The sequence below is a fragment of the Mauremys mutica genome, chromosome 7 (assembly GCF_020497125.1).
Source record: "Mauremys mutica isolate MM-2020 ecotype Southern chromosome 7, ASM2049712v1, whole genome shotgun sequence".
Taxonomy (NCBI): domain Eukaryota; kingdom Metazoa; phylum Chordata; order Testudines; family Geoemydidae; genus Mauremys; species Mauremys mutica.
Window position 1 is genome coordinate 1,858,529 of NC_059078.1, and position 128,697 is coordinate 1,987,225.

Genomic DNA, 128,697 nt, shown 5'->3' on the forward strand with positions numbered 1-128,697 from the left:
GAATGACCGCAGCAAAGTCATGGGACAAGCCAGCAGTAGAGGCTCCCCAGGAAGTTTGTAATGTAGTAGATTAGAGGGCAGATAGAAGCCATGGTGCAGCTTCTAGGCAGTACCAGTAGCTTTTGCCTTTTTTTTTTATTTTTAAAAACCACCCCAGTGATGGGAAACTTTCCAAAAAAAAAAAAAAAAAGCAGCAGCTCCAAAAAATGCCGTCTAGATCCTGTATCGTGTTAATGAACATGGCAAGTCTGTGCATGGAATTTTAATTACTAATAGTGTCCATACCCATGCAATGCACAGGTCTTTCCCTGTGGAACTTGGGCAGAGAGGGAAGCTCATTACAGCATATAAAACGAAGTGTTGTTAGATACAGCATTTGCTGAGTAGAGCGCATTGTAGTTAAAGTTGTTGTAACTTTCACCAGGATAAAAACTCCGATTCTTAAGAGTTCACAGCATTCCAGGAACTTCTCCTTTGCGTCTGGCATTTCCCACACTCTATCTCAGCCCAAAGGGTGAAGATTTTAGAATATCTTTTCACTTGTTTTTATTTTAAGGTGAAAAAATACACAGCATTTTCACAGAGTGCAACTAAAGATACTTTCTTTGTGCACCTGACTCATGGATGCACTTTAAATTGGAGATGTTATGGGTACCTAGTCCTCACTGAGGCTGGTCTGAGTATCTGTTTTAAAAATCACTAACCAATAAGCATTTAAGCAACTCAGTTCTGCTTACACCCGTTTTGGTGTCGCTGTACCAGCCAGAGCGCTGAATCTGGCGGCAGAACTAAGGGTCTGAGCCGCTCTCTACCCAGAAAGTGCTTTAGGACTTCAGGGCACCATTGACCCTGGTGCAGGGCCCTAGTGCAGGGCCTGTGGGCATCATCCTGGTGCTGGGGCTCGGCACAGCGTGAATCCCACCCGCTCCCGCTCCTGCTCAGCGGCCAGCCCCGGGGCTACCAGGGGGCGAGCGAAGGTGGCCGCTGAGGCAGGGTCGATGCGGGGAGCACGCCCAGCGTGTCAGCCCCTGGCTGGGCCTGAGCTGTGTGCTCAGCAGGGCCCTGGCAGCAGCAGACCAGAGGCGAGAAAAGTCCCGCCCCCTTCCGGTGCCCAATGCTTTCCCCGCCCCCCCCCCGACCAGGGCCCAGAGTTACGGTAACGGTGCTGCCACTGGCCACGGTACCTGGCTGAGGGAGCGGCTGGGCTGCTGAGGTACGAGCGGGGCTGATTGTCTCTCACCCCGCTCCTGTTCCTCCCGGGGTTCTGTCTGCGACCTGTCCCCGCTGCTCTGAGCCTGGCCGGCCTGGGCCCGCCCCCACCAGCCTTTTCCCGCCCTCGGGGCGCCACGTTTGGCCCTTCCCTCCCGCCTTCGCTAGTCCCTTCGCAGCCACACTGATTGACACCTGCCGCGCTAGGCCGGGCCGCGCGGCCAGATCCCCATGGCAACGCGGCGGCCTGAGGGGGAGGGAGCCCAGCAACTGTCACCAGGCCACAGCGGCGCGCGGAGAAATCGTTAAGTCAGCGCAGCATCGCGCACGCGCCGTAGCCCGGTCACTGGGGAGCATCGCGCACGCGCAGAGCAGAGTCGAGCCCGACGGGCGCTGCCGGAGCTGCGACAGCAACAAAGGTGCCGTCCCGCAGGCTCCAACCCCCTCTCCTACTTCTCATCAGCCCCACTGGGACGCCGTAGGGGGCGGGCCGTGTCGATGTCCCCCATTGGCCACGAGGAGGAGGAGCTGCTCGCTGATTGGTCGGTGGGGCGGACAGAGCCGCTTCTCCCCCCCAGGTGAGCTAGGAGAGCGGCCGAGGAGCGCGGGGCCGGTTCGGTTCAAACCCCCCCCGCTGGGCGGCCAGTGCCTGTGACCCCGCGCCGCTGTAGCGCTCCCAGGCCGGCCCGGCGCTGCGCGTGCGCAGAGCTCGGCCCGGCGCGCGCGCCCGCCGCTGGCTGCAGGGGGAGCCCCGGTAACTGAGCCCGGCTCCGGGCCCCCACCCCGCGGCCGGGGGTACAACCGGCGGGCGGCCGGTCGGGCCTGGCATTTCCGCGGCGCCCCAGCGCCTCGCACGGCTCTGCCCCCCGCCCGGCTCCCGTGTCGGCCTGGCATGGCTGAACGGGGCGGAGGGAAGGGGCCCGAGCCTGCTGCCTTCGGCAGACTGGTTCTCAGGAGCGCTTCTGAGCACCACTACATGAAGATCTGTTTGTAAGTTCAGCCTCCCCCCCGCCTATTTTTAAATACAAAATCCAGTTTCAGCTCACTAGACGTGACTAATAAGACTTGATGGAAACATTGTTCTTTTCAGAGAATTTCAAGGAGGTGGAATTAGATTGAATGCTGCTCATTTCAAGCAACTTGTTATTTCAGCACTGAAGGAATTGCATGGGGAGGTATGAGATCATTGACCCTGTGATGGACTATTGTACTCTTCTGAATTCCGTGTAAATATAATTCCATTGACTTTTTTTTTGTATGGTCCAGAAGCAACCATTATGATGATCTAGTTTCTAGTGTAAGTTCCTGCATAATAATGGCCAAAGAACTTCTTCTAATAATTTAACAATAGTACCCTATTTGTGCATAGGTTGGTGCAGCCTTGCCTGTTGATGTCTTAACATATGAGGAAAAAACCTTATCTGCAATACTAAGAGTTCCTAGCAGGTAAGACACTGATTGCATATATAGTACCTTGCAAGTACCAACATGGAGTTGTGTAAGATGTATAAATAACCTTTAATTTCAAAATAACTAGCTTACAACTTCTGATAATTTCCTATCAAAATAAGAGAGAAAATAATAGCTGTGATTTCATAGAAATGCAGGGCTGGAAAGGACCTTGGGAATTCTTCAAATCCAGCCCCTGCACTGGGGCCAGACCAAGTAAACCTAGACCATCCCTGACAGGTGTTTGTCCAGCTTGTTCTTAAAAATCTCCAGTGATGGAGATTCCACAACCTCACTTGGAAGTCTGTTCCAGTGCTTAACTCCCCTTCTAGTTAGAAAGTTATTTCTAATATCTAACCTACCGGCAAATCTTTCTTGCAGCAGATTAAGCTCATCACAACTACTTCTACCTTCAGTAGACAGGGAGAACAATTGCTCACTGTCCTCTTTATAATAGCCCTTAACATAATTGATTGTTATTAGGTCGCCCTTCAGTCTTCTTTTCCCAAGACTAAACATGCCTGGATTTTTTAACGTTTCCTCATGGGTCAGATTTTCTAAAGCTGTTTGTGTGTTGCATTCTTTGACAAGGTAACAAGTCTTGTAGATAGGGGGGAAGGGGTAGATTTGGTATATCTTGACTTCAGTAAGGCTTTTAATACTGTCTTGCATGACTTTCTCATAAACAAACAAGGGAAATACAACCTAGATGGAAGAGCATATTGAGTGGGGTCTTGTAGGGATCAGTTCTGGGTCCAGTTCTGTTCAACATCTTCATCAGTGATTTAGATGATGGCATAGAGAGTTCACTTATAAAGTTTGTAGACAACACCAAGTTGGGAGGAGTTGCAAGTGCTTTGGGGGATAGCATTAAAATTCAGAATGATCTGGAGAAACAGTCTGAAGTAAATAGGATGAAATTCAATAAGGACAAATGCAAATTACTCCACTTAGGAAGAACAATCAGTAGCGCAGATACAAAATGGGAAATGACTGCCTAGGAAGAAGTACTGCGGAACGGGATCTGGAGGTCCTAGTGGATCACAAGCTAAATAAGAGTCAGCAGTGTAATGCTGTTGCAAAAAAGCAACCATCATTCTGGGATGTATTAGCAGGAGTATGGTAAGCAAGACACAAGAAGTAATTCTTCCACTGTACTCCGTGCCGATTAGGCCTTAGCTGGTGTATTGTCCTGTTCTGGGTGCCACATTTCAGGAAAGATGTGGACAAATTGGAGGAAGTCCAGAGAAAAGCAACAAAAATAAGTGTAGAAAAACATGATCTGTGAGGGAAGATTGAAAAAATTGGGTTTGTTTAATCTGGAGAAGAGAAGACTTGGTGGAAGGGCATAACAGTTTTCAAGTACATAGAAGGTTGTTACAAGGAGGAGGGAGAAAAATGGTTCTCATTAACCTCTGAGGATAGGACAGGAAGCAATGGCCTTAAATTGCAGCAAGGGAGGCTTAGGTTGGACATTAAGAAAAATGTCCTGTCAGGGTGGTTAAGCACTGGAATAAATTGCCTAGGGAGGTTGTGGAATCTCCATCATTGGAGATTTTTAAGAGCAGCTTAGACAAACACCTGTCAGGGATGGTCTTAGATCAGGGATTCTCAAACTGTGGGTTGGGACCCCATTTTAATGAGGTCACCAAGGCTGGTGGTGTCCCTGGGCCCCAGCATGTCTGAAGCCCAAGCCCCACCACCCAGGGCTAAAGTTACATGCCCCCCGCCCAGGGCGGCAGGGCTTGGACGGGCTCAGTCTTCAGTCCCCCTTCCTGGGGTCGTGTAGTGATTTTTGTTGTCCGAAGGGGGTCATGATGCAATGAAGTTTGAGAACTGCTGTCTTAGATAATGCTTAGTCCTGCCAAGTAGGCTTAGCAATCTGGTGGCAGCTCCCAGAGGGGATTCTGTGATCCAACCCATCACAGTGGTGTAGTCGAGCAGGATCTGTGCACAGCTGATTGCTTTGAGACACTGGTAGTGATTTTAAGTGAATTTTACGTGTGGTGGTTGGAGAAGAGACAAAGTGGTTATTGGTTTGTTGTTTTCTGTTTGCTTATTTCGGGTAAGGGAAGTAGTGACCAAAAAGGAAGTGCCAAAAAAAAAAAAAGAGTGCAGGGGGCTAGACTAGGTGGCCTCTCGAGGTCCCTTCCAGTCCTGCGATTCTATGATTCTTGTGTGTTTCTGGGATGTGTGTGAATGCTGCTTAGTGATCACTCAGGAGTGTTTTGTTGTTTTTTTTTTTTTCCCTAACTGCACGTGAATTTCAAGAGATACCTGGGGGGGGGGGGGGCACCTGGCCCAGAATTGGTAGACGCTTCATCCTTCACTGATATGAGACAATCCATTGCTGAAAGAGGGAGCTTTTTCACACTCAATTATCAAGTGGCTGCTTAAAAGTCTGGAGGACACTTATAGCCTTATTGGCCTCTAGATAGTCTATACTGTATTCTTATACTGCCCTCATCACCATGGTAGCTGAGTGCCTTCCAGGAGTGCATTAAATGACATGGTTTATTCTATTCTCATCCTCTGCTCGGGGAGAATTACATGTATAGCGTAGTGTCTTTTTTGTTTTGGATTTTTGCATGTACACACTGCTACGTGTTAGAGAAGGCAGGGTGAAGAATGTGCCTGGCACCTGGAGTGGAGGAGGATCAGTTGTGGAGCAAAACTGTAAATGATTCCTCTCCATTTTAAAAAGCTCTGTGAAAAGCCTTTTTAAGGTGTGAAATCCAGTACCTGGCCTTTTAGAGCAGTCTTTACATCCTTATTATCTTTCAACGTTAATACTGTGAGGTCTGCCTGATTTAGATTCTAGAAGTTAGAGCAAGGGCGTTGAAAGTTTGTCTCTGATCCTGACTCTGCCACTGACTTGCTCTGTGACCATGAGTAAGTTACTTAGCATCTCTGTAATGGTGTCCCCATCTGTAAAATGAGGATAAGTGAGCAGCTTTATAAGGCACATTAAGACTTTTTGATGTAAAGCACTAAATAACTTGGGGGTAATCATTTACTACTAAGGGCTAGTCTACACTGGCGGCTCTAGCGGCAGCACTTTAATGTGCCTTGTGTGGTCGCGGCACAGCGTTGAGAGAGAGCTCTCCCGGCGTTCTAAAAAATCCACCTCCACGAGGGGCGTAGCTTCCAGCGCTGGTGCAATGTCTACACTGGTGCTTTACAGTGCTGAAATCTGCTGAGCTCAGGGGGAGTTTTTTCACAGCCAACTGAGAAAGTTGCAGTGCTGTAAATTGCTAGAGTAGACAAACCCTAAGAAAAATGGTAAAGCACCAGGAATCAAAAGAGCAGTAAAAAGGCAGACTAAGAAACCACCTCAAACGCAACAAATTTCCATTGGCATTTGTGGGTTTCAACTATTTTTGACTCAGAGACCACAGAAATGTGACTGGTCCAGAATAGTTAAAATGAACACTGTGGTCTAAAAAGTGGCTAAGTTGTGTAAACCTCACAACATCTTGACAGATCTGCCTCCTGTGTGTAGTCCTATCCACTGCATTCACTTACAAAAGTAAGTGTTCAGTACTAGTTACATCTGCAGAGCCAATGCAGGTTAGAGTGAATTGGATAGTGTTCCTTGTGCATCAACAGAATTGGTTCCTGCATTCCAGGCAAGGCTTTGGAGCTCCGCTCCAGCTCCAGGCAAAAACCTGCAGCTCCACTGCTCCGGAGCTGCTCCGCACTCTGGCTCCGCTCCAAAGCCTTGGTTCCATGGCCAGTCAGTTACACCTGAGGTTAATCAGTTGATGGCAGTAGGGTTGCTCAGGTGGCACTGAAAGGAAAATTGGGCCCACAGAATCTATTACTGATGATGAAGCATGACCTAGAAAGAACCCAGCTTGATTTTGCTAGGCTGAGTATGCAGGGCTGGAAGTTAAAGACTCAAACATCTTTTTACTTAAATTGAGCAAACTTGATACGTACTCAGTGAGACAATAAACATGGATCCATACAGTGTTCCTATCTTAAAACATGAAATGACCAGGAGTGGATGATGTGGTACTGAAATCTGTGTCTGTTATCCCTTGCTGTGGGAAGAGGTCAGGAGCAGTTGGGAGATTAGGGCACTAAAGATGAATAGAAGCTATTGGGGATGGGGAAGGGAAGGAGACTAAAAGCACAGAAAGAGCAGTTCAGGAAACAGGCCCAGGAAAAAAGGGTTTGACAAGGGCAAAACCCATGAGCATTGATTGTATTAAATACTTCAAACCATAGATAAGACAAACTACACTGAAAGGTAATTGTGTCACAAACTTGTCACCAGAGCCCACTGATGAAATTACCAGCTGTAAAATGCAGTTGGGAGTTCATTATTCCTTCTGTTTCGGGTATCTCTATTTAAGCTGTATACCCAGCAGCAAAACCTTTGAGGCATGTGAATCCTAATCATATAATTAATGTTGTCATTATTTAGTGGCCTTGTCAAGCTGTGGAGTGCTCTAACACTGCTGGGCTCCTACCAGAACAGGAAGTGTGCTTTCAGAGTGATACAGGTAAAGCCCTGGGGAACTCTGGGACCTGCCCCTGAATTTTAGTCCTCTTTAGGGTTACTCAGCCTACAAAACCTCTTAATAGTGACATGGCTTACTTGTGTAAAAACTGATCCGGTTTTAGAGTTAAATACCCTTAAGGATGGGTGTGAAACAGATTGGTGAGAGATTGAATCAGTCTGTCTTATAATTGCTGACATTCAGTCTTGCATTGTCATGTCCAGGTCTCTCTTTATATTGTACCCTAACAATCACCTGTTGTCATATCTGGGGTTGTCTGAGGGGAAGTAGATGCTGGGAATCATCTTTCCTTTTGGGGGCCCACATAGATGCGATGTTGTAAAACTAGACTCTTGTGTCTGAGTTTCATCACTTTACATATCTACTACAGTGAGGTCAGGTCTGACCTTGTTAACAGATTTTTGAGGAAACTAATTTCCATGACAGTTTGTCCTTGGCCCCTATCTGGGTAAAAAACTTGTATTTTTCCCCCACTGTGACTCACCCACTTCAAACCCCAGTGCACTCGAACTCCAGAGCCCAATGCTTGTTCCTTTTGAAATGCTCACTTCCTTCTGCCACGTAACGTTCAGTAACCTGAGTCTGGGAGCTGGAGTTGGTCTCCAAGGGGATAGTTGAATAACATGGTTGGCTTAAGTTGCTCTAATTTTGCGTTATAGGGGAGGAATTTGTTGTGGTGTTTTTTTTATCTTGCCTGCTGGAAAGTGTTTGGTATGTGTGATGTTTTCATAATATGTCATTTTTTCCCCCACCAGACCTCTCCATTTCTCCTTGCATTATCTGGGAACAGTAGAGAACTCATCCTGGATTGAATACACAGGAGACATGGTTGGACTGTAAGAAGCAGACGTTGCTCAAGATGTTGGCACTACTCAGACCTAGAATTTTTGGTGGGGATTTCAAAAGAACCATCCTGACAAAACCAGATATTGCCAGCTCATTGCTTAGCTCTCCCTCTCTTCAGTGTTTACATATACGGGTTGGAGACAAGGCTGAGCTTACTAAAGCCTTCACACAGAAGGATGTTGTTAGTTTTGCTGACTTAACTGGGGACACAAACCCACTGCATCTGAATGAAGACTATGCAAAGAGAACTAGGTTTGGGAGAACAATTGTACATGGAGTTTTGATCAACGGACTTATTTCTGCAGTTATTGGTACTAAAATGCCTGGCTATGGTTGTGTGTTTCTTTCTCAGGAAATTCACTTCCCAGCTCCCTTGTACATTGGAGAAGAAGTCTTAGCTGCAGCAGAAGTGACGAGACTGAAAAGATCTGTTGCATACATTTCAGTATCATGTACTGTTAGGGAAAGTGAAAAGATTGTCATGGAAGGGATAGTGAAAGTCATGGTGTCAGAAGGTCGGCGCTCCTGACTGCACGGCGCTTTATTCTTTAGTAAAATTCAGAAGTACGTGGGGGGGCTCACATGTATGGTACCTCAAACCTTGGTAGGAGGAAGCCTGCAGAAACACTTTGAAGGACACAGCTTGCTGTCCATTTTGAGAGCTACTGTGCCTTGTAGGTGAGAGATGTAAAATATCACTTTTGATGGCCTGTAAGGACACACGAAGATCAGTATGATCCATATTTACCTTACATCTATTACCATTGTGTGTCACCAAGCCTATTCTGTTTCCTAGCTCAATTGTCTTTCACCAAAATAAACACCATTCTTTACTGGAAGCTTTTACAAATAAATGTTTACTTCATGTAATGTTCTGGTGTTGGTCAAGAGATTCCTGTCCCCTGACTAGTAAACATGGAGCCAAGATAAGTATCTCAGATAGATAAATATAGTATTCTCTTGGTTCCTTGTTACTATTGCACAATATGTGCCACATTTTATGTCTGATATATCGAGTTTTGAACTCTTGTTTGGTTTGAGGTTCTAGATATGGCAAAGGGCCAAATCTCTCTCTCTCACAGCCCCCTCCCCCCTTCTATGAATTCAATGAAGTCCAAGGGCCTACGGGGGTGAATAAAGCAAGCAGCATCGGGTTCATATTAACACATGCGTGTCATCCTCTCCCCTGACTTACAAGAATAAAAAGCTTTTTATTCAAACGCTGCCTTTATTAGGGTAGCTCTGATGTTTCTTTCACAAATTAATGCATTGTCCCACTTAATTTTCAAGCAAAAGGAGTCATTTGATTTAAGGCTATCATTAGGCCAAACAAAAATGGTCTGTGTAAAGGTCTTGGATAACCTCCTACCACTGCTAAACTACAAACTAAATGTCATGTGGCAACCTGTCACAAATGAAGGAACTCTTAAAACTAAATTATAAGGGAACTTTACAGACATCTGGCTACACATGGTAGCTTTATGAGCTAAACCCTTTATACTCCAGAATTGCTTATTGGGTGATCAAAATTGGGCCTTGATCTTCTTTGGAAAGAGGGTAGATAGAAGGAAGTGTTTTTAATAGCTCTGTTATTTCAGACAACACATGGAGCCAAATGTGCATGAGAGAGACAGGCAGAGTTTGATCAGATCAGAATAAATGAGGTGGCTGCTGTAACCTTAAATTTACCTGACAAGGTAGTTATCTGCCCCCTGGTACCATAGTGTTTGAGCAGACTCTTAAACTTTAATGTATTTCTCCTCTCAACAGACCTGTGAGGTCGGGAAGTGCTATGATCCCTATTTTTCAGATGGGGAAGTAAGGCCCAAAGAGACTAGGGGACTGATTTTTGAAGGTATTTAGACATCTAAAGCTGCAGCTAAGCACCTAGTGGGGTTTCCCATAGTACCTAGTCACCTATCATCATATTTTGATGTGTAATACCTTTAAAAATACTGGCTGCAAAAGGTCATATGGGACATTTACAGGGAATTAAACCTGGGGTTTCTAAAGTCCCATGCTAACACCCCAAACCCTGGGCTGTACTAAATAGCGAAGTCTGACACCATTCTCAGAGCTGCAGGAATCAGAGAACTGGAGGGGGCCTCAAGAAGTCATCTAGTCCAGTCCCCTGCACTCAAGGCAGGACTAAGTATTATCTATACAATGTAAGCTAGAGCAACGTGCTGTGTATCTGATGGCAGTTTGGCTCATAACTTACTCTGTGGATACAATGGATAGTCAGAGTACACTAGGCTGACTTCTGCTTTAGCAGCTGTAGTTCCTTTTCTCTCTTAAAGTTAGTCTCATTCCAGGTCTGTTGATGATATCTATATATACTAAATCTCTAGGCATGCTTACATTAAGAATGATACGTTGTGAATAACAGAACTGCCAGCCAGAATTAGGAGGAGAGACAGACAAAGCAAACATCCATTCTTAGACCTTAGGCTTTGGACTCTGTGGGAGCTTGTTGGAACCATTGCCAGAATCAAGAGCTTTCTACTGACCAAGCCTGTGTCCCACTGTACAAATCTGGGGTCTGTCAGCTTGAGCGTAGCAGCTGTCTTCTGTGAGGGTGTGGTAGCCTTTAGACTTGTCCCATACAGGGCTTTATAGATCAATATTACAGTTGATTTTTTTTAAACACACAATAAGTCAATCTAGCCTTTCAAGCTGAAGCAAATCTTTGATCTACACGAGCATGGTCATGTTTAAACAGCACAATTCTCTGTTCAAATAGCAATTGACTAAAAAATTGGTGACAGCAAAATGTAGTGGTAGTTTAAGGACAGCAAGAACCCGTAATGTACATCTGGTTCTTTAAAAAGTTTTTAAAGGTATCCAAGACATTTTAAACTGCACCCTAGAGACAATATTGTGAACAAGGTAAAAGTAAGAGGTAGCTGCACAATCAGTGACTTTATAAGATGAAACAGAGTAAAATAAGAGTTTGTTTATTTGAAGGCAAGTGTAGTCCGTTTAATTTCATGACTTTCAAGCAGATCTCAGTTTCAACTGCTGTTGTTGCAACTAAAAAGAAAATGGCAGGAAGCAGGGTCCCCAGAACGAAGACTTTTTCACTGTTCAGGAGCTAGAGAAAAAGTAGATCTCTTCTTGGCTGTGAAACTTGCCGCTGAGTTAATAGCGTACATAAAAATGGCCCAAAGGTCCATCTAGCCCAGTATCCTGTCTTCCGACAGTGGCCAGTGCCAGGTGCCCCAGAGGGAATGAACAGAACAGGGAATCAAGTGATCCATCCCCTGTTGCCCATTCCCATCTTCTGGCAAACAGAGGCTAGGGACATCATTCCTGCCCATCCTGGCTAATAGCCATTGAGGGACTTATCCTCCATGAATTTATCTAGTTCTTTTTTGAATCCTATTATGGTCTTGGCCTTCACAACATCCTCTGGCAAGGAGTTCCACAGGTTAACTGTGCATTGTGTGATGAAATACTTCCTTTTATTTGTTTTAAACCTGCTGCCTATTCATTTGGTGACCCCTAGTTCTTGTGTTATGAGAAGAAATGAAGTCAACTTTCAAACCTCAAACTCTGTTGATTATTCTCCCGTGATAGCTCAGACTTTTTAAAACTTCTCTATAACACAGTTTTATTTTTGTCTTGTGACAGATTGTCATCTCTGGTGATCTGTTTGAAAACAAGAGACAATTAAGTTAAAAAGAGAAGAGGGCTCATCAACCAGCTGGTAGTTCTTCCTGTGCGCTCCATTCAAGCAATAATTAGTACTCTATATCAGCATTGTTTTGCATCAGATCTTTTTAATAGCCCTTTCAGCTTCTGTGTATAGCTCATATACATTAGCATATTCTGAGAATGCTTAAAATAAAATTGGTAGCTGATAATGTTGACGCTGAAGCTTGTAACTGACAGTGTAGCTTCTGATACCATCACATTCAGCTCCTCCAACTCCTTTTGTCATGGGGTCTTGCTTCAGAGCTTAAGGGAGACTGGGGGCACTGACAACAATTACAACTCACCCTCTCTGCTGGGGAGAAGAGCTTAAAATTAGGCTTTCAACAATAATGACCTTGAAAACCTAACTTTTAAGAGTTGCTTATTTCAGTCATATAAATAAGCTGTACTTACTAGGGTTGGTCTGTACTTAGATGTTAGTTCAACATAGCTTCAGCAGTCCGGGTGTATGAAAAATACATACCCTTGACTGAGAGCTATGCCAACCAAACCCTCAGTGTAAATGCAGCTATGTTGATGGAAGAACACTTTTGCTGATGTAGCTGACTTTGTTCAGAGAGGTGATGTTCCTAAAAAACACGGAAAAAACCCTTAGCTACATGGACATAGCTAAGCCAATGTAGTCTCTGTAGTACAGATACAGACTATGCTCTGGAAAACCAGTGCAGACTAAAAATCATTCATATTATGGGGTTGCTGGGAGGAAATACTACCAGAGCTCCCAGGCCTTTGAAAGTAAATGAAAATCCAGATGAATTACAGTACATATGGGGAGGCCTTAAAGAACTCCCAACAGGAGACTACAGAGAAAGCACTACTTTCATTGCTGGATTATCTGACACCAGAGATCCTGAAAGAATTCTGGTGGTAGCACCAGACAGAAATCTGATCTACAAAGGATTTTGATAGTCCCAGACCTCCACTAGGCAATACTGTTGCAATGGAAATAATTTACAGTCATTCAGACTTCACACACAAGGCTATGTTCTGCAAAAGTGGAAGATTTATACAATTGAGAGTCCTGTGTTATTTCAAGGATGTTCTTCTCGCAAACAAACTCCTGGGGAAAATCAAACTAAACAACTGATGGCAAAGTTGAGTTCAAATTGGCTATTTCAGTCTCTGTGGAGTAGCTATATGAAGTCTTGTGTTTAAAAAAAAAGTTTCCTGTTTTTCTCTGTCATTGAGACCATAACTTCTGTGATAGCTCAATGTGCAAATGCTCTAATTTTCTTATGGCACTGTAAGTGAATCATTATTAAACTTCCATATAATCCAATGTAGTGCCAGACAGTTTGCGTTCCCTTAATCAGTGTTTGTACTTTAGCAAAGTGATTTATATCAGACAAATACTGATTTATCATCTTATTTCTCAGGTAGGTGGGTAATGATGTATATCAGGATCATAGAAATCATAGAACTGGAAGGGACCTCGAGAGGTCATCTAGTCCAGTCCCCTGCACTCAAGGCAGGACTAAGTATTATCTAGACCATCCCTGACAAGTGTTTGTCTAACCTGTTCTTAAAAACCTACAATGATGGAGATTCCACAACCTCCCTAGGCAATTTATTCCAGTGCTTAACCACCCTGACAGGAAGTTTTTCCTAATGTCCAACCTAAGCCTCCCTTGCTGCAATTTAAGCCCATTGCTTCTTGTCCTATCCTCAAAGGTTAAGAAAAAACAATTTTTCTTCCTCCTCCTTGTAACAACCTTTTATATACTTGAAAACTGTTATCATGTCCCCCCGTCTTCTCTTTTCCAGACTAAACAAGCCCAGTTTTTTCAGTCTTTCCTCATAAGTCATGTTTTCTAGACCTTTAATAATTTTGGCTGCTTTTCTCTGGACTCTCTCCAATTTGTCCACATCCTTCCTGAAATGTGGCGCCCAGAACTGGACACAACACTCCAGTTGAGGCCTAATCAGCGCAGAGTAGAGTGGAAGAATTACTTTTCGTGTCTTACTTACAACACTCCTGCTAATACATCCCAGAAGGATGTTCATTTTTTTTGAGGTCTGCATCTACTACTGTTTTACTCTAAAGCTCATTACACTCATTCTATAACAGTGAAATTCATCTCAGTGCAGAGGGACAGAACAAGACCTGTGCACATCTAAGCCTTGTTTTTAAGGTCTTATGTGGGACTTAAGTGGTGCATAGGTCTTGGCCTGACCAGCTGCATAGGACTGAATTTACTGTATATGCATAAAGAGAACTTCCTCTGAGAATATTAGAGATGTTCAATCATTTTATTCTTTCCTGCTTCTGGCTCTTTGTCCCCCTACCGTGCTCACCCACGCAAAAAAACAAAAACAAACAAACAAACAAAACACATCCCAAAGTAGTGGAGGAGCTGTTTTGATAGTGGATTCATGAGAGCTGGACTGCTCCCCCCCTCCCCCGTCCCTGCCTTGTGTGTAAACATTACTATTATCCTCAAGCCATGATTATTTAACCTATTTCAGTGACAATAGATTGTAGTAGATACCAATGGCAAAGGACAACTGCTGTAAGTTTAACCCGCAGCCGTGCTGAGGGGAAGGATGCTGATACACATTGCGTGATTAATTAGCAGGATTTCCTCACATGATCGACTTCATCACTTCCCGTTGGTATTGCTGCAATAGGCTATTTCCCAAATGTCCTCATTACCTTTGCCCTTTGTACCTTTGTATATAGTGCTGATCACAATCAGCCTCTATGCTAAGCTGGGGAGAGTAAATTATTGGTCCAGAGATGAGGTTTGAAGGTATTAAGAAGTAAAATGCATATTGTCTTACAAAATCTAATTGTAAACAAATTACACTCAATGGTGGAATTTGTCTATTAGAACTGGAGGGAGGTGGGTTAGGGAAGGTATCAATAGAGGGCCCGTTTGTCTTCATCCTTGTTTCTTGCCTATTGTCCATAGTGTTTAGGTAGCCTCTTACACCCATGTCATGCAGGTATAAATGACTAGGCAAGGTGCAAAGCAGTAGAGAATCAGAGGCATAAGGTTTTGTCTATCCTAGATTCATTGATATTGCTAAATGTTGTTTGCTTATCCTGAGTTGATTGAAATGTGCCTTGGGTCCAGACCCACCAGGCCTTTGGTTGGTTACTAGTGGTGCTAAGCAATGTTTCAAACAGATTAGGCTTTTGGGGAGTAAAGAAGAACTGAGCCTGAATCATTCTAGCCTCAATTGCTTCTTTGCCAGCATGATTAGAGATGCTGTCACTAACCTTTAAAAATGACCTACCAGCCCTGGAGCAAGGGAGAGTGTCAGGAGCAGAACTACGGGCCCTTCTCCTCAGCTGATGAATCTTGTATCGTTTGCTGGCCAAAAGTCCTCCATCCCTGCCCATTACGCTATTGATGCCTTCCAGAGTATCTCTCACCTCCTTGGAAATACATTTATTCACAATTAATATAATTCATTTTGGGAACTATCGCCAACCTCAAGTTTTTTATTTTCCACTGTATAAATGCTTCTCCCCAGGCAGTTTAGCAAAACCCCCATGATGGTAAAATATTCTAAAGTATAAATTGTCCGGAGATGTTTGTGTATATTGTGAAGTGAATGGTGTTTTGTCCTTACAAAGCCGCATTGTAATGCAAAGGTAAACAAAAGGAGTTTAACAAAGGAGCAAGGGCTGTAATCTGGCTCCTTGAAACTGGAGGAGGTCGGATGGGACCAGGTGGGAGTGGACAAGGCCTTTTTTTGTATTCAGTGTGATCTCATCTCAGGAAAAATGTTGAAGCTGCTTCATCTCTGAGGCACTGGGTTTACCCTGGCGACTCCTGGCACAGAACCAGCACTGACTGCACATGACTTTCAGTTTCTTTTTCTCAGTTTGAGGTGCTTCACTTGGTTTCTTTTCTGTTATTACATTGGGCCTAACACAGTCAGTTGCTGAGCCTCTTGACTCCCAGTGAGGAGTCAAGTACACTCAGGACCTCTCAGGATCAGGCCTTCCCTGAATAACCTCTGGGAAGATTTTCAAAGGCACCCAACTCCTATTCTCATTTTGACTTTAATTCCTTTTTCTTCTACCTCCCTTGGTGTGCAGTTCTGTGTCCATTTGATATAATGGGTCAAGTTTGAGGGGGTTGTTGGGTAAGAGCAGTGGCACTGAAACAATTTTTATAATGGGGGTGCTGAAAGCCATTGAACAAAACTGTAAACCCTGGATATGTTGGAAACCACTTCAAGCTAGGAAGTGCCACTGCAGGCCCAGCATTCCTAGTTCCAGCACCCCTGGGTAAGAGACAGTGGATATCAGTTTGGAGCAGTTACCAAATCTAAATCCAGATGCTGATAGCCATAAACTGTAGGGAGTCAGGGAGCAAAATAGGCATCTCTGAAGCAAGGGTAATGGAGGGCCCTGCTGGGCATGGGATGAAGTGGTCTTGTTCCCTGTTGATCTGGGGTTATAAATAGCAGGAGGAGAGGGGATCATTGCTGGGGTCAAGTTGGACAATGGGAGAGAGTAGGGAAGGGAACAGTGATGCTTCAAGTAATAGCAGGTGGTGATTATTCTAAGACTATGAAGAAAGCAATAACTCTGCAGCCACACCTATTCATTTGGTTTTAAATGAGACTGTAAATGCTTGGGAAGAGGGACGGATCATGTCCCTCACTGTGTTTGTACAGTGCCTGGCAGAATGGGGTCCAAATCCTAAGTGGAACTTTTTAGTGCTACAGAAATCAAATCATAAATAATTTTGATGCAGCACCCTACTTAAGGTGGGGTAGTTCAGTTTGGAGCTTTAAACCTTTGTAAGAAATCTCACTGCGATGGCAAAAAAAACCCCTCAGAATATAAACTGAGTGCAATTTGGATTTTTTGTGGTAGTTTGATTAAAAATAATTTGTTACAGAAAGAATAAATAGAATTAAAAATAATAATAAAACAAAACAAAAAAAACCCACCACCACCCCTTCTAGCAACTTTTCCCTGGATTGTGTAACTTTTCTTTGTACCCCTTTTGCAAAAAATCTGCAACATTTTGGGACCTGTCTTTTCTTCACAGAGTTGCTCCTCATGTGCGGATTCCTACAAAAGCAGTTCTACACAGGTAAATGACCTCAATAGTGTTAAGGCAGAATAACTTACGAAATGCATGGAATGGGTGCCAGCTAGGTGTGCTGATCTGTTGCTCTCCTAGCACATGCGATCACTGCTCAGGACCCAGGGTAGAGTGCAAGTTGTATGCAATCGGGTACATACTGGGGTACCTGCTGGAGATGGAAGTGGAAGCAGTGTGGAGTGAGTTGTAACCAAGGTGAAGGTAGAAAGGAGTGAGTCTATCCCCTTAACTTAGTTCCATGTTATCACAGTTTTGGGTGGCTAGAGCATGGCCTGTCACAACCTTGCCTGCCAGCCAGCAGAGTTTTTGTATTGCTATAATGTGAGTGAGGCTGTGGAGCCCCTCAGTGCGGAGCGGGGTCCAGGCCTGAGGCTTCTGGGGACCCAGTCCAGAGGGCCCTGTGTGGAGCTGCAGCCCCTGGATGGGGGTCCAAGTGTGCAGAAACAGGGCTTCCAGCAGGGTGGGGGGGCCTGCCCAGGTCTGTGGATGTGGGTCTCCTGGCTGGGTGTGGTGGGGCCCCTGAGGGATGGCCCCTGGCTGCCTGAGGTGAGCACCCCCAAACCCCAAAGCTGTGAATCCCCTGGCTGTGTGTGTCAGGGGCCCCCAAGGTGAACCCCCCCCAGGCTGTCAGTCTCCTGTCTGGGTGTAGCAGGAGGCTGGGGTGAGCGGCCCACCCTGGGGTGTGGTGGGGCCCCTGAGGGATGGCCCCTGGCTGCCTGAGGTGAGCACCCCCAATCCCCCGAGCTGTGACTCTCCTGGTTGTGTGGGGTGGGGGTGAGCCCCCCCAGCTGTCAACCTCCTGGCTGGGTGTAGCGGGGGCCCCTGAGGTGAGCGCCCCCCCCAGACTGTCACTCTCCTGGCTGGGTGTAGCGGGGGCCCCTGAGGTGAGACGCCCCTGGGCTGTCAGTCTCCTGGCTGGGTGTAGAGGGGGGGCTGGGGTGAGCATCCCACCCAGGCTGTCAGTCTTCTCACTGGGTGTAGCAGGGGGCCCGGTGTAAGCTCCCCCCCAGGCTGTCAGTCTCCTGGCTGGGTGTAGCGGGGGCCCCTGAGGCGAGCTCCCCCCAGCTGTCAGTCTCCTGGCTGGGTGTAGCGGGAGCCCCAGGGTGAGCACCCCCCCGGCTGTCAGTCTCCTGGCTGGCTGTACCGGGGGGGGTCCCAGGGTGAGCACCCCCCCCAGGGTGTCAGTCTCCTGGCTGGCTGTACCGGGGGGCCCCAGGGTGAGCGCCCCCCCGGGGTGTCAGTCTCCTGGCTGGCTGTTCCGGGGGGGCCCAGGGTGAGCGCCACCCCGGGGTGTCAGTATCCTGGCTGGCTGTAACGGGGGGGCAGGGTGAGCGCCCCCCCCGGGTGTCAGTCTCCTGGCTGGCTGTACCGGGGGGGGGCCGGGTGAGCGCCCCCCCGGGTGTCAGTCTCCTGGCTGGCTGTACCGGGGGGGCCGGGTGTGCGCCCCCCCCGGGTGTCAGTCTCCTGGCTGGCTGTACCGGGGGGGGGCAGGGTGAGCGCCCCCCCGGGTGTCAGTCTCCTGGCTGGCTGTACCGGGGGGGGCCGGGTGAGCGCCCCCCCCGGGTGTCAGTCTCCTGGCTGGCTGTACCGGGGGGGGCAGGGTGGAGCGCCCCCCCGGGTGTCAGTCTCCTGGCTGGCTGTACGGGGGGGGGGCCGGGTGACCGCCCCCCCGGGTGTCAGTCTCCGTGCTGGCTGTACCGGGGGGGGGCAGGGTGAGCGCCCCCCCGGGTGTCAGTCTCCTGGCTGGCTGTACCGGGGGGGGGCAGGGTGAGCGCCCCCCCCGGGGTGTCAGTCTCCTGGCTGGCTGTAGCGGGGGGGGCCCAGGGTGAGCGCCCCCCCCCGGGTGTCAGTCTCCTGGCTGGCTGTACCGGGGGGGGCAGGGTGAGCGCCCCCCCCGGGTGTCAGTCTCCTGGCTGGCTGTACCGGGGGGGGCCGGGTGTGCGCCCCCCCCGGTGTCACTCTCCTGGCTGGCTGTACCGGGGGGGGGCCAGGGTGAGCGCCCCCCCCGGGTGTCAGTCTCCTGGCTGGCTGTACCGGGGGGGGGCAGGGTGAGCGCCCCCCCCGGGTGTCAGTCTCCTGGCTGGCTGTACCGGGGGGGGGGGCAGGGTGAGCGCCCCCCCGGGTGTCAGTCTCCTGGCTGGCTGTACCGGGGGGGGGGGGCAGGGTGAGCGCCCCCCCGGGTGTCAGTCTCCTGGCTGGCTGTAGCGGCTGTGCCGGGTCCCGCGGCCTGACTGAAGTTCCGGGAGGCGGGCCGGGGCCCTGTCCCGCCCCAGGCTGCGAGCGGGGCCGGCGCGGGCAGGGCGAGCTCGGGCTTTAAGACCCGGCGGTGCCTGGCGCCTCCCCGGTGTTGACAGCGGCGGCCGCGGCGCGGGGCGCTGCTGCGGGAGGCAGGTTGGCGGCGCGGGCTCCGCGCTGCGCTCCCGGCCCGGCCCGGCCCGGCATGGCCTTCATGGAGAAGCCGCCGGCTGGCAAGGTGCTGCTGGACGACACGGTGCCGCTGACAGCCGTGATCGAGGCGAGCCAGAGCCTGCACTCGCACACGGTGAGCGCCGGCCCGGCCCGGGCCGGGCGGGGCGGCAATGGCCGGGGGGGGGAAGCGAGGAGCCGGGGGGGAGCCCCAGGGGAGGGGGGGTGCAAGGGGTGTGTGTGGGGGGGTGGAAGCCCCAGGGGAGCCGGGTGTGTGTGTGTGTGTGTGTGTGTGTGGGGCCGGGGTGTGTGTGTGTGAGGGGAAGCCCCAGAGGAGAGGGGGGAGCGGGAGGATGTGGGGGGGAGGAGAAGCCAGGGGTGTGTGTGAGAGAGAGCGAGAGAGCCGGGGGGGTGGGTGGGTGGGTGAGAGCTGTGTGTGGGGGAGCCCCAGGGGAGGTGGGGCGCTGTGTGTGTGTGTGTGGGGTGTCCCAGGGGAGGTGGGGAGCCAGGGGTGTGTGTGTAGCCTCAGGAGGTGGGGTGCTGTGTGTGCGGGGAGGGGGAGCCCCAGGGGAGGTGGGGAGCCGAGTGTGTATGTGGGGGGGGAGCCTCAGGGGAGGTGGGGAGCCAGGGGTGTGTGTGGGAGCCCCAGGGGAGGTGGGGCGCTGTGTGTGTGTGGGGGGGGGTGTCCCAGGGGAGGTGGGGTGCCGTGTGTGTGTGTAGCCTCAGGAGGTGGGGTGCTGTGTGTGCGGGGAGGTGGAGCCCCAGGGGCGGTGGGGAGCCAGGGGTGTGTGTGGGGGAGATGGGGAGCCGAGTGTGTATGGCGGGGGAGCCCCAGAGGAGGTGAGGAGTGAGACCTGGGGTATTGGCGTAGGGTGGGAACAAGCCCCAGGGCAGCTCACTGTGTGGATCTGGTGGCTCTGAGGCAGGGTTTTGTCTCCTGGCTTTCTACAGTAAGCCCAGTGCTGTGCAGCCCCTTCGCTTCCTCTTTCCTCAGTGGATTTGCTCTATGCCATGTGGCATACCTGTCCTTGTTTATTTGTATTGTGCTGGTCAATAAAGTCACAGTGTAAAAACACCACCTTCTTCAGGCTTGTACACACTACCAGTTATGTCGGTACAACTGGTGTCACTCTGGTGTGAATAAGCCACCCCCCTGAGCAAGGTACGTTACATCGACTTAAGCACCGGTGTGGACAGTACTCCTGCTGACATAGCTACGCCCACCGCCGCTCACTGAGGTGGTTTTATTATGGCGATGAGAGCGAACTCTGTCCTATTGGCACGTCTTCACCAGATGCACTACAGCGGCACCAAAGCACTTCTAGCGTAGACTAGCCTTTACCCAGGCCATCTCCCACTGCATCTGCACAGTTATGGCTGCTTGCTTTAGTGCCAAAGTAAGATTTTAACATTTCTTTGCTTTTGTTCGCCTTGCTGATCCATCACAATGATGGGAGTGGAGCTGAGGTCTAATGTTAGTGACAACATACGGTTAAGTTCTGCCACCAGTTCCATCTGTGCAACTCCAGTGAAGACAAGGCTGTGCAGGTGTAACTGAGGGCAGAATGTAGTACTCCGATTTATGATGCTTAGCCAAAAAGAACCCAGTTTGACTTTCAGCTGCCAAGCTCATTTTCCTGTGATGTCTTTACACCTGACACCATTTTCTTAAAAACTGAGCACACTTGGTCTGGGGTCACTGATAACCAACAACAATGGAATTCCATAATGCTATTTTTATTGGCCTGTTCTTGGCGTATAACTGCACATTTAAAAACTATGTTTACCATGGTATTATCAAGCAGTGCCGTGGTACAGAATCAGAAAAGGAGACCTGTATGGTATCACATGTTTCAGAGCTTTACTCACTTAGCAGGGAATGGAGATGTAAGAGATGAGACCAGGTGTACTTCCACAGCAGCAGGTGCATTGGTAAGAGACTTGTTTTGAACATTAAGGGGTGTGTCCTTCAGCCTTACTCATTGTTTAGATGCATGCATATCATGGCAGCAGGCTTCTGTCTTATTCCTTGTGTCTGGTGAATGTTGTAACATGAATAACCGTAGAGGTAGATAGTGCTATATTTATAGTTAATAAGCATTCTGTATGATCAAAATTGTAAGCATACAAATAATCTGCACTTCTGCAGTGCTTTCTGTCTGAAGATCTCAAATTGGTAGTTTAATGAAGTGACTTTTGTAAAGCAATCTCCCTCTGAACACAATTTCTCTCTTCTAACTATGAGGAATCTTTTAGAAGGCATCAGTGAGTTTAGAAGGCATGACTAGTGGTTTACAAGGCCAGGGCTCTAAATTCTGAGCTGTGTTCAAACTTGAATTATAACCAAAGTTATTTTAGGTATACTTTCTGACAAACCTTTTACTTGTCTCTGTAAACTGAGATGTGTAAGCGTGTTTAGTTGCATGAGAGATTAAGTAATCTGTTTCCCTGTGGTACCAAGCCAGATCCCAGTTTCATTGTGGGTCCCCCGCCCTCCCCCCTATTTAACTGTTTTCAACACCATTTATTACAATCCCTTACAAGTACAAAGATAACAATAGCTTTTTGTGTCTTTTCTTTTGGTTGGTTTGTGGGGTGTTTTTCTTTTTTGGTTGATTCTCTAGCAGGAATTTAACTTAGGAAAAAAAAACACACCAAGAGTTCTGTTGTACAGAAAGCGCTCAAAAGCAGTTTTCTATCCCAAATACTCTGTGTGATGTGACTTCCATGTGTGGGATTTCAGTAGCAAGGATTGTGACCCTTTGATCATTTGTCTCTGTACCTCCGTGTTAATTCACATTGGGGAAGATTCTAATAGTAATTCTGCTCTTCACCAGAAATGCACAAAAGATCAGAATGCAGTAGCACTGTGCTTTTGATTTAAAAGCTGTTTGGGGTGCGTATATTTCTAATAGCTTTTACAGTAGAAGCACTATCGTTAAGAATTAAAATAAAATGGTCTTGAGGTGTGCATAGTACAGATAGCCATTACCCCACGCTGCCTCTATGTAAACTAAAACAAAATAGCGAGTGCCACAGCAGTCTGGATTTCCTATTTGACATGAAGCTACTACCCTGTCATCTTGGATATCTGACCTTATCGCCTTGTTTCTGAGCTGGGAAACTGGGTGAGAGCAAGAAGGAATTGATATCTATTGCATCTGATTTGAACTTTTATGGGGAAATTAAATTACAGTAACAGATCCCAAGTGTAGCGGCAAGATTCTCTCCAAGAGGAGGCATTTGTCAAGACATCTTGGGGGAGGAATAGTTGCATTTTACTGTATTCCTGATGTAATGGAGCCACAGGGTGGTGGTTATGTTTTATTAACAGGAAGACTAAATGAAACTGAATGAAAATACTGAATGAAATAGGAAGACTAAATGAAAACCCCTTCAGGCTTTCAAAGAAAAGGCCCCAAAAGAAAGAAATACTGGCTATAAATGTGTTTATCCTCTACGAACACATGGAGAGCAGAATTTTCATAAATTAGCATTGCCTTATAGCAGATACGAAAAGGGGGTTATAAATAAAACTGCTGTTCATATTCCAGTGATACATTCTATCCATAATTTAAGGGGATGTGGCCATGTTAAAAATAATATTAAACAACAATTAAAATCCTTATCTGTGATACTGATGGCATCTAAGATTATTAAAGCAGAAAATGTGAAAGATCCAGTTATTTTTTAAAAAATCTTGCATCTGTGTTGGTTTGAACAATGAAAATAGATAGTTTCCTCTTTTGAGTCTGAAACTACTAAGTCACCTAGTGCTATGTTGTAATAGTTAGGCTGAAAATGCTGTGCTGATTGCTTAAAAACGTTCCATTGGATTTATCAAAAATGAAACACCCTCTTCCAGAGCTCTTAGAAACCAAGACCTGGGTCCAGATTTGATTTAGTGTTGTTGGTTTCTTATGACATCCAGGCTAGGAATACTCTGTAAAGTTGTAATAGGCTCCAGAAATGGTCAGAGTTTTGAATAAACCAGTGACTTATAAGATAAAGGTGATGAATCGCAGGGAAAAAAAATCTCTAAACACGGTAAGATACAAAGTGCAAGACAAAAACTAGTGATGGAGAAACTTAAAATGGACTCTTGTAGTGGATTAGCCTGCTTCTGTTAAATTAGGTCAAGTACAACAGTTTGGCTAGTATGACATTAAAATATTGGGGAAATGTAAATTCAATGGCATTGAATAGAATTCTACATTTGGCACCAGACTGATTCCTATTTCTTGTAGATGAGGAGGAAACTTCATCATGACTATCCCACTATGTATGTTTGAATTAGTCAGAAACCGAAGAGGGAATGAAATTGGTATTTGAAATGTTCGGACAAAAGTTTGCACTTCATGGTAATCAATGTAACTCTCTCACTTGACAGAAAGCACACACAAACATCTTAAACTTGTACCAAGTGTTGTTGTCTGTCAGAAAAATGGCTATAAAATCACTATAAAAATTACTCACTCAGCAGACTGGCTCCCCATGTGTCATAGGATCTTTTGAGTAGATACAGTTCAATGTCAGTTAGCACTGTGGAGCCTGTACATCTATAGGGTTCTCTTCAGCTTCATGCTGCAGCAACAAAATTGTCATCTGACTTTTGATTTTTGACTCTTTATTGCTAGTGAAGACTGAGGAGACAGCCCCTGTCTCTCAAACAAAAACAAACCAAAAAAGAACTTGATTTTCTTTTTTTCAAGTTTCTACACTGAAATATATATATATATATATATGGAACACCATGGTCTAGCTTTTAGAGAGCTCTTTTTCTGATTAAACACAATGTAAAAATTCTAGGATTTCTTAGCATGTATAATTGGACATAGCTCATTCCATGTCTCAATATATACCATGTATGTACTTTTGCTTTTTAAGCCTTAAATGGGAAACTAGTCTTTCATGATGTTCTCTGCAGATCCCTGCTGCAGGAGTTGCATGCCTGGACCTGCGAGCTGCAGAACTATTTAAAGTAGTAAAACTATTAGGGGGTGTGCATGCATGTCCTCTCTGGAATCAATTCTTTCCCTGCTTGGTGTATTGTACAATGAAATTACAACAGTGAAATGGAATTTGCCATTCCATTAGTCTGCTGCTTTAAGGTAGCCCAGAGGTTAAAAGCTGAAATAATTCCTCAAAATATATTTTGAAAGCTTCTCTCCTTTGAGTAACAATTAATAGGGACACTATTTTTAGCCATGTAATCATCCCTTTAGTTCATTTTAATGATTCAGATTTTTTAATCTGTCTCTCTAGATTGTTATGTAGTACAAAATCAGACTACATTTTTCTAAAGCTATAACTTTAGGAAAGGAGAGAATCTCGGTTGTTAGAAACTGTTGTAGATCCTTGTGCCATTAATTTGCAATGAATTCAGCCTCTTGTCTAGCATTTTCCTTTGCTTTGAAACACACAATGGAATCAGCATTAAAGGTGACCATTAACTAAAAAAACTGAGTTGTGTGTTTTGAAGAAAACCTCCAACACAGCCCAGTGTAGTTTTGTAAAGTACAGTCATAGCTTAAAAGACAAGATACCTGACTGTTGAACACACAGCTTATTTTAGTGATATCAGCATGAAGGTTTCTAATAGCACTGCTAATTATTATTGGTATTACTATAGCACCCAGAGGTCCCAGTGAGGATGGCAGCCAAATTATGTTGGCTGCTGTACAATCAAAGGAAGAGTCCCTGACCTGAAAGCTACAGCGTACTTAGACTGTATCTGTTGTATACAGTCTCGGGGATCAATTCTGCCAAGTGCTGAGTTTGTCCCTATGCCACTGAAGTCTGTAGGAATCCAAGGTGCATGGCATCTTGCTGGATTCTGTATGATCCTGTTCTAAGCACATCCATTACAGATGACCTCTAATAAAATTCAAAACACTTTGCGTTAAGACAAGAGAACTAGCCAGCTCTTCCTTCTTTGGGAGGAGGGACAGCACCTTTTCTCTGCTCTCTCCAAAGTGGTTTCCTTGTTCTGTAAATATCAGTGAATTTCAACGTGTCTCTCATTTTCTTCTGCTGTTGTCCTATTTTTTTATAAATTATTTATGAAATGGTGTGTACATTATAATAAAGTACAGCTGACATGAGCTGCATTGTTTATACTGCATGTAGGCATCACTTTGTGCCAGCAGTATCTTAGATGAGGTGGTTTAATGATGAATTGTGTAATAGTAAACATACTTTGCCCCTTATAAAAGGGACCCACAGGTCTAAGCGGCTTTCATGATCACACTGCTACTTTCCATACTAGAAGACTTCTAAAATAATCATTTAAAAGGGGCTTTTTAGAACCCCTTCTTAAAAAAAAAAAAAAAAAAACTCAATCCAATGTTTAAACTAGTATTTTGTTGATGGTTCTTGCTTAATTAGGTTTCCAGTTTCGAGCATTAAAAAGCTGGAAGCTTGAAAAGCTTTTTTGGCCTCTGATAAGCTTTTGGTATGAACTGAAGATGACCTGGATTTATGTACTTCTGTCAGCTTTTCAAACCTCCTTGGTATAAAACAGATGAGGAGCAAGGAACCCGTGGAGCAGCCTAATTTTTTTGCGTCAGAAGTTACTTAATAGTGAATTGATTGTGGAAGTGAAAGCTATTTCTCAGTCTGACCCAGTGGAGTCAGTGGATTGTGGGAGAGCTGATTGCAGTGGAAGAGGAGGCCTGATGACAAAAAAGTAGCTGGATGGGACAAGGGGGTGGGTGAGTGAGTTGTTGTTGTTGTTGTTATCCGAATCTGTCTTCTAAGGAATTTTCCTGTGGTGATGGGGATAGTGTATTGGAAGGGAGATAAGGGAAGCAGTGGGATGAAGCTGTGTTATTGGTATTTTATTCAGGAAAGAACAGTATTGTATTGAAAGCAATTTTATATTTTCCCAAGCAGTAATCGAATGGAAGCTGTGCCTCCATTCTGCCGGCCTGAGAGCATTCCTTAGTAGCACAGTGAGGTCAGTCCCTGTGTAAACAGTGAGCAGTAGGGGAGATTGGGCAATAACTCTGTTTCCTTTAAAATACTAGTAACGATGAATGACCAAACCTCATGAATCATCTTTCCCTTACATTCTTTCAGAGAAACAGCTAATGTTCCTTAGAGACTTGCTGAATAAGTGGTTACTACTTTTCCTGTCTGTGTATATATAAAGCAGTCTCTTCCCACTTCCTAAAATACAGCTTAGAAATCAGGAAATGGAAAAACCCAACCGTTAGCTGCGAATTAGGCATTTAAAGTGTCTGCTTAATTAATCTTTGTTAGACTGGTGTAAATCAGGGTTAACTTTGTTGCCTTTCATTGTACCTGGGTTGGGGATCAGGGCTCTTCTTTGGCTTTGGGGAAAGATAACTAATATAATTGGGTATATTAATAAGATGAATGAATGGTGTGGAAACCATCCTATGCTGATTTTATGTGGAGAGAGATTGCTTGAATAGGCCAAACATTGGCCAAACCGGACAGTCTCTATGCAAAAGAATAAATGGACACAAATCTGACATCAGGAATTGTAACATTCAAAAAACCAGTAGGAGAACACTTCAACCTCTCTGGCCACTCAGTAACCGATTTAAAGGTAAAAAAAACAGGAGTACTTGTGGCACCTTAAAGACTAACAAATTTATTTTAGCATGAGCTTTCGTGAGCTAAAGCTCACTTCTTCGGATGCATAGAATGGAACACCCAGACAGGAGATATTTATACATACAGAGAACATGAAACGGTGGAAGTATGCATACCAACAGGCAGAGTCTAATCAATTGAGATGAGCTATCGTTAGCAGGAGGAAAAAAAACTTTTTGAAGTGATAATTAAGATGGCCCATAGAAGGTGTGAGGAGAACTTAACATAGGGAAATAGATTCAATTGGTGTAATGACCCAACCATTCCCAGTCTTTGTTTAGACCACAGTTAATAGTATCTAGTTTGCATATTAATTCAAGTTCAGCAGTTTCTCTTTGGAGTCTGTTTTTGAAGTTTTTTTGTTGCAAAATTGCCACCTTCAAGTCTGTCACTGAGTGGTTAGAGAGGTTGAAGTGTTCTCCCACTGGTTTTTGAATGTTATGATTCCTGATGTCAGATTTGTGTCCATTTATTCTTTTGCGTAGAGAAAGGTGGCAATTTTGCAACAGAAAAGCTTCAAAAACAGACTCCAGTGAGCAGGGCTGGCTCCAGGCACCAGCTCAGCAAGCAGGTGCTTGGGGCGGCCAAGGGGAAGGGGCAGCACGTTGGGCTCTTCGGCAGCAATTCGGCGGCGGGTCCCTCGGTCCCTCTCGGAGGGAAGGACCTGCCGCCAAAGAAGAAAGCGGCACGGTGGAGCTGCCACCGATCGCGATCATGGCTTTTTTTCTTTTCTTTTCTTTTTTTTCTTTGCCGCTTGGGGTGGCAAAAACCCTGGAGCTGGCCCTGTCAATGAGAAACTGCTGAACTTGAATTAATATGCAAACTAGATACTATCAGTTTAGGCTTAAATAGAGACTGGGAATGGCTGAGCCATTACACACATTGACTCTATTTCCCCATGTTAAGTATCCTCACACCTTCTTGTCAAACTGTCTGAAATGGGCCATCTTGATTATCACTACAAATTTTTTTTTCTCCTGCTGACAATAGCTCATCTTAATTAATTAGCCTCTTAGGGTTGGTAGGGGAACGCCCACCTTTTCAGTGTGTGTGTGTGTGTGTGTGTGTGTGTCTCCTCACTTATGTTCCATTCCATGCATCTGATGAAGTGGGCTGTAGCCCACGAAAGCTTATGCTCAAATAAATTTGTTAGTCTCTAAGGTGCCACAAGTACTCCTGTTCTTTTTGCTTGAATAGAATTCACCCATATGCTTTGCTGTGTGGGAGATTTGGGTTTCTCTAGTTCTGAGAAGGGATGAGCAAAATCAGGAGATGGGTATGCACAAAGAAATAAATACACTTCAAAAGATTCCTACCAAAAAAAATTTTTTTCGAAGGCCCTATTTAAAGAGGCACGGTGTAAAGATGAATATGGAAATGAAGGGAAAGCCTGAAAAGAATTAAGTCCGAGGAATGTAAAGATGGGTGGGTAAAAAACAGTAATTAAAATATACATGTGGTTCAACAGATTTTAGATTAACTATATTTTGTCTGTAAGCAATGAACGTGAGCTATGCATTGGAAATGAAACATTGCATCAGGAGTAATAGAAGTGTGCTAGTTATTCAAGCTTATTACCACCTTCATCCACTCACCTAGGCTTTCCATAGTAATTTTTGCATTCAGCAGCAATGAGTGGTAGTAAAGTTGGGAGTGAGGAGCTGGAGTTTGTTCAGCTATGAAGGTGGCTGTAATTCCAGGACATATCTTACAAGTTAGATCTTTGGGGAACAGATTTTTCTCCAGCTTTTACTGCCTGAGTTAACAGGAGGGTATGTACTCAATATTGTCTCTCATTACGTAAATGAAAGTGCTTAAATGCTTCAGAAACCTGTACGCTCTTAAAATTCAATTTCATCTTTCAGTGTGTGTTCTAGAGATGGATCTGAACGAGACCCCTGATCAGAACACTTCCCAGCTAGGAAGTTTTAAATCTAAATCAGAATTTTCACCATTTCTGAGCTTTTCCAAATTTCATAGTGGTCAGTTTAAATCCATTATAAAGAGAAGACTGACTATGCATTCACACTTTGAGTCACTAGTTCCTGTTTCTAATAACTTTCTCCATTGTTTTCCCTCTCATTTCTAGGAATACATAATTCGTGTGCAGAGAGGAATTTCCATGGAAAACAGTTGGCAGGTAATCTCTCTTGAAATTTTGGTTCACTTAAACAGAAGGTCTTCCTAGGCAGAGGCGGATTACAGTTTTGTGAGGACTAGGCCACAGCAAATAGGGGCCCCTCTCTACCCCTTCCTCCTGCAGTTGTCCCTCCCCACACCCAGCACTCCTGCCAAGGAGTGGGGTTGGGCACAAGGGCTTCCCCCATTCCCCGGCAGGAGTGCTGGGTGGGCTAGGGGAGTGCGGTTGGGGTGCCCATTTTTCTGGGGTCCCTGGGCACAGGCCCCAGTGGCTAATCCACCACTGTTCCTAGGAAAAGATATATGGATTCATCCTGGCTAGTCTGATTCTAGCTAGAGACCAAATACTATTTGAGAATGAGTCAGGAATGTGAAATGCTTGAATGTGTTTGGTCACAAACTGTTTCTAGTATCAGTATTAATTGGCATGAAGGCTTCATTTCAGTGTTTAGGTCTTCCAGATAACCAGTGCATATGACCTGCTTTCTTATATCTATATGACCTAAGATACAACACCAAGGCCCATTTTGTGCCAACTGTTACTCATTGTCAGTGGGACTACTTGTCCCAACAACAGTGGGCAACGTCCATGAGTAAAGTTTGGTGAATCCGTCCTTTTGTTCTGTGTCCACTGGTAGGATTGTCACAGAAACTAAAGTCCTCATGTTGATCTCATGCACACTTTGCACTAGCATGATTTCCTATTAATTTATTCAGTTATGTTGTCAGTAGGATGATGATAATCTAGGATGCTGTACACTGTTTGCTCTAGTTTTGGAAGCAAGTGTGGTTTGTTTTGTTTTTTTGTTTTTCTTCTGGAATAAACTTTCTATTTCCATGTTTAACCAAAACTTCTGAAAGTTGTGATTGTTAGAGGAACACTTTTGTCTGACCTCTTCATCTTAGAAGAACGATGTGGCTGTGGTAGTTACAGAAGGCCTCATTGTCTTCTGCCATTGTGGATATTCTAGGCCAAACAAAGAATAATCTGTGCAGTGTGTTCCTATTACATATATATGCAAGTGTTTATAGATGGTATTTGTTTTTAAATCTAAATTATGGGGTCTGAATAGTCTGCCAGAACCTGCCTTCCAGCTAGTAGTGGAACCATTGTCTTGTCCAGGCTATGCTGTAATAAAAATAAGTAATAATAATGATGATATCCTGTGAAGAGCTGGTGAGCATCCACTTGTACCAGATAGAGACTTTCTGGAGAAGGTCCAGTTAAGTACTTCAAAATCATAGATTCAAAATATAGAAAAAATGTTGCTTCTAGAATGGGAAAATCAGAAGGTGTCTGCAAACACCTATAATGAAGCTGCTCCAATATAATATTACAGCTAGGAAGCTGTATCGATGGAAGTTGAAGCAAGACAAATTCAGACTGGAAATAAGGTGTACTTTTTTAACTGTGAGAGTAGTTAATCACTAGAATAATTTACTAAGCGTCGTGACGCATTCTTTATCGTTGACAGTTTTTAAATTGAGATTGGATGACTTTCTAAAAGCTCTGGTCTAGGAGTTTTTTGGGGAAAGTTCTGTGGCCTGAGTTATACAGGACGACAGGCTAGATGATCAATGGTGGTCCCTTCTGGCCTGGGGATCTATGAATCTTGCAAGATTAGACATCACAGTGAGCAACTCTTCTTTCTCGCCACTTGCTGACATAGACTCATAGACAGCAGTGTAAACCCAGCAGTCTTGCATTTATACAGAGAAGCTTAGTGAAACCAAGATTGCAGTAGGAATCTGTTTCCGTCATGCAGTTTAGTTATCAAAAAATCCTGCAATATAAAATCTAGTGTGTTGCTTCAGTACTGCCTTTATGTTTTGCAGATTGTGAGAAGATACAGTGACTTTGATTTGCTTAATAGTAGTTTGCAGGTAAGATTTCCCCCCCCCGATATATAACTATAATTCTAATTAATATATTGTATTGTATTTTAAATATATTTGCTTTCTTTGTATACAACAATGAAGAGAACAGAGACAGCATCAAACTTACATGGCTGGAAATGAAATGACTTAAATTTTAAAATTATAAACTGACATTTTTGAACATGGAGAAATGCTGAGCTATTTTAGGTTTTACCATGGGAAATGTTGGTTGTAACTTCTGTGTGACCAATTTAAATCTAAAGACAGGAGATTGGCAGATATTGAATCTTTCCCTTCAGTAATGTGACTTGTTCTGGTTTGGTGTACTATTATTACCCCTTCTTCCTTTGACTCGCACAAAACAGAGGCACATACTGACCTTCTTAATTCAGCACAGAAGTGCTATGTATCTCATTATTTGTCTTCCTCTAAAAGCACTTCCAGATGCTGCTTATCATGTGATGGATTTCTGTATCATTGCAAAGGGTTCCTCAGTTAAACACTGAATTGACTGTGTTTTTTCTTTTTTAGGACAGTAGTTTCTTTTAGTTTGCATAGGAAAAGGCAAAGTGTGTGTGGGATGAGGGGCAAGCAGAAACTAACATTTACAGGAAGGATGCTTGTGGTTCCAGGATTTCTTAGTTTAACACCAGACAAATAACATATGAATTGAGCACTATTGGTATTTTAAGAATAGATTTTTATCTGTCACTTTCTTCTCTCTTTTTATTTTTTTATTTTTTTCCCCCTGTCACATGTAGTGTGACTGCAGGACCTTAAGGCTGTTTCTGATTTTCATTTCCTTGTTGGTTTTAAAAACCTGACTACTTGGTGAAGTCTAGTGAACAAGAATGGGCAAGAATATTGAATTGTGCTCACAGTATGAGCAACATTAAATATGGAAGCAGAGAGAGACTTGGGACGAAATTCAGACTCAATTTAAGCAGGTGTAACTTAGTTGAGTTCTATGGGGTTATCCATCAGGTCTGAATTTGCACTCAAGATTTTGTATGACCACTATCAATTGACCAACTTTACTTCTTTGTCTTCTACAGTCCAATCCTGCACTCCTTAATCAGGAAAAGCTCCCACTGTCTTCATTTGATCTAACTGGGAATTTTGCCTGAGTATGGAATCCAAATTTGTGCCCTTAACATACTGATACAGCATACAATGTTCATGACTACTCTGTTAGCCTGTGTATATCTTGGCATGTATTAGCTGTGTTCAGCCCAAACATGACTTCAGCAGGAGACGACTGGATTCCAGCAGTTTTTCAGAAGAGAGCGCACATGTGGGAACGGAGCAGTTTTAAAAACAACCCCCATGTAGCAGGAAAAGAAAATCCTTCTGAATGGACAAACCCTATGACTTTCCCTCCTGGTCCTGTGTGTAGGCTGATAATCACTGTTCTTTAAAACCCATACCACTTCCTAGGGGAGAGAAATGGAGCATGCTTGTGACAAAATCGCTATCTACAACACCTCTGACTGGTAAAAAGCTGGTGTAATGTATTCTACAAAACTCTAACTGAATAATTGCATCAAGGGGACACCTGAGGTAAAAAGAGATTGCTTGTGGGGAAGGAACAAGGCTGTTGGGGAATTGTAACTATTTTTTGTGTTGGCGGAAACATCTGGAATTATTATTATGAGGTGGTGGGCAGATGCCCCAGCCAGGGCAGTCCTAGTTAAGCCCAAATGTTCACGTTGTGTTCAACTCCACTTTCCTCAGAAGTGATTTTAGTAAATAACAGAAGATTGAGAAGGGTCAAAGTTATAAAAGATGCTTAGTAACAGACCTTCCCACGATCTGTAAGCTGGGAGGATTGAGAACATAGCCTCTAGGAGGCACAGCACAGAACTTGAAGCACAGCGGGAAGGAGGGGTCCCTAAAGTGACCTTAAGCCAGTGGTTCTTAACCTTTTCTTCATTTGCGGACCCCTACAAATTTTGAATGGAGGTGCGGACCCCTTTGGATATTTTAGATGTAGTCTGTGGACCTCTAGGAGTCCATGGACCACAAGTTGAGAACCACTGTTCTATGGTAACGACAACCTTTGCCAGACCCCTTAGACATAGTCAGCAGACCTTCAGGGGTCTGCGGACTACAGGTTGAGAACCACTGCTTTAAACCCTATATTGGCTGCAGTGTTGCCAGGAATCACTAGCCTGATACATCCCTTCTTGGCACAGAGGGTGGAGCTAGGTTTGTGGGGCAACACTCGGGGAAATGGGGCATATTAAGGTTATCTTTTCTTCCTCCTGCTCCACTGAGTTATGTAAAATAACTCCAGCATTTCATACACATGTGAACACTTTCTAATTCTTTAAGAAGCATAGTCTCTAGTTCCTTCCAAAACTCCCAACAGCATCATCTTGTATAGAAATGTTTAGGCCCTGTGACTGACCTTGGGAATTTGAAAAAAAACAAGCTTAAACCCCTCCTGTAAAGATGGAAGCTAATTCAGAGTAAAATTGCCTATGAAACTTTGACCTATTCCTGGAAGAGAGAAATGAAACATCTCTTGGATTTTAAGCCATAAGCACCCAGGTTCTTTTCTGACTCAATTCTTGACCTGTTTATTGCCTGTTGCTTCAGGATGTGTGCTTGGATATCTTCTTGAGCTTGGAACTGTTGTGGATTTTTGTTGTCTGTACTGCCCTGTTACCGGACACTTCTTAAAAATAATAGCTGAGATTTTCAAAACCGACTGGACTAGGAGAGTTAGCTACACTGCTCCCATTGAAATTAATGGGAAACTTGTGGCTAAATCTCCAAACTGCATTTGAAAATCTCAACCTGAGTCTCCCTGAGTGTACTGGATTGAAAAGCTTCTCGCAATCCATCCTGTATATCTTCTTTTTACTTTAAGATTTAGTGTAAAAGTGTGGAAATTGTATATCATGTGATCTCCATTTTGTTGAGAGAACGTCCCAGACCATTCTCTACCAAGGGAGCAAATGACTTGCTGTAGTGTAACAAGGCACTCTAAATTATCCACAGAGATCTCTAAGAGGAAAGCTCTGGTTTGAAGATAAGTGTTAAAGCACTGGCCCTTCTCTGGCAAAAATCCCATTGGCTGCAGTGGGTGCTTTACTTCTGAGTGCTGAATTAGGGCCCAGAGTAAGTATTCCCTCAGGCCCTAAAGCACTTACTTAAGTCTTCGTAGGGTCAGGGCCTCACTGAGGTGCCTTTCCGTAAATATGATCCCAGTCCCCCTTGTAATTTGGCAGGTGGGGTTGCAGAAGTCCAAAGTGAAAATACCGGGCTTGTCTTAAATATTCAAATTTGTTTTTCTGAAACAAGGAACTAAATCTGCCCCAGGAGCATTTGGAGAGAGCTTGAAAATGGTCACCTAAACTAGAACCCCTTCTCTGTAAAGCAGTGGCTAACTCTCAGGGGAAGAGCCTTATGACTGTGAACTGACGTGTTTTTTTCTGTTGATTGATTGATTGATCAGAAATCAGATGCATTTTCTGTTTAGAAGCTTTGCTGTAATTCTTTAATCTTGGTGGAATCTTGATGCAGGTTCTCAGACTGACTGTGTGTGTTTGCTTAGCCTGCAAGTGAGATGTGTTTTTTTCCCCCTCAAAGTAGGAGGGTGAGCGTGTGGGGAAATTCACAGTGGTTAGGATGCTTTGTATGTGTTCCAGTAACTTAAGACAGTCACATTAACCTTATTTTTCCTACCAACATTTTATCAGCTACTGATTCATAAGAACATCCATACTGGGTCAGACCAAAGGTCCATCTAGCCCAGTATCCTGTCTTCTGACAGTGGCCAATGCCAGGTGCCCCAGAGGGAATGAACAGATCAGGTAATCATCAAGTGATCCATCCCCTGTCGCCCATTCCCAGCTTCTGGCAAACTGAGGCTAGGGACACTATCCCTGTCCATCCTGGCTAATAGCCATTGATGGACCTATCCTCCATGAATATATCTAGTTCTTTTTTGACCCCTGCTATAGTCTTGGCCTTCATAATATCCTCTGGCAAAGAGTTTCACAGGTTGACTGTGCGTTGTGTGAAGAAAGACTTCCTTTTGTTTGTTTTAAACCAGCTGCCTATTAATTTCATTTGGTGACCCCTAGTTCTTGTGTTTGAGAAGGAGTAAATAACACTTACTTTCTTCACACCAGTCATGATTTTATAGACCTCTATCATATCTTCTCCCCCACACCCCTTAGTCATCTCTTTTTCCAAGCTGAAAAGTCCCAATCTTATTAATATCTCCTCATGTGGAAGCTGTTCCATACCCCTAACCATTTTTGTTGCCCCTTTCTGAACCTTTTCCAATTCTAATAGATCTTTTTTGAGATGTCGTAACTGTGCCTCAGAGCGTCGCAACTGAGGACGCCAAATTCAGGACAAACTACTGAAAAATAGGGCTGATAGACCCCAGGACTGGTGGCTAATCCCCCATAAGATACCAAACAAGCAACAAAAATAAACTTCTGCTTCACCACACTGGCTAACGAGTCAGAAAAGTGTTTTCCCCAGGCGTTCCAGTCCTTGTATTACCATTGAAAACACGAGACTTAGAGATGAGCAGTTCTTTAAAACCAATCTCTTCAAATAAAAGGTTCTTCTGAGCCCAAAGGACCAGCCACACACCCAGGTCAATATTCAACTTAGATCTTACCCAAAAATCACGCTGATGCCAATCCTAATCTAAAGGTTTATTCATAAAAAGAAAGAAGAGAGTTAAAATTGGTTAAAGGAATCAAATATATATAATAATTGCAGAGTTCTTGGTTCAGGCTTGTAGCAGTGATGGAATAAACTGCTGACCTAAGTCAAATCTCTGACTGCTTCCAAATCATTGGAAGGTTCTCAGTTCCTTGGTTAGAATGCTTCCGGTAATATAAGTTCATAGTCCAGAGGTTGGAGCAGAAAAGAGGCAAAATGGAGGGGTTTCCAGAGCCTTTTATATCTTCTGCCATCTGGAGGGAAACCCATTGTTTCAAACAAAGCTCTCAGCACAGCTAGTGGAAAATTACAACTGACAAGATAGTGTTTGGAGTCGTATGGGCAGGTCGCATGTCCACGCATGAAGATTTGGACACAGTAGAAGCCATTAACTATACCCCAAACAGCACTTGCAGGACAGTCCATTCAGTGTAGATGGGCATCTCCCATGGTCCATTGTCAGTTAAGTGTTTCTTGATGAGCCACTTAATTTGAACAGTGCCTCCCAAGATGTGCTGGGTGCTACCTTGTGGGCGTTACCCCAGCAGCAAACATTTGAAATCCAGGTTTGGAGCCAATATTCATAACTTGAAATACAAAAATGATACAGATAGCATAATCATAACCTTTCCATAGACATCTTACATGCCACATTTTGTACAAAATTTGTTGCAAATATGTAACAGTGGTTGCAACAATGATCCATATGGTCATATTTTAACCAGATAACAACCAGATCTGCATGCAGTATTCAAGATGTGGGCGTACAATGGATTTATATAGAGACAATATGATATTTTCTGTCTTGTATCTATCCCTTTCTTTACGATTCCCAAGATTCTGTTTGCTTTTTTGACTCTGCTGCACATTGAGTGGGTGTTTTTAAACTTTCTTTTTCTGCAACTCTCTCATACAGTCTCCTCAAGCCAAAGCTAGCCCTCACTTTGCTTTGCAGGTTAATAGGTGCACCCCAGTCTCAGAACCCCCTTGAAGTCTTTGCCTGTAACATCCAGCCTGTCACTGGCTACGCACAGAAATACCAGGTTTACTATCCCCAAGCACTGTCCTCCTTCAGAGAAGGATAGAGGTGTCCTTAGGCTTTCCTCTCCTTGTATAGTCCCCAAAATTCATTGTGGTGTTCCTAAAGTCAGCATGACCCTCTTCCTCCCCGCTCCCCCCTTGTTCTCTGGTATGCTGAGCTCCTGGTGACTGCGTATGCAGATAGAGCTTCCATTGTTTTATTTGCATGTGAACTGAGGCAGACAGATGAATATACATCCTTTTGTCTGATAGAAACCTGTTTGTCAACCCTGCCTTGATTGAGACATTTCAGGGATATATTTTATGTGTGCATGCGTGTGTGCCTGCAACTTCTGACATGGTCTTTGTACATACATTTCACAATGATATGGATGATCAGTGTGATCCTGGCTTTCATTTAAGATCTTGCGTGATATTCTTTATGGATAAATGGTGGTGGTGTGCTAGGAGTAGCGAAAACAATGAGGAGTCCCTGTGGCACCTTAAAGACTAACACATTTATTTGGGCATAAGCTTTCATGGGCTAGGGTTATAGGCCACGAAAGCTTATGCCCAAATAAGTTTTAGTCTCTAAGGTGCCACAAGGACTTCTCGTTGTTTTTGCTGATACAGACTAACACGGCTACCCTTCGGATAGGTGTAGTGAGTTTGTCAGGCCTATTAAAAGTTGCTGTTACAGAACAGGGAACCCTTTGCCAGCTGGCGCCATGGGCCTCTGTGACAGACACCTGGTTTCTTAAGGATTTCTCCCATGAAGGCTCAGTAACTGTGAGGCATCTGCTTTGATTTGCTGAACAGGGATGTGTTGGAAAGATGAATAATTTATTTTGTATCAATTCATATGATGTAAGTAGATATAAATACTGTGTTCAACCTACATTTGTTTTTCAAACACAATCTTTTGATTTCTTTAAAATACCTTGCATTTCTGCAGCATCTTTCATCTGATGAGCTGTAAGTGCTTCATGAACATTAACTAAAGCCTCACAACCTTTAGGGTAAGGAGTATATAGTGATCCACCACTAGAATAACAGCTCTACCTGTATAATGTCACACAGCAAAAATTTTAGAATGGGATGTGAAGAATATCTCGTTATTGAAACTGCAAGTTAAAAGCACTTACTGCCAGCTTCTTTAAGTCCTAATAATGGTAGTGGCTGAACTAGAAACTATTATCAATCTGTGCACAAGTTAAATAGGAGAGAAGAAAGTTTGTCAAGAGCAGACAGTAGGATGCAATGTTGGTTTGTCCTAAGACATAGATATGCTGAGAAAACACAGTGCTTTATTCTCATTTTGTTAGTGTGGCTCTTGCACTTAAATCTCCTGGCACTTTTGCACTTAAATCTCCTGGCACCACTGTATATGGTGGTACATATACAAATCTCTACATTCTGAGATGAGTTCATAGCAGACTCTCTTTCAGCGCTGTACAAGCACAGAACTTAAAGCAAAATAACAGTATAGACTTTCTGTATATTCACTCTTTTAAAATTACCTGGTTTTTAGAACAGTGCAAAACTAGTGTTTTATGGCTCAATTATTTACCACCATGAGACATTAGAAGAGGAAGCTTTTGATATTCTCTCTCTCTCTTTTTTTTTTTTTTTTTTTTTAATCAAGATCTCGGCTCTAAGTCTACCTCTACCTCCCAAAAAGTTGATTGGGAATATGGATCGTGAATTCATAGCTGAAAGACAGAAGGGACTCCAGAACTATCTCAACGTCCTCACTGCCAATCACATACTGTCCAATTGTGAATTGGTAAAGAAATTCTTGGATCCAAACAACTATTCTGTAAACTATACAGGTAAGTGAAGGATTGTAAAACGGCATTAATAAATTTACTTGCCTAATAGTTGCTGAGCGAAGGGTACAGGAGAAATTTACTCCTTCTTCCCGATACAGAGGACCAGTCTCACCTTATAAATTATGCATTAATACTATTAAGGAGTGATACTGTGGCATATAGAGTGAATTTACTCTGAAGTTCCCACATGCTGTCTGTCATGAAGCAGATCTGTGCATTAACTGTACTGTTGTTATCAAGTTTGCGATTACCACAGAGTGATCAGGACCGAGAGAATCCGTATGAGGAAAAGTAACAAGGGGAGACGTAAGATTCTACCTAGGGGCAGTTTAAATTAGTGTACCTGAGCTAGGGCAGTGAGCCAAGACACAGGGAACTGTTCCAGTTTTGCTGAGTACTTTGTGAAACCCATGGTGCAAATTCCTCGTGGTTTCTATAGAGACCCCATATATTACTGTGTACTGCTGTTATAGCTCACAAATTCCTGCCCACTGCATCATGGGTAGCTGGCATTTTCACAGTTTGCATTCTTCATGCCCAGCTCTCAGTGTTATACAGAGGTGGTGCATCTGTAATGGAGATACTAAGGCAGAGGTTGTGATTTGTCCAAGGGCACACAGTGAGCCATTGGCCACTGGGAATAGAATCTTGGAGTCCTGACATCCAGCCCCATGTCTAATTCGCTTTCCTTTAAGGTAGTCCTTTTCTAGAGTGCTGTATAGACTGTCTCATCCTTACAGTAACACGTGGGTGAGAGACGCTTACCCCTCTGTAAAACTCTTCCCATTTAACCAATAAGGGTGAGTGAATTTACCTAGGGTGTCAACTTCCCTTGCTTTCCTCTTCCAAATTCCTCCTTGAAACCCACCTCCGCCAGTAATCCCTCCTGTCGTCTTCACATTAGTAGTAATTGCGACACAGTCTTTTCCTGGGCTGCTTTCCAATGTCTTGTCCCATGTGTACAGTTTGACTTTACACATACAGCCATGGACTGGCATTTGGGAGATGTGGAGTCTATTCTTGGTTTGACCACTGGCCTGCTGGATGGTCTTGGGCAAGTCACTTTACCTCTCTGTGCCTCAACTTTCTTATCTGTAAAATGGGGATAATGATGTTTGCTTCTTGGTAAAGCACTGTGAGATCTACTGATGAAAAGCACCGTCAGAGACTTGTGTATTATTGTATTATGGTTCTACTTTGATTTTAAATTCTTCAGAACAGGGAATGTGTCCTGATCTGTGTAAAATTTGTGGCAATATATAAATATGCAGATGACATGCTTTGATCATGCACCTTGAGAAATGTTGATAGGTGCATAATATAAATTGGGAAGGTGGAAAAATTAAAGTGTGCATGTGTGTGTTTTTAATTCTAATAATAAATAATTGACCACACTGACTGACATTCTGGGAGCTCACCCAGCTTGTTAGGAACCAATCCTTCAACATGTACTGCTGCTTCTGGACTTGTATGTTTTTCCCCTTCTCCGTAGTCCAGCACGTAGAAGGCAGGTATGAGAGGAGGAAGAATTTTATGGTGCCTGTCCAAACAAGATTTTCCTGTTGGGTTTTCTAAACATTGTTGTCCATACTAAAGCTGCTGGCAATAAATCCTTTTGTGGGAGACTAGGAATGTTCTTCGGATCTTGTTGACTGAAAACTCTGTTCTTGCAGAAGATTCTAAAAAAACAATGACAGCAGCTCTCAAACTTGTTCACAGAGCTCTTGCTGATCACCTGTGGAGGAAGCTTGCTAGCCAAATGGTTCTGGCTTCTCTCCTTGATTCTAACTTACGTTTCAGTAAAGAAAGCTGAAAATATATTAAATATGCTCAATATTGCTTCCCCTTGTAACTAGTTGGTATATTTAGCCCCATAACAGTTAGGTAGCTTTGAAGGGCAATGAGGGAGATCCTCAGGATTGCAACTAGGAGGAGAAATGGCTTATGTGATTGCAGCTGGAAGGGGAGATGACCAAGAGGCACCCCCTCAGTTGGTGAACCCCAGACTTTTATAAGATGAGCCAGGTTGATGTAAAATGATAGCCTAATCCACCCCAAAAAGCTGCTTTTAAACAAAGGCAGCCATTCTACAATTTATTTCTGTAGCACTAACCAATGGAAAACCATACCAGAGACAACGTATAGTGTCAACTCCCCTATAAACTGCGAAATGCAAACCTTTATTTTCGTAAAAGCACAACCTAGCAAAGCAGTTTTATACTGTTTACTTTCCATTTGTGTCCACACTGTCCCTGAAATATCCTAGTGCAAGTGTGGCCAAACTGTGGCTTGCAGGCTGTATGCGATTCTTTTACAGTTAAAGCGTGGTTCATGGAGCCCCCCCACTTGCTACACCCTCCTCCATCTACTTGACTTGGAGGGGTGGGAGGAGCTTGGGATACCTGCCTTGCAGCAGGGGGGGCAGGGTAGGGGCATCTGCCCAGCGAGGAGAGGAATTTTGGGGCTTCAGCTCTGCAGGGCACACCTGCCAGGGCTCAGCACTTCACAGCAGGAGTGGGGCTGAAACCCCAAGCCCCCACAGGCGTGCGCCAGCTTTCAAACTTCTGAAGATTGTCATATACAGCTCTGCGGGTCAGTAAGTTTAGCCAGCCCTGTCCTAGTGTCTGCTGGCTCTGCATACAGTGAACTGCCTTTCCCTAAACATTCTCTGACATTTAAGCTATGGAGGAGACCTAAAATACAAGTAATACATTAAAATATCAGCTCATCTAGTTACCACTGAACAAACAGTGGTGATCCTGTAAGAAGTATTCTGACATCCATATTAATTCAGAGCAAGTTCATCAAGATTACTGTTACAGCAAGTACCAGGGGAATTAATAATGATTAAGTCACTGCCTGTGATCTTGGCAGACACCATTAGTGTGGCATTACTTTAAGTTACTGTTGTTCCAATAAACAATTTTCCCCTTCTCTAAGCATGTTTCCACAAATGGTCACAGGCAAATAATACACAATGAGTCAAATAAAATCTAAAACCTTGCATTCTTATTCACTTGCATTATTGGTCCCTGTCAAGATCAGTGACATTAGAGAAGTTTCATTGTTTGCCTGCTTTCCCTAGTGATAGTTTCTCTTAAATCACCTTGTGAACTCCTAAGAGTTGCCTTTCCAGCTGCGGGGGTGTGCTGTCTGTCTCCAGTAATCTGGAATGGTTTCATTTTTTCAGAATTGCACGCTGGATGCTGCCAGCAGAATGTCTGCGGGGAAGGAAGTGCCTTTGCACTAGTCAGCTCTGTTACTCTGCAGGAGCAGAGCAGCCAAGGAGTAAAATAAATAGATGAATAGTTTGTACATAATAATGGCAGAATTAAATGTAAATTAAGGTTTTAAAATTTGGTATTAAAGATGAATAACAAAGAAATGTCCTGTTGTGAGGCAGACCAGACATGGGGTAATCCAAACCATAGCTTTGGATCTGGATCTGAACTGTCTCTGGGGGTGTCTTGGATCTTGTGGCTTAGGCCCATTTCTAGTACAGAGGAAATGTTAGCTCATGAAGTTTGCGTTCCCTAAGCCAGCTGATTTACACTGTTGTCTTGGAAGATCTAAACTACTTCAGGTTAAAAGCTCAAACACTTCTTAGCCATATTTTGTGACTTAATTTAATAGAAAAAATAATTTTTGCTGCCTTGTTACGTGGGAAGCAAAGCCTGAATCCCTGCCGTTTGCTCCTGACTCTGAACATTCAGCAATATGTGTATAATTAACAGACTTTTAAAAATCTCTTTGCAGAAATTGCCTTACAGCATGTTTCGATGTTCTTCCGGTCGGAGCCAAAGTGGGAGGTGGTAGAGCCACTAAAAGATATAGGTAAGAAATGGGCAGTTTGGGTCTCTGGTCAAGGACAGACATGGCTGCCATGTTACTGTTCCTTACGGGGAAGTATACTGGTCAGTTCTCTCTCCTTAAATGTCTCTTTGTGAAGGAGACTTAATTAAAATGGAGAATAACGGTGACAATTTGAGCCAAGTTAGAAGAGCACTATCATTATGTGTATATAACTGAATTTGATGAAGGATTTAGAGTCTTACCACTGATAATACTAAGCATTGAAGCCTTAAATTATGTATGTATCTTTCCACATTGACATAATTTTGGTATGTGTTGGTATAATGCCCTTCGGATAGAGATCTTTTTAAATCTACAAGAATTTTCTTATTGGAGAAGCATAAAAAAGAGTGAGCACATAAACCCTACTATGATTCAGTAGCTTTTTTTTAAAAACAAAAATGAAAGCTTTTTTTCCTTCTAGGTTGGCGAATACGTAAGAGGTACTTCTTAATGAAGAGTAAGAATCAACCAAAGGAGCGACTCATGTTAAGCTGGGTATGCTTGCATCTTAAATTTCATCCCACTTTCAGGGTCTTCAAGATAACTATAAATGAACTGGTCAAAACAGCATTATAAAACCCCTCTGTGTGGTTGCCTTCATCCCCAACAAAAGTAATAAATGTTTTGAGTTCATCCTCAAGATCTTATTTTAGTGAAGCCTAGCTTCATAGTGTTTTATCAGATATTGCATGTGAATAACAGAAACGTAAACTTGGGTGCTTGGGATCCAGCTCTAAGTGGCAATGTGAACCAATTGTGAGCTAGTTTAGCTTCATAATGTGTAAAGCACTACCTTGCATTAGAATTTGCCCTCTTTTACTCTAGAGGTAAACTTTGCAGAAGTAGCTGTTTTAGTAACTTGTGAGAAAACTAAGTGAAAATCCTTCCATCTTTTTCTGTATATTAGTCAGCTGATGTCTTACTGTTTGTATTCATTTCTAGGCTGACTTTGGCCCTGATAAATACTTGTCTGATAAAGACTTCCAGTGTGCTGTGAAACTTCTTCCTTCTTGTTCTGTGAGTGTTACCTTGATGACTCTTAAACTGAGCCAACCCAAAACTAACCCTTATGAGGACTAATCCTGAAAAAGTGTATTCAGTCTAATATAAAAATATTGTGTACTTTTATAAAACTGCTTTCATCTGAAGAGCTCAAAGCCTTTGAAAACACTAGTTAAGCCTCCTACACCATGGTGAGTTAATATGTAATCGCCCAAGAAAGTAGCAGTGCCAGAAATGTCAAAGTCCTGGCTGCTGTTCTTTTTCTCTTCCTATCTTTCAATAATACTTTGAGTTAGCATCAGCTTTGATTGTAAATGTCCAAGATTTTCAGGCTCTCACAATAGTGCTGTCTATAAATTTAATTGTTTAACAACTCCTCAGATGTCCTGAGGATCTAATGGATATCAGTGAAATGTGTTTTGATTCTCTGTGCTCTGTCTTCAGTCTGTCAGTAGCCTAGAGGCAGTGCTCTTATTTCCTATGTTCCAGGGAACACCACATGGCAGGATCCAATTGTGGTAACTCTATCTGAATAAGGAAGGGTATTTGCTGACCCCAAAGGGAGTCCTGTGCGGTCTGTCTCCGCTTTGAGACTCTTGCTTTTTGGTGTGTCACCTTGGGGCTAATTCTTACAGCCAAGTTTTAAATGGGTATGGTTGTTTTGTTTTTTTCCCCCAATTCTGCAAGCGAAGTTGTCAGCAGAAAGTAAGTAGTGCCCATTTGCACTGAGTTACTCTAGTGAGTGATATTGATTTCTGAAAAGGCTATGAAACTAGTGCTGTGAATTCTTAGTCTTGAACTGCCTCGTATGCAAATCTAGGGCCTGAGCCCACAAACCCATGAGTAACTTTATCCAGCATAAATGAGACAAAGTGGGTGAGGTAATGGATCAACTTCTATTGGTTAGAGAGACCAGCCTCTGACCTTACACAGAGCTCTTCTTCGGGTCTGGGAAACTTAGACCTTGTCTCTGCTACAAATTACTTCAGTATAACAGATGACTCACCAACACCCCTGGGCAAGGTGAGTTATACTGACCTAAGAGCCAGTGTAGACAGCGCTATGTTGGCTGGAGAGCTTCTCCCACTGACATCGCTACTGCTTCTCATGGAGGCAGGAGTCATTAAGCCAACAGAGCTTTCTCCCATTGGCTGAGAATGTCTTCACCAGAATCACCACAGTGGTGCAGGCTGTATGTGTTCTAATGTAGATATAACCACATTCGGTGTCTCACAGTTAAACACAAGATGGAACAGATTGTTTAGCATAAATAGTTAATACATATTTCAAGGGACCACTCAAGGTGACATGACCCATTTAATACTCCTTCAGTCATAGGGAACATAACAGGCCACTTCATTTTAACATGTATTTCAAGGGACCATTCAACTACTTACACTAAACAATCTGTTCCATCTTGTATTTAGCTGAGAGACACTAAGGGCAGGTCTATGGTACAAATTTACATCAGTGCAGCTGCACTGCTGTAGCTTGTTTGGTGAAAACAATCTAAGCCACTGGGACAGAGCTCTCCTGTCAGTTTAATGACTCTGCAAGAGGCAGTAGCTATGTCAGTGGAAGAAACTGTCCCGCCGTAACAGCGCTGTTTACATGGGGGGTTAAGGTTGGTATAACTACATTGCTCAAGGGTGTGGATTTTTCATACCCCAGAGCGACATAGTTATACCTAAGTGTGTGTGTGTGTGGTGTCGACCAAGTGTGAGTAAGTTTTCCCAGACCTGAAGAGCTCTGTGTAAGCTCAGAAGCTTGTTTCTCTAACCAACATAAGTGGGTCCAAATATAAAAGATTACCTCAGCCACCTTGTCTATCTAATCTCTTGGGACCGACACAGCTACAACAACGCGTTATGCAGCATAGTCCCATTAAACTCACCTTAAAGTTACTCACATGCATGAGTGTTTACAGGACTGGACCCTTAATTTTTTTATCAACAAGCTAGTGACTGACTGCAGTGTAAGAGATCATGAGGAAGAGCACAGGTAATAGATTTGCAGCCTCCTAACTTCCCCTGATGCCCACCAGATTCCTCTGAACCCTGTGCTTGGTCACCTCCGTTTAAGTACATCTGTTTTATCATGTGTGGGCAGGGGTGTGCACAAGGGGGGGCAAGCAGGGGCATGGGCACTCCCCCACGCAATAATTAGTGGGGGCAGAGCAAGCTGCTCCAGCCCCAGGGCTGCGGCAGGGGCACAGAACATGCTTCTTCAAATGCAGTTAAATTTAAATTCCTGTGCACGTCCCTGTGTGTGACTTACTAGTTTAGGGCCTAATCCAGCTGTTACTGAAATTGGTAGTAAGATTCCTGTCTACTTCAGTGGAAGCTGAATAAAATCCTTGCTATGTTTGCTCTTGGTTAAGACTAAAATAATGGTCCATTAAGCAGATGTCACTACAGACTCTGGTTTGTCATTTTGATAAACAAATAATTCAAATGCTTGATATTACTTCAGGGTATCTGTTCTCTATTAAATGAATCTAGCATGAATTTACTGTAATCCACATTAAAATGTGTGAATCTTCTTAATAGCTTCTTCTTTTGGCAGCATCCCTACATTTACAAAGTCACTTTTGCCACAGCCAATGAATCCTCAGCACTGGTAATTAGACCGTTCAATGAGAAGGGAACACTAAAGGACCTTATCTATAAGGTACTGTACAATGGCACTGATTTTTAGCAAAATGCTCTGCCATGTTTTGTTACTTTAGAGCGTATGTTAATAATAGTATAAAGTGCTTTTTATGTTGTACTGTTGAGCAAATCAAGAGTACTTAAGCAATTATAAAGAAGAAAACTTATTACAAGCATGGCATTTTATATGTTCATTAATAGCTGTGTACTTTTTTCTTTTTATTTTTTTTTAAAGGCAAAACCAAAAGACCCATTCCTGAAGAAGTACTGCAATCCCAAAAAAATTCAAGGTCTTGAACTTCAGCAAATAAAAACATTTGGGAGACAAATACTAGAGGTAACTCCTTTTACTGTCTAAAATGCATTTGTGACTAAAGGGATAATTTCCTCATAATTAACAGTTTGAAAATCTCATAATTAACAGCTGGGATTATTATAATGGAAGGGAGTTAAGAATGTTGTATCCTTTTGCAGTTAGTTTATTTTGTACATTTGGCCACACTTTGTGTATAGTCAGTTCAGTGTAGTCCCCTATATAGTTAGCAGGGCCGGCTCCAGGCACCAGAGTAGGAAGCAGGTGGATGGGGCGGCACGTCTGGGTCCTCAGCAGGAATTCGGTGACGGGTCCCTCATTCCCCCTCTTCCTCTTTGAGCTGCTGCCAAAGAGGAAGAGAGGGTGGCAGAAAAGCTAGAGCCGTTCCTGATAGTTAAGCCTCCATCCTGCAATTGGATCCTTGCATGCAGACCCTTATCCTTGCATGGAGCTCCCATTGTGATGTAACTGGAGCTCTGCGCATATGCCAGGGTCTGCCCATGTGGATCCATTTGCTGCGCTGGGGACTAAGTAACTACCTTTTTTCCTTGCTGGAAAGACCCATAAATAGGAGTAGGGATACCATAAAAGCACTGATAAGGGTAACTTTTTTGAAAAAATCAGGCACTAGTACTTAAAAGGGTTTGCCATCAGAAACTGGAATTTTTTCCAAATTAGTAAATTTTAAAGAAAAAATTTAAGTCAGCAGCATCCTTTTAAATCTCTATTTGCTGCAGTTTACATCACTAAATGTATTTAATCTTCCAAAAAAAGTTTTAAAACCATATTGTAGACTTTGGTTCAGTTTGACGCTTTTCTTATTTTTAACAGACAGTAGATAAACCCCTTTTATCAGCCTCTTATTCTGCTCCAAGAACCTTTCAATATGTGTATTGTGCTGTTTACATGAAAATGACTTCCAGGTTTATTGTGTTTGATCAGTGTCAACTTTCAAGACTTCTTGATTAAGATCATATTATATGTGCTGATAAGATTATAGTACAATATCTCCTCTTCTGATGCTTCCTTAGGCCAGTCTATTTTATCCCTCTTTAGCACTTGGTGATGAGAAATCATGAATCTTGGCACCAATAGGAGCCTTAGGGGATTAAAGTCTTAAGATTTCTTTCGTATGCTTGTTTCATTGAACAAGCTACTTGTAACTCGACTAGATACACTCCCTTACACATGTGAGACTCAGGCAAACTTCCACCACATAAAGTATCTGTGTGGTTATACAGGGTACTGCAGACGGGAGTTGGCCATGGAAGGAAAAACATGACCATTACCGTTCATCAGATGTCTATTTGCAGGGATGAGATTTTTAGAGAGAGTAGATACAGACCTTTCACTTCACTTGTGACTAGTCCTTGCCCTGAGCCAGAGATCCTTTTATCCAAAAATACTCCATTCTTGATCCTTGCTGCCCTGCCCCATGTATCCCACTGTTTCTGACATGATGCTGTGAAACAGAGGCTTCTGGGAGTTTTCAGAAGCCATTTTGGGAGCTCTGTAGAATTGTGGGAGAAGAGGTCAAACTCCCACAGTCTGCTGGGAAACTCCCATAAGTCCATGGGAGAAGAGCAATAAAGGTGTGCATCTCACAGGATAGTTCCTTTATGGGGAAGACTGGATGATTCAGATTCCAGCTATTGAAAAGAAACCAAATGCAGCAGATTCTGATTGAAGTGGCTAGAGGAAACAGTTGTTAGAGAGGAATGTCAGAACATGCTTTAGAGCCTGATGGGTGGGGGAAACCACCAGGTGAGGTATAGGGAGGAGTGTGATCATACAGGTGGTGCCAGTCCCAATCTGTGAATGAAGAGCTGTAGAAGATGGCTTGACGTGACGGTGTGGCTAGAAGGTGGGAGCTGAATGGGGAAAAATGAAAGATCCAGAGTCTGGGGAGCTGATCCATCCATTGTGCATTCTTTTAAGTACACTTCAAACGTTGTCTGACAATCATCCTAACAGATGTCCTAGCAGTGACATTTTTCTCTGATCTTTCAGGTATTAAAATTCTTGCATGAAAAAGGATTTCCTTATGGGCATCTACATTCCTCCAATGTGGTGTTGGACGGTGATACATGCAGGTTGCTGGATCTAGAGAATTCCTTGCTGGGACTCCCATCCTTTTATCGCTCGTATTTTTCACAATTTCGGAAAATTAATGTAAGTCACTTAAAATATATAAAGTGATAAATAGATATTTCCTACGTGAAAATTCATCGTAGATGTGATAGTAAAACAATTTGTGCTTGACAATAAAATATTACAATAGTTTATCAACCCTGAAAAGTGACCTTAATGCTGTTGTAGAAAGTACAACTTCTGCAGGCATCTGCTCCAGTTAGACTATATCTCTGGAATGAAATAGAGACTGTTTTTCTCTAAGATGAATGGGCTAGAGGCATTATGTAGATGTCTGGCTCTTCAAAACTCATAAGTTGGGCGGGGGCGGGTTGGTGCAGGTTATTTCTTAGCTGCAGATTTGCACATCAACAGTTGACTCTGTGTCTACAGAGAAGCTAGACCTAACTTCCCCCTTTGTTGGGAAATCTGCCCTGTTGTAGAACTTGCAAACTTTTAACTGGTATGTTGCCTTGCCCTCAAGTACTCATTGTAATAAATTACATAAGGTATCACATGGGACAGCTGCTGACCTTGTTCAACAGTTGTGCTGAGCTGCCAAGGAAACTTTCAAACGTTTATGGTTATGTTAACTCAGTGCCATCAAAACTTACTAAAGCCTTATCCAATAAGTGCAGCCACATATGTCTGCTACTAAACACAAATCTAAAAGCCAGTGAACATCCTCTAACACTTAGTTCACTATGCTAAATTAAGCCAAATGCACTAAACTCTCTGGTATTTTGTACAAATACTGTAGTTCTTTCTTTGGATACTTTCCTTTTTATCTACTTATTGGCTAGTTGGAAATCAGTGTGGGGTGTGTGTGGGCATGTGTACTATTACTAGTAATACATTTATATATAGTATATTAAATCTTGGTGTTTGCTGTTTGAATAATAGAAAAATGCGCTAGCTCAAGATTTCCTTTCAGTATTATGGTTTTCAAAAAATCTATATTTTGTAGGAATAAGGTTTGTGTGAACAGAAAATAGTTAGGTCAGTTATTAGGTTAATTAGCTGAATTGTCATCTGCAACTGAAGATGCCAAATTGATCACTTGTGAAGTGGCTATTTTATTAGAGGAGCCGTTTGGGCTAGGTGCAGTTTGTGTACATAGTAAGTCTGTTCTTCCCCTCCAAATTTAGCACCTAAATAGAAAAGACGGGCAAAGCATGAGAGGACTGGGATTATGTTTATCAGTGGGGAATTGAGGCACAGAGAGACTAAGGGACTTGCCCCAGGTCACACAGTTTGGTGGCAAAACTAGGAATTGAACCCATCTCTCCTGAGTCCCAGTCTTGTGCCCTAACCACAAGCCCATCCTTCTTCAATGGAGCATTGTAAATCTTGAAACTGAAATGTGCAAAATTGCTTGATTCTAGCAAGCTGGGCTTTTGTCTTCCTAGACTTTAGAAGGTGTTGATGTACATTGCTTTGGTCACTTACTGTATGAAATGACGTATGGGAGACCTCCAGATTCAATCCCAGTGGACGGCTTCCCTCCTGCTCCATCAGCGTCAGTCGGTCAGTATACTATTGGGGAGGTATTAGTCTCTGTTTAAAGTAACTTCAATTGTCTGCCTTTCGACTACCTTATAAACCTACTTAATATGTCTTGTGGCTTTAGAAGGAGAGTTCTGAGGCTGGATAATTTATTTACTAAATTACAATAGAAAATGTACCATACCTGTAGGTTTCTGTATTGTGAGATGCCTTTTCCCTGAAAAAATATATACGGCACATAGATACTGAGTTGCTTTATCATTCTTTCTTTACTACACCGTTTCTGATCATCTGGTAAAAGTAATATCTACTGCTCCTGAACTGTCTTAGTTGAAAGGTTAGTTAGGGAGTGTTACACAAAAATGCCTAATCTTTTATCCCAAAACAAGGAAAGCAATGTTAGCAAATGTGTTCCTGCAGTATAAAAATCTGCCCATTCTTTCTCTTCCTGCCTGCCTGCCTTTTTAAAGTGGCTGTTTTGGAATCCTTACTCTCCTGTGAAGCCCTAAAGAATGGTATGCCAGCTGTCTCCAAGATCTTACAGATGTCGTAAGTTCTCGTTGCCTTGTTTTTTGTAGACTTTGTAGTATTGTTGTTGTATATATTAATATGAGCAAAGCTTTCTCTGTGCTCTCATAATTCATAATAAAGGGTTTTTTGGGGGGCGAGAAATAAGCTCTCCTAAACAAGATCATTAATGGTCTAACTTTATTTGATGTAGGTCACTTGTGGAAATATGAATGATGTTCCTTAAACTATTCTGACCCTTGCTACATTATAGCATATAATACATTCACCCACACGGGTGGTGGTTGCATTTTAATGAAGGACTTCTGATTTTTCAACTTTACTTAATAAACATCCAGAAAAAAAATTAGCATTTATCAAAAAAACCCACTGGAAATGGTTTCTTGTATCTAAGGGTTTGTCTATATAGAGCAGTAATGTGGAGTGCTGGGTTGAGACTTCTAAAATGCACTAATGTGCTGCATGGTAATTGGTCCATGTAGATCCTACTGATGTACACTAAATGTTCCCTAGTGCACTTTAGCATAGTGCTGTTTAAAATGGTTCTACATTAAAGTATGCCAGGGAACATTCCAAGAGATTATTCATTACCGAGTATATTCCTGTATTGAGTAAATATATAATACATTATATACATACTTATTATAGGGTATACAAAGAGAGCCCTGAAAACCTCTGATTTTTGGACCTCTACATAAAATTCAAATTGCTAAAAATAAATCCCCCAAAAAAAGTAATTAACCCTGAAAAACGTAATCCCGATTAAAGAGCATGTTGCTGTGATTATTTAAATGGGCCCGCCATCCGTTATGAACACATGCAAAAGTACATGGAGGGATGATAAGAAAACATCGAAGATGCAGAAGTGATCCTTAATAGATTTGATTGGCAGTGAGCCTGCAATGTGATTAACAAAGTAGATTTTATTACTTTGTTCAGTGTTTATGCTCAAAATAGGGAGTGGGCAGAAGTGTAATATTCTGTCCTTTAGAATTGTGGCCTGGTCTCAGGGTGTGTAGCTTGCCACACATTTTGGGGCATGTTGCAGAGTTCCATATTCTCTGGTGGGAAAGAGTCAGTGCAGTCTTGTTTCTTGTCTTCTTTCTTCTTTTTTATTTGAGGGGGAGAGGAAATAAACAGAAATCTGACAACAGGGAAATGGTATTGGTGTAAGAATTTATAAAGGTCATGAGTTAGAGAAGATAATCCATGTCCAGTCTGACCTGATGTGTACATGCAGCATGATTTGGAATGTGTAGGTTCTGGGTTCATGTACATGCCAATACATTAAAAATAAACCTTTCTCTCCTTGAATAAAATACTATTCTGTAAAAAGTCTGTTTAGTTTTGGCAAGGGCACATAATTAAAAACCGGTGGGGGAGGCGAAGAGAAATCCACAAGTAGGTTTTAAAGGGACTCCGACAACTTTATCACATCTTTCTCTGAATTTTCTACTTACTATTGTTCCTGAGTGTCTGGATCTGGGATCTTGGATAAGTTCATCACTTGCGTAAACATGTGGTAATCTGCAATAATGTCAAAATTCTAAACTATTGGTCATGGGGGATTTAACTCTGACATTTCACTGGACAACCATCTACTGTGTGTTTCAAAAAGTCTGAAAATAGAAATACTATAGCAACATTGCCCTCTAGTGTACTACACCTGTGCTCTGAAGAGAGGATTAATCATTTGTATTGTTGCTGCTGTCTAGTGGGATTGAATGAAACGTTTTTCCTTGTTCAATTACTTTAACTGGAGTGTTTAAAATCCAGTTAAATGGAAATGTGAAGCGTTACTCAGATGTCTTCCATGCTCTTTATGATTTTGAATAATAATATATAATGACTGTGCAAAGAGAGCTTCTCCTCAGAAAGAGGAGTGATCTTTTAGATGCAATGTACCAAAAAAAACCCCCAAAAAACCACCTGATCCCTGTAGTCGTTATGGCATTTTAAGCAAAGGGAGAGTTGATTTTGGGAGATTCTAGTCTGCCTAACTAAAATTACCTTGTTTCAGCTGCCAGTGTTTCTCTTGGTCTCCTAATGCTGTTAGCTAGTCTTGCTATGTTCCACATCAGAGGTGGCTATGTGTCAGGGAGGATTGCTGTTTGTACATTATGACCCTCTGGATGAAAAGCACCATATAAATGCCAGTGCAAAGACCTGAAGAAGAGCTCTGTGTGAGCGCGAAAGCTTGTCTCTCTCACCAGCAGAAGTTGGTCCAATCCACTTTGTCTTAGTGCAAAGAATAAGCAGCAGTGGAGGGGATGGTGGTCATGCTGCATTCTCTTCTTGATCCTATCTGTCTCTTGGAAATAACATACCAGCTTGAACTTTTCTTTCCTTTCAGATTATTCAGTGATATTCTACTAACGAATTCCGAGAAACCGCAGTTTAAGGTAAAAGTGAACGACATTGGCATATCATGAATTGCTGCTGACCGTGTAATTATGTGGCTGGCTTTGGGCCTTGGTGCTATCCATCCAAAATGGGGGGGTTGGGTGAATGAGATGGACACTTGGCTATGTTCAGGGCTGCCAAGGCACCAGTGCTGCTGTTTCTTTCAGCAGCACTTAGCAAGGGAGCTTGTTCATTGGATTCCTTCATTGAAATGTCCCTGGGACATTTTTTACTTGTATTTTTTACTCATTAGATTTTCTTAAGGATGATGGCAGTTGCTGTTCCTTATTGTGAACACTGATGCAAACGTAAAGCAAACTCTCAGGATTTAGGGATAGTAGGGGAGGCTACTCAGCACCGAATTCTGCAGATGCTTCAAACTGTCCCTCAGAAAAGAAGTTACTTACACATAGTGGACAAGAGAAATAAACAACAAGATTTTCTTTGGTGCTTCTTTGTTATAAGACGAACAAATGTGAACTTCATAAAGTTCTGTAGGAGATTCAGGACAAACAATCTCTTCAAAGCACGAGTAACCTAATATAGATCCAGCGCCATGTCTGTTTACCAACTACTTGCCATGTGCGTTCCAACAGCAGTGGTGAGAACAGACTCCTGCAGGATTGCATGGGAGAGTGATCTCCTTGCCACTGATCGGAATCTTCCCATAAGAAATCAACAGAACCACTCTAAACCATCAGTTAGTCCCCAGTCCCATCTGAAGCACCTTATATCTGAACAGCTGCTTGATGAACATTGGCTTTAACTCCTCCATCATACACCATGTTCTTTTCCTGTTGAGACTTGCAGTGCTTGCAGAAATCCAATGTGGTCTAGGTGGATACAGTTATCTTCATTAAACAATCAGTGTTAGAACCTGGGGCCTTGTCATAGATCCAGAAATACCTCAGACTCAAAGTGGATGTTTGGCAGTGAAGCTGTGTTAATTCTGCTTGGCACATTCCATGCCATGATTATTTTCTTTTCTTTACCAGATTCCCACAAAGTTAAAAGAGGCATTGAAAACAGCCAAGGAATGCATAGAAAAGAGACTCACTGAAGAACAGAAACTGGTAATTTCTGCATTTCTTTATGGTTTTCCCACAGACATTCTTTTCCCCTGATCTTTTAAACCAAAGATTTTATGACAAATGGTGAAATGTTAAATTTTCATCAGTAGGTTTAATAGATCTTACTGAGGTGAAGTATACCTGCGAGACTATTTCAGTAGATGTAAGAAACATTTTAGAACAGATTTTTTCAATTGAATTATATTTGGGTGTCTTAAAGGTATGCTGCACAATGTAAGGTGGAACATGAGTATTAAAATAGAAAACACAAGCTTGTTTGTTTTCTAGTTAACTTTATCATATTTAAAAACTACATGAGCTAAAATGGCCAATTGACATCAAGAAGCCAAACTTCCTGGCTTCTGACACTTTTGCATGATAGAGACACAAATGAGAGATTTTTGTGCACAGTATTGGCTTTTGCACGTGCAGATAAATACATGGACAAACTGGAGGACAGTTTGGAAATCTGGCCGTATATTGTTTTCTTATTAGTTTACATTTAAAAAATAAAAATGCAATTGGTGCCCTTAATGGACTATATTATGTTGGATACTTGAATATTAATTTAGTAGTCTTCAAAGGGCTGTTGAAATTTATAGATGTTTGAGTCAGAAAGTCCAGATCTAAAGTTTCCTGAAGTTTGGGGTGTCTGAATCAGGGTTTTTCCTCAGTCTTTTATAGGGAAGGAAACCAGATTTAAAGCTGAGGATCAGATCCAAGCTTTCCCAAATTTTGGGAGTGTTTTTCTCTTAAGTTTTGTTACAGGCCCACCTCTAGCTGAGGAAGAGATCAGTATGAGATGTATGATCTCAGAATGCTTTTTAGAGGAAGACTATCCAGTCCATGTGGTGGACAATAATATCGTTGGAACACATTTGTTTTTGCAGCACATTTGACACCCCTAGTAAAGGAGCCATGGCCTCATTGTGCAGCTGTTACATGCATGGATCTGCCATTGTCTTTAGCTGAATTTCCATGAGTGGCTCCCAAAACGTTTCCTAAAAATTTATAAATCTAACTTTAACTTTATTTTAACTCTGGTCTTTGGGCCCCAAACCAGTGGCAAAGATCTAAATATTTTTTTAAAAATTCAAAGCCACTTGAGTATTCTCCATGTGTTTCCCCTTCTCCGAGGTTGCCAGATGAAAGCTTTGTACATTTCATGTGGGCTGTTTTGGTGTCTCTGTTTCTCTCATATTCTAAAGATTCACCAGCATAGAAGACTGACAAGAGCTCAGTCTCACCATGGTTCTGAGGAAGAGAAAAAGAAAAGAAAAATCTTGGCACGAAAGGTAAATGGGATTGTTTAACATGAGTTTCCGGCATGCAGAGAAGTATGTACATTCCAAGTGTGGTACGTGCTGAAGAAATGAGAGAATAGTGTGGATATGCTCCCACCCCCATGACCTACAGGAACCCTTCAGAGAGAGAGAGAGAGAACATCTGTTCTGATTGTTTTCATGTATGCGGACAGGTAATGCGCTGTGCAGCAATGTTTAAATGCTGACAGCAGTTGATTTGCAGTAACTTTAAATGAGCTAAAAAAGAAAAACGGAGTGGCTATATGAATATGGGAGGAGTGGCTATATGAATATGGGAGGAGTGGCTATATGAATGCCTAAAGTACTTAGGACAGCCTGTCCCTTAGCTTCCCCCCCCCCCCCGGCAGAATGTGCAGTCTCCTGCATCTGCAGCACATTTCCTGCATCTCTGGTCCTCTTTTGAGGACCAGTTCCTGGCCCTTGTTGTGGTTGGCAGTAGGGCCATATCGCTGCCCAAAGTGGGGAGCTGGGGATATTCCCCAGCAATGGACGATTCCCTAGCTGGTGCAGAGTTGGCCCATAGGGCTGTGACAGCAGGAGTGTGGTTAGAGCACTGGTGATCCCCGCATGCTGTAATGACCCCTTGGGGGCTGATGCAAATCCTCATGTGTCAAAGGCATCTTGGTAAGGGCCCGCAGTGAAATAATGGGAAATGGTGTTTATTCCTGTCTTTTTTTTTTTTCTCTCCTCTCTCTCTCTCCTTAATTCTTAAAGAAGTCAAAGCTCACTGCCTTTGAAAGTGGGGAAGAACACTTGGCAAAATACAGCAACTCAAACAATTCAGGTAACTAACAGAGCCAGTTCAACAGGTTTACAGCTCTCTGTCTCTTTTGGATTTAAAAAAAAAATCAAATTACATGCTAGTTAGAAAACCTAAAATCACGTTGCGTTTTCTATTGTATACTAACAGACTATTAGAAGCTGATCCTAGTATTGGTTATTTCATCATGGTCAAATTGTGGGTTTAAAAACATTGTCACTGGTAGTTATTGTTTTATTAATAGGTGAAAACCTCTTAACTTAGTGCTCTGAGTGTTGGACGGAAGGTGTGGTGTTGCTTACAATAGTATTGGTCAGTCAGTCCATTGAATACTTCATCCTTCACATGGAAACACTGTTGCAATTTGTATTTCTTGATAAGAAGTTATTAAAATGAATCAGTGAGCTATGGGGGGTTACTGCATCTGTGTCCAGTCCTGAAGATGGCGGGTGTGGTAAGCCATCACCTTGCTCAGTTGTCTAGTAGTGCAGCCAGTTTCTGTTAACTCAAATGACTTGCAAGGGGAAGAAGTGCCCATCTTAAAGGGTGTAACTATTCAGAAAGACTGTATTTCACAATGAATTTCTATCAAAGTAACTGGTGAAGCTATAGCAACTGGCTAGAAAACTCTCTCCTAGAAAGAGAGATGGGGTCAGTCTGCAGGTAGTGGGTGGCATGCACCTAAAGGAGGGCAAAATTTAGTCTCGGACTAAATGCTGTTGGATTTCAAAGCAGCCTGCCTGCTATTGAAAAGAGACGTTCCCCGTTGGAGAATTCTGAGAGTGCTGAGATGTTTGTCAAGCCTAATCTGTTCACCCACACTGCAGCTCAGACTGGTTCTGATTCTGTACCCATTCCAGTCCGTGGAAATTTATGCCATTGACTTCAGTGGAAGCAGTCAGTAAAATCAGACTGTTTCCGAAGGCCCATGTTACTGTGTTGAATCCTGAAATTACAACTGTAGTTACTGTGTTTTTTTTTTTTATTTTGTTTAGCAGGCTCTGGGGCGAGTTCCCCTATGACCTCTCCATCGTCCCCCACTCCACCCTCTACAGCAGGTAAGTGAAAGAGACACTGCAATGTTGGTCTGTCTTCCATTGAGTTTTTCTAGGGCGGGAGATGATCTATCATATCCTTAAGGGTGACAGAGTTTTAGGGGACAAGGACTGGCCATAAAAATATACAGATGACATTTATTTACCTTCTAGTGACAAAAGTTCAGACAGTTGCATTCTTCTGAGCATCCTAGATAGCGTGTAACATACAAAGCCTTCTTGTTTAACAAATTTCCATGTACTACTCCTGTAGATAATCTGTCCACACAATACAAATGCTTGTCTAAATCTGCACTACCCTAATCCTACCGTCATTGGTACTTTCCAGACATCCTCTGGACCTTGCATTATTTCGCAAACATGCTTTGCTTTTTGGTGATCCAGACTGCTGGCTCCAGAATGCTGTTTTGTGATTTAGCAATTTTGTATCATCTTTGTACCTCCTGAGTGTTGCAGATCCGAGTATTAACCCACAATACATCACTGACATTTGAAATGTAAGTGTAAGGATCACTGAGGAGCAGCATTATTAGAGGGTGCTAATACTATCCGTTATCAAAAAGAAATGTTGATACCAACTATGCAGTAGTGACTAGCTCACCGGATTTCTGGTCCAAGGAACCTGCTGCACTGAACGGCGTCAGCTCCTCCATCTAGGTTACATTAGTTGGTTAGGGAAATGTGTGTGTGTGTGTGGTTCTAATTGACCTAATAGTCCACAGATTTCAGCAAAGAGTTTTTTCTGTGTAGAGTTCAGAATATGTTGAGAATTATGAACTATGTCCTCGCTAAGAAGGATTCAGTTTTCCAGTTCCACTGGATTTAGGATACTAGGATGCCACTATATGCCCTGTATTCAAGTGTTATCCTCCAGGTGTGCCAACTTTTATTTTACATTTTGTTTGGGGGGTTTTCCCCCCAAGATTTGAATGTGTTTTTAAAAAGAGGAATTAGATGGAAATGCAAGAAACAGCTCTACCTTTCCCAAACAGATAGATGCCTAGAAAATAGTTCTTTGTTTTGTGAAATGAAGTTAGGGTTTTTTTTTACTTAGATTCATGTCTTGACATTGATGTGGATTTAAACTGAAATGTGCTCTGTCAGTTTCAGCATGTGTTAGGCCTCTGTGTCATCTCCATTATGAACACCCTATCATACGTCACTCGTCCTTCTGACATTGTGCTCTTGGCTGCTTGATCTAGTCCATAACACATTTGATTCTATGCAAATTGTCCCTGCATGTGTGCTAATCTAAAAGTGCTGTGGCATGCAAATTGTGATGATGCTTCTGATTTGTTTCAGGCATTCTTAGTACTGCCACCATTTAAGAATGTGTATTCAGTTTACAAAAAATATACAGGATGGTATAAAAAGACGATCTTGTTTTGCATTAATTGGAGTGGTTTAAAGATAATTTTAGCACTTCAAATATTAGCTATAAAATAGAGTTAGGGGGATTGGGTCTCTGATTTTCTACAGGAATATGCCTTTTCCACTTCTGTGTGCAATCAAACCATTAAATGACCTTGGGGGGGGGGAACCTGACACAACTGAAGCACATTGTTTAGAAAGAAGATACAGGCTACCAAAGCAGCATTCTGTATTCCCCATTCCATGATTTTGACTAAGGACAAAAGTTTCATGGGGGCACTAATTGGTGAGGTGACTGGCAGAGGTGTCAAGCTTTTCTCCTCTAGATTTCTGGTCTGGATCCTGTTCGTGTCAGTGCAGTTGTGTGATAACGTGGCATGTTGTGATGATGGCATATCCCATCAGGAAGTGAATGGGAATGAGAGGGGAAATGTGTTGAACATGAACTCCCATCCCCAACAGGCCCCTTGCCCGCCAAACAAAAGTACTGTATGTGGAACTGGGAAGGGAGAGCAGAGGGACATGGATCCCTAGGTGTATGACCTGGGTGAGGGCCTGATCCAAAGCCCGTTGAAATCAGTGGGAGTCTTTCTGCTGACTTCAGTGCGTTTTGGATCAGGCCTTGAGAGGAGGAGTACAGGAAACCAACACTCCCCAGAACCTTTCAGAATACTGCCCTTCTTTCAAAGCTTTCCTGAGACTCCAGCAGTTCTTTAAGGCATCCTTAAGTCAGGCATTTATTAGACCATTTCTTGTTGTGCAAGTTCTAGTGAATTAAGAGCTGTACTATGTGCGCAATTTATTTATTTTTAGCATCTACTTTTTATATTTTGTATAACAAATGTACAATTCCACACATGGAGGATACAATTCATTTATTGTAAATAAGGAGTGTTCTCTTGCACATCTTTGCAAAAGCTGCATAAAATGTTACAAGAACAAACCCACGCTGCAGCTGCTGGTCCCATCACCTGCCGTGGAGTTGGACTTGGACTCCCTCATGGGCAAAATACAGAGATCCGTCCTTGAGTGTATTTTCAGCAGATTAAACTGCTCATTTAGAGAGCTTACTGGTGAATGAGAGTTGTACAATGGTGCCGGTCTTAGTTGCTTTCAACTTGGGTTGCTCACTACATAATTTAGATTCCTACCATTTAACATTGTTGCCTTCAAGAGCTGTGAGACCTTCAGCACCTTTGAAATGCCACGAAGCCCAATTTCTTTGCCACTTCATTGATTAACTTTGGGGGGTGGGGGTGGGAATGATCTGGTTGAGCACTAGGATTAAGAGTCTAAATAGCGAACTGTATGTAGACATCTTCATATATTGTAGCTGGAGTGCTGTACTGAACCCTCTGGGGGTAGAAGTTGGTAAGTGACATTCAGCGGTGTGCTTGGGGAATTAGCCACCTCACAGCTCTAAATTAAAGGAAGTAAGGGTAGATTGCCTTCTCTGGTGCCTTCCATTAGCAATTGGAACATGTAGCACTTAGCAGCTAGTGGAATGGAAACCTAATGGCCTAATCTAAGCGGAGTGAAGGCCCTTACAGTGGTGCCTAATGTGCAGCCTCTCAACTAGCAGGATTTGAATAACTTTTAATGTATTGCTTACTGAGGGGCCTGATCCTGCGAAAAGCCATGTGCCTTCATCTCCCTTCTCTTCATTCAGGGTTAAGGCAAATCCGTCCTCAAATATGGAAGGTCAGGCTGGGCTCTGTTTCCTGGTTTTAATATTGCCACTGCTAGCAAACAATAATGAGCAATGCAAACAAATATCCATGAATATTCTTCTGAAATTCTCAGTGATTTCACTTTGGCTACATTCATGACCCTTTTGTGTTTGCTTTCCAACACTTTTGGTGCAGAAAGTGAATTTCAAAGACTCATACGTGAGTATTCACAGAGAAATTTGGACCCATAAATGTGTTTTGGTAGTGCTTGTGTGCATATCCACTCACGGAGCAGAAACAATACTATGTGACTTTAATGAATTACAACGAAGCAACATAACTCAAATGTCTGTTCATAGAGCAAAAAGTTCCAAAAGATTAATCAATTAAATCTGAATAATGTGTACAGAAAACATGGCTGGCTAACAGACATGCTTCTAAGAGGAGGAGGCTAAACTTCTTGTAAATTATTCTCTCAGCTTTACTACTGAATCTTTTTGAGATACCTTATTTAGATGGTGGCAAATGCTGATTCTAATACAGGTTCCTATGGCTCTGAGCTTTTGGCTAGAGTGATTGTCACCTCCTCTTGCATGTTCATTTTTTTCCCCCCGATTGCATTAATTCTGCTCTCACTTAAAAATCCATTCATTTTTTGTGATTGGGAGTTGTACGTAAAGTCGATGGGATGGAGGACGCTATAAAAGGGGAAGTATAACTCGCTCTTCATTGCATGGCTCCTGAGAAGGCTCAGAGAAGAGCGATGAGAATGATTTAAAAGATTAGAAAACCTACCTTATAGTGATAGATTGAGCTCCTTGAGTCTATTTAGTTTAACAATGAGAAGGTTAAGGGGTGACTTGATCAGTCTATATACCTACATGGGGAGCAAATATTTAATAATGGGCTTTTCAGTCTAGTGGAGAAAGTTCTAACAATCCAATGGCTGGAAGTTGAAGATAAAACAAATTCAGACTGGAAATTGGGCATAAACTTTAAACAGTGGGAGTAATTAGCCATTAGAACAATTTCCCAAGGGTCCTGGTGGATTCTCCGTCACTGACCATTTTAAAATCAGGATTGGATGTTTTGCCAAAAGCTCTGCTGTAGGGATTGTTTTGGGGAAGTTCTCTGGCCTGTGTTATGCAGGATGTCAGAGTTGATCATAATGTTCCCTTTTGGCCTTAATCTTGTAACTGGAGTTGACCCCAGGAGCAGGATTTGGACTTGATTATGGGTGTTTTTTTCTTTAGCTTTAAATCCTTCAAGGAGAAAGATGTCCTGCTGACGGTCATAGTGTGCTGGTGTTCTGCCTTTTACATCACTATGAGCCAACTTAATTGCATTAATTGTTCTTCCTTTTTTGAGTGTGCAGATCAGATACACAATCTAAATGTTTCAGGGTAAAAATAAATGATTGGAATGTTTCATACAAAATGAATGGATTTTATTTCCTATGGCTGCTTCTCATTCAGTTTTTTAATTATTGAATCACTCTAAGATGTACCTTTAGTGTAACTAAAAGTGCTTTCAAGACCCCCCCCCCAGAGCTTGACATTTGGCATTTTTAGATGGATGGATGTGTCTGTGAAATTACAAACATCATGTTTCACTAGTCGATATTACGTTCACAATTATTTGGCTGATTTTTATATAATGGGCGTTTTTTAAAACAGTTCAAAACCAATACATTCTAATTCATAGAAAAATGTATGAGTATAACCATTGAGTAACCTAATTAACTGTACAGCTAACAGTATGACTGACACTAGAACCAGAATAATGACTTGTCCTCTCTCTCTCTCTCTCTTTCTGCTGTCTTCAATAGAGCTTACATCATTTTGAACATGAATTTATCGGTAACGTAAGCTAATGCTGATTTCTCTCTCTTTAAAGATGTTCTGTTTCTGTATGGGAAAGCTGAACACAGACCTTGAGCTTCTCATGGTATTAAAAAAGGAACAAAAGTAGTAGATCATAAGCTACTTCACTAATTATTGTAATTAAATACATCATCTTTAAAAACTATCACTAAAATAATTTTGTTTGCATCCCATTCTCTTACCAACCTTTTAAACACGTAATTTTCACAATTGCTGTCGCTTTAAATCCATTATTGAGTTTTGTTTCAAGTCAGGCTTCAGCTTGACAGTATCTGATAAACTTTCAGTTCCTTGTAACACACTCTTAACAGAAATGGCACTCTAAAACCCCTTGATAGGTGTTCGTTCATGAAGTCCTAGGGATAAACAAATGATTCGTTGGCCCTGAGCAGCCTCCTCCAACATATCTGTAGGGAAGGCCTCCTGCTAACCAAGCTCTTGCATCAAGTCACTTTCTCCCTGTAAATATTGTAAAGTATTTTCCTGCTGGACAGTAGCTGCATCTGCACCAAAGTATATTTAGGTGAGTGAGGGTCTGTCTACACTGCAGTTAAACACCGATGGCTGGCCCATGTCCGCTGACTCTCACTTGTGGGGCTGTAAAATGTGCCGTGTAGATGTTTGGGCTTGGGCTGGAGCCAAGGCTCTGGGACCCCACAATCAGGGACGGCTCTAGGCATTTTGCCGCCCCAAGCATGGCAGGCAGGCTGCCCTCGGCGGCTTGCCTGCGGAGGGCCCGCTGGTCCCACGGCTTCGGCGGACCTCCCGCAGGCGTGCCTGCCTGCCGCCCTCGCGGCGCCGGCAGAGCGCCCCCCCCCCCCCCCCGGGGCTTGCCGCCCCAAGCACGCACTTGGCGTGCTGGGGCCTGGAGCCGCCCCTGCCCACAATGCAGAGGGTCCCATCTGCACAGCAATTTTACAGCCCTGCAAGCCTGAGTGACCAACACAGGTGTTTTAATTGCAGTGGAGACCTACTCTAAGGGTACGTTTTACACTGCAGTGTAAGCCTAGCGTTAGTAGAACTTGAGTTAGCAGCCCTGGGTTTGTTAACCTAGGGTTTGAGTGTCTACCCTCAATTATAACTGCAGGTTAGGGATCGTTGAACCTTGGGTCCCAAGCTGGGACTCCAGCGTCTACGACGCGTTATGTGGACCCAAGTCCAACCAGAATTCTTGGCATCCTCCCCAAAATGTGGCCACTCCTGCCCTTGTTTGTGGTGCAGTGAGGGGGAAAACTGACTGTTCATCAAACTTGACTGTGCAGAGGACAAAGAAAGTTGGCAAAGTGATTGTGGACTCCCAGAGCACGAGTCCAGTGGGGCTGCATCTGCACTGCAAAGCAATACAGCTGAGACCCTCCACCCCCAGGGGACAGTGGGACCAAAGTTCAGTGCAATTTGTATATCGATGGAAGGGGGTTAGGCCTGAGCCAGAGTTCAAACCCTGGACTTACACTGCAGTGCAGACATAACCATAGGGTCTCCCTTCTCAGAATGACTCAGTTGCAGGGAGGAAGGACAGACAGATGACTTGTTGCCTGACACTTTTTATAAGATGTGCTGATTGAAATAAAATAACTGTTACATTTTATAAACTAGAGTCCAGGTCCTGGAAACCCGTAGACACCTGTCAGTAAAGACACTCATGTAAGTGTATGACGGAATGGGTCCCAATAGAACAAATGTGATGTTTGTAGGTAGGTCTCCCGCCTGACTTAAACACAGTTTCAATAGCTGCAGCTGTGTTACGGCTAAATTCAGATTTAAATTGTCAGGTCAACCAAAGTGCCTCTGCAATAGAGGAAAGCTGAGTTTCCCCTTACTGCACATTGGTGCTGGCAGTTCTGTTTCCAGCTCAGTCGTTACATAGTATGTAGCTCTAAACGCTTTCTCAAAAAGCACAAAAAGTAAACTGATCTCCTCCCTCCAAAACAGTAACCAGTCTAGAAACTAGATAACATAGTGCCATGGACTGACTAATAAATAGTGATCCATCATTAGATGTATGATGACTTTTTTCCACCGTTCTCATCAAGTTTACACCTTTTTTCCTTCTGTGTTACTATTATCCCCTTACAGAAGTCCTGCCTTTTTTGTTCATAATCATTCATATTTGGTATTGGACAACTCATCCTTTTAGCCTCTTTAGTCTTATCTTCTCTGTTCGTTGTCTATTTCGTTCTGATTCTTTGTCCTATCCTATCAGTTTTTCTGCTTTGTCTCTCTCATGCAGTCTTGTTCCTTACTCAGATGCTCTTGACTTTTTTGTGGCATGGCATATATTAATGGCCAATTCATTTGATCACAAGTTAAACAATAAGGATTTGGGATGACTTCACCTACCCTGTTGTTCTACTCTGACCACTTCAACCTTAATGCTTACCATCCTGCCTCAGCTGTTGCTGTGGATCACCATTTGTTCTTCCTTCTGCCCTGAATTTCAAGTATCACTCTTCATAGTATCAGGGGGTAGCCATGTTGTTAGTCTGGATCTCGTCATAGTATTTTCCCACACTGTGCTGATCATAAGTGAGCACATTAGTTAGTGAGGCTCTAATACTGGGAATAACTTTCCAATACATATATTAATGAACTTAGTTTCAGGTCCAGTTATCTGTGCTGGCATAAGGACAAATCAGGTAGGTCAGTGAATTACACAGTGATGAATTTGGGTCATCTCTATTTTTGAAATGTGTATTAACTTTGCTTCCAGCTCAATTACCAAAAAGGGATGGATTTTAAAAAATCTCTGCAACAGAAATGGTCCGACTTTGCCCGGTGTAGGAGTCCTCCTTTGAACACTGACGTTTCTACCGAAGAGTAGAGTAAAACAAAGACTTGGAACAGCCACATTCCCATGGGAACAGGCTGTTTTCCCATCAGAGGATTCTCTCTCCCATCCCCCCCATTGCAGGAGGTGCTGGTTTGCGAGGAACGGAAACTCTCTTGTCCATGTGCAAGTGGCTGAAGTACAGTAACCATAGGAATGCAGTTAATCACTGGCCAAATAAAATGCTTTTTGTAGAAACATTCTCCTTTTTCGATGTTCCTATGTGGAAAAATCTACAATCTTTAAAACTGACACAAATTGAAAATGTTTCAAACTAAGGTTCTTTCCTTCTAGAACTCAGCTTGTATTATTACAGCACTTTTTTTTCACCACCACTTCCTACTCTGAGACTCAGCAGCAGCAAGGAAGAATGGAACAAGCTGAGAAAGAAGCGATCGCTTCACTTGCTTTCTGTTTGTGGCTGAGCATTGAATAACTTTTGAATGTCATTCTGTGTGACTTAACTTCTTACGTATTCACTGGGAGTGTTGTTAATGGAAGTATGGCAGCATGTGGTTCTGCTTTGGTAACCATTGCTTCCCTTAGCCTCTTGTCAGATAATGGCACAGTTTTCACCTCTGTTCTCCACGTACATGAAACCTGGCATGACTCAGTGCAATGCTGTATCTTTCACATTCCCCTCTTTCCAGTTTGTCTATTGAGTAGCTCATATCACCAAAAAAGTACCTGGGTGATGGATGTAATCATACAACCTCCACCCCTTGCAGCATATGTGATGTGTGTATTGGAAATAGTCATCCTATTATCTGACAGAATAGGGGACTCTATAAATAGGCTTGGCAGAATTCAATCTCTCTCTCTCTCTCTCTCTCTAATTTTTTAAATTTCAACCGATATCAATGTTAATTTTTAAGCATTTTTTTAATTCTTAGTTAATTTTGCACAACTGAATGTATGGTTTTTAATTTTATTTTTGATTTAAATTTTCAGTGGCAGGAAAATATGGGGGTGGCAGACAGACAGTGGAGGAGGTCAGACAGTAATTATTTAAGTAGATGTTCACATTCAAAAAGTTAAAGCTTTAAACCGTTAAAATACAAATTGTCAACATCACATGTCAAAATATAAATACCTTAAGCCAAATGCTTTAAGTTCTCAAACAGCTTTTTTTGGCCTATCTGCAAATTTTGATTATCCATAGAAATATTTGTTCATCTGTTTGAACAGTGAAACTGACGTTCAGCAAATCTTGGTTATTAAAAAATCAGATCCTTCCAGGCTTAATTAACTTCCCCAGATCTGACTCTGTATGGCCATGTGATGTGGAGTTGCAAGGGAGCTTGTGTCCGTGTACTTTTGATGTAAGAGTGTAAAGTTGACACACCCGAGTTACAGAAAGTGAAGCATATGTGTGATCTAGACCAATGGTTCTCAACCATAGGTCCGGGGCCCCCTGGGGGGCCATGAGCCACTTTCAGAGGGGCCGCCAAGCATGGCAGCATTAGACTTGCTAGGGCCCAGGGCAGAAAGCTGAAGCCCTGCCACGTGGGACTGCAGCCTACAGCCCCGAGCCCCACCACCCAGGGCTAAAGGCGAAGTCTGAGCAACTTAGCTTTGTGGTGCCCCCTGTGGTGTGGGCCCCAGGTAATTGCCCTGCTTGCTACCCCCTAAAACCAGCCCTGGCTTTTATATGCAAAAAACCTCCATTGTCGTGGCACAGCTGGGCTGGGGAGTTTTTATAGTATGTTGGGGGGGTGGTTCAGAAAGAAAAAGGTTGAGAATTGATCTAGAACACAGAATGTAGCAAAAAAAGTCAAGATTTTTCAGTGCTAAAGGTGCTACTGGCCAGCACCGTGGTCTTTGAGATTTATGCTCACGGCCCTGGTAAGAATTTGTGATGCAGTGTAATCTATAAAAGGATATCACCGCTCAATAATTAATTTTACTAGGAACTTGCCGCCTTCTATTTCTTAGAAAATGGGTCTATTTATAACACTTATCAATACTTTCCTGTATAGCTAACAACCTAAAAACAGAACTCCTGGAATAGAAAATAATCTGACTAGAGGGGAAAAAACCCCCACTTCTGTGTAGCTACACCTGGGAAACAGTAAGACTTGCTGCCACAGTCCAACTATTTCATTTATTGGGTCTGGCTTTGTGAGATGGGGGGAGGGGGCAGAGTGCTTCACTTGATGTTACTACTAAGAAACAAACCATAGGAATCAGATGAGGGAAAAGTCCTGGAAATCACCTATTTCATCCCTCTCAGCCAATGTAAGATTCTTATAGTCTGCAGTTGTATTGCCCCTTGATTCTCCAAGTAATGGGGCATCCAGGGCTTCCCGTCAAAGGTGCCTTGGATGCTCTCTTATCAGGGGACTGTCTAGTCTGCACTTACAGGTGGATGGATGTGATCTCCTAGGTCTTTCTCACGTCTAATTTCTGTCCTCCTCCACAATCTGGTACCTATTTGCAATACTCAAGAAGTTGCATACTTACTTGGGTAAATGACTTCTCCAGTTGATTTATTACTATTCTAATAATTGCAGCTGCCTTGCTTGGTCAGCTAATCTTGTGGTGGTGTGTTCTTGTGTAATTGTTGTCTCATCTTAACAGGAGTGTCAACTATACCCCCGCCACCTCCACCACCAGCAGCTCCTCCACTTCCTCCTCAAATGGATGGGGCAGTGCATCCTAACCCTTCGCCTGCTGACAGTGCCAGCCGAGAAGCCTTACTTAGCTCCATTCAAAACTTTCAGAAAGGAGCTTTGAAGAAAGCAGACACATGTGACTACAGTGTTCCCAGGATCAGCTGAAGTTAACTCTTCACAGCAGGATCGGATATTTTTCCCATGAACAACTGTCCTCAGTTGAGGCATGATCAGCCACTTCATGCTGGTCTATTATTTTGCAGCTGTTTGTTCTGAACCATTTCAGCTTTTTCTGGAGAAATTATTTCTCCTTGTTGTTGAGTAGCAGCACTACATCGTTTGACCTACATTGCCATATTGTGGTGATAACTATTGACTTCAGTTATTCCAGTTAAAATGAACAACTTTTAGTTAAGTGATTTTTGGGGAGGGAGGGAAGTAAAGCAATATTTCTATGATCTGAAAATAAGAACAAGCATGAGGATACTGACTCCATACTTCTGATTCCACCCTACCCCTTGTTTCAAACACACTTGAAAATCTAATGTTAGTCAGCCCTATTTTCCTATAATTCCTTGTAGTTGGCACATTACATTTTTGCTGCATGAAAAATCAGCCATTTGCTTTAGATAATCATTTTTTTTAAAAGCACTTAATCCAAAAGTGTACTACACTGGTGAGGGAACTGTAGATTTTTAACTTTGTCTCTATGGCTTATTTGCCATTGGAGGGTACTCCAGAATTCAGCAATGTAGCATGAATGCTGCTCATGCTTGTATGTAATGCACTGTTGGAATGACCCCCTAAACATGTAGCTGTTTCCAGTTACATGTGCAGGGGAAACAAACAGCCTGTTTGTTCAGGCAATAAAATGGGAGTTAATTTGGCACGGATTATTCAACACAAATTCTGATTGGGGAGTTTTCAACACAGGCAAATTTTGCATCCATATGAAATTAATCTTGTTCTTGGGGAAGTTGCAGAACACATTTTGTTTTAAAATGCTGACTGCTTGAAAAGATTCTTTTTATTCTATGATTTGCTTAAAACCTTAAACAAATTGCACTTTAAAGGATTATAGATAATCCATTTTAAATTCAAGTACACATCAGTGTTTACTATGCAGAGAATGTTGTGTATAAAGTTTCCTGTAACCTGTGATATATTCAGTCATATTTTTATTAAAATAAATGTCATTGGAATTCCTCCACTCAGAGAATGAGGGTCCCTGCTTTAAAATAAAGATAGTGGGGCTCTAAAATAGAGAATCTAACATAGCTTCTACACCCTGCACTGAAGTGATAGACGGCCATTTTGCTATGGTCAGAAGTACTGACATAATCGGCTAGTGCTGCATCAGCTTCCTGACTGTCCACGCAAAGGGAAGGAATTCAGCTCCTTGGGTATGTGAGTGAGGCTTATTCAGTTCCCTCCATGAAGAGATTTTGGTGCTGCATCTAACAGTGACTGATACATGGCAACAACTGTGACAGGCTGTGGTAACTAATCACTAGCTGCTCCTGAAACCATTGTTCATAGTTTTACTTACTGTTCTAGAGGGAAGCACTTTTAAAGTAAAGTACCAGCACATGTCTAGTTTCTCTAGAATGACTTCACTCGGGCCTTTTTTTTTAAACACAGCACCTTCACTATCTATTATTTCCTTATTTGGGTTAGTATTGGTCTTAAACCTATACTTACAACACCCACAGGAGAGTTCCATTCTTTCTAAAGTTAAGACTACTGAATCAAGCTGTCTAACTTCAATAGTGGCTTTTTTTTTAGCAGTGAAATATTTTCAAATGATGCTTTATTTTACCAGGACTTGATCATGGATTACCCTTGTGGTGAAACTGAGGAATAGAGTTTTTTGGACAGGTGCTCCCGTTGATCATATGGTCAAAGTATTTAAATAGCATTTAAATTCTTAACCCTTTTTAGCAGATCTTCCTCTAAGTTTAGACTTAGCAGCCTATTTAGGATTGAACAAAACTAGTCTAGACTGACTGATTTCTTATCTGACAAAGGGGAAGCTATAGTACTGGACACTATGAATAGCACAAGTATTTTCTTGAGACTGATTTTGCACCCAAAGAGTTGGCAGCCCCACCTTCATGTTAGCATTTTAAAAGAAATTGCACCTTGAGTCAGGCAGCTGTAACTAATGAGCTGCAGATGAGCATGGTTTTTTGTTTTGTTTTTTTTTTAAACTGGTGCAGGCTGGGCTGAAATGCTAAACACTTCTTTCCTCCACCACTGTACTGCAGCCAGCATCTCTCATTGCCATCTGCACTTTACCTCTTATCCCTGAGTTGCACAGAAACAACTTGTTATAGCATAGGTGACCCTTTGCTAGCATGGACCTCTACTTTGTAAATACAGGCCCAACCTCCTCTCCTCCTGGCAAGGGAAGAACATCCCAGTGGCAGCCACCTCCCTTCCCCCACTGAACTTGTGAGTTTTCCAGCAGTAATTACAGCCACACTGTAGAAGATGAGCTGCCAGCTCTGTAGAATTCCATCACTACCAGTTATATTTAGGTAAACACAGTTGGTTAAAACCTTTAACATTCACTTATTCAGCAAATGCTCTCCTCAAGCATGCTATGATGCTGCATTCCAGTCCTAGACACCACCACTTCAGTGCTTAGTGCTATTTTCAGGTGCAGTTGGGTCAAGGGGTATTTCTTTTACTATTTGTAAATGGCATAGAGGGAGGTTTTAGCTCCCTTGATACAGTAATGTTTTCTTCTCGCTTTCTATAATACCTAATGCTCTCAATACAGAGTCACACTTTTTACAAAATGAGTCTGGCACCCACAAAGGTAAGTGTGCTTTACTGCTTAGCTAGGTAGAAGAAAGCAGCTGAGAGGATAACCTACTAAACACAAATTAAATAAATTAAATTTCCCTCAGTACAAGAGGTCAATAGAGCTATATAACATTGTTATGAATACAAGTTTGTAGTCCATTCCATTAGTTCTCTTAAGACACTTTGGAAGAGCACCCCGCATATACACAACCTAGATATTTAATATTTTCTTCACTGCAAATATGATATCTTTCACTTGAGGCAAGCAGTTCTCTTCCAAAATCTTTGCATAAGGCATAGGAACATCTGCACCTGTGAGACGCACAGCTGGAGCATCCAAATAATTAAAGGCAGGTCCTGGAATAGAAAAAAAGGTCTTAGGAAAGGCTCATGCAGATTTAGCTACAACTTTTCAAATGAATTAGGGTCTCAAAGTGATCCAGGGGCCAATCCCAATATTCCTGCAGCTGTCCTTTGACATATTAACCCTAAACCTGTAGACATTCTTGCTTAATTCTCACTATCACCACACATTCAATTAAAGTTTACAAGAGGCAGGGAGATGTGTCCCATGCTCTTCTGAGTCCCATTCCCAGGTTGCCTAACTCCCTGCCACCTACACAGCCCCTGCAAGCTCTGGCTCTACAGGGACTGGCCACAGTAGAATAAAGGGGCAAAGGTTTTCCACTACCATGTTAAATTAAATGTTTAAAGTTTAGTCAAATCAAGTTTCAGGTTCTCTGTTAAAAATCTCTTCTCCCACCCCCTGAAAAAAGTTGTCTTGACAGCTACTGTACCATGGAAGCCCTATGTTTAAGGTTAGTGAGCTAACTTTGGAAACATACAGTTAAATAAGCTACAGAAGCTATTCTGACATACCTTCCATGATCCTAGCACAAATTTCAGCTCCTACTCCAAATTGGGGCCAGCCTCCTTCCACTGTTATAAGATGGTTTGTCTTCACAACACTGGCTTCTATACTTTCCACATCCATTGGTCTAATGGTACGGAGGTTTATCACCTTAGAGAGAGTATTAAGTGTTGTGTTTTTGCAAGAGGTCCTTTAAGCCTATCTATAATTGCATAAGTGGTTAACTTCACCTTAGTACTTTTCTTGTTTTAGTCCTTGAGAGGATAAGTGGCTAAAGAAAATCAACATTTCAAGAGATCTAGAGCATTTCCTCCAACTGGGTGTATTCTGCATCCATTATTTTAGCCATCTTTCCTCTGCAGAGGTACCTAAATTCTGTATTTCAGCTGTAGTCACACCCCCAGTCCAAAGAGAAACTACTCACTTTGTCCTGGGACAGGATGCTTCTACCTGCATGTAGATGACTAATTTTAGCCATATCATGCTACAGACTCCCATCTCACCCTCCAGCATGTCAGAAGTCTGACTTTCTAGTCATCCCTCCCTCAATATAGAGGTGTATGCAATTAGCATTGCACACACATTCACTTGTTTTTCTGCATTAAGCCTCCTTGGATCAAGGCAAACACTAGACCTTTCACTGCCTCTACGTAGTTTAAAATGTGAAGGCCTGAGTCAGGCCTTGTCAACACACAAAGAGCACATCAGTTTACCTTAACTAATTGATTTTAAAACCAAATTTAAATGAGTGAAAAGGCTGGACATTAGACTCAATATAGACTTGACCCATATCACTTATGACTTATAGCCTGTTCCTGACAAGCTAGGTCAATATAAGCCAGGCTTATACTGATTTGAGTGTCTACACAGCCTTTAATTTAACTGAATTAATTAAAAATAACCCCCCCACAAATCCCTGGTCACCCCTTAGGAATCCCACTAATCATCATCCTGCCTAGCTGCAGCACTGCCATGCGTAAACATCTCTCTCACACACACAAGCTTCCCTTGTGCTTGTGGTTTTGACTTGCATCCATGGCATTAAATTTTGCCCAGCTCTATGATGGGAAGCCAGGGGATGGCAGATACATGAAAGAAACATTTGTCTCTATTGTTGTTTAAATCAGCGATGTGAGAGGACTTTAAAGTGCAAACAGTTTACTGGGCTTAATTTTGCAGGGCCTTAATTTGCTTTTAAAGAGCAAGGAATTTCTTCACCAGGGACTAGAATCCTCCCATAACACACCTCACACTCCACACCTTCTTTGACAAGTACAGCAGCTGCTTCCAGACAGTGTCCAACAGATCTGGAGTGTGACACTAAAGTAACATGGGTTCCTGAAACACAGAAGCTGGTGATGGATCAAGTTACATAAGAGTTAACTACAGAAGTCAGATCTTCCTCCCACACCCTCAGTAGCTACAAGTAGCCTTAAAGAGAGCTCGAGAGAACATAGTCCAGCTTTGAAATAGTAAGTACATAAAGGACTGAATATTGATTTAACTGGACTTTTTTAGTCTATTCAAAAGTAACAGATTTATACATTAGGAATAGCCTGAAATTCAACAACTGAACTCATCCTGAGTTTGAGTATTTGAGGTGTCCGACACTTGTACCCTACAAGCAGAATGAGTAGCATTAACTTGCCAAGATATGGCTATGAAGTTCTCATCATTGCAAACAAATTTATGTATAATAAGAAATTTGAACCACTGCAGGTTTGTTCAGCACATCAAAGATCACTAAGAATCTAAACGAAAGTAGTCGGCTGAATACAAGGAAGGAAGTGAAATGTGACAGATTTCACTCAGCACATAGGCCTATTACCTGGCTCATTCCAGTCTTGCTCCAGAAATGCACCTTGTTTCTAATGACCGAGATACTTTGTGGCCAAAAGGATGGAATCAAGTGATGTTTTGTTTACAGGAGGTTAGTATAGTATGTTAAAGTCCAAACAAACTCAACTTCCAGAGTTCTGTCCCTTCAAATATTTTCCTATTCCACAAGAAGGGAGTGTTTTGTATATGAAATACATTATTCAATTCAAGTGACCCAAGAGAGGAGGAGAATTTGAAGAGCAGATTATGTGAAGTGTTAAGAGTATTCCAAACTTACCTTGCCTTTCTATTTTGGCTTTTCCAATAGGAACAAGAAAGTCCTTTGACTGAGCTTCTTCTGACATTTCAAAGGGGACTCCGTATATCAACTCATTTTCCAGCATCACAACTGAAAACACATCAAGTGCTTACTTTGGTTAGTCTGATGCACTTCTCCAGATGAAAGTATTATCCGGTATCCTCCAACATCTCCTCCCTACTCTACCCCTCCCCCAGATTCCGAACATGTTAGGGGGCTCCATTATGCTTAACTCTTTGTGGCTCATTTACAAGAGGGCAAACAAATGCAATAAAACCATAGTTTAGGTAGCACGTTTGTATCAGTATGAACAATTACTCAGTTAACTTGAGCAGCTAGTAAGTTTGACTAAATGATCCTGTTTGTTAACATGGTAAAAAAAATTAACCATGAGCTTTTATGTTTGGTGATTTGAGATATTCAGTGGTAGGCAGAAGCCTAAGACCTGATCCAACAACCTTTCCCATGAGCAGTCCCATTATCCATGTGGGAAAGGATGCACGAGGCCGGTTCCTTAATAGGGCAATACTGTATCAATTCTCCTTTTCCTACTTGGTCACTACAGAAATTAAACATCTGGATCTCCCTATTCTCACTCTAAACTGAATTCAAACAAGAGGAATGAGGGCCAGGAGTTTAAGGTTTCTCCCTTTAAGTTCCTGGAAGTCTGCAAAAAAGTCACATCATGCTTTAGGAAGATTTTAAAAAGAGAACTTTGGCATAATGGAACTCTCAACAATAGTAGTTAATAAGCACATTGGTATAGGAGACTGACCTCCTGAGAAAGTTCTGTTCAACACTGTGGAATGAACTCCCCCAGGAACTAAAGTCTATCACAAGCCTTACCACTTTCTGCTTCAAGTGCCAGGCACATTTCTTTGACTTTGCTTTTTCTAATCTAAACACATAGTAATAGGTATTTATATATTAAAGACTTGGTACCAAAACAAGACACTCCACTGCACATGCTTCTCCCTCTGGGGAGAGGAGGAGAATCACCACCAAGTGACAGGTGCATAGTCATGTGTGCCTGCTAGCATTAAAGCCATTGTATGGAGCAGCATGCCCCCTTAAAATTCCCAAGTTCATTGTTATGGTGTCAGTCTTTAAAAAAAATAAAAATAAATCAATGCATCAAAGGTGCCCAATACTACAGTGATTTGTGCGGGATGGTTAACGGATAGAGTAACTGACTTTTCTACTCTATAAATGTAGACTCAACAAGACAGCACTACTGAGTTTATAACTAATCATTTATAACTAGACGAGTTAGAAACCTGTGTATGAAGTTTGTTTTTCTGGGACAGGTCAACTTCAGTACGTGGTTAAGAACTTCACAAAAAAAAAATTAAGACTATTGAAGCTGAGCTGGGAAAGGCATAAACTGATCAAATAACTTGCCATGAAGTCAGCTGCAGATACCACACTAGGAAAAGTGTGCAGAAAGACCCTAATTGCTCTTATAAGGGCATGGAGAATCTTTACAATAAAGCTGATTTTGAACAGCCTAGGTGTTAATGTAATAGTTAAATTTGCTTTTAAAAAACATTTCAGAGACTAATTGGAGAGTAAGTTAAGCATCTGGCACTTAATCATTAGACCATGGTATTTATAAAAAGTTAGTCACCTGGATTGTCATCCCGAACTGATGCTTTAAGCAGACCTTTAGCATCCTCTGAACTCCAAGGGCTGACTACTTTCAGCCCAGGACAATGCCCATACCAAGCAGCAAAGCACTGTGAATGTTGTGCTCCTACTCCAGCTGAGGCACCATTGGGACCTCTGAAGACAACTGGGACAGGCATCATGCCTGCAGACATGTAAAGTGTCTTGCTAGCAGAATTTATAACTTGATCAATTGCTTGCATGGAGAAGTTGAAGGTCATGAATTCACAAATGGGCCTCAGTCCAGCCTGTTAAATTAAGATGGTTAAACTAGTGTTAACTACTAATATAGCTATCATAATAGCAAGATATTTTGCATTTAACATTTTTCTGTTAAATTACACAAACCAAGCGAAAGCTGATCATACTTCAAAAAGTCAGAAGTTACTTACCATAGCAGCACCTACAGCGATTCCTGTAAAGCCCATCTTAAAAAGAAAAAGAAACTAAGGATGAGTATGACTTCCAAAAGATGGGTGGGTGGGGAGAGATTTAAAAAATTCTAATTTATTCATACCTCTGATATAGGAGTATCTATTATTCTCTTGTCTCCATATTTCTTCCAGAGACCTCTGCTAATCTGCAATTAGCAAAGAAAAACTGGGTTGCTAAAACTGTATTTCCAAACGTTAGTTATGTTTATTGACTTAACGGAGTCCACTCACCTTGTATGCACCATCGTACTGGGCAACTTCCTCTCCCAACAAAAACACTCGCTCATCCCGCTCCAGCTCCTCGTCTAACGCCTGATTCAGCGCGTCACGGACGGTCACCTGGTGAAGGCAGAGTCACTGTTCAGGGCGAGTATTTCACAGCGTAAGAAGTGAGTCTCCGGGGAGAAGCCCCGGCTAGGGCGCCACAGCCCGGGCGGCTGGCAGCCGTTACGGGGAAGCCGCCACCGGGGAGAACACGGACACGGACGGTGCCACTCGGCCGCTGGAGTCAGGATTCAGCCGGTGCCACCGCGCCTCGGCCAAGCGCCCGCCCCGTCCTGACCTCAGGGGACGCGGGGGGGGGGGGGGGGGGTTGGGCGGCGCCCCCCGGCCCATCCCCCCCACAGGCTCTGCCCCCTCCCCGCCCGCGGCCCGTTCCCACCACCCCGCCCCCTCCCCGGCGCGCGCGGAGGGGGTTGTTGGGGGGGGGCTGGGCTGGGCCCCCCCCGCGCGCGCCGTGACCCCGGTACCTGGACGGCGGCCGGCGCGGAGCCGTGAATCCCGCGGCGCAGCAGCAGCAGCCGCCGCCCCAGGCCCTGCGGAGAGACGGGGACAGGCGTTAACGCGGAGCCGGCGGAGAGCGGGGCGGGCGGGGGCAGCCGGCCCGACCCTACCTGCTGGGGCCCGCATCGCGCCAGCCTCCTCAGAGCCCCTGCGGCAGCCGCCATCTCGCCTCTGCCTGTCGCCCGCCACGTCACTGCGTGCCACCTTGTCTGTCCAATCAAAGCTGGGACCGCCCCCTCGCGGCCCGGCAGCCGGGCGCAGGGGGCGGAGCTCCCACTGTTATCGCGAGAAGAGACAGAAGCGGCCCTAGGGGTTGTCTCTGTCTCGCTTCCGCCCGTCAGTGCGTTGAGCGGGTTCAGCGAATCCCCGGGCCGAACGTCCCCTTGCCCTGCGAATATGGTGAGCCGCTTGGACCAAAACTAGTACGGAGGCGCCATCCTTTACAGCTTTGCCTTCCCTGGAGGGCAGGAGCCCATGGAAGACTTGTCTCCAGCTGCTGATGTTGTCAGACTTCACTTGTTTGGCCATGCTGAATGCTGCTTCCAGCTGGTTGTGCTTATGTTGGGAGGGGCGAAGGGGGATTTCAGACTGGTGGGTGCAGGCGCTTCTGAAAATGAAGCTGGGGAAAAGTTGTTATTCTTGACCACGTAAAAACATTCTGGAGTCAATGTTTTTCGTTCAGAGGTGTCATGCACCTGTGAAACTTAGCAGGGCGGTTGGCGTAGCATCAGGGATGTGCCTGTGAAAATCTGCCCAAATCTGGCCATGTTACAAGGCCTGGTCTACACTGGGGCGGGGGAGATATCGATCTAAGTTACACAACTTCAGCTACGTTCGATGTAATTCGACCTACTCACTGCAGTGAGTCGACTGCTGCCGCTCCCCTGTCAATTCCACCTGCGTCTCTCGCAGTGGTGGAGTACAGGAGTCAACAGAAGAGCACTTGGGAATCGATTTAGTTATCCGGCGGGTAGTGTAGACATACCCTAAGCCTCTGTGGTTATGATAGGGGCTCCAGGTTGAAAAAAAGCTGTCATGGGATAAGAGGGTCCTCTCCTGAACTGGTAACTGGTTAAAAGATAGGAAACAAAGCATAGGAATAAATGATCCATTTTCAGAATGGAGAGAGGTAAAATAGTGGTGTCCCCCAGGGCTCTATACTGGGCCCAGTCCTGTTCAACATATTCATAAATTATCTGAAAAAAGGGGTAAACAGTGAGGTGGCAAAATTTTCAGACAATACAAAATTACTAAAGATAGTTAAGACCCCGGCAGATTGCAAAAGGAGCTACAAAAGGATCTCACAAACTGGGTGTCTAGGCAACAAAATGGCAGATGAAATTCAGTGTTGATAAATACAAAGTAATGCACATTGGAAAATATAATCCCAACTATACATATAAAATGATGGGGTCTAAATTAGCTGTTACCACTCAATAAAGAGATCTTGGAGTCATTGTGGGTGGTTCTCTGAAAACATCCACTCAATGTGCAGTGGTGTCAAAAAAGCGAACAGAATGTTGGGAGTCATTAAGAAAGGGCAGCAAAGAATCCTGTGGCACCTTATAGACTAACAGACGTATTGGAGCATGAGCTTTCGTGGGTGAATACCCACTTTGTTGGATGCTTAAGAAAGGGCTAGATAATAAGACAGAGTGTATAATATTGCCTCTATATAAATCCATGCACATCTTGAATACTGCATACAGATGAGTCGCTCTGTCTCAAAAAAGATATATTGAAATTGGAAAAGGTTCAGAAAAGGGCAACAAAACTGATTACAGGTATGGAACAGGTTCCATATGAGGCGAGATTAATAAAACTGGGCCTTTTCAACTTGGAAAAGAGATGACTAAGGGGGGATATGACTGAAATCTATAAAATCATGACTGGTGTGGAGCTAGTAAATAAGTGTTCTTTACTTGTTCTGATAGAAATGATGTCAAGTATCAGAGGGGTAGCCATGTTAGTCTGGTTGTGGCACCTTATAGACTAACAGACGTTTTGCAGCACGAAAGCTCATGCTGCAAAACGTCTGTTAGTCTATAAGGTGCCACAGGATTCTTTGCTGCTTCTGATAGAAATGAAATCACCGCATGAAATCATTACGCAGCAGCTTTAAAACCAACAAAGGGAACTATTTCTTCACACAGCGCACAGTCAACCTGTGGAACTCCTTGCCAGAGGATGTTTAACAGAAACCCAGTGGTGTTATGTGACTTACTGCACCCCGGATGTACACCTGCATGTAATGATAGGTGCTGGCACTAGGGTACGGGGTCTCCATCAGACCCAGGGTTCCCAGTTTGGTTCAATGGCGCTCAGCCCCCCCACAGATTGTTCCAGCGCCCCCCGATTGCGCAGTCTGCGGCGGCTGCCCACCCTCTGGGGGAGGAGGGATTTCTGCCGCGCGGGATCTCGGGAGAGGGGGGGGGCCCAGCCCCCGCCCGTCCCTCGCGCGCTCAGCAGAGACCCGCGCGTGCGGACCCGCCCTGGGCTGCCCGGCGCTTGGCGGCTGGGGGTCGGGGGGAGGAGCACGGGGCGGGGCCGGGGGCGGGGCCTGGGCCGCGCGGCAGGAACGCCGGGCTCGCGCTCCGTTGTCCCCGCTGCTGTCGCCGGCCTCTCCACAGCCCGGGAGCCGCGAGCGCAGCCGGTGAGTGGGGGCCGGACGCCGGGGTCCCATTCCTGGGGCTGGGGGGCCGGACGCCGGGGTCCCGTCATGGGGGCGAACGCGAAGGAGGGGCCGGACGCCGGGGTCCCGTCATGGGGGCGGACGCGAAGGAGGGACCGGACGCCTGGGTCCCGTCCCTGGGACTGGGGGGCGGACGCCTGGGTCCCGTCCCCCGGGGTGGGACGCGAGGGAGGGGCCGGACGCCTGGGTCCCGTCCCCCGGGGTGGGACGCGAGGGAGGGGCCGGACGCCTGGGTCCCGTCCCCCGGGGTGGGACGCGAGGGAGGGGCCGGACGCCTGGGTCCCGTCCCCCGGGGTGGGACGCGAGGGAGGGGCCGGACGCCGGGGTCCCGTCCCCCGGGGTGGGACGCGAGGGAGGGGCCGGACGCCTGGGTCCCGTCCCCCGGGGTGGGACGCGAGGGAGGGGCCGGACGCCTGGGTCCCGTCCCCGGGGTGGGACGCGAGGGAGGGGCCGGACGCCGGGGTCCCGTCCCTGGGGCTGGGGGGGGGGGCGGACGCCGGGGTCCTGCTCGTTCCCTTCCCCGTTTCTCAGCCCGCGCCCCCGTAGCGGAGCGTGTGCTGTGCCGGGCCCCTCCCCGGGGCCGTGGGGTGCAGGCGGGAGCCCCAGGGCGGAGGGGTGTTAATGGGGTCCGTGTGGGGACCCGCCAGCTAGATGCAGGGGCCAGGTTCTCACGCAGCTCCCGGAGCGTGGGGCTGGTACAATCCCCGGGGCCGGGTGTCGGTTCTACCCTGGGGTCTCCCTGGTGGGGCTCATCCTGTGACCTGCGGGAGGAAAAGCTCCTGCCTAGGTCCCTGGGCAGCCCTGGTCTCCGTGGGGGCCCAGGGGAAACCCTGGCGTGAACCTCTCCTCACGTGCTCGTGAGCCCCTCGCACAATTCTAGTAGAGTGGCGAGGCACGTTTTCCCTTTACACGCTGACTTCTCCCCAGCAAATCAGCTTCATCCATGTGTCTGATCATTCTGTTTTTTACTATGGTTTCAGTCAGTCTGCCCGGTACTGATTCAGGATTACTGGCCTGTAATTGTCACGATCGCCTCTGGAGCCTCTTCTAAAAATTGCAAAATTTCCACTCTTGCATCCGACGAAGTGGGCATTCACCCACGAAAGCTCATGCTGCAAAACGTCTGTTAGTCTATAAGGTGCCACAGGATTCTTTGCTGCTTTTTCTAAAAATTGGCCTCACATTAGCTATCCTCCAGTCATTTGGTACAGAAGCTGATTTAAATGATAGGTTACAAACCACAATTAGTAGTGCTGCAATTTCACAATTGAGGTCCTTCAGAAATCGTGGGTGAATACCGGCTGGTCTGGTGACTTATTACTGTTCAGTTTATCAGTTTGTTCCAAAACATCCCCTGACACCTTTTAAAATGGAAAATTTTATAGCGAAAAGAAAAGGTCTGAACTATGCGGCTTTTTTTTTTTTGACAAATTGTTTGATAAAGCTCTCCCCCTTAAGAGTTGAGGATGCTGTAAATTATAATAAAGTAACTAAGCATGCAGAGATGACAACATTAAGACCACCTATTGTGTGTGAAATTTGTATTCTTGTTTAAAGTTAAATAGTAATAAAGAGTAATATTTATTGTCTGTAACCTATTTCAGAAAAAAAAATTGGTTCTGGAAATGTATAAACCATGATTAATTGTGGAGTAAAGCAAAACAGCTGAGTTACAACCCTTGAACAGGGTTGTATTAAGGAAAAAGTCAAGTCATAAATATTTTAGTTAAGAATAATGCTGTATTGTGATTACATTTCCATTGTATTTGCAAATGTAGCTGCTTGTTGTGCCAGCTTGGTTTCTTTTAACTCAAGTGACTTCCTTAAATTTCTTCCATCCATTTTCTATGAAAATATTATCTTTCAAACTCTGTGCACAGCTGAGGAGCAGAGAGATTGAGTACAAATGTAACTATCTATACTTGAAGCTAGGACATTTGTTTCATCTATATATGTCTGAATGCCAGAGACAGTGACCTATCTTAAGTGGCTCTCTGGGAGCAGCTTGAATAGCGAAATGTATGTAACTGTGTAGTGGGAGTGCTAGTTTTGCAACCTTTGAGATGAGCTCTGCAACCGTCTATAAATTCTTGAGTAATCTAGAAAGCCAAGGTACCCACTGATGGCCCACAGCCAGGGTTAGTATTTTGATGCTGGAGTAACCATTAAAGACTGGAACTAGGAGTGACTTTTAGTTGAGTTATTGGCGAGAAATGATTAAGCTGTAGGCTCTAAAGCAGTTGTCTGCGGACAGTTGGTCTGCAAACAGCTGGCAGGTTGCATGGTGCTGGCTGTCTTCTAGTCTAGCTGCTAAATTGCAGGAAAAGAGAGCTAAAAATAGGAAGTGGTTGTATTATTATTGTATTATTGGGGTGAGGTTGGAGCATGGCACACTCTCTTCTAAAATGGGGTCCACACAGTGAAAAGCTGAAGAGCCCCACTGGGTTAAATCTCTTCCAATCTGGCTTGAACCTTCGTCCACAGTGTGGATGGTGCAGATGAGAATGCTCAGATGGCTCTGATTATAATTTGTACTCTGAGCCTGCGCTATCTCTCTCTCCCCCCCCCCGCCCCCCCAAAAAGCTCCACTGAAGTAATCGGACTAATGACTGTAATAAGCACTATGCCTGATAGTAAGGTAGCGTAGTAGATCTCTAGAGTCATGAAATATTAAACAACATTTACAGAAGCTGCACTGATATAAATGGGATCACACTGATTTGATATACTGGGATCATTGATCATTCATCATTAAACAGCCACTTGTCATCAGTCACTTGCTTTCTACTATTCGTTTGGGTTTGTTTCCTCCGTTGCTGAGGTAAAATGGCAAGCGTGCTTAACTGTTCTAGTGCTGTGTATCTTGCCCCAAAAAGCTTATTGAGGACAGTTTTCTTTAGATGCTCTAAAATCAGCCTCAAAATGATTGTGCTCAATTAACCTTTTATGATGTGGTCAACATTCTGCATAGAGTGGGGGAAATTGCTGTGGGCTAAATAGGGCTTAAGTGGAGTCTTATGCTAGCTTGCTGATTTTAACCCCGAGAGAGCATTCATTCTCTTTAGTTGCAGATAACGTATCTTAAAAGATTCTGTGGTTAAATCCCTTTAACTAAGATAATGCATTGGTTGAAAGGCAGAGCTGTCAAAGGCTTCCCTCACCATTCTAGTCTGCCTCTAGATATTCATTATGCTTGAGTCGTACCTGAACAGAATAAATAATCACTATACATGGAGTTGCCTAAAAGAGCAACCTAGAAACTTCGAGGCTAATGCTGATGAGGAAAGTTAATTGTTTCTGAAGCACGTGGCATTTTAACTTATGATGTGATGCAGTTTTAATGCTGCTATTGAGTATTTCTAATGTGCACCTCACTTTAATATTATCTTTGCCTAAGCAGATTTCTGTATGTCTAGCGACTTTCAAATCCCACACAAAATCAATGCAGCTTATTGAATGCCCTTTATTTAATTATTTATTTATTGACACATGGGCTTGTCTGAGCTAAGTGCTTTCATAAATTATTCACCCTGGTGTTACATAGCAGTGCTGTGATCAAGTGAGGCCTTTTGCTATGGTACAGACAGGAGGATGTAATCTATTTCTTTCCCTTTATGATCACCCAAAAGGGTAGCTTTGGCTTGAGTTATCAGTGCCAAGGGTTGGAAGGTTGCAGTTGACTGCCATCGGCTACATAATGGAAAATCTCTTATGTTGGTGAGCAAGTACTGTTGTCGTCTTCTTTCTTTTTAAAATGTTACTGCTGCTTAACACCTACTTTGCAGACAGGAGGATCTCTTTTCCCATTGGTTGCTGTGCAGTTTAAGTAGCCAGCTGTCCTTGATGCTCACTGCTTACAGAATATCAGGGTTGGAAGGGACCTCAGGAGGTCATCTAGTCCAACCCCCTGCTCAAAGCAGGACCAATCCTCAACTAAATCATCCCAGCCAGGGCTTTGTCAAGCCTGACCTTAAAAACCATTAAGGAAGGAGATTCCACCACCTCCCTAGGTAATCCATTCCAGTGCTTCACCACTCACCTAGTGAAAAAGTTTTTCCTAATATCCAACCTAAACCTCCCCCACTGCAACTTGAGACCATTACTCCTTGTTCTGTCATCTGGTACCACTGAGAACAGTCTAGATCTATCCTTTTTGGAACCTCCTTTCAGGTAATTGAAAGCAGCTATCAAATCCTCCTTCATTCTTCTCTTCTGCAGACTAAACAATCCCAGTTCCCTCAGCCTCTCCTCATAAGTCATGTGCTCCAGCCCCCTAATCATTTCTGTTGCCCTCCGCTGGACTTTTGCCAATTTTTCCACATCCTCCGTGTAGTGGGGGGCCCAAAACTGGACACAGTACTCCAGATGAGGCCTCACCAATGCCGAATAGAGGGGATGATCACGTCCCTCGATCTGCTGGCAATGCCCCTACTTATACAGCCCCAAATGCCATTAGCCTTCTCGGCAACAAGGGCACACTGTTGACTCATATCCCGCTTCTCATCCACTGTAAATCCTAGGTCCTTTTCTGCAGAACTGCTGCCTAGCCATTTGGTCCCTAGTCTGTAGCAGTGAATGGGATTCTTCCGTCCTAAGTGCAGGACTCTGTACTTGTCCTTGGTGAACCTCATCAGATTTCTTTTGGCCCAATCCTCTAATTTGTCTAGGTCCCTCTGTATCCTATCCCTACCCTCCAGCGTATCTGCCACTCCTCCCAGTTTAGTGTCACCTGCAAACTTGCTAAGGGTGCAATCCATGTCATCCTCCAGATCATTAATGAAGATATTGAACAAAACCGGCTCCAGGACCGACCCTTGGGGCACTCTGCTTGATACCAGCTGCCAACTAGACATGGAGCCATTGATCACTACCCGTTGAGCCTGATGATCTAGCCAGCTTTCTATCCACCTTATAGTCCATTCATCCAGCCCATACTACTTTAACTTGCTGGCAAGAATACTGTGGGAGACCGTATCAAAAGCTTTGCTAAAGTCAAGGAATAACACGTCCACTGCTTTTCCCCTCTTCCACAGAGACAGTTATCTCATCATAGAAGGCAATTAGGTTAGTCAGGCATGACTTGCCCTTGGTGAATTCATGCTGACTGTTCCTGATCACTGTCCTCTCCTCTAAGTGCATCAGAATTGATTCCTTGAGGACCTGCTCCATGATTTTTCCAGGGACTGAGGTGAGGCTGACTGGCCTGTAGTTCCACAGATCCTCCTCCTTCCCTTTTTTAAAGATGGGCACATTAGCCTTTTTCCAGTCATCCAGGACCTCCCCCGATCACCATGAGTTTTCAAAGATAATGGCCAAAGGCTCTTCAGTCACATCCGCCAATTCCTTTAGCACCCTCGGATGCAGTGCATCTGGCCCCATGGACTTGTGTTCGTCCAGCTTTTCTAAATAGTCCCGAACCACTTCTTTCTCCACAGAGGTCTGGTCACCTTCTCCCCATACTGTGCTGCCCAGTGCAGTAGTTTGGGAGCTGACCTTGTTTGTGAAGACAGAGGCAAAAAAATCATTGAGTACATTAGCTTTTTCCACATCCTCTGTCACTAGGTTGCCTCCCTCATTCAGTAAGGGGCCCACACTTTCCTTGACTTTCTTCTTATTGCTAACATACCTGAATAACCCTTCTTGTTACTTTTAACATCTCTTGCTAGCTGCAACTCCAAGTGTGATTTGGCCTTCCTGATTTCACTCCTGCATGCCTGAGTAATATGTTTATACTCCTCCCTGGTCATTTGTCCATCCTGATTTCACTCCTGCATGCCTGAGTAATTTGTTTATACTCCTCCCTGGTCATTTGTCCAATCTTCCACTTCTTGTAAGCTTCTTTTTTGTGTTTAAGATCAGCAAGGATTTCACTGTTAAGCCAAGCTGGTCACCTGCCATATTTACTATTCTTTCTACACATCAGGATGGTTTGTTCCTGCAACCTCAATAAGAATTCTTTAAAATACAGCCAGCTCTCCTGGACTCCTTTCCCCCTCATGTTAGTCTCCCAGGGGATCCTGCCCATCAGCTCCCTGAGGGAATCAAAGTCTAATTTTCTGAAGTCCAGGGTCCGTATTCTGCTGCTCTCCTTTCTTCCTTGTGTCAGGATCCTGAACTCGACCATCTCATGGTCACTGCCTCCCAGGTTCCCATCCACTTTTGCTTCCCCTACTAACTCTTCTCTGTTTGTGAGCAGCGGGTCAAGAAGAACTCTGCCCCTAGTTGGTTCCTCCAGCACTTGAACCAGGAAATTGTCCCCTACACTTTCCAAAAACTGCCAGGATTGTCTATGTACTGCTGCATTGCTCTCCCAGCAGATATCAGGGTGATTAAAGTCTCCCATGAGAACCAGGGCTGTGATCTAGTAACTTCTGTTAGTTGCCGGAAGAAACCTCGTCCACCTCATCCCCCTGGTCTGGTGGTCTGTAGCAGACTCCCACCACAACATCACCCTTGTTGCTCACACTTCTAAACTTAATCCAGAGACTGTCAGGTTTTTCTGCAGTTTCATACCGGAGCTCCTCACCAGTTGTTTGGCAGGGATCTTCTCAAAATACACCAGCCTGAACGGTCTCAGCACCATTCCCCTTTAAGAACTCCCTGGGTCACTTCCTACCATATTCTCAGATTCTTTCAGGTCCGTGGTGTCCTTGACTTCCCCTCTGCAGTGCAGCTGGGGGTGTGTGGCCTCCGCATCTCAGGGTGCGAGCCTCTTTTCTGCTGGAGAGAGCAACAAGCCTCCTTCCCCTCTGATGGTCCCCACCGACTGAGCAGCTCTGCAGGTTTTTATACCTGACTTCCAGGTGGAGCATGCCAGGGTGTGGCTTCCTCTGTTAGGAGGGATGGATTAACCCCCGCTGTACCAGTTTGGGGCCAATCCGCCCTGTCACAGCGCCGGATTGGACACCTGAAGTTCTTTCATTCTGAGATGCAGTGCGTGCTGTGGCTATATCACTGTTCTCCAAGTGCCTGGCTGACCTTTTGAGAGAGAGCCATTGTGCTCTGCTACTGGGCCTATTTTGAGCAGAAGGCATTGAACTATTCCACATTCTTCTGAAGTGGGTGATATGGACTCCCTGTTTGCTAGGGACTGAAAAGAAGAGCAGATTCTTTTTGGGTCTGAGTTTGAAGAGGTACAGAAGAATGTAGGATTTTGTCTCAGCCAAAGCTTTGTGATTTCATTTGCTGGGTGATCATGGATTGGAGTGCTGTAAGGAGACTGAATACTACAGCTGATCTTATTTGCCAACAACGGGGTTTGTAAAACATGTCTGTATGTATTTGTTTTTAAAAAAGCTGTCATAGGATTATTTTTGTAGCAAACTTCTTATAGATTTTTACGGCCAGAAGGGATCTCCTGTATAATCCAGGTCCTAGGCTTTCACCCATCATTCCTGGAGTGGAGGGAGTCATTTCCCTGGCTGTGTGAGTGAACGCTGTGGAGGATATCTCTTAGAAAGTTATGGTCACAACTTTTTTTTCAAACCATTCTTGTTGGAATATTGTTGAAAATGTATTCTGTTTCCTTTATAAAAATGCATTGAAAAGTAAACTGCTTTGCAAGTTTCTGTGGCAGCTGTGAAATCAGCTTGGGCTCTGGTTTCACACTTTGTGGTTCACACTCTTGCAGCCAAGTTGCAGTCCCCTCTAATGAAGCGTTAACTCCAGTGAGAATCTCACTGTTTTTTTAAACACAGTGACGCCTCATGGGTTTCTGTACAATTTTATGCAGAATTGCTGATTAATACCATTAAAATTATAATTACATATGTGTGTATCTATAGATACATACACACCCCACCACATATGGCTGAAAGTCCATCTCAATAGGTGGGTAAATAAAGTTTCTGATTTATGTAACTGGGGCTACTTATTAAACCATATCTCCTTTTCCCAAGTGAAATATGTGGTTGTCTTCTGAGTATAAATCATCTTCAAAGACAGACTCATTGTTTAACAAAACTGGAATGCTTAGGACAGCCTACAAAGTGATTACACAGTTGCTTCTAGAGACAGCAGACTGAGTAAAAGTGAAGGATATGCTTGGAAGGTTGTATAGGGAATTTCTCCTTTGTTAAATGCCTGTACTGTAGGGGCTTTGTAGTTGAATGCAAGAGACCGGTTTATGGCACAAGTCTGTCTTTGATTAGAAATATTCTGTTCTTGTTCTTGTAAGTACTTACAGTCTGCCACGTGTTGTGTTCCCCCCCCCCCCCCCAACCTGCAGGGGGGAATAGGAAGGTGAATTGTGTGTGTCCTCCTAGCAGCCTTCAATTAAACTCAGACTGCTATAGATCAAACAACAGGACAGATGGATAATGGAGACTGGGGATATATGGTAAGTGATCCAATATAAAGGTGAGTGCATGCTGAAAAATAGAATTGGGCTTTCCAGATTTTTATGTCGAATCTCTTGGCCTTGTGTATATACCCAGGGTTTAATGTTGAGTGAAGACAATGAACTTACTAAAAATAATATAAGCAAATAGGTTTGTTTTTAATAAGTGTTTCATTTTATATTGTGTGTTGGGACAGTTCATGTTCTTAATCTTCAGCCAAATAGTAGTAATTATTTAAAACAACAGCAAGAAAAGGGCTACATTTCTCCTAAAAAGATATAATTTGATGATGGGCTGGAAAGCCACCTTTCTGGTATACAAAGTTGAAAAAAATATGTTCTCCCTTCCTGCTCCTTTAATTACTTTGCTGCCATTTTATTTGGAAAAATATTCTTCTTAAACTTCATCTTTCATAACAAAACTAGACACGCACCTCTTATTTTTCCTTCTCACCTCTTTCCCTAAACATCCTGTTCCCTTTTGTCTGTCTGCCTATCCGGCTGGCCCTCTGCCCTGATTGTCAGAATCAGTGCCCAGGATGGTGCCCTGTCCTTTTTCTCCCTGCCTTTTTAGGGTGTGATCTGGATGCTGTAGCTGCAGGCTAGCTCTACTACTCTGAACCCTCCTCTACGCAGCATACTGTTTGCCCGATAGTTTTCTTTATGATGTCCCCTAGCTGCACCTTTGAATGGAAGCTCTTGGTCCTAGATTTAAAATTACGTTATGTCCTTTCATTTTTTCTCGGAAGAGGTTTTGTACCTGCTCAGCTAGCTCCTTCTCGAGTAAGAGGGATATTGTGAAGGCAAGGAGCCAGAGGTGAAATTCTGATTCGTACCTTGGGGAAATCACATACGCTGTGCATCAGTCTCTTCATCTGTAAAATGGAGAAAATATTTACTTTGCAGAGGATGAAATAGTTATTTGACATTGAGCTCTGGGCTTTAGTTAATTGTAAAGCACTTTGAAGATATGCTTTCTAAGTTGCCAAGTATGTATTATGGCTTGGTTTCTTGAATTTATTCCTGTATAACCCCATTGGTAGGTTTCAGACTGAACAGTTGCAATTCTTTCTAGGGCTGGAAGCTTTCTGACAGCAACTGCCACATGTTGGCGATAAGAAATCTCTCATGGTAGTTTGATAAACTCTGGAATTTATTTCTTTCTAGATGACTGATCCAGTCACAATAAATGTGGGTGGACACTTGTATACAACATCCCTCACCACTCTAACAAGATATCCCGATTCAATGCTTGGGGCCATGTTCGGTGGAGACTTCCCCACTGCCCGGGACTCTCAGGGCAATTACTTCATTGACCGAGATGGACCACTTTTCCGGTATGTTCTTAACTTTTTACGGACTTCAGAGTTGACTTTGCCCCTGGACTTCAAGGAATTTGACTTGCTTCGAAAAGAAGCAGATTTTTATCAGATTGAACCCCTAATCCAGTGTCTTAATGACCCCAAGCCTTTGTATCCTGTGGATACCTTTGAGGAAGTAGTGGAGTTGTCCAGCACACGGAAACTTTCCAAATATTCCAATCCAGTGGCAGTAATCATAACACAGTTAACCATTACAACTAAGGTCCATTCGTTACTGGAAGGCATTTCAAACCACTTTACCAAGTGGAATAAGCACATGATGGACACAAGAGACTGCCAAGTTTCCTTTACTTTTGGGCCATGTGATTACCACCAGGAAGTTTCCCTCAGAGTCCATCTGATGGAGTACATTACAAAACAAGGTTTCACTATCAGAAATACAAGAGTTCACCATATGAGCGAGCGGGCCAATGAAAATACAGTGGAGCACAACTGGACTTTCTGTAGACTGGCACGGAAAACGGATGACTGATGTATGACACCACAGATGCCATTTCAGTGGTTACATGCAACTTCCGGGAACAGCATACCTGAGAGAATCTGCTTTTCACTAAAGCAACAGCATGGGCTTTTTTTATGAGACTATTTATTAATAACTATTAAGGACTGGAGAAGTTACATGCTCTAGCAGATCTGTTTTTTGTCTTGTCCAGAAAAAGATATGCATGTGCCTGTTCACACTGTTAAGGCACCTTTTTTTAAAGAGGGAGTCTTAAAAATCAGTATGGTAGGAAATTTTATGTCAGCTCTTTCGACCTAAAGTGCTAAATTCACTTATTTAAATGGTCTCTAATCCATTTAATGCTAAAACACTGGGAGTAAAGAACAAACAGGATTTAAGATGCAGATGGGGGAAATGCTAGCATCATGTAAACTAACCCAGTTTCTAAATCATTAAACAGTATTGTAATATTTTAGGAAAACAAATCCTACCCTTTTAAAGTACTTGTTAAGTACGGCTTTTTACAGTTATTACAACTGTTTTTCTATGCATATAAATCAAGCAACCAAATATTATCTGTAGCCATGAAAATGTGAGTAGAAATATTTATACGGGATTCTGAATGCAAAATATCCCTGTGGTAGAATTCATACTTTTAATGCCTGGTGCAATATTATTCCCAAATGTAATGCCTGCCAGCAAGAAGCTAATAAAATGTCAAATATGGAAATAAGTCTTGTATTTTTTGTCTTCTCCTAATTTATTCTAGGAAAAAGGAGGAAAGTGAAACTGGCCAGGCTCCTACTTTCCCTATTCTGGTGCATAGGAATATTAGCTCACTCTTAACATTCAACTTAATGGACTTTGTAGCATCGTATTTCCATAGGGATAATTTCCATATTGAAAATTCAGAGGGGAAGTTATATATTTTGAGTAATGGGAAGTTGGAAAGGGCTAATGCCAGTTAAAAGATGCTAATCCAGGGTACATCTAGAGTCTGAATAACTATAACCTGGTGGGAAACATTATCTGGTTTCAAAATATTCATCAAATCAATTGCCAGCACGTCTCAGAGCTCTCATCACCCTGCGCAGGGCTGCTTTTGTTGAAGTCGATGGGACTCTGGCTCCGCATTCTTATCTGCCAATTCCCTAGCCACTTCTCCTGCCTCTCTTATGCATTCTGTAGAATTATTCATAAAAGATACTAACAAGCAGGAATCAAAGTTAGAAGACACTGAAATAAATAAACTTGGTATCTGCTTTGAGTGACTAGGCCAGTGCCATTCTGCTTACCGTACTTCTCTTTCTAGGTCGTAATGTTTCTGTCCTCCTTCAATAATTCACAATCATCTCTAGGTATAGAAACTTCCTATTCACCTGGTCTGGCTGAGCTGGCCAGTATGGACGCCAGCATCCCGGGTATTGTCAGAGAGAGCCTGGGCAACCACTTTAGCAGCTTTTTGGTCGGGCTTGGGGTATGTGTACACTGCAATAAAATACCCACGCCTGGTCCATGTCAGCTGACTCACCGCAATCGTGCTTTTGGGCTACAAAATTGCAGTGTAGATGTCCATGCTTGGGCTCTGGGACTCTGCAAAGGGAGGAGTCCACGAGCCCAGACTGCAGGCTTAGCTGGAACGTCTACGCTCCCACAAACCCGGGTCAGCTGACATGGGGCAGTCACAGGTGTGTTATTGCAGTGTAAATATACCCTTAGAGTTCATGGAATTGGCAGTGGGTATGCCCATGGAGACCTTTCTCAGCACTATGTTTTTCTTTGGTCATATCTTCACCTTCATCTTCAAGGGGATGGGGGTTTTTTTGTTTTGTTTGTGAGCACTAAGTGATTTTTATTTTATTCAAATAGGAAAAGGCTGCTATTAGGTCGAACTGAGGAAGCTCCAGCAAGCTACTTGAGTTTCTTGCCAAGCGAGACCCAATATATGACCCCTGTAAAATAGTTTGTTTGCAACAGTACAAGAAAATCCTAAAATAAGTACTTCACAACATGTCTTCATTTATTTGCAATGTAATGCTTGGTTTAATCACCGAATAGAAGATAGCTGTCCTTTCTACTTGAGAACCACAGATCCATTTAATAAGCAAACCCTAAATCACACACCCCAGTTGAAGGCTGAAGTTTACAGAAAGGGTATCAGAAGCTTTCATCATAACAGATCATTTTCACAAGTTGAAGCTGGCACATACTGTGTGAGTTTTGACTGGTTAAATTTAAGTGCAGATAGTGCTCACTGCTCAACAAGATACAAGAAGGAATTCTGTCCCCTGTCCCAAAGAGTTCACATTTTAACAGAGCTTTAATCTAAGCAGCTGGTTTTAGAACCTCTGGCTGTGACTTTACATTACTTTTGTTAACTTAAGTTCCTTGATTCTGGGCAAGGCGTTTTATGAGCTCAGCAAACTTGTGGCCCAGGCAGCAAGAAAGTAATTATTATTTTTAACCTGAATGTAATAAAACATTGAGAATCGGACTGCTAAATACGGCAGCTTCGGCAGCTACCGTGAACATATTTAAAAAAAAAAAAGTTAGGTAAGTTCCTAATGGAACTCTGCATAACCATGGACATAGATGAAAACTGATTGGCTTCCTTCCATTCTTAAATGTAAATGACTAAGAATTCCAGTTCATGTTTGCAGACAGTACAGTCAACTGTTCTGTGTTACTCTTTGATTATTTATAAAACACTGGCGGTGTGCTAGCTAGTGCACCATACATGGAACCAAAGAAGATGATGTCTGTGTCCCAAGCAGCTGTTGATCTTTATAGTTTTGACAGAGCACTCTGAAAAAGTGGCTTCAGGTATCGTGCATAGGCCTGGCTCACCTGTGGAAGAGGGAGAGTATAGGAAGGTATCAGCAGTGACTAAGGGGGAACAACGATTTCTAAATAACTCAGAATGCTCTTTGAAGTGTAATTTTTAAAAAATATGCTACAGTAGTGTGTAATGCTCCCCAACCCAGTACCTGGGTCCCCCTACGTTGTTAATATGCAGCGCTGCTCATCCACATGAGGATGCAAAGCATTTAACTTCGGAAAGCACTTTTTAAACTTGAATATTCACCAAAGGCAAACTTCAAATTGTGCATTCGTTTGTAAAATTTGCTAGTGGTGCTTGGTTTGCTGGGAAAAGTACTAAGGTAAAATCTTGTTTAAGTAGATGAGCTGTGTTTTTAAATTAAGCAAGAAAACCCAATGTAACATGAACAGTGATGTTAATTCACCTTTAATGTGATGTTAAAAATGAAGTCAGTGTGCTGAGAATACAGTGTGTGGGTGGGGGAAAGGGGAGGTTACCTTGTTTAAAACTTATACTCTCTACTGCTTAAGCATACTAGAAGAAGAACATACTTATTGATAAGTAGTGATAAAAGTACCTGTGAATATGCAGCCTGTTAATGCAGAGTGTGTAACTATCGTAGCTTTCCATGGTGTTAAATTGTACAGATATAGGTTTTGTGCATGTTGTTTGCCTTTTCACGGTGGTAGTTCAGAGCGATAAATAAATAAAAAAAAATGTTCCAGCCAGAGGGCTGGACAGGTCTGGCTACTGTAATAGGCGATAGAGCCCCGGCCTCTAGACTGCCTGTTCAGATTCGGTCCTGGTCACTAATAACTGAAAGACCATCTGACGGGTTTCAGGGTGGTCTTGTTGCAGCAGGGCTCATGACAAGACACCATTTTAAATGGTACTAGTAGGCCTCTGCTGAACCGGCCAAGGAATGAATAGGCCTGAGCAAACCTTGTCCCCACTTACAGGGCATTCCCTTCAGAAGAGGGCAGTGGCAGACTGGCACAGTAGTATGGAGAATCATGCAGTGGCGCTACTATGCTGTACCTGTTATGTGGTTAAATTGGATTTCAGGCTCCAGCAGTGTCAGGCCAGTGCCTTCTATGAACATTGAATTCACTGAACAAACAGGTCTAAACTTCTAAGGTTCCGATTACCGCACCAGCACCAAACCATGGTTCTTACTGGTTGTTCTGCGCATGGAACAAGGGCAGACATGGTTCTGATGTCCTGACCGAGCAGCTCTCTATGGACGGCCGTGTGGCTGTGCAGTGCCCCACTGATGTCAGTAGAGATCCATCCACAGGGAGTTGATTGCTCGAGCAGGGCCTCAGTCATTAAACTCTCAGATTCTGAGCCATGCATGTAATTGGCACAATTCAATACTCCATTCCAAGGAACTCACTGTGATTTTTACCTTCTGGCCTCAAAATTCCAACCTGTCAGTCCACTTGCTTTCTCCTGGCTGTTTTCCATTCTTCAGCCTTGAATGTTATATGTCAAAATAATGTGTGCCTGGGCCAGTGATCCCCAACCTTTTTGTGGCCAGTAGCACATTCATGTTTTCAGAAGAGTGTGGCGGGCACCAACAATTTTTCAAGGCTTATTTTGTATTAAATAATACAAAAAAAAATTTAATATCACATAATATCTGAATCCAGAGAGAAGCCGGAGAAAAGCCACGAGGACAGCCCTGGAGTACTCTGTCCCCAGCAGGCGCGGGGCCCCAGATTCTCTTCTCTGCTGGGCACTAGGTGGGGCCCGCACCTGCCGGGGACCGAGAACACCAGCGCCTGCAGCCCCAGAGTTCTCTGTCCCCGGCAAGCGCGGGGACGCGGCTTCTCTCTGGCTTAAGCCATGGCCCCGCACCTGCCAGGGACCTAGAACACCGGTGCCTGCAGCCCCAGAGTTCTCTGTCCCTGGCAGGTGTGGGGCCGCAGCTTCTCTCCCCTGCTGGGAACCTGCCGGAAACAGAGAACATCGCGCCCGCAGCCTGAGTTCTCTGTCCCCGGCAGGTCCCCTGCTGGGCACTAGGCGGGCGCACACAAATGCCCCGGCAGGCACCATGGCGCCTGTGGGCACCATGTTGGGGACCACTGGCCTAGGCAAATGCGTAGGTGCCGGTAGTTTGTAGCTGTGACGCAGTAGGGAGTGGGGCAGATTGACCTGGGAATGTCGTCTAGTTTTACTGGGACTGTCTGCATGGGGGGTGGGAGAGCAGGGGATGACTTTATTTGAGGGACGATACCTGAGCCTGTAACCTGAGCCAGAAGAGGGGTGGGGCCAGGTGACATCTCTGCCCGGGAAATTGGACAAAGGTGAGAGGAGGAGCCGGGGGGAGAGGAGGGAGTCGGTTGGAGGGGTTTCTTTCAGTTTTGGGCTGGCAGGGAAGATGCAGGGAACCCCAAGTCTGGGGTCTAAGTTCCTTCCCCCCCCCCCCCCCCCCGGCTGAGGGGTCCTGGTTGTACCTACAAGCCCTGCTTGGGACTGTGTTCCTGTCTTCTAATAAACCTTCTGGTCTACTGGCTGGCTGAGAGTCCCGGTGAATCGCAGGAAGTGAGGGTGCAGGGCCCTGACTCTCCACACTCCGTGACAGTAGCCCACGGTCCTTACCTGTTTGTTGGTTGGTGACTTTTGAGCCCACTCGTAAAGGCGTTGGTAGACGTGTCCGTCGTAACTGCCAAGCGCAGAATTTAAACTTTCATCGGTGAAGTCGAAAGCATCCACTAGTGGCACTGCATCATTCCTAGAGAAGCAAATGGACCGCACTCATTGCAAGGTTAATGAAATCCTTACCACTTTGCTGGGGCCGAATGGGGGAAAACATAATTTCATATTTGCCATTGGGTATTTACTGCAGTGTGAAGAAACCTGGTGATTTAGGAACTAATGTTCCTGGTTTTTGAGAGAGATTATTGTCCAATATATCTTACTTTGTGAGAGGCAGATCATCCAATGTGGTGAGCCTTCTCTTCTCCTGTTGGGGTCAATGGCAGTTGAAGGTGCTTGGCACCTCCGTGGATTTGTCCCTTACTCAGGATTGAATCTTATGTGGTGCACTTAATCAGCAGGCCCTGCAGCTTGTGTCTTAGGGTGGGCTTAAGTGGTTCTTAGGTTTGTGCCGGTATTTTTTCACATCGCGATGGTATTTCACACAGCAGTCGCATCATGCCACCACGCAATCAAAAGCAGTGACACTCGTCATTTTAATGAAATGCAAATCTTAATCATTGCATTAGAAATTCACTGCTTCATGCTGCTGCCACTGGTAAAATAGTTATCTAAGAGATTTAATCTTAGAAAGCCTTTAAAGAGCATTACTAATTTAAAAAAAAATAAAGTTTGATAGAGGATTTATTTTTTAAAATAACTAAATAAATGACAATGTTTATTTCATTCACAAAATGATGTTCTGGTTTTAGTGCCTTTGAAAAATAAATGGAGGAAATTAAAGTGGAATTACAATAATATGCCTCCAAATTATATTTACTTGTTAGAAAAGCTCCTTAAAAAACCAGGGTCTCAACAAGCACTGGATAATGTCATCATATAAACAAAGAACTAAGCAATGGGTGAAATACCATGTTGGTTTCAAAATGTCCATAAATCTACACGTGTTAGGGCTTCCTCAGGACAACAGAACTGTAGTATATTGAGATAAACATAATTAATTACAGGCCAATGGCTCATCTAGTCCAGTATTCTATCTCTGGCCCTGATTCAGAAATGCATTTAAGCATATGCTTGACTTTAAGCACCTGAGTAGTCACCAGTGATGAGGTGTTTAAATACTTGGCTGAATCTTGGCCTCTGACAATAGCCAGTACCAGCTGCATGAAACGCTGTAGTAGGTAGTTCTGAAATAACCTGTGACACTACGTCCCCATATTTTTCATAGAGATATTATGAAGTGATTATGACATAACTAAGATGTATTTTATGTAAGATGGGTCATGTGAGATCATTGGAAAGGTTATGATTTACTGAATATGATTATCCTATTTGTATGCATGTATCATTTCTGTATCTGAAGTTCGGAATATTGTCTGTGCAGCTATTACAAATGAGTGTACACCTGGGGAATGTGCAGAATGCAATCAGTCTAGATTGCTGGCTGGAAAGGGCCATTAGGAAGAACAATAGGTCTTAGAAGATACTAATCTCTCACCTTCCTGGGAAGTCTTCCTGAGGATGTTACAACCAGCCTTTGAGTTATGGCTGCAGGGTCATGTGATCAAGTCACCTGGTACTGGAATCCATCTTGGAATACCAGTGTGTTTTCACTGACTGGCGTGGGAACTAAGTTTTGGAAACTAAGTTTTGCTATATGCAAAACCTATTTAAGGCAGGGGAGTGACCTCAACGTGGTTCATTCTTCACTGTCTCCCCACCCAAGGTGACTGCTATAAACACCTCAGACTGGACTGGGGAAGAAAGGACTGAACCCAGGCTAGAAGATGTCTGGCCTTTGAAAGAAATACATGGAGTTTTAAGCTGCAGGCAAGAGCAGCTGGCCTTCAAGAACCTCTGCAATCTGCCTAAAACAACATTTAGGGTGAGAATTTGCTAGTTATAACCAGTTTCTTTAGTACATTAAGCTTAGCTTGCATGTTTGTTTCATTTGCTAGTTAATCTACTTTGCTCTGTTTGCTATTCTTTATAATCACTTAAAATCTACCTTTTGTAGTTAAAAAACTTGTTTTGTTTTGTCTTAACCCAGTGTGTGGAATTCATAAATAGGGGGCAAAAACCTGTTGCATAGCTCTCTCCACATTGAGGGAGGGAGTGAATTTCATGAGCTTATGGTGTACAGCTCTGTACCGCACAGGACGATGTATCTTGGGTTTGCGCTCCAGAGGGGGCTGTGCACTTCCGTATCTAGACAGTTCCTTAGGTGAAGCCTTCCCATGCAGGGGCTAGTCAGAAAGCCTGTTTGCATGTTACAACAGCTGGATGTGTCCCTGCCTGTATGTATGCTGGTGAAAGAGGGAGACCAGGAGCAGGTCTGCAGCTTGTCACAGCAGTCCAGTTAAAGGGAGCCCAGTCTGGTGGGTCAGGCGGGCTCAGTGGTACCCCAGTTCCAAGTGGCACCCTGAGGGAAACCTGTCAGAACCTGCTGTTTCTTCCGAGCCCCTGTCAATGAGATGGTCTCATGTCCCAAAGCTGGAGTGTTTGTATCCCTTTAAAACTCTTGGTTGTTTTCATTTTAATCCTAAATATTGACTCCATGCATGTTTTCATTATCTCATAGAAATGGGCACTCCTTTCTTGAGTCCTGTTAAATTCTTGACCTCAGAAGTATCTTTGACTATTTGTTCCATCGGCCAAGGTCTTTTGAAAATTCAGTTTAGGTTTGCTACCTTTTGAATCCTGGTTGAGAAATTCTAGTAGTAATGCGTGCTACCTCAATTGCTATTTTCTAGTCCATTCTGTAGGGTGTATTCTTACTATTGTGTGCAAAATCCCAATTAACTTACAATTTAGTCTAAAGTCCCAATGAAATTGAATATTTAAATTGCAGTGCTCTATTATGAAAAGTAAATCCTATGTGAAAACAGCTTTTTAAACGTTGTAAGGGATTAATTTACTGTGCTATCTGAGAAATGACTCAATGGTTAATTTTGTTTTTGTTTAAAAGTCATGGCTGAAAAACTTCTCATCTTTTCTGATTATAACCAAACATGACTTTGAAACAAACTAAGAAATCTTGTAAAATGGCAGAAAGTATTCAATGGGTCAAGGATTATTTTATTTTTTAACGTTAGCATGTACTACTGGATGTTTAAAAGCTACAAGACACTCTGCATGGTTGCTATTTAACTTCCTAGTTTAAGTAGATCGTTTTTCTCTAAATAGTATAATTTAAAGCCACAGTCAGGGTAAAATTGTACTTAAAAATTTCTTGCTTGTGTTGCTAATAACCTCTTAGATTATTACAATTACAACCATTTCTAAAATCTAACTTTTCACCATTAAGGCAACGAATTACATTTTGCACTGTCACATGTGGTCGGTTTAATGTTTGTTTTATTTTGTGCTTCTCGTGCAGTAGCCAATGCCACATTGTTTGCAATCCAGTCACCGCAGAGAAATATCTCAAGCCAAGGAAGAATTAGTTGACTGTTGTCTGTGTGAGAAAAGTCTTATGTGCATGCAACTCTTTTTAAACTGGAATGCTGAATTTAAAGTACCTGAGACATTACCTTTAATTGGTAGTAACATTTTAATGATTAAAAACGAAGCTATTTGAAAGCAGGCAATTTATGAACTCCTGAGACGTGTTGTTTTTTCAGACCTCTAAGGGTTTAAATCTGTTTAACTGTAAAAATAAAGCTTGCACATAGGCCTTGTATACAAATGTAAACCTGACATCCCATCAGGCTTGGTGATGGTGACACACTTAACTATCCTTAAGTTATTTAACCTCATTCCCCCCCTCTTGTGGGGCACGGAGGGAAGGCTGCTGTCTAGCTTTCTTATGCTATCATAGCTCACCGAATGACAGCGAGTAGGTCCAAGTAGGATGCAGTCACCATGTCCATTTGGTCCCCAGATATGTACCCAGCATGCAGGAAATCTCCCATGTTTGAGAAGATACCATGTAATGCAAAAAGGTCGCAAAGGTGTTTCACAATCTTCTGGATTTCAGCCTCATTTCTAAGTTTCTCCACTGTGTCTATGAAGTTTTTCACAACAATGTAGTGGCAGTGAGCCTAGAAAAGAGTTACATGCAACTGTGAATGCATCCTCATAAATGTCTCCAGTGATAAGGGCTATGCTGAGTGACCTAAGCCTTCCAGCAAAGGGCATAAAACCTTTCATTTTCACTGGCCATTTTCTAAACGGCCAGTTTTTATTCTGGTTAGGCCGTTCACATTCATGTTTGACTTCTACAGTATGGAAGCAGGGTCGGCTTTAGGAACTGCGGGGCCTGATTTGAATACCTGGCGGCGGTCCGGGTCTTTGGCGGCACTTCGGTGGTGAGGGGTCCTTCACTCGCTCCGGACTCCCCACCGCCAAAGTGCCGCCGAAGACAGGTATGTAAAAAAAATTTAAAAATTAAAAAGGCGCCTAAGGCCGCGGGGCCTGATTCGGGGGAATCGGCCTAAAGCCGGCCCTGTATGGAAGAGAATGGGGGACACCACTGTGATAGTGATAAGCAGGGTTCTCAAACTTCATTGCATCGCCACCCCCTTCTGACAATGAAAATTACGACATGACCCCAGGAGCGGGGACCGAAGCCTGAGCCCACCTTAGCCTCACTGTCCTGGGCAGGAGGGGGCAAAGGACCGAAGCCTGAGCCCACCTGAGCCTCACCGTCCTGGGCAGGAGGGGGCAAAGCCGAAGCCCCAAAGTTTCAGCCCCCGGTGGGGGGGCTGTAACCTGAGCCCCACTGCCCAGGGCTAATGCCTTTGGCCCCAGCCCTGGGTGATCGGGCTCTGGCTTTGGCCTCAGCAAGTCTAACGCCAGCCCTGGCGACCCCATTAAAACGGGGTCACAACCCACCCTTTGAGAACTGCTGTGATAAGGATTAGAAAAGTGCTTCCAGACTTGGCTTACACTTATTCAAAATATTGTCAGTGTGGACTGAGAGGGGAAAACAAATCCATCCAACCGCAGATGTCGCACTGGAGCAGCATGCAGCACTCAACCTTCCCAGGAGCTCAGAGCTAAGGAGACTTCAGTCTTTCTTCAGGGAGTGACAAATGAATGTGCATCTTTCCAATTAATGATGATTGATTATTCATATTACTAGAGTGCCTAGGAGCCCTAGTCCTGGGCCAGGACCCTGTTGCGCTCGGTGCTGTACAAACAGAACAAAAGACATCCCTGCCCCAAGGAGCTTACAATGCTTTTGTTGTTTTAGGTAATTGATGGAAAGCCTTTGGGCTGCTGACCTAAAGCAAAAGAAATGATCCCTGCTAATGAGCATAATTAGCTGTACAGCTGAACTCCAAGGTGAAATATGCAAACTGAGTTAATGTTAGGCTGCTTGGGTGAATCATTAAGCACAGAAGTCTATGTGGGAGTAGTGGAGAGGGTGAATTCTGCCCAGAAATAATACGAATAATATCGTTTTCTCCCTCTGAAATCTTGATATTTTCTAGTGTGCTAAAGATGTCACAGAATGATGTGTGTTCAGGGCTGTCTTCAGTGAAGCAGGAAGTGTGGTGGGAAAAGTTACAAATGACCATGCTTTGGGTTCTAATTCCATTCCTGGGTTGGGTCACTTGCACAGACCTGGGAAATTCAGCATGGAACTCGAGCTTCACTTCATTTTCACTCCTGCTCTGCCATTCTCTTTACTCAGTACTGTATTTTCCTTTGATAAACACCTGATACAATCAGTGTTTTCAGAGTGGTAGCCGTGTTAGTCTGTATCAGCAAAAGGAATGAGGCATTCTTGCGGCACCTTTTGGACTGACAAATTTATTTGGGCATAAGCTTTTGTGGGCTAAAACCCACTTCATCAGATGCACGCAGTGGAAAATACAATAGGAAGATATATATACACAGAACATGAAAAAGAACATGAAGATATGTTTCATGTTCTCTGTGTATATATATCTTCCTACAGTATTTTCCACTGCATGCATCCGATGAAGTGGGCTGTAGCTCATGAAAGCTTATGCTCAAATAAATTTGTTAGTCTCTAAGGTGCCACAAGTGCTCCTCATTCTTTAATCAGTGTTTTGTTTATTTACAAATCCTGGTCAAATTCTGTCTGTCTCTCAGCTGACTGAACTTCTATTCCACAGTTGGTAGGACATTCCTGGCCCTTATTACGACGCATGGGCCATTTCTCTCATCCCCGCCCGCCTGCCTGCCTCCCAGATCATGGACTAGGGAAGTCAATGGGGGGGGGGGGGGTGTTCAGTCGTTGATTTGAATGAGTGCAGGATCAAGCCTGCAATCCGGATTTGTGCACAGAAAAGGCTGAATGAAAATGTTTTGTTTATTGTCCCTGATCCCTTTCTCTGGGGGTCAGGAGAGGAGAGGGCAGGCTCCAAAATGGAAGCTTTTATTTACATTTCAAATGGAAAGAAATTGATCAGATTGATTCACTGGACAATTTTTTGGAAAACTTCTAACTAAAAAAACTTGGTTCCATTCAAACTGTTTCACAGAAAAGAATTCCAATTTTTCAACCATCCCTAATAATAAATGCTGCACTTTTTTACTTAGGCATGCTGAATACCCTGCTCCACTGAGGCTGCCTGCAGCTCTTCCATCTACCAGAAAGGGTGAAAACACATGCGCTGGGCAGCTGGCTGAACTGTAATACCATTAGAGAGAGCCAGTATTGCTCAGAGTGGATTTACTTACTTCTGCTTTTGAAAGATTACGTTGACCTGGAAGATCATAGTGCACTGTTTCTTTTGAAAGTGCGATTAGTTGGAGAGGAAAAACCGCTCTAATGTTTTCGAAGGCACTGGTCCGTATTTTCCTGATGGAAAGCACTTGCACTGTGGTGAACTTTGGCTGCTGGATTAAACATACTGGGTGCAGTTTCCAGTTTAAGGGGACATCTAGGCAATGCGGCTGCAGTTGATTGGTCAGTTTCCTTTATACACAACCCCTGTGAGGGAGCTATACTTCCTCCAGTTTAATTTGGACAGTCTCAGGCTGAAGCTGAGCTTATAAGTGCACATTTCAGAAGAAATTAGATTTTAAACTTTTTAATTTTAGTAAAACAAATGAGCTATAGATCTTTGTTTTCGAAAACATTCTCCTTCAGATAAAAGGGGAACAAGAGGATAACTTTATTTTTAACATGGTTGCAGCAAAGTTTGAAACTTTGCAGATAACTTATTTTTATCTGTTGCCTACTAGAGCTGTAATGAAATTCCAAGTCTTTTCATTTCCCCCTGGAATGAGGTTTCTCTAATGGTTCCCCTGGTGTGCTCCATTAAAGAGCTGAAGTGTAGAGGGTGTTAACTCTGTCTCGGCAAAATTTCAGTTTGAGGAATGTATATTTTGCCTGCTTTAGTTCCCACGTCATTTTCGGGTCTCGCTAAATTGATCTTATTTATTCCATTTCCTCCTTTTAAGGTGGAAGTTACAGTATCAGACTTATCACTATTCCTGTTTTTTGGTAGTAGAAATGCCTTTTAAAACTAAAAAGGAAATAATAGGCCTAATTCACCCTGGGCGTTACTCTAAGAGACTTCAATAAACTTACGTTGGGGTAAATTCGCCCAATGACCCTACAACTTTTTCTGATTCTAGCACTGAATTCAAAAGGAAATGAATGAATATTTTCAATGGCAATTGAGTTAAATGGTGATTTGTGATGCGTTTCAGTGAAGAGAGAACAGAACTGAGAGCCAGTTCCTCTGCTACTGGCTGATGTGTGACGATGGGTGAGTCACTTAACCTCTCTGGATTCTGTTTCCCCTCGTGCCTCTTGTTTTCTTGTCTGTAACCTCTTTGGGACAAGAAATGTCTCTCACTCTGTTTGTTCTGTGCCTAGCACAATGGGGCTCTGATCTCAGCTGGGAGCTCTAGGTATAAGCTGTATGGAATAGAATAGGTGCTTCTGTCATACAAAGAGTAAATAATTGGGAATGTTACTAAATCTGTTTAAGCTGACCATGGGTTCCTGTTGTCTATTGTCAGCCATACCTAGTAGGGCTAATGAATACTGGATTTGTACTAACCTTCGCAGCCTGTACAAGCTGTACTGTGCACTGGTTCCATGCCTCATGCTGTTCAGCTCCTGACTGAACCAAACCCTGTAGTTTGGTTGCTGCATTTCCGAGGAGCCTGGGAAGAAAATTATTTCTATTGTACGTGTCTATAAACACACACTCTATTCACCACTCTATGTACCCACCATGTCAAAAAGACATGTCTGAAGTGAGTATTTTAAATGAATTTCATTTCAGGTACCCTGAAGGCAAAGAGCTTTGGCCATGGAAACTGAAACCATCTAACCACAAGTCAGAGAAAAGTACTCAGGCAACTCCACCCACAGCAGCTCACATCTCTGTTTAGCTGGGATCCATGTGAGAGAGAGCAATGACTTTAAAGAAATGGTGACAGTATTTATAACTGGTCTCTGACAGTGCTGCCTTCAGTACACGGGGCCAGATACTGTTCTAATATACTACAGTATGAATCTACAGTGACTTCAGGGGAGGTACTCTGCATTTACGTTGGTGTAAACAGGAGGAGGATTTGGCTTGCTGTGTTGTCCTTGGTTCCAGAGACCCGCAACATCACTTGATCTGTAAATGTGTATAACCTATATATGTGTGGACTTGTATCATTACTATTAATTTGTTGTAGGACTCCATGGCTAGAATCCGAGTTGGAGCTCCATTGTGCTAGACAGACCATTTGGAGAAGGAATTAGTTTCTTAAGCATCTGATGTTTTATTTTTCTTGGCAACGTTTAGAATGGCACAGAGTTAAATTGCCCAGCAATCTCTCTGGATGACAGAGATTCCATTTGGTGACTTGTATTTCTATTGATTTTTATTTTTATTTTAGAACCCAGTGCTGCTCAGAATTTGCCAGCTTTAATTATGCATGGCTTTAAAAATCCTCCTATTCTGCATTAGAAATTTAATATTAGTGGGATCTGGGGCAGGGAAAACTGACTCACTTGCAAGGGTACCACGAGGAAAGGGCGGAATCTTAATTTCTGCCAGAACGGCATGACACAGGTTTTTGCTACATTTAAACTACCGTCTCCTTTTTTAGGCTAAGAAGCCGATTTTGGTGGCTTCCTTATTTGTGATGAAGGATTTGAATTCAAGGACTACTTGAATGTTAAACTTGGAAAAGTTTCTCCTCCAGCTGCTCTTTACTGACCTGGTTGCTCTGTGCCGATAGGCCTCTGCATAAATGTCTGGTTTGAGAAAGTCCATCTTGGTCCGTGCCTGACACTTTCCAGAGTCCACTGAAGACAAATAGGCGGCTGATGGAGGGATGGGCTGGCCAGAGTGAACTGCTGCAAGGCACTTTACCAGAAACCTGACAACAGGGTAACAGAATGGGTCCACATCTCAGGATGTTTCCAAAATTGCACCATGTCCTGAAAGAGACCCCTCTTGCGGAGACCTGAGGCTTCTTCGGCTGAAGCCAGATGCAAACCCTGGGAAGTGTATTTGAATACATACCAGGTCACGGTTTGGAAACCTGGGGACTTACTGTCAAAATGTAGGACACTTTCTCCTCTGGTATGAGGTGGGGAAAGAGGTTCCTCATTTCCTTGTCACAAGCTCCTGTCTCCTCCTGTGCATCCCCACCCAGACTACATCTCATTTGACATCCAGCTAACAAGCAGGGCTGGACAGGCCCTACACCACTTGGTAAGCAAGGACTCCTTTCGGCTGCTTAGTAACCCAAGCTGCTCCCCACTCCTCTACGGGAGCCAAGCACTCCGCCTCAGTGGTGCACAGAGCTTGGGGAAAGAACGTGGCTTTGTGAGTCTGGCTTAACTAGCGGACTTCAAACCTGGGTCGAATTTTAGTTTAGTTTTCATTTTCGGACACGCATCCTTGAAGAATCTGTTCTTTGCAGATGCAATAGGCTGCACTGAACCTGTTTGTTCTGTGCAAACTACTGGAAGGTGTCATGAGCCTCTCTGTGTGGTGAGGGAGGAGCAGAGAGTTACTGTGTCCTGTCAAAAGTCTAAAACCCACCCGTTAAGGGGAATTTTGTTTTCTGCGTGCTGTTTGCAGTAACCTGATGTGATGGGCCTGGCTAATGTGTGAGTCCTGATGAATGCTTAGAATTGCTATTACTGTTAACATGATTCCATCTGTGTGATGATTAGATAATTCTCTTTAAAACTACATGAGCCACAAAAAAGGAAAGTTAAAACCAATTTGTGTTTGGTGTATTTATCCCCTTAAAAAAAAAAACTGTGCATGAGCACGAAAGATGCTGGCATGAGAGCCCCAAATACTGAATCTCTTTTTCCGCGGACAGTTAGACAGACAGAAGCAGTGTGAGCTTCACCACCAAGTCCCATTGATGTGGCTGACCTGGATGGACCATCTCCAGGAGTAATTCAGTACAGAGGTCATTTCTGAGTCCGTCCTATCTGTGGCGTTGCTGCTGGTACTGCCAGCAAACGCAGTGGGTGGGCGGTGGTGGTGTGGTGTGGATCTCTCTCTCTCTCGGGATGCGGACTAGATTTTTCCCATTTTAGCTAGGTGCATGCTTTATTACTCCAATTAGTAAAACACCTTTACTGTGTTTTATTCACTGCAGATAATTAGTAGTCTATGTATCCAAGGGAAAACAACATTATGCCACAGCCTGGTCTAAGTGGAACAAGTTTAATTTCTCAAAATTGAAGCTTAATTTAAAATTACCTTAAAAGGCAACAAATTCCATTGAAAACTCTTTTCCCTAACTTATCGTGTGGAGGGGTATTTTCACTTCACCTCCCAATGACAGGCTCTTGAGATAGGTACAACGTATCCAATCTGTTTACAACCCCCCCCATCCTCCCCATGGACTCTCAAGACCCCAAGCACTAGGGACGGGCAGCGACTGTTCCCCCTCCTTCCCTGCCTGTTGGAGTGAAAACTGAATCGTCTGTGAAATGGGTTTGCTTTGGGCATGCAGTATAGGAAAGCTGTTGAGGTCCTTGACTGCTTTGGAGAAGATGCTGTAAGGAGCGCGAGGACTAGGAGGCAGGTTATTACACAAACAGGGCTGAAGAGTTACCTGGCAGTCTGCAGGAACAGAACTGTGTTTTCCCCTTCGTAAGTACAAGAAGCGGCTAGTTTAGTATACAGAAGAGGGAGTCCACTCAGCGCAGAGTAACCATGGCCTCCACAGGCCCTGAGACAGACCTCCGCTCCCGCAGTGCAGTGCTCTGTAATTATGGCTTTAATGCCTGCAGTAAGCGCATGAAGCTGTATAAAGCAGATACATTGTTAACAGTGAAGGAGTTTGGCCTTTGGCCACACAATTTATGTCATTAAGGCCATTTAAAAGTTTACAAAAAGCTAAATTACGGTATTCTCTGGTAAGTCTGACTTCTTTAGTGTAGGTCCTCTGGCTGCATGGACGTGCAAACTCAAGGGCCCGATTTTTGTCCATGTGTGTCCTTGCGAATTTGCACATGCTCAGACCATGTGCACTTTTTCTAAACCCTGCTGCCAGGTGATTCATAGGCTGTGTCTACGTGCCCCTGCAGTTTGGACTATGGGCACGTGACTTGCAGCATTCCTACACTGTAACTCTCCCGTGTGCAACAAAAGGTAGCTAGTTTGCATTAACTTAGTCCTGTTTGAAGAGGAGTGTGTTAATGTGAACTAGATACCTTTTAGTTCATGCCGCAGCATTCACATGGAGGAGTCCCAGGCTCTGGCTTCCTCATTTCTCTGGGGGTGCTCAACCCCCATCCCTTTCTCCAAGGGCCCAGACCTGGTCTGCCTCTTTCTGCTCCTGCTCTGCCCCTGCCTCTCCTCTTCACGCCTTGTTCCACCTACCCTGAGTGTGCCCCTCGCCCCAGTTTACAGGCACTCACTGGTTTGCCCCAAAAGTTACATATTGATTCTCAGCCCAGAATAGGGTTGCCAACCCTCCAGGAATTAAAGATTAATCTTTAATTAAAGATTGTCATGTGATGAAACCTCCAGGAATACGTGCCACCAAAATTAGCAACCCTACTCCAGAAGTTAACTTTTTGTGAGTGTGGAAAGACTGAAGTAAATTTGAGCCATGTTGAACTATCGGATCATTGAAACAATGTTTTCTCAAGCTAAAAAACCTTTCAAATGTTGTCTTTTGCATGCAGATAACTCTGGATGTCCACATCTGAGTTGTAATCTCTCTGTGGGCCTTGGGCAAATCATTTAACATCCTAGTCCTTCATTTTCCCATCTGTCTAGTGGGGTGCTTTGTAAATTATTTGTGAGATCTAAGGATTAAAATGCACAGTGTGCGCAAATAATAGTAACGATTATTTTATTATTTTTGTTGCAAATTACCTCAGGTAGTGAATCGAAATTCTCCTGTTTGATCTCTGTGTATCCTTTGTTGTAGAACTCGTTCACGTAGGCGTTCATGAAATGAAAGGCATAGGCTGTTGCTAGCAGAGGTAGTAGCTTCTGTTGCTGAGTCTGGTAGTCTAGGATTTTTGCCTCTGGGTCACTGTAGGAAGATGATTTATGATTATGAAGTATGGAAAGCTGTGGACAGCAATAATCTTAGTTTAGTGTGAAATGTCTTTGTAGACTAAGGAGCCCAAAGTATTTTTGCTTTGCAGGCAGGATAGGGTGACCAGACAGCAAATGTGAAAAATTGGGACGGGGGTGGGAGGTAATAGGAGCCTATATAAGAAAAAGACCCAAAAATTGGGACATCTGGTCACCCTAAGGCAGGAACCTTGGTCTGAAAGCAGCTCACAAACTGATCAACTCTCGATGATGTTTCTGTAATAAAGGCACAGAAGGTTAAAGGTGCTTTAGCAAAATTTCTTCTTCAACTGGGAGAAAGAAAAATCGAAAATAGAAGTGGAAAAACCCAAGCAACAGCAACAACTTCCTTACACAAAGACACACACTTAAAGATTGTCTTGTGTTGTTATCAGTATTAACAGTCCAATCCAAATGGTCAAACTTCAAAAGCTCTCTTGAATACAGAATATGTATTTTTTTTAATGTGCACTGTTTAGGTATCATACTTTTATAATCTTTAATCTATCCTGTGGGTCAAACCCTGCATTTCTTATGAAAATATTTGGACCTTACCGCTTTTTTAAATAGTCTAATTTATTCTTCACTTTTTTCTGTATTTAGTTTTTTCCCAAAATTGAGCTTGTCAATGAAACTAAACTAGTCAGCTTCCTATTAGCAAAGTGGTGCAGTGTTTGGGTTGCACATTTGAAGGAGACTTTGTTTTCACTGGAATTCTGAAATAAATAAATCATGAAAGTGTTTAAAGTTTTGGGTCGAAGTCAATTGGACAATAACCATCAAACACAGTCATTACACAGAGACTTATAATGCTAATAAAAATTCTGCACTGTACAATGTAGCTATTCACTAGGGACCAAGTGGGTGAGGTAATATCTTTTATTGGACCAACTGTTGGTGAAAGAGAGACCCTTTCGAGCTACACAGAGCTCTTCTTCAGGTCTGGGAATGACATGGTGACACCAACACTGCATTCACTAGGGAATCAGTTTAATGTCTCGTCCATTAATAGAATGGGACTGAAGAAGAATTCTCTACCCCATCAGTGTTTTTTTTCAAGATTCTGCTGGATTATGTAATCATGAAGGGCAGCCAATCAGGGAGAAAATAAGTGATCTTTCCTGGCTGTTGGATTATATAAATATAAAGCTTGGGTCTTATCTCAGGCAATAATTGTGAATGGGGTCTCCTAGGATTTGGCTGAAAAGCTGTTAGTGTAAATAGCGATGGAAGATGTTGATTTCCTTCCTCAAATAGAAAGGTGAATAAACTGATGACATGGTGATGAGATCACATGTGAAAGGAGACAGGAATAAAAGCAGAAGAGAGAGAAGGGGGGCACACTGTGACACTGCACCTGTCCCCTTGTTTATCCATATGCCATTACCCCGGGTTCAACTTGGACTGCCGGCGAACCACCGAATATCTGGTGGCGATGGTGCAGGCCTTCAACAGCATGGGTATAACTTCAGTCCAAAGCATATGAACACGTGTCACGATCATGGTCAAGTAGTTAATCTTATCGGACCCTCGTTTCACGTAGGTGCCATCTGGTAGAACCTAGACTTTGAAATACAGAGAAATAAAACAGCAGCCACGGAGGGCAGTAGTTGGCTTCAGTAAAAGGGATGGTTCTGTGGTCATTTTGTGTTGAGCTCAATATTCCAGGGATAAAGTGCCCATTTTAAGATACACATGCTCTTTCTTCTGCTGACAACAATATATTTTGCCTGCATCATAATCCTTATCCCAGCGGTTCCCAAACTGGGTCCCAAGCAGGGTCACTCCATCAGCGGATGAGGTCGTAGCAATGCTGCATGTGTGGAGGGTACTGTTTTACAAAATGGTATTCTCTGAATGGCACAACCTCTCACACACCGTACGTGTGAGGTCATGCTGCATGGAAGAGGCTATTTTGCTCTACAAAATGGCACTTTCCATGCAGCATGACTTCACACACACTGTGCGTGTGGGAGGTCACAGGGTGCAGAGGATGCCATTTTGTAGAGCAAAATGCCATTTTGTAAAGCAACATAGCATCCTCCACGCAGCATGACCTTGCATGTACAGTGTGTGCAAGATCACGCTGCATGGAGGCTGCCATTTTTAAATGGCATCCTCCATCCTGCCTGGGGCAGTGGGAGGCAATACATCTGAAAATGGAATCATGGAGGGAAAATGTTTGGGAGCCGTTGCCTTAACCGCTCACGTGACTCCCGATGTACAGAGTACACTTAGGATACAGGTAAATTCCACCCTCATCTACAATTCCCAGTGATTTCAAGTGAAGTTGTATGCACAGCTGAGGATAAAATGTTGCCATAAATCTAGATGTTATAGGATCTGCTTGAGGTGTTTGTAATTTAATGCGTCACGTACCTGAGAGAATCTGCTCAGCATGTTTTCTCTAGGAATATTAATGTTCTGCAGCATGAGATAGCCATTGTCAATGTGTTCAAAATTCATTTTGGGACCGATGTCTCCCACAATAACCCCTAAGGAATGGGAAAATGGATCCTGTTTACTTCCACTGGAACTTTATTTTTCTTAACACGTCAATAAATTTGTAGATCTAGCACAGGGTATTCAACTCCCTGACCCTTCCCTTGAAGAAAACTTTCCCCATGGTGTGAGGGAGGTAAATGAGTCCCAAAGGGCTGTCTGCCCACCTTACCTATCGACCGATTTATAGGTGCTGCCTGGGGAATGGGGTTCGAATGTTAATACCAAAACTGGATACAGCAGCACACCTAGAAGCCTTGACATTTCACAATTGAAAGTAGATTTATGCTGAAGCTGCCAAAGGGCATTACCAATGATTCTTCAGTTAAAGGGCTTGGGATATTTATAGCTATGCTGGGCCAATGTTTGACAATTGTAAGCATTGCTTGTGACTCCCCTGAAAATTCAGGAAGATCTTTATAAGTACTTGGTCCCAGTGATGAGCTGCCAAATTTTTAACAACCGGTTCCCTCCTCCCTCCAAAATTTTAACAACGGGTTCCCTCCTTCCCCCCCGGGGAGGGGGGGGTGTCGTGCCCCATCCAACCCCTCATGTTCCTTGACACACACGCTCCGAGACCCCTGACCCATCCCCCCCTTCCCTGTCCCCTGACTGCCCCTTGCCGCCACCCAACCCCTCCTCTCATTCTCAATGGCCCCCCAGAACCCCTACCCCATACAACTACCCCTTCTCTCTGTCCCTGAGTGCCCCCACCACCTCATCCAACCCTGCTCTTTCCTGACTGCTCACCGGGACCCTTGCCCCCATTCAATCCCCATGTTCCCTGCCCTCTGACTGCCCTGACCCCTATCCACCCCCCCACAACCCACCCCCTCCCTGCCCCCTTACCACACTGCCTGGGGACCGGGTCCACTCTGCCAGGACCACGACCGGCGCCGCGGGGCCCAACTCCCTGAGCCCGTCCGGACCAGAGCAGGCACCGCTCGGCCCGACTCCCCGGGCCGGCACCGGGGCCCAGCCGCTCGGCCCGACTCCCCGGGCCGGCACCGGGGCCCAGCCGCTCGGCGGCAGCCGCTCGGCCCGACTCCCCGGGCTGGCACCGGGGCCCAGCCGCTCGGCCCGACTCCCCGGGCCGGCACCGGGGCCCAGCCGCTCAGCGGCAGCCGCTCGGCCCGACTCCCCGGGCTGGCACCGGGGCCCAGCCGCTCGGCCCGACTCCCCGGGCCGGCACCGGGGCCCAGCCGCTCAGCGGCAGCCGCTCAGCCCGACTCCCCGGGCCGGCGCTGGGCTGGAGGGAGCCGTGGTCTGGGACCGGGAGCTGCTGAGCCAGCCGCACCTCCCCTCCCCCTCCGTGCCCCAGCTTACCTGCCTCCATGCTGCTTGTTCAGGCTTCCCGCGAACATCTGATTCGCGGGAAGCAGGGGAGGGGGAGGAAAAGGGGGCGGAGCAAGAGAGGAGCGGGAAGTGAGTTTGGGCCGGAACTTTTGTTAAATTTAGCAGCCCTTAACAACCGGTTCTAAAATGGCTGCTAAATTTAACAACGGGTTCGCGTGAACCCGTGCGAACCAGCTGCAGCTCACCCCTGCTTGGTCCTACATTGGGACAGTTGTCAGGTGTCCATGTAGGACTATTCAAAATTGAGGCCCAGTGTTTAGAAAATATGTTGAGAGTGAATTAGACAAGGAAACTGAAGCATCATTGTAGGATCTGGAGTAAATTACCTGGTGCAGGTGAATGGTCATGAAGGCTGCGGATCTGCAGGATGAAGGCATGCAAACCGTAGCACTTTCCTTTAATATACAACTGGGCAAAAACCACAGCGTGGGTTGCTGACCTGCCCACTAGAAGGGGAAAGAATACCAGGTTGCTCTAAGATTAGATACAATAAATGCTTTTACAGTTAAATGCAGCAGACATTGGTTCTGTTTGACGTAACACATGGAGTAGTCGATAGTGAATGGTTCCTCGAGGAAGATGATGTAGTATATTGAGCAGAGACCTTGGGAGCCAGGAAGTCCCTGAGTAGTTCTCCTAGCACTGTTCACTTTCTGGATTTTCTTGTGCAAATCATGTAATCCTGCTGCCTCAGTTTCCCTTTGAAATGCTACGTAAATAGTTAATGCTCATACAGGTCCTAGAATATTTAAGATGCAATTGACGTGCTAAGTATTTTGTAGTAATTGCCTTGGGTTCTGCAGTTGTGTGTGGAATGTGCCATCCTCAAACCAAGGGGAACCCGAGACACTGGCTTGTGAGTACAGGTGCTGATTCTCTGCACTTCTGTAGCTTTCCAGACATTAGCGAATTTGGCCTCTCCACCCCCTGCAGAGCGGGTACTGTGTGTGTTATCCCAGTGTTGCAGGTAAGGATGCAAGCACGAGAAATGAATGCCCTTATCCCACGGCTCCTGGTTCGATCCTTCTCTGTAACCAGAAAACTATTCCTTCCTTCCAGGTGCGGACTAAGGAAACAAAGCCCAGTCCTTTTGCTGGTTTCTAGTTTCTAAAGGTACTTTGGGAAAGCCTGCCATCTTCTGGTACAAACTGATCGCAGGGTTCATTGTGATCCATGAGTACCCGCAGGGAGAAGACATCTGCTACTTGTGGTATTGGGGATTGTGGCTTTAAGGGTTGAGCTTCTCAGACACATGCTGCTTGGGGTGTGGTGAAGCTCTTGTTAAACACTGTCAGTTGGAACTGGACACAGAATAAAGCAGAGCTCTTGCAATCACCTTAAACATTGAGTGATCACTGCACACCACAGGAGGGAGCCCTTTGGTACAGCAGGCAAAGGGTCTGCATTTCCACACTGCCAGGGCTGGCTCCAGACCCCAGCGCGCCAGGCGCGCTGGCGGCTCCGGCAGGACCTTCCGCAGTCATGCCTACGGGAGGTCCACCGGAGCCACGGGACAGGTAGACCTGCTGCAGGCATGACTGCAGAGGGTCCGCTGCTGCCGCAGCTCCGGTGGACCTCCCGCAGGCATGACTGCGGAGGGTCCGCTGGTCCCACGGCTCCGGTGGACTTCTGCTCCACCGGAGCCGCGGGACCAGCGGACCCTCCGCAGGCACGTCTGCAAGAGGTCCCCCGGAGCCGCGGGACCAGCGTGCTTGGGGTGGCCAAATTCCTAGAGCCGCCCCTGCACACTGCATTTGGAGGTGGGCTTGCAGCATGTGTAGATGTACCTGAGCTAGCTTCGCTCGAGCTAGTGAGAGTATCCACAGCAGTGAAACCATGGCACCGTGGAGTAGCCAACCAAGTGAGTACCCAGGAGCCCAGGCAGGATAGAACTGTCCATGCTGCAGCCCATGTTACTGCAGCTTCACTGCTTTGCTACCCAAGTGTGCTAGGTTAAAGCTACTTTGAGCTGTGTCTGCACATGCTGCAATCACATCTCCAGCTGCAGTGTAGACTGACCCAAAGGCTTAACAAGATCCAGTCACTGGAAGTTGAAGCTAGAAATTTGTAATTGGAGATAGGGTGAAATGTTTAACAGTGGGGGATAATTAACCTGTGGAACAACTTCTCAACGGGGGTGATAAATTCACTATCCCTTGAGTCTTTAAACTGAGACTGGAAGTAACTCCAAGATCTGCTTTAGTTCAACCACAAGTCACTGGGCTTGTAGTGTCACTTGGAGCAGAGAAGAATGATTCCCTGCAGAGCAGGAGTCACTGGGTGGATCTCTCTGGCCTGTGTTGTGCAGGAGGTCAGTCTAGATAATCATGTCCATTTTGACTTGTAAATATTTATTCATATATTTAAAACAGATTGCTCACCCAGTCACTGTAGCCCTAAGGTTTAATCTGCTCGCTTGCATAGATATATCTTTTCTTAGAAATTTGAGTATTTGATGTAATAGGTTTATAGATTTATATTAAAAATAAGTTTGGCTGTAATGCAAGAGACCTACAGGCCCAAACCCTGTATGTTAAGCTAAGGCAAAGTTAGCACATTTTGGGACCCTTTTCCTAGGAAAGTGAGATGACCTCTATTTGTTACTCAAATAGATAAAACACCTACACAGATGTCTAGAGATCTTTACCTAAACCAATAGACAAAGAAGGATGGCAAAGGGGATTTTTCAAAGTTGTAGCCACAGACTTAACAAGTACACCACAAGTGTGTACATACCTGTCATCCATCCGCACATACGTACTAGCCTATGGGCTAAGTGTACCCTAACACTTCTGTGGGGGAAGGATGAAATTTGGGCATAAGAGGAAGGGTTTCCGACCAATGCCCTATAAAAGGGCGATTCATTTCACCATTTTAGAGGCAATCTATCCACCTATCTACTCTTCATTGTCTCCATCTTCAACAACATATCGATGCTACCCATCTACGACGGCTATTAACTATTAACAGGCAGGACCTTGTTTCTTTTCAAACTTTAAGTTTTAAGGGGACTAGGCTAAGCTTGGTCTCCCTACACTTTATTTCAGTTCAAGGTTTACTGAGTTAAGTTAGAGAGTAAACAGCTTTAACAGCTCTGCATTAGCTTCCTCTGCTAGAGGTGTGGTCCTGTTTCTTCCAACACCGGGTTATTAAAACAGAGTGTGAATATTAACCTAAGTTTGCAGCACATAATATTGTATTATCATATGTTTCTCTTTAATAACAGAAATACAATTGCAACTCTGTAATTCTAACTGTTTTACAATTTACTTACTATTTCATTGATTTTAATCAAAGGTCTTTATGACTATATCTGTCTCAGTGTGAGCTTCCTGTCATACTCCCGAAGGTCCTTTTATAAACTCTGTGAAGCCTGATTGAGGACAAACTTTATCTTCTGATCAAACGAATTGGCAAGCCTAAACCCATATGATTTAATATCCATAATAATTATTAATATTATTAATTAAAAATAATTAAATTACATTAAATTAAGTTGATAAATTAAATCCACACTACTAACACACCCCAAATCAGGCTACAGCTTTAAAAAGTAATCCCAGTATGTTTTATGGGGAAGCAAAGGCAGCCTTGACACCCACATGACGAGTTAAGTCAGGCAGCGGGAGGGGATGGTGACCGAACGGTGCAGACTAGGAACACTAGAGTGTAATTCTGAGTTTGGTACTTACAGTCTCCAGGCCACCACTTCATTGCCGAGATCTTTGGTGTATTCAGTGTAAATTCCTGAGTGGAAATGTCAAAAATCGCTGTTGTCTCCAAACCCCGAAGAAATGTCCCTGCACAAAGATAAATGGACATAATCCCTCAGTATGTCAGAAGGGTCACCTGAGAGACAGACACCCCATCCTCGAGGCCTCACTGCAGAAAAGCGACACTGGACCTCTGGTAGATCGTTAGCTCCCCCTTCCTACCAGGCCCCTTCCTCTGAGAGAAGGATCTGCCAGAGACTGTGCATTCAGTGCAGGCTCTTGCAGCTCTCTCTATAGGATATTTAAGGCTGGGCCCAACCTGTTGGCTTCTGGAGTTTTTTTACACTACAGTTTTTCCTTGAGTTAAGTTTGCCACTTAACTTGCAGTAGTTACACCTTTTTGGAAGCTAGTACCAAAGGTTTGTGGTTTACTCTCTGGCTTGGAACCCAGCCTGGTGAGTGCTACCCTAAAACCCATCTTCCAGGCACATCTACCCTTGATGCAACCTAGCAAATCCCTCTCCCAAGAATAGAAAATGTAGAACCAAACATATCCCCCCAACCAACTCCTGGGATGAGGGTGCCCCTCTTGGATCCCAGTTTTCTGGCATCCAACTCCAAGTCTTCCCCTTCCACCACCTGAACTTTTCAGAATCAAAAAGCAAAACTCAGCTTCCAGCAGACTTTCTCTGGTATCAGAGGGGTAGCCGTGTTAGTCTGGTTCTGTAGAAGCAGCAAAGAATCCTGTGGCACCTTATAGACTAACAGACGTTTTGCAGCATGAGCTTTCATGGGTGAATACCCACTTCTTCGGATGCAAGAAGAAGTGGGTATTCACCCACGAAAGCTCATGCTGCAAAACGTCTGTTAGTCTATAAGGTGCCACAGGATTCTTTGCTGCTTCTACAGACTTTCTCTGACACTCATTTTTTTCCTGCCATCTCTATAAAGCGAGAGAGGCTTTTCCTCTTCCTTTGGGACTCTTATGCAATCCACAGATGAACAGCTCCACAACCTCTAAACTCAAGTCTCTGAAATTTTTTGGGTGGGAGCAGCTCATTTCCCCAAAAGGTACCTCATGTTGTAAACAATCTTCGGACATATCCTAAGATGAAGTCCATGAGGCTGAGCCAATTTGCACCAACTATAACATCTGGGCCAGCTTTTCTTCCTAAGGAAATGCTACATTTTCTCTGTAGACTTACCATGTCCCAATTCAGTTTGAGCATAGGTTCCTATAATGTGGTATTTGTCAGCAAGTGGGATCCACTTGGCAATTTGTTCATCTGTTCCCAGGGCCAAGATACTGTTCTTAAAGACTCTGTGGACGTTAAATGCTAGGTCTCCTCCAAGGGCCCTGGAAGGAACGTATGGACAGTATTCTGCATGAGTGCTCGTTCCAAGAATGTTGTTAATGCAACAGTGCAAATGCATAAAGCATTTGAAACAATCTTCAACACATACCAGTTCTGAGTTCCCATTGTTAATGATCTTTTGAATTAATTTTGTAACAACGCATATACACAGGAAGTACGAGAAAAATAATGCTTCAAAGCTGCTTCCATTTTGTCTTTAATAGCATACCTTGCTTGAGAGTCATTTGTTTGATGATTACACCTCCCTTGTCTTTTAATTGGCAGCGTGGAAAGGTGTCTCTCTTTCTCTCTCTCTCGATCAGCTTAGTAGTATTGAATTGAGATTCTAAAAAACACCATCCAACCCCTAAACTTCCTTTGATTTTTATTAACCCTTTCTTCTCTTCCCCCCTTTCATCTTTCCTCTTCCTTCTATTTAAATCACAACCAAAAATACTGAATATCACTGATTTCAGCTGGAACGGACTGAACTGCATCCACTGTCACTTAGGACTTAGACAACTTTGAACTTACCTAATTTTTTTTTAAATGTCTACTCAGTTCCTCTGATGACATACCAGCCGGCTCAACTGCATGGTGCCATCCCAAAATGGCACATTCTGAAGTTCCACAGCCCATGGGAACTTAGATAATGTCATTTCAGTAGGACACGGTGAAAATGTCTCTTTTGTAAAATATTTAATTTTGTTTTTATAAAATAGAAACAGTGAGAAGAGGTAGAAGGAGTCTGAAGTACCTTCCTTCTGGAGTTTCTCCTTCTGTACAGAAGGTAGCTCACCTTTTGTCAGATGTGGAAATCTTTGCTCAGTGGAGCTGATTGATCAGAACTATCTCCTTAGATTATTTGCATCCCCTTGTTTTATTGCAGTGCCACCAGAGGCACCTCTGTTAAAAACTGATGGACACCTGTTCTCTTTAATAAATGATCATCCCCTTCCTGCTATACAGGACTTCAGAGAGCTTCAAGATCACCTAGGGTGGGAGGTGAGGTGGGGGGAAGAAACGTGTGTAAGGGAATGCTTGAAGAAAGATTACACTGCACAGCAGTGATACACTCTAGCTAGCTAGGAATACACATTATTAAAAATGAATTTTCAAAACAGTTTTTAGAGATACTTGCTACTGTTCCACTATCTCCAACACTGTGAGGCACTTGGCTCTTTGAAGAATTTGCCAAGTGATTTTATCTGAGATGCAGGCCAGGGACTCGGTCCTCCTGCAAGGTACTCTGCATTCCAGGCCTGTTTCAACAAAGCACTTATGCACATGCTGAACTGGAAGCACATGACTAGTCCCATTGATGTGAGTGGGGAGAGGGGCCTGATGAAAGCAGGTGTGATGGGTATCATTAGGGTGCTGATCGGCTATTTTCTTACTTTCTGGTTCGAGCAAAGCCACTGGTTATTTTGTTGTTGCATTTAAAAATTATATCAAAGGTGCCTAGAGCCCAGGATAGCAGCTTTCCCCCTTTATGCAGATAACTAAATAAATGCACAAACCAAACTTTTTTTAATTAAAAAATGGAACTTATCCAACAACTTTGTAAATTCCCTGCCTTGTTCATGAATTCAAAAGCTGAGCTGCAGTGCCTGTTTGCAAACCACATTGTCAGATTGTCATACTAGTGGCCTTTCATTTGAGAAGCGTTTTATCATATGGAAGAGACTTAAAAATTCAGTTGGGGTGGCATTCTCTGTCTTCAGCTGCGGGGATGAGACCCTTTCATAGGGAATTGGAGTTACTGTTCCGGGACTCATGCCACCACCTCGCTGGTAAATGCTTACTTTCCATTCTCACATTTTAACTCAGAATTTGTAATGTGTTTCTGGTTGTCCTTGTGGTTGTTTAAAAGGACTACGTGAGTTGGGAGCCCAGCCTGAGTTCATCCAGGCCACATCTGTCTTCACAAGCAGCACCCGTGGGAAGGGTGTGCGTGAGAAAGGACAGTGGGAGGAAGCTGGATCAACTCTCATTTCCAGTATGTTGAGTCACGTTTATTACTCTGCAGGAGCAGCTGTATGCTACTTCTTGAGTGGTTCCCTTGCAGTTTTATACAAATGTTTTTCTTTTCTCCCAGGCACAGTGCTAAAGTAAGAATCTGTAGCATGCTTGTGGGGGAACCCCTGTTAATCAGTCCATGAACAGTTGCAGCTTCCAGCCTCTTAACTGGGGTGTGTGTGGTTTAAACAGATTTTTTTAAATGAAAAATAATATTAACAATACTAAAGCCATTACCTGTAGCAATACTTAATTTCAGGCCCGTCTTCAGTCCATCCCATTTGATGCATCTTCTCCTTGAGGTAAACAGACCTTCTGACTGCTGCTTCATACCTCTCATTCTGGCTCTGGAAGTATTGGTTTTCTCTGCTAAAGCCAGGCTCACTGTGGATAACTGCCTCTGTAAAACAGAACAGGAGGGCTCACTATGTGGTAGTACAGCTTGGGGTGCCTCTGCCCCAGTATGATCAGTCTCTCAGCAAACCCTGAGCTGTGTTTGAAAGAAAGCTGCAGCCACGGAAAGCCTCACCTTGCAGAGGTCTCTGCAGACAACCCTGGTCCCAGCCTCTATTTCGGGTGAGACAGAGGCTATGTGAGCTACACAGGCAAGGATTCAACCTGATCAGACTCACAGAATCCCCTCTTCCCTTCACAGCTTAATTGTAGTGATCGGTTTTCCAGCCCTCCTTAGCATGACAAGGCCAGAAACCTCCTCCAGACCACACGTGCTCCTGCTCTGGCCCCCTCCTTGGCATTGGGGGTGGGAGGGGTAGCTCAGTGGTTTGAGCATTGGCCTGCTAAACCCAGGGTTGTGAGTTCAATCCTTGAGGGGGCCACTTAGGGATTTGGGGCAAAAATCTGTCTGGGGATTGGTCCTGCTTTGAGCAGGGGGTTGGACTAGATACCTCCTGAGGTCCCTTCCACCCCTGATAGTCTGTGATTCTATGACTGGCACAGCTGCAGGCTTTGTTTGTAGCTGAACTACCTCCTGAGTATGGTGAGCGCTATGGTAACCTGGTCATGACATGCTGTTTGTCACAGCATTGCGTTGTGCTCACACAACAGGTGTTACACAACACAACCATGTATCCAGCTGTGTTTGCCTGCCCACCCAAACCATGCTACTTCACTGTCTTGGTAGCAGTGCATCCTGGGACTCTCCCGACCGTTGTCCCATACTGACTCCGCAGGGGAACGGTGCCCAGGGGACATGTGGAGCAAGGCACTCTGGGATTCCCTGCTGCATAGAGAGCTGGCCCAGGAGAAAGGACCAGCCAAATCAGTTACACACTTGTCGTTAGGGAGCGTGACAGTCAGGGGGAGAACAGGGGTCTGAACCCCAAAGAATGGGCAATTGAATCAACTGGTTGCACAATATGTTGAGTACAGTCTTTTATGAAAGCTTGCAATGTTCTGGACTTGATGGTCTTTGTATACAGACTGGGGTTATGAATCTGTGACCTTTAGTACAATTTTGAATGCACCTCCCAGCTGATAAAACTGCAGAGAGGAGCCCAGCCAGAGACTTGAAGCAGCTAAAGCAGGGACCTTCGGACATTCAGAGAACTATCAGCCGTTTGCACTGGACTGTCTCTGCTCTGGCTCACTGGCTGTTTGCTCCAACCCTCTCCGACGTGGTTGCTGCATCTCAGCTTTCCCTCCACAGCTGCCCCTTTTAGCCACCACTCTTCTCCCCAAAATCATGGAGCAACCCTGCTCCCTGGCCACCAGGGAGGGGGCAGGGAGCTCCCTGGAGCTCCCTGCTGTTGGGGTGTGTGTCAGGGGGACCCTGGAACTCTGAGCTCCCACAGTGGTGGGGGCTCCAGAGCTCCCAGGTGCCCAGCCCCTTCCCATTTTGTCATGGATATTTTTAGTAAAAGTCAGGACAGGTCACGGCTTCTGTCAATTTTTCTTTATTGCCTGTGACCTGTCCCTGACTTTACTAAAAATATCCATGACAAAATCTGAGCCTTAATTAAATGTTTTGCCTAATTTGTTGCACCCTACGAAGTCACTCAGAGATCTGGAGGAGGAAAAGTGGGGCAAAAAGTTTGGTGTAAATTTGTGTAGCTCCAATGGTGTTAGACTGACTTACATCAGCTGAGAGTCCTGGCCTCAAGCCTCTCTCTTTCTAAAAGCCCCTTATGACATTTTCTTTGCTTACATTTTTTACTGTTTGATCTGAGGAGAAGGTTCCTCACTGGGTATAAGAGTCACCACTGCAGAGAAGAAGCAGACATAACATCCGACGAAGTGGGTATTCACCCCCAAAAGCTCACGCTCCAATACGTCTGTTAGTCTATAAGGTGCCACAGGACTCTTTGCTGCTCTTACAGACATAACAGGGACATGGAAGTGTCTCTCTCATCCAGGAAGCATCAAGTCTTTTAAAGCCCACTCACCCACTGCCCTCCTTGTCCTGGTGTTGTCAGCACCTCCATCCAATATGGCAGTGAGCCTCTCCACACTGAAGGAGGCAGTCTGTCTTTCAGCTTCAAGGTCGGGATTCACATCTCTGCTACCAGAGCTCCTGAAATAGCCACTCCTGTTCCACTGGGCCATCTGAGATTGCTGGAAGCCCTGAGAACAGATGGTACAAATTAGTATGTCAGCCCTCGAAAACCCAGGTGAGCATCCCCTATGGCAGGATTTTCATTAACTACTTGCATGTCTAGAGCTGGTCTTACAAGGAGGATGAATTATGCTTAGTCCAGAGGACTGATGCTATTTTGCTGGATTTTTCTGATAATGTGGTGTTTTGTGCAACCAAAAGAACTGTAAAAGCACCAGCTGATTGGCTTCCACTGAGCAGACACTAACTCAGCCTGGCAAAACCCTACGTGTGCAGGGCAAACACTTTCTTTTCCTCCCCTATGAATTAGCAAATAGAATACTGTACGTTTTCTGTCACCGGCACCCATCATCAACCCAAAAGGTGCGGGAGTACATATTGTCCCCATGACAATTTAATAGAATATGTGGATCTGCATGACTGTTTAAACCCCACCATATGGAAGCATAGAGTGAGGATGTTTAGGGCACTTTATGGCACATGGTCATCTTGGATTAGGACTCAAAATGTAAGTGTTTAAGGAAAGTGATTCTTGTTATGTTTTACTTTAAAATTTCCTATCAAAACTACCCTTCCTTCCCCATCCCTCATTCTAAATGTGCCTGGTAGTGTTTGCACCCCAAACATTGCAACACTGCAGGGGAATGCATAGGCATGTGTGAACACAAGCAAGTGCCCTGACTTCGACTGCTTCCACAGATCCAGTTGCAGGACTGAGGCTATAGTGCATACACTGTATAGCAATTTGAAAAGTTCCCTCTACACGACCACAGCATATCCGAAGCATACTCACAATTCCGCCTTTACATGTTGAACGTAAAAAAAAGGCCACAAACAGTCTCTTACCTTAAAACAAGTTCTTCCCTTAAAGCTATCCCAGTTCTCTTTCCGGTTAAAGTCAGGGGGAGAAAAGGTCATTAGGTTTTGCTTTTTACCTGGTTAATGCCCCTTATCCAACATGTTGCTTATTAACCCTGACAAGTAATGACTAAGCGAGAAGTAGGCTTCCTGACTACTTAAGACAATTAAGCACAGTTGTAGCTGGGATACTTTTTTTTTACGAGATGCATGTGTTGATAGTACTTTAATTTTGGATTGAGATTAAGCTGTTTAACAGAGTTGCTGAAAAATAAGGATTTCATGACTGCAGAATCATTTAACTCAAGGGAAAGGAGAGGAAAATAGAATACGCTCTTTCAATTAATTGCAGTTATTCTCCCAGACACTCTCTAGTTCAGCCACATGTTACTGACGCAGGAATCACTTGGTGAAATTCTATATCCTGTGCTGGCAGGAGGTCAGACTACATGATCCTAATGGTCCCTTCTGGCTTTAAAATCTGTCTGACCTTAACCGTAATCCTACACAAACGTACAGTTCTATCGCTGAGTAAAAGGACGCCCAGTTCAGCCGGAGTTGATGAAAGAGGTTGTCTGGCTTCCTAAAGCTATCTGTCGTTCCTAGTTATTTCTAGTTTGGAAGCCCTTTGCAAGACGGATCCTAACACCTGGCATGATCTTAAGGCATTGAATTCAGGGTCTGCCTGTTATCATCTAGGCATAGAAACATTGCTCAGCCCAATAAAACAAATGTAATCTACTGCTCTTGCTGTACAGTGAAAAGCGAACGTGGCAGCTCAGAGGTACCCAGTAACCTTCAGCTTCATGCTCCTACTTTGGTTTAGCTGCACTTCATTTACCCGGGCAAACACACACACGCTCACCTACCTTTCCCTTGGCAGCCATTAGAAGAGAAAGTGGCATCTCCAGTCCAGTCCCAACTTCCTCAGCAGCTGCCTGCAAACTCCATTCCCAGGACTCTCCGTGTCAGGCTTTGTCTTTAACTCCTGGTTGTGCAGTGCACACTGGCTGCTGTGCACCACCACTGACCTCTAGTGGGTGGCCCGTCGCAGCTGCTCCAGTGGTGTCAGAACATGACTGCAGTGAACAGAAGGGCTGATCCCAAGAGCTCACAACCCAGGCGTCTCCCTCCCCCAAAACACCAGGCTGTTGATTTTAAAAAATGGTTTTGTTTTTGGTCGGCCCGCTGAGTGTTCACGCTTCTGGGGACACGCCAGCCCTGCAACGTGTGTGGGTGGGAGATCATTTTGGGGTGGAAATTCAACGTAAATGCGCACACACAAACACAGGCCTGCTCCTTAGCCGCTTGGCGGGGGCTCGCGTCCCCTTCCCAGCCTGGGGGTGGCAGAGCTGGCTCTCTGTCCCCTCCCATCACTCTCTCCTTCTTCCAGCCTCAAGCTCCTGCCCCATCACCCCCTTCTGGCTTCCTCCATCTCAGACCCTTGCCTGCTCCCTGGCCCTCCCACTCATATTCCCTTTTCCCTCAGGCTTCTGCCACATCACCATCTCCCTCCCTCTCCCTCTCTGCCCCCCAGTATTCCTCCCTGTCCCGCTCAATTCTTCCACCTTCCACGGTTCACAGATTGTAAGGCCAGGCGGGGCCATTACGATCGCCTGCTCTGAGCTGCAGCAGAACACAGGCCTGCACCCCAGGGTGCTTCCCCCAGGCACTCTGTCCTTGCCCCTTCCCCACCACATTTTCCCTTTGTATCACCTCACAGGGCCGCCCTGCCTCCCGGCAGCATAGGGGCAGCCATGTTTGCTGAGGGCCGGCAGCTCTCCCAACCCCAGGGCCGTCCTTAGGATTTCTGGTGCCCTAGGCGAGATTATTAAACTGGTGCCCCTGTGCCTGATCTGCTCTTAGCAACACAAATATAAGCATACAGTATTGGAAAACTTGCCACATTCACGTTATTAAAACCAGTTTAACTTAAGCACACTGTAATGCTGATGCACTTGCACTAAAGAAGTAGCACTATAGAAAAAATTCTGATTTGACAGAATGATGCAAATAATATAATTTTTTTAATTTGTCAAAATTTTATTGGAAATTTATATGAAGAGGTATTGAAACAAAGATTTGTTTTTAATTAAAAGCAATCTTTCTGACTTTTTTGGCTGCAAAATCAGTTTAATAAGCTGGGTTTCCAAACAGTGGGAAAATATAACCCTAGTTTTACTGCTAGGTAAAGCACAAAGTGACCAAAATGAAGTCAGCACAGAATCATCTCATCTAGATTAAGGTAGCACAGAAATGTTACAGAAGTCCTATTGTGCCTTATTTTTGTTTGGAAAGACATTGGCACTAGCAGCACATTCACATGATAAAATACATAATAAATCACTGCCTCTAAAGTTCCATCAAAAACTGACATTTTCACAGCTCTAGCACGATCTGCTGTACAGATTCTTCACAAGGAAGTGTCCCTGGCCTTTTTAACTCATTAACTATGTATTTACTTTATGAAAGTTGGAGAAAACATTGTGAAAACATAAAACATTGGCTGCCCAACTTCTGGGCTGGCAAAAGCTATACTGACTCACAGGAAAAAAAAAAAAGCAGGAGAATCTTAGTACAACATATGGTCAGTCTATACCAGGGGTCGGCAACCTTTCAGAAGTGGTGTGCCAAGTTCACTGTAATTTAAGGTTTCTCGTGCCAGTAATACATTTTAACGTTTGTAGAAGGTATCTCTCTATGTCTATATTATATAAATAAACTATTGTTATTATCTGAGGTCCTGGCCACCGGTCCTGCTCAGGCCACTGCCAGCTGAGTAAATGAAACCCCAGACCGGCAGTGGGCTGAGCGGGACTGGTGGCTGGAACCCTAGACAAGGATCCCAGGCCCTGCTCAGCCCGCTGCTGGTCTGGGGTTCTGACCACCAACTCCTGCCACCCAGGATCCCGGCTGCCAACCCCCCTCAGCCCGCTACCAGCCTGGGATTCTGCTCACCCAGGCTGGCAGGAGGCAGAGTGGGGCCGGCGGCTGGGCTCCTGACTGGCAAGGGGCTGGCAGCCGGAACCCCGGAGTAGCAGTAGGCTGAGTGCTGCCGGCACCCCAGACTGGCAGCAGACTGAGCCACTCAACCCTCCACCGGCCCTGCTCAGCCCGCCACCAGCCCACTCAGCCCGCTGCCGGCTGAGTGAATGGAACCCCAGGCTGAGAGCAGGTTGAATGGTTCAGCCGGCCTGCTCAGCCCGCTGCCAGCCTGGGGTTCCTTGGGGGTCCCCAGGCCAGCAGCAGGTGCTGAGTGGGGCCGACGGCCGGTATCCCAGCTGGCAATAGGGCAGCAGCCGGAACCCCAGAGCAGTGATGGGCTGAGCCGCTCAGCCTGCCGCTGCGTACCATCAAAAATCAGCTCACCTGCCACCTTTGGCACGTGTGCCATAGGTTGCCGACCCCTGCTTTATACGCTAGTAAGGAGATGAGCATATTACAGTTGTTGGAGGGCTCTTATCAGGAGTAAGAGGCTATAGGAAAGTCAGTCAACGTTTTTTGTTTCTCTGATGAAAACTGGCCCACTCCCTGCCTCAAACCAAACCTGTCACTAATAATTGTCAACAACTTAATTTTCTGTTTTTGGCTAAGATATTGATTTAAAAAAAAAATATTGAAATTGGATTCAGGATTGTTAGCAAGAATTTTTGGCAAACAAAGTTGTTAAATGACAATCTAAATGGCAACACAGTACTGCTTTCATGCTTGGCTCACCCCCCAGCCTGCTGGTCCAACAGCTGCAGTAGACCCCAAAATCCACCTCTTGGGGTGCAGAGTGGCAACAGCAGCAGCAAACCTTCAGGTTCAATCACACGCCAATGGGCACCACCACCAGCCTTACGGACCATGGTGAAGTTAGCACAGCAGCTCATCCTGCCCTGTGTAGCTCCCCCCGGATTAGGTGGATCGCTGGCAGCTGCCAGCCTGGGGGAGAGGCGCTCCCCAGCTAGGGTGCCCAGATCCAGATGTCCTGATTTTATAGGGCCAGTCCCGATATTTGGGGCTTTGTCTTATATAGGCACCAATTACCCCCACCTAGGGTGACCAGACAGCAAATGTGAAAAATCAGGACGGGGTGGGGGTAAAAGGAGCCTATATAAGAAAAAGACCCCAAAATTGGGACTGGCCCTATAAAATAGGGACATCTGGTCACCCTACCCCAACCCCCTGTCCTGATTTTTCACACATCTGGCTAACCCCAGCCCAGCCCTGTGTGACATTCCAATGCTGACCGAGGAAGTGAGTTACTTTCACTTTCATTCCTCGGCAGGCAGCCAGCCAGCCTCCTCCCCCCACCTACCCCCCAGCACCTCACCCAACCCAGCCCTGACAGAGGGGAGGGAGGAGAGAGAGAGGGATGCTCCTGGGGAGGAGGGAGAAAGGAGGGGTGCTCCATGGGGCAGGGGGGGAGAAGAATGGATGTTATGGGGGACAACAAAGGATACTGGTTGCAGAGCCTGCCTCACCTCACCTCAGCGGGGAGCGGGGGGGGAAAGAGTCACACTCACAGGTGAGCTCCTTCCCCAACTCCTACCCCCTCCCCTTCCCAGAGACCCCAGCAGCCAATCCCCTCCCTCAGACTGTGCTGCATTCGGCTCTCTCTAGGACCCAGCAGCCTGCTCTTACATGCTCCACTGCTTCCCGTCTGTCCCGGCTCCCGGCAGAGCAGTGCCCCCAGACCTAGTGGTGCCCTAGGCGGCTGCCTATTCTGCCTGTGCCTAAGGACGGCCCTGCCCAACCCACCTACTTTGGTTGGCATATGTTGCCCTCGGGGTCTCTCTGACACCCTGGCATGTGACAGCTCTGGGGGCCGGAGCATGCTGCAGGCAGTGGCAGCGTGGAGCCGGTGAGGGAAAGGGAGCCATCTTTGAAATGGTGTCACACTCCCTACTGTGCTAGGTGGCTGAGTCTTCTCCCCACACAGGCTCCATGTCGCAGCCACCTCCATCGCGGGCTGCTGGGGCTCGGAAATTAGCAGCATTATTAGTGAGAGCAGGAAGGCCTGACACTGTTTCAAAGTCCCCCCCATTATGTGTGCAGCAAAGGCAAAGTCTGGATTAAAGCTGGGCAACAGAGCTTCATCAAAGAGCTTCTTTCCAGCGAGTTGTCCCCGCTCCCAATCTCCATTACCCTGCCCAGAAGTGGCTAGTCAGGAAAGGAGGCGACAGGAAATATTGTGGGGTCGGTATTTGTTTCACAAAAGCAAAAGTGTAAAGCTTTGGTTTGAACTGCCCAGCTGACGTGGAGGTTCAGCAGTGAACCATTATTTAATGCAACAGGAGGCTGTCTGAGGGTGAAGATCTGTGTGTGACTGAAGGTCACTGGAATGCAGATTTACTCTGATAATAGAACAGTTAATATTTGCTTTATCCCTCGCTGTCAATAATTCACTTTAGATTAAGGCAAATCCTAACCAAAGCAAAACAGTTTAGCACCAAAGGTTTTGATCAGTGATTCTCAGACTTTTGTACTGGTGACCCCTTTCACATAGCAAGCCTCTGAGTGTGACCCCACCCCCACCACATGAATTAAAAACTCCTTTTTATATATTTAACGCCATTATAAATGCTGGAGGCAAAGCGGGGTTTGGGTTGGAGGCTGACAGCTTGTGACCCCCCATGTAATAACCTTGTGACCCCCGAGGGGTCCCGGCACCCAATTTGAGAACCCCTGGTTTTGATACTTTTATAGTATGCACTTGTGAAAATTCCCTTACGCATGAAGTGTGCATTTGGGAAGACACTCAAAGGAGATCTATGTTCAGTCCCCCTCAGACAGATCCTAAAGGCAATGCTTCTTCGGATACCTCTTTAAAAATGGGTGCAGGCCAGGAGCTGTGCGGGGGCTTTTGCTAATTTCATTTAAAATGTTTCAGTCTTTTCAGTGAAAATTAAAACTTGCCATTTCCATGATAAAAATGTAAAAAGTTTCTGTTGGGATCAAGGAGACGCGGAGTCAAGAGGTTTGTCAAGCCGGCGTCCCGAGCTCTCTTGAGCTGGGTTTTTATTAGTAATTAGAACAAAGAGCATGAGATCATAGTTACTTGTAACATATTGATTGGTTCACCCATAGCCATCTCCCCTTGTGCAATATATCATAATTGGTGAAGGGACTACGTGAGCTATTGGAGGGGCTACGTGCGCTATTGCCTAGTCTGTGCTTAATCAATAACCTGAGCATTGCTTTACCTTAAGCCAGGAGTAAATGCAATAAACACGTGTGTGGTTTGCCAGCACAGCATGTTTCACTACATCTCCCCCTTTTTGTTTTTAAGCAATTTGCAGGCATAATGAATGCTCTGTTTTGTATTAAGTCGTTGCCAAGGGCAGCCTTGGACAAATAGGCTAATAAATGAAGGAATACACTGTAATATGCAGCAACAAAGTATTAATCCTGCAACTATAACAATAACATATGCAAACATTTGCTTTAGCCAGGATAGGTCTGGCAGCCATCCAGTAAGCCAGTCCCAGAATTCTGAAAAACCAACATCCATAGTAACTTCTTTTGTTAAATTATGTAGTTTTACAATTTGGTTGTTCACTGCTTTTTCATTATTGCTTAGGTTAAAGCAACACATACCATCCAATTTTTCACACCCATAATGATGTTGCATTAAAAGATAATATATGGCCGCTCTGTTCTGCAAAAGTCCATGTCTTAATTCGCCCTGTTCCTCATTTAACAAGGCTAGAGCTTTAGAAGTTGTATTTAAGGCTTTTACTGCCGAGCAGGCTAAGGCGTTAATGTTTTTACTGTTTCGTGCCGCCAGACCGGGCACTCCAACCAGGGATACGGCCAGCGCGACGTATTCGGCCTTACTAATTAGGGCCGCGTGACTATCACAGCTTTCATCAAGGAAAACACTTCATTTTGTTTTAGTAAGTGGTGTACCCTTAGCTTCCTTTTGAGGCAAAACCAAAGACAGCCTACTAAGACAGCATGGAGTTTCATGACTGATGTTGGCGGGAATGTAGTTAAAGGTATATCCGGGGCAGGACCAGAACCAGCCCCTTGGCAATTGTAGGTACTCATACATATATGATATATTAACCATACTTGAGCAATTGAAGTTCCCTTTTGGGAATTGAATACAAGTCCTTTTGGTACAATTAACCATTCTAGCACAACTAACATTAAAACTAGCAACATGCGGTGTTAACAGGGTAACGGCAAAACGTGGTTTGCGCGTTAGTCGATCTCCCCAATTATGGTACCCGGGGTACCCTAAGGCCCTAAGGGTAGAATTTTGTTTTAGAGAATTATAAAACCATGTATCATTGTTGATGTCTTTGGGATTATGGCATACTGGTATTAGGCAAGATCCTAGCACCTCCCCCACCGCCCTCTGCTCCGTTAAGCAGAAGGTACTTTGGTTCAAAGTCTTTGCAAATACCTCCCATATATTA

At 44.1% G+C, this 128,697-nt stretch overlaps 6 protein-coding genes and 1 long non-coding RNA gene across 11 annotated transcripts; 4 read left to right on the forward strand and 3 right to left on the reverse strand.

The window, feature by feature from the left end:
- Positions 1 to 2,063: 2,063 nt before the first annotated feature.
- Positions 2,064 to 8,078, forward strand: RPP14 (ribonuclease P/MRP subunit p14). Its single transcript, XM_045025867.1, has 5 exons — positions 2,064 to 2,199; positions 2,300 to 2,384; positions 2,579 to 2,655; positions 7,091 to 7,169; positions 7,943 to 8,078. Exons 1-5 carry the CDS (start codon positions 2,102 to 2,104, stop codon positions 7,997 to 7,999), a joined length of 396 nt encoding a protein of 131 aa, XP_044881802.1. The 5' UTR covers positions 2,064 to 2,101; the 3' UTR covers positions 8,000 to 8,078.
- Positions 8,047 to 8,903, forward strand: HTD2 (hydroxyacyl-thioester dehydratase type 2). Its single transcript, XM_045025866.1, has one exon. It carries the CDS (start codon positions 8,047 to 8,049, stop codon positions 8,560 to 8,562), a length of 516 nt encoding a protein of 171 aa, XP_044881801.1. The 3' UTR covers positions 8,563 to 8,903.
- Positions 8,904 to 11,490: 2,587 nt separating this feature from the next.
- On the reverse strand, positions 11,491 to 17,124 carry LOC123375008. Its single transcript, XR_006581289.1, has 4 exons — positions 16,849 to 17,124; positions 14,991 to 15,132; positions 12,144 to 12,319; positions 11,491 to 12,042 (listed from the first exon to the last, which is right to left on the reverse strand). It is a non-coding gene; the product is annotated as an uncharacterized LOC123375008 (long non-coding RNA).
- A 2,009-nt stretch (positions 17,125 to 19,133) lies between these two features.
- On the forward strand, positions 19,134 to 68,582 carry PXK (PX domain containing serine/threonine kinase like). 4 transcript variants are annotated; one of them, XM_045025517.1, is made up of 19 exons: positions 19,134 to 19,364; positions 28,941 to 28,991; positions 30,827 to 30,874; positions 38,226 to 38,412; positions 42,169 to 42,246; positions 42,689 to 42,762; positions 43,210 to 43,284; positions 45,835 to 45,939; positions 46,156 to 46,257; positions 48,244 to 48,405; positions 49,773 to 49,890; positions 50,340 to 50,418; positions 52,751 to 52,799; positions 53,796 to 53,873; positions 55,079 to 55,165; positions 55,910 to 55,979; positions 56,954 to 57,013; positions 61,880 to 61,910; positions 67,342 to 67,456. In XM_045025517.1, the coding sequence occupies exons 1-18, from the start codon at positions 19,263 to 19,265 to the stop codon at positions 61,894 to 61,896; spliced, it is 1,542 nt and encodes a 513-aa protein (XP_044881452.1). In that variant the 5' UTR covers positions 19,134 to 19,262; the 3' UTR covers positions 61,897 to 61,910; positions 67,342 to 67,456. The 4 variants fall into 4 exon arrangements, with proteins under 4 accessions (XP_044881452.1, XP_044881451.1, XP_044881450.1 ...); XM_045025516.1 differs by having other exon boundaries at positions 19,141 to 19,364; positions 56,951 to 57,013; positions 67,342 to 67,454; XM_045025515.1 differs by lacking the exon at positions 61,880 to 61,910 and having other exon boundaries at positions 19,143 to 19,364; positions 67,342 to 68,582.
- Positions 68,583 to 69,159: 577 nt separating this feature from the next.
- Positions 69,160 to 76,319, reverse strand: PDHB (pyruvate dehydrogenase E1 subunit beta). Its single transcript, XM_045025518.1, has 10 exons — positions 76,188 to 76,319; positions 76,044 to 76,109; positions 75,526 to 75,633; positions 75,378 to 75,440; positions 75,253 to 75,288; positions 74,823 to 75,108; positions 73,175 to 73,285; positions 72,305 to 72,396; positions 71,067 to 71,208; positions 69,160 to 70,544 (listed from the first exon to the last, which is right to left on the reverse strand). The coding sequence occupies exons 1-10, from the start codon at positions 76,239 to 76,241 to the stop codon at positions 70,399 to 70,401; spliced, it is 1,104 nt and encodes a 367-aa protein (XP_044881453.1). The 5' UTR covers positions 76,242 to 76,319; the 3' UTR covers positions 69,160 to 70,398.
- A 2,310-nt stretch (positions 76,320 to 78,629) lies between these two features.
- On the forward strand, positions 78,630 to 89,652 carry KCTD6 (potassium channel tetramerization domain containing 6). 2 transcript variants are annotated; one of them, XM_045023696.1, is made up of 3 exons: positions 78,630 to 78,730; positions 86,997 to 87,107; positions 88,275 to 89,652. In XM_045023696.1, exons 2-3 carry the CDS (start codon positions 87,081 to 87,083, stop codon positions 88,959 to 88,961), a joined length of 714 nt encoding a protein of 237 aa, XP_044879631.1. In that variant the 5' UTR covers positions 78,630 to 78,730; positions 86,997 to 87,080; the 3' UTR covers positions 88,962 to 89,652. The 2 variants fall into 2 exon arrangements, with proteins under 2 accessions (XP_044879631.1, XP_044879630.1); XM_045023695.1 differs by lacking the exon at positions 78,630 to 78,730 and having other exon boundaries at positions 85,002 to 87,107.
- A 1,278-nt stretch (positions 89,653 to 90,930) lies between these two features.
- ACOX2 (acyl-CoA oxidase 2) lies at positions 90,931 to 122,293 on the reverse strand. The gene is made up of 15 exons (XM_045023694.1): positions 122,155 to 122,293; positions 120,258 to 120,435; positions 118,093 to 118,255; positions 115,687 to 115,838; positions 114,461 to 114,568; positions 111,095 to 111,214; positions 109,290 to 109,405; positions 108,298 to 108,470; positions 106,704 to 106,866; positions 105,433 to 105,623; positions 103,564 to 103,725; positions 102,405 to 102,510; positions 98,239 to 98,456; positions 94,357 to 94,489; positions 90,931 to 91,778 (listed from the first exon to the last, which is right to left on the reverse strand). The coding sequence occupies exons 1-15, from the start codon at positions 122,188 to 122,190 to the stop codon at positions 91,716 to 91,718; spliced, it is 2,082 nt and encodes a 693-aa protein (XP_044879629.1). The 5' UTR covers positions 122,191 to 122,293; the 3' UTR covers positions 90,931 to 91,715.
- Between the last annotated feature and the right edge of the window lie 6,404 nt (positions 122,294 to 128,697).

Excerpts from the sequence above, each read along its gene's own strand:
- RPP14 (XM_045025867.1), top strand. The coding sequence starts at position 2,102 with ATGGCTGAACGGGGCGGAGGGAAGGGGCCCGAGCCTGCTGCCTTCGGC. Across the intron at positions 2,200-2,299 it reads CACTACATGAAGATCTGTTT|AGAATTTCAAGGAGGTGGAA; the intron begins GTAAGTTCAGCC and ends TGTTCTTTTCAG. Across the intron at positions 7,170-7,942 it reads GTGCTTTCAGAGTGATACAG|ACCTCTCCATTTCTCCTTGC; the intron begins GTAAAGCCCTGG and ends TTCCCCCACCAG.
- HTD2 (XM_045025866.1), top strand. The coding sequence starts at position 8,047 with ATGTTGGCACTACTCAGACCTAGAATTTTTGGTGGGGATTTCAAAAGA.
- PXK (XM_045025513.1), top strand. The coding sequence starts at position 19,263 with ATGGCCTTCATGGAGAAGCCGCCGGCTGGCAAGGTGCTGCTGGACGAC. Across the intron at positions 19,365-28,940 it reads AGAGCCTGCACTCGCACACG|GAATACATAATTCGTGTGCA; the intron begins GTGAGCGCCGGC and ends TCTCATTTCTAG. Across the intron at positions 55,166-55,909 it reads GAAAAATCTTGGCACGAAAG|AAGTCAAAGCTCACTGCCTT; the intron begins GTAAATGGGATT and ends TAATTCTTAAAG.
- PDHB (XM_045025518.1), bottom strand. The coding sequence starts at position 76,241 with ATGGCGGCTGCCGCAGGGGCTCTGAGGAGGCTGGCGCGATGCGGGCCC. Across the intron at positions 75,441-75,525 it reads AGTACGATGGTGCATACAAG|ATTAGCAGAGGTCTCTGGAA; the intron begins GTGAGTGGACTC and ends TGCTAATTGCAG. Across the intron at positions 72,397-73,174 it reads AGCCAAAATAGAAAGGCAAG|GAACCCATGTTACTTTAGTG; the intron begins GTAAGTTTGGAA and ends TCTGTGTTTCAG.
- KCTD6 (XM_045023696.1), top strand. The coding sequence starts at position 87,081 with ATGGATAATGGAGACTGGGGATATATG. Across the intron at positions 87,108-88,274 it reads ATGGAGACTGGGGATATATG|ATGACTGATCCAGTCACAAT; the intron begins GTAAGTGATCCA and ends ATTTCTTTCTAG.
- ACOX2 (XM_045023694.1), bottom strand. The coding sequence starts at position 122,190 with ATGCCACTTTCTCTTCTAATGGCTGCCAAGGGAAAG. Across the intron at positions 98,457-102,404 it reads AGCTTGTACAGGCTGCGAAG|GCTCACTGCCACTACATTGT; the intron begins GTTAGTACAAAT and ends ACTCTTTTCTAG. Across the intron at positions 94,490-98,238 it reads GACCTACTCGCTGTCATTCG|GAATGATGCAGTGCCACTAG; the intron begins GTGAGCTATGAT and ends TTGCTTCTCTAG.